The following is a 107,753-nucleotide window of genomic DNA, read 5'->3' on the forward strand; positions in this document are numbered from 1 at the left end:
ACCCCCTTATTACAAGTAAAGGAAATAATATCGGTTGTAATAAAACAGAAATATTTATTTCAAGTTTACCACGCACTTCTAAAATTTATAGATCATATATAATAACCTTATACAAAACATGTAAGACATTGTTAAGAATGGCTAAGTATGACATACAGCACCAAGAATACATTCGTTTTTGAAAGTCTGTATGTTTCATGGATTATTTTATACTTCTAAGCAATGTCAAAGCATTTTTTAAAAAAACACAATTTTGTAAATGGAACGGATCTCAAGATATCAATTTTTTTCTTCCGCCATACATTTTGTAATAGGGTCACGCATACATAGTCACGGCCATGTGGCAACTTTGCTATAATAAAATTTAATACATAAAAAACCAGTGTATCATTTTAACAGTAGTGAAATCTATTGACCTTAACACGTTAATTAATGAGCCGCGTCATGACAAAATCAACATAGTGCGTTTGCGACCAGCATGGATCCAGACCAGCCAGCGCATCCGCGCAGTCTGATCAGGATCCATGCTGTTCGCTTACAAACCCTATTCACGGTGATAGGGCGATTACCACAACTTTTCCGCGCAACGTCAAAATATCATCCTTCTGACCGATACACCGTATATTTCTGGACAAAATATTAATGGCGGGATAAACAAATTCCAGGTAATAGCTTACAAAATATCTTACTGCTGGACATTGCAATATTATTCCAATTGTTTAAGTATTCCATCGAATTTTTGAGACAATTTATTGTTAATCTAGCACAATACAATTCACAAAAAAACACATAGTCCGAAGAAATAGTGTTTACAAAAGATCGTATGTACCTCAACATGACTCGTACTTGTCACAAAAACATGTGTTATAACGACGATGTCTTTGTTCTATGACCTAACGAGCTCGTATATTTATTATGGTTAACCCTAAGTTCAAGTTCCATACAAAATTGTGTGTTTCTATCGTAAATTTCAGGGAATATATGTTGAAAAAAGGCCTACTGACCCGAATATTGGAGCACCGTACAACACTGAATTCAAACACCGCATTCTTTTTCCGTTAGACTATAAATACTGGCACCATCTTCTTTTGAATTATACAATCTTCTTACAAATATGTTTTATTTGATGAAAGATTGTTTACTTGCTGTTATGTTATGTTGCTGTTATCATACGTTATGTTATGGTCTGATCTGTGTTAGATAAGTGCAATGGTATCTATATATAGATAAGGATGTCTTTTCCTTTTCGAACTTATTCAAACTGATAAACCCCACATGGAAAGATTGAAGTTCTTGGCAGACTATACCATCTAACAACATCGAGAAACAAAAAGGAATGAAATATTTGTTAATGGGAATTTCTTATTACATACTAATTTGATAAAGTTGCAAAAGTCATAACACAAATTTTCATGGTGTAGTTTTTGCAGGAACCCGGGCAATATTTCCATAATCTCTTCAGTCATGGTCTCCAAGGTGCTTTTTAAACAATCTTTTTTGCGAAAGTTTGACTTCATATTCTTTTTTCTTATGTGGTGCGTTAAGCATATCGTCCTGAAATACAGGGAGGCGCTGATCCATTGGCGTACTGCTGATATCAGAAGACTTAGTTGGGCGCTCTCCAGTTGCTGCAGTATCTGCAGCTTTGCCAAGTTCACACGTCAGACATAGGTTTGAACGCCTTCTTTTTCTGAAAGCAAACATTACGATCAAAAATAACCGGTGCTAAAAACAGAAAAATGCGGTGATTTTAAGGAGGAATAATGCGGTGCCCTCATCTTATGATTGACAAAGTTGTGCGGTGCCTTAAAATACACGTGGAAACATAAAAATCATACCAAATATACAAAAATCGGGTTATTTATGTATTCTAACTTCTTCATACGACAATAATGTACATATTTATATTGTATTTTGACCAGTTATATGAACTGAACGGACTAGAAATACGTTATATTTCGTAATCAAAGCAAGATTTTTTTCAGTATGCCCTAAATGTTTTCACTATCCTGGCTTAATTAATGAAGCATTTTGCATGTAGTAAAGATAAATAAGTTTCAAATTAAATGGCACATTCGATGAAAAAGAAAAAAATGATGATTTTACCTTGTTTTGAGCAAATTATCTGCTGTTTTCGTCTCGGTTACAGGCTTGCTGTCCATTTTGTACCACAGAAATATACGGTGTCTTGGACAGAAGTAAGATATTTTGACGTTGCGCGGAAAAGTTGTGGTAATCGCCCTATCACCGTGCTATTACAAGTAGAGAAACTGATAGCGAACAGCATGGATCCTGATCAGACTGCGCGGAGGCGCAGGCTGGTCTGGATCCATGCTGGTCGCAAACCCATTATGTTGGTTTTGTCATGGCGCGGCTCATTTCATTTTTAAATATTTTGTTCGATCATCAGATGATACTACCATGCACGTATGTCGTTAAATTCAAGTTATACCTTCCAATTTACCACAAATACAATATATGCGATTTTTCTATGTATACGAGTAATTTCCCGCTCATGACTTTCTTTCAATATTTAGCTGGAGTAGGACGAATAGCGCAGGAAGTTGACAATATTTCAAAATCACACCACCACAAAAATGCTTACTGCAGTCAGTTCTCATAGATTGTCTCGGTGTGATGACATGAAAGCTATTTAGAGGTGTATACATGTACGCTCGACGCATCTTTTCCAGAACGCAAAAAAAAATGTCAATAAATCAAGTTCTCTGTCTTCGTTAAATAATCTCATTTTCTTCATCTTTGATGAAGTTTATTACGGTTTAATATCTTCATTGATCTTGGTCACATCACAGGACAATATGGTATTCAAGTATCAAACATACCTTTTGTATAAAAAACTGATATAAATTGTTTTATGTGCGATTGATTTAGCGCTTGAGAGTTATATTTCATACAGCACCTTTTTCCAGAATCATGAATTTGTAGAATGTGAAAATGACCCTTATTAAAGGCCCATTTAGCCACTGAAATGTTATCATTTTCATTTCTCAAAAACTTTTTCATTGTTTGTGTCTTGTTGCTCCGCTGGGTTCAGTGTTGTTATTACTGCTTCCGAGGAATCACCCCTTACTGCCAATCATAAAGAATCCCACCTGGTCAATCAGATGTGATCAAAAGACGAAAACGTAGTGTCCAACAAGTAAAGGGATAGCATGCTAAGCTTGCAGCATCATGTTTCAATTGAGTCATATCTCTTTTAATAGCATGTTTGATATTTTACCCCCCCCCCCCCCCCCAAAAAAAAAAATATATCATGACCCAAAATCTACGAAAAATTATTTAATCCAATGAAAAAGTTTATTGATATCTTGTCGCAAGAAGTTTTTTTGATTGCTGCATTTTTTTCAGTATTTGTTTTGGATTTGATTTGCCAAACCAAATGAGAGTAAATAAAATTGGAACTAATAAAAGATTTATAAAAGTTTCCTCTTTCTTAAAAGCACAATTATTTTACTGACAGTCTTTATTATATTTTTTTACAAATCTGTTTTGCTTTTTTTAGCAATATAATATGATATCAATTTGAAATTAATATAAATTTTGATTATGTTGTTCGGGTTATAATGTACATTATATTGGCAAAATTGTAAAGAACAACATGTGTGATGTGTGATATATATGTGATAAAATATATGATATGAAACATAACATAATGCTATGTACTATGTGAAGTACTCGTATTTGTTTAGAACATACTTTATAACAAGACTATTACATGTCAAACTAGAGTCGTCCGTCAGTTGTTAACCAACTACATTTCATGAAAATATGTGTAAATATGTCTGCCTGATTTTGTTATTAATCATAAGGGGGTTAATTATATAGAGGAAGACAATAACAACATCAGAAGCAACAGCAACAACATTTACAACAACATGATAAGTTGTGATATCATATAATACGATACGATATAGCACATAACATAGCATACATGTCATAATTCTGTCAAGAAATTTATATATAATATTATGGCCGGTAAACGACAAGAACAAAACGAGGGCCAATCGTATCAATTGATCAAACTGATGCAGTTACAATATATCTTAATATAATCATTGAATCAACATTGTTGTCAACAATACGATATTATGTTAAAGCATATATCTTATGATCTTTTCTGATGATGATAATAATAATAGTATAAGTTATTAAATAATAATGATGATGATGATGATGGTGATGATGATGATGATGATGATGATGATGATGATGATGATGATGATGATGATGATGATGATGATGAAATACATTAACATAAACTTATGGCTAATTGTGTATTAACAAGAACTTTGATTTTAATATTTAGGCACAGATCAATACGTGATTTCCGCTTTTCAGGTTTGTTAATAAATAGCTCTAAACATGTTTAAATCAATATCCTGGTCATAAAAATGATATGATAAAAATTCTAACGTTTTATTGCCTCTAATAATAATCAACACGTGGTCTCAACCCGGTACGGAATTAGACCCAGCCCATTGTAGTCTAGAAAGTAGTTCTTTAAAATTATGAAATGGCCCAATTTAAGTCATCTCTAGTTAGATTGTTCATAATTAAAGTGTATTTATTGCATGTGTGTAGTTTTTGTGTGTTATATGATGACTTTAAAAGTTGTTTTTTGTGTATTCTCCAGGAACTCATTTGTTGGTGGAAGGATTAAAGATGTACTACCCACCAGCTGTCAGGAGTTTTTAAAGTGGTGAATTTAAACAGTGTTACAACAGAATGAAGATTTCTGAAAAAAAGTAGATGGCTAACCTATTATATTTTGGGCATCATTTGACTTAGATAGTGTTAATGTTTAAAGTTGAAGACAGTATATAATTCATCAAGAACATTGGAATCCAGAATTAAACCTCAAATTTGACTGATTTACTATAGAACTAATAGTACGAAAATTCACCGGGCCGAGTCCACGTAGTTTATTAGCGTTCCGGATCTCGAATCCCGGGATTTTCCCAACCATCCATTAGTGTCCGGGATCTTACGGACTTTGTTCTGTATAAGCAAAACAAAGATGGCGCCTGAGGCATGCGTAAAAAATTAGAATTTTGTTTTGCATAGGTTAGTAATGGTTTAAATGTGTAATGAGCCACGAATATTGTTTAAAGTATTTGTTAATTAGTATATAAATTATACAGTATCTATTTGGGAGACGAAAATTGCATGCATAATCTGATAAATTGCAAATTATGAAATAAGGTGATCACTGATCACGTTTCACTCACAGACGCTTAAGGGTCAGACCATATCCGCCGGCTTGAACCGTCCCTGTTATCTGTTATGAAGATTAGTGTTTACAGAATTTGTGGAATCTGCAACCCCCCCCCCCCTGCATAATTTGTGAAGTATGCATCGAGGTATAATTTGTGCTATTTTGTGTATTGACAATATCTCCACTCTTCCAAGGTCTTTCATTATTTGAGACTGCGCATCAAAAATTGCAAGAAAGTTAAGAGTTGTTTAAAAGAGGATGAAAGAATATTTAAAAATGTTAAAAACAGGGGCTGGAAAACTAGGGTGAGACATGTTCAATGCAAGGGGCAGCACGAAATACCCAAATATACCCAAATATTGCCTAAATATACCCAAATATTGCCCAATAAAACTAAAAATAAATGTTTTATCCTAAAAAGGTGCTTTTTTATCATGAATACAATATACATTTTCACTAAGATATAATCAACCATACCCAAATATACATTTCCCTATCATTGCGTTTTGAACCAAAATACAGTCTATATGTACACATTTTCATAACATGGACACTTGTATATGATATGAAATTTCAATAAAATTACACCTTAAAAATGTAAGTGTAGACAACAAATATCATATCTTGATTTAAAATTGCAAGTACATAATAAAACTACATTCATAAAGAACCTATATAGTACTAAGATAAGCAAATGTCACAACTTTATTTTCTTACAACATCGTAACTGTCCATTTCAACGGAATGAATGAAAATTATAGCAGGCTAAGTCATATTATATTTAATAAATATTTATTTATTTCTCATTATAATCTATATTTTATACAAACAAAAATAAATATTGCTATATTTGGGTATATTTGGGTATTTCGTGCCGCCGAATGCAAGCTATGGCTGCACTGAACTACTTTTGGGTAGAGAGTAGGGCAACTGCAGGGGGTAGGTGGTTCCAGTGGTACACTGTTCTAGGAAACAATGAGAATTTATAATAGTCTAAGCATGCTGTGAATAGCCTATATAGATAACATTTTAAGGGATGGCCATGGCATGATGTTTGGGAGAGAGGTGTCAAATATTCTTCTATGGGGATAGCAACCAGACCATGGTTAATCTTATAGAGAAGGGATAACCTAGTATCTACACTTCCATATTCAAGCAGGGTTCTGATAACTCTCTGATTATGATTGCCTGCATCACCTGACACTCATTTTTTTAGGACATGGCAAAGTAAGGATAACATTTTAGATTGGCTCATTCACTGCTTTGATTTTCGTTTTATTGATTCAAGTTCATTTGTTCGTCAGTTTTCTTTTGAGAAATATTTATGTTTTACTTAAATGCAGGTTAAAGAAACAAAATGTCTAAAGACACCAGCACAACAGCAACGTCTATGGACACAACAGATATGACTGGTTTGTACATATGTATATTATTTGAAATATATATTTTAAAGCAAAACATCTTACAATGTAAATTGGTGAAGTTTGCCTTTTTCATCTTGAGCTTTTTATGAAGTTAAAAATAAGTATTAAAATGGCAAGGAGTGACAAAAGACTTTATCAAAGGACTACTTTTAATAATAAATATGGAAACATATAATTATATTAATTACCATTTCATATAACTAGATGTGGACAGTGATAAAGGTTGTCAGAAATATTCTAGTTATCGATAAACAGAATTATACAATATACTTGTGTGTATTGTAATGATTGAATTTTAGAAAAAACAGAAAACTTTGGTTCTTCAACACTGCACGAGAACTAGGACTTATAAAATCTATTTGAGTGACATACCAGTTCCAGATCAAAATACTCCAACTAACACTTTAATATTTGTTAGAAATTTGCAGGAATGGCAAAATCACTTGTCCCTATTGCCCAGGTTGTCACACAGCCTGTATGGACAAGTGGGAATGTTCAATAATTCACTATATAAATATATGGACAAATAAAGAAAAATCATTCAAAATCAAAAATTTGACAGCCCTGCAAAAGCAAGTGGTATACTTTTTCTTTTTAATTTTCCAAGCTTACAATTGATAGCAGATTCCTGCAGTTAATAACTTAATGCTTTTAAAAGTGAGGGGAAATTGTAAAAGAAAGACAGACTGTGTGAGTGGCAAACTGATATTTTCACATGAAGCCATCTAGTCTTCAAGACACCAGAATGATTGTTTGTTTCTTTTAGATGACAGCTCAGAAATGTTAGCCAGCAGTCATTTTGCTACTAAGCCTGATGGTAGCCTTATTGATCCCATAAATTCAGAGGGAGATTGTTTAGTTGGTGAATTATCAATGCCTGATGGAACATCTCATCTGGACCCTCCAGATTCTGTAACTCAGCCTGAAGCATCTCAGGATCCTGTTGATCCAGCAGTGACTGGAGATGACACTACTGTTCCGAGGTTTACTTTAGGTGGAGAAAGCGCAGGAATTGAAGCGGAGGTTATAGATGAACAAATGGTTGGTCCTAAAGCTGAGGAATCATTGACACCAGTGAAAGATCATTTTGATGTACCTAAAAGTTTGCCAGAATCAGGTAAGTTAATACCTTATCTTACACAGGGCTCTTGTTTGGTAAAATTTGGGGTAGAATATGGGCCCCATTTCACTATTAAAATAGTATGTTTTTTCCACTAAAACAAAAAAAAACCTCAAAATTAATATTTAAAGCCATAGATCAGGGATCACGTTTTTATACAAAGTATCAAAGGTGTATTCAATTTCATTGGAAATAACCAAAATATTATATGACAGCAGCGTATCTTTGATAAATTTGTAAACTGAATCTTGTTTTTGCTTGTTTTTGATAAATTAATTTTCTTCTGTTGAAATTCCCCCTTGAATGAAAAATATTGTCAAATTCCCCTCCTGCAAGGACCCTTGCCCCAGTCAAATTCTAACGAGAGCCCTGTTACATATGATTTAAATCATTGACGCTTTATAATAGAAATTTGTTTCTTGTTTTGTTGCTTCAGTGTCTATGGTGCTATATTTATTCTTTTGAGTACATTTCTAAGATGCCTGAGTTTGCTAATCTTATGAATATGACTATAGTTTAAATTAGCAAAATGTAGAAAATAGTTTCCAAGACCTTATTTTCACAATGAATTAACTTTCAGGCATTTTTATAGTTATTAAGTGTTAGCCAGTTCACAAATTAGTGGTTTTTGTGTTGCCTTGAAAAGGTGACATATAGGGGTTACTTTTGGCGTCGTTGTCGGCGTCCCCTAAAGCTTGTCCGGAGCATAACTCAGTCACTATAAGTCTGATTGACTTCAAACTTGGTATGCATGCTTCTTTCAATAACCCGAAGTGCAGTGCACAAGGAACGGTACTCTGCAGTTCTTATTTTTTGAGTTATTGCCCTTTGTTAATTTTCATACTTTAATTTTGTCCGGGCCATTTCTCTTCAACTAAAAAAGCTATGGACTTGCAACTTCATAGGATGATAGATCTCATTAAGAAGAAGTGCAGTGCACAAGAACCAGTACTCTGCACTTCCTAATTTTTGAGTTATTGCCCTTTGTTAATTTTCATACTTTATTTTTGTCCGGGCCATTTTTCCTAATGTATAAAAGCCATGGACTTGAAACTTGGTAGGTCTAGAAGTGCAGTGCACAAGAACTGGTACTCTGCATTTCTTATTTTTTGAGTTATTGCCCTTTGTTTATTTTCATACTTAATTTTTGTCCAGGCCATTTCTCCGAAAGTATAAAAGTTATGGACTTGAAACTTCATAGGATGATAGATCTCATTAAGAAGAAGTGCAGTGCATAAGAACTGATACTCTGCATTTCTTATTTTTGAGTTATGGCCCTTTGTTAATTTTCATATTTAATTTTTGTCCAGGCCATTTCTCCGAAAGTATAAAAGTTATGGACTTGAAACTTCATAGGATGATATATCTCATTAAGAAGAAGTGCAGTGCATAAGAACTGATACTCTGCATTTCTTATTTTTGAGTTATTGCCCTTGGTGATTTTCTTACTTTATTTTTGTCCTGGTCATTTCTCCTCAAGTATGAAAGCTATGGACTTGAAACATGATAGAATGATAGATCTTATTGATAAGAAGTGCAGTGTACAGAAACTGCTTTGTTATTTTTCATATTTCATTTTTGTTCTGGCCATTTCTCCTAAACTACATTGTTCACAAGGCGACACATCCGACTCGCGGAGTTCTAGTTCTCACTTCCCCTTGATTATGGGGGAAAATATTGCTAAAATTGCTTATTTGTGAAGTATAAAGCATGTGTTCATTTTTTAGGAAAATTTGCATGATTGTAAAAAAAATTTCCTTTGGGAAACCGGTAAAAGGACCTTTTATAGGCCTCTGTGATATTTTGTGAAAAAACCTGGCATCCAGACTTAAATGTGTGAAGTATATTATACAAAATCATATTTCATGTTAATTATTGATATACATGTATATGTTACAGGTATGGTAACACCTGCCAGTCAAAGTGACCAATCATTAACATGCTCCAGCTCAGAGAAGGGTACACCTAACACAAGATTTAAGCTTGGTGATCTCCGGCATTTAGACTACGACAGTATGTCATCATCATCGGGCTCTGTTAAAAACCTTCAGCTGCCACAACGGTTAGGCATCAGCTGGAGGAAAGGTGAAAGGTTAGAGGCCATGGATTACCTCAATTCTTGGTATGTGTGATTTATTTGTGAAAATAAATCCAGGTGGGGCTCAGTGGTGCAAACACAGACTTTCATCATTTATGAAATGAAGTACCTCATTTTATATTGTCTCACCTCAGTTAACAGTATAATTACTGACAGTTTGTTGCCTTAACATCCGTTTATTCTCCATGTTTTTTTCTTTGAGCCAATTTTTCGCGGCGAAAATTGCCTGCCTGTATTTTATTTTTAAATCAGGCACTGGTACAACAAGAGATATTTAGAAAAACTTAAACTATATCCAATTAGGTCAGATTTTTTTTGACAATAACCCCCCCCCCCCCCCCAAAAAAAAAAAAAAAAAAAAAAAAAATCCAACTCATAATAATTCCTTTGATCTGTTTATCAACAACAATAAAATTAATTGGTCAAGTTGCCAACTGCAGAACATAAAATTTTGTCGTTATTTCATACCCACACGGCTGATTTGATTAGCTATAATCTTGAGATGCCACTAGTTATTGTTTCATATTGAATATCAAGACCAATTATCCATTGCATATTCATCAATCTGCCAGGTATTTTCACACCAATTAGTGTCATATTTATCAGTTGATAAACATGTAAACATACTGTGAGGTCAGTGTATTAGACTGTGTTACTGTTCATATCAATATTTCATTCAGAAAGGAAGTTACAAATATAATCAAGTCAATGACCCACAAAAAAGTAGACTGTGTCGCTGAGTTTTGTGATAAAAAGTGATAAAACGGAAGTTGTAGATGGAAAACCAAATGTGTACTTTTTAGCTCACCTGTCACAAAGTGACAGGGTGAGCTTTTGTGATCGCTTTTCGTCCGTCGTCCGTCCGTCCGTCGTCCGTCCGTCCGTAAACTTTTACTTTAAATGACATCTTCTCATAAACCACTAAGCCAATTTCATCCAAACTTCACAGGAATGTTCCTTTGGTGGTCACCTTTAAAAATTGTTCAAAGAATTTAATTCCATGGCAACGGAAAGAAAAAACTTTAAATATCTTCTTTAAAAAAACCATAAGAGCTAGAGCTAAGATATTTGGCATGAAACATCTTCTAGTGAGTGGCTACCAAGTTTGTTCAAATAAAAGCCCTGGGGTCAAAATTGGCCCCGCCCCGGGGGGTCATTGATTTTCCCTATATGCATATAGTAAAAACCTAAAAAAATCTTCTTCTAAAAAACCCAAAGAGCTAGAGCTTAGATATTTGGCATGAAACATGTTCTAACGGATTTCTATCAAGTTTGTTCAAATAAAAGCCCTGGGGTCAAAATTGGCCCCGCCCCAGGGGGTCATTGATTTTCCCTATATGCATATAGTAAAAACTTAAAAAAAATTCTTTAAAAGAACCCAAAGAGCTAGAGCTAAGATATTTAGCATGAAACATCTTCTAATGGGTGTCTACCAAGATTGTTCAAATAAAAGCCCTGGGGTCAAAATTGGCCCCGCCCCAGGGGGTCATTGATTTTCCTATATGCATATAGTAAAAACTTAAAAAATCTTCTTTTAAAGAACCAAAAGAGTTAGAGCTAAGATATTTAGCATGAAACATGTTCTAATAAGTATCTACCAAGTTTGTTCAAATAAAAGCCCTGGGGTCAAAATTGGCCCCGCCCCGGGGGGGTCATTGATTTTCCCTATATGCATATAATAAAAACTTAAAAAACCTTCTTTTAAAGAACCCAAAGAGCTATGGCTAAGATATTTAGCATCAAACATGTTCTAATAGGTGTCTACCAAGTTTGTTCAAATAAAAGCCCTGGGGTCAAAATTGGCACCGCCCCGGGGGTCATTGATTTTCCTTATATGTGTATAGCAAAAACTTAAAAAATCTTCTTTGAAAAAACCCAATTAGCTAGAGTTAAGATATTAAGCATGAAACATCATTATGCCCCCATTTCGAAGAAAAGGGGGTATATTGCTTTGCACTTGTTGGTCCGTCGGTCCGTAGACCAAATGGTTTCCGAGTGATAACTAAAGAACCCTTAGGCCTAGGAACTTCTAACTTGGTATGGTGATTGGTCATGACCAGTAGATGACCCCTATTGATTTAGGGGTCAAAGGTCAAGGTCACATTGACCTTGTAAGCAAAAACGGTTTCCGATCAATAACTAAAGAACCTTAAGGCCTAGGAACTTCAAACTTGGTATGGTGATTGGTCATGATCAGTAGATGACCCCTATTGATTTTGGGGTCAAGGGGTCAAAGGTCAAGGTCATATTGACCTTGTAAGCAAAAACGGTTTCCGATCAATAACTAAAGAACCTTAAGGCCTAGGAACTTCAAACTTGGTATGGTGATTGGTCATGATCAGTAGATGACCCCTATTGATTTTGGGGTCAAGGGTCAAAGGTCAAGGTCACATTGACCTTGTAAGCAAAAAACGGTTTCCGATCAATAACTAAAGAACCTTAAGGCTAGGAACTTCAAACTTGGTATGGTGATTGGTCATGATCAGTAGATGACCCCTATTGATTTTGGGGTCAAGGGGTCAAAGGTCAAGGTCACATTGACCTTGTAAGCAAAAACGGTTTCCGATCAATAACTAAAGAACCTTAACGCCTAGGAACTTCACACTTGGTATGGTGATTGGTCATGATCAGCAGATGACCCCTATTGATTTTGGGGTCAAGGGGTCAAAGGTCAAGGTCACATTGACCTTGTAAGCAAAAACGGTTTCCGATCAATAACTAAAGAACCTTAAGGCCTAGGAACTTCAAACTTGGTATGGTGATTGGTCATGATCAGTAGATGACCCCTATTGATTTTGGGGTCAAGGGGTCAAAGGTCAAGGTCACATTGACCTTGTAAGCAAAAACGGTTTCCGATCAATAACTAAAGAACCTTAACGCCTAGGAACTTCACACTTGGTATGGTGATTGGTCATGATCAGCAGATGACCCCTATTGATTTTGGGGTCAAGGGGTCAAAGGTCAAGGTCACATTGACCTTGTAAGCAAAAACGGTTTCCGATCAATAACTAAAGAACCTTAACGAGCCTAGGACCTTCACACTTGGTATGGTGATTGGTCATGATCAGCAGATGACCCCTATTGATTTTGGGGTCAAGGGGTCAAAGGTCAAGGTCACATTGACCTTGTAAGCAAAAACGGTTTCCGATCAATAACTAAAGAACCTTAACGCCTAGGAACTTCACACTTGGTATGGTGATTGGTCATGATCAGCAGATGACACCTATTGATTTTGGGGTCAAGGGGTCAAAGGTCAAGGTCACATTGACCTCTTGGGTAAAAACGGTTTCTGATCAATAACAAAAGAACCCTTAGGCCTAGGAACTTCAAACTTAGTATGGTGATTGGTTATGACCAGCAGATGACCCCTATTGATTTTGGGGTTAAGGGGTCAAAGGTCAAGGTCACATTGACCTTGTAGGTAAAAACGGTTTCCGATCAATAACTAAAGAACCCTTAGACCTAGGAACTTCAAACTTGGTATGGTGATTGGTCATGACCAGCAGATGACCTATTGATTTTGGGGTCAAGGGGTCAAAGGTCAAGGTCACATTGACCTTGTAGGTAAAAACGGTTTCTGATCAATAACAAAAGAACCCTTAGGCCTAGGAACTTCAAACTTGGTATGGTGATTGGTTATATCCAGCAGATGACCTCTATTGATTTTGGGGTTAAGGGGTCAAAGGTCAAGGTCACATTGACCTTGTAGGTAAAAACGGTTTCCGATTAATAACGAAAGAACCCTTAGGCCTAGGGACTTCAAACTTGATATGGTGATTGGTCATGATCAGTAGATGACCCCTATTGATTTTGGAGTCAAGGGGTCAAAGGTCAAGGTCACATTGACTTCTTAGGTAAAAACGGTTTCCGATCAATAACTAAAGAACCCTTAGGCCTAGGAACTTCAAACTTGGTATGGTGATTGGTCATGACCAGCAGATGACCCCTATAGATATGATATTGGGGTTAAGGGGTCAAAGGGCAAGGTCACATTGACCTTGTAGGTAAAAATGCTTTCCAATCAATAACTTAAGAACCCTTAGGCCTAGGAACTTCAAACTTGGTATGGTGATTGGTCATGACCAGCAGATGACCTATTGATTTTGGGGTCAAGGGGTCAAAGGTCAAGGTCACATTGACCTTGTAGGTAAAAACGGTTTCCGATCAATTAACTAAAAACGCTTAGCCTAGGAACTTCAAACTTTGTATGATGATTGGTTGTGACCAGCAGATGACCCCTATTGTGTTTTGGGTCAAGGGGACAAAGGTTAAGGTCATGACCTGTAGATACTTGATAACCCTTATTAATTGTTTGATCACTGGGTCAGAAGTCATGCATAATAAACTTATCACATGACTAATTGGCTGCTGATAGGGGGCATACATGTTTTACAAACATATCTTGTTTAGTTAGTGTCTACCAAGTTTGTTCAAATAAAAGACCTGGGATCAAAATTGGCCCGCCCCGGGGGTCATTGATTTTCTTTATATGTGTATAGCAAAAACTTAAAATCTTCTTTGAAAAAACCCAAATAGCTAGAGTTTAGATATTAAGCATGAAACATCTTCTAGTAAGTGTCTACAAAGTTTGTTCAAATAAAAGCCCTGGGGTCAAAACTGGCCCGGCCCCAGGGGTGTCATTGTTTTTAACTATATGTGTATAGTAAAAACTTTAAAAAAATCTTCTTTTAAAAAGCCCAATGAGCTAGAGCTTAGATGTTTAGCATGAAACATCTTCTTATGGGAATCTACCAAGTTTGTGAAAATAAAAGCCCTTGGGTTAAATTGGCCCTGCAACGTTGGGGGGGGGGGGGGTTGGGGGGGCCTATATACCGGTGAGCGACCTCAGGGCCATCATGGCCCTCTTGTTCATTCTTATCATAGAAAATGCTAAATTAAGACTGGAGATTCCAAAAGCCATACTTTTTCGTAACTTTGAGCCAGTCATGATTTTCTTGAGCCAATTTAATCATTTTGGAGCCAATTTGCTCATTGGCTCCTGCCATTAGAGATCAGGGAACCCCATGGCTAAACCTCATGAAATGCATGTATAAAGCCACTACTCTCTTATTCTCTTACTTACACACAACTTTATCGAATTATACATGTATATTAGTAATTTTCATGGGTTTTAGTTTAAGTTTTACATTCTTTGTTCTTAAACAGCTACTGAACTTTTTTTGTAAAAATTATGTGATTTATAAGTTGTTGTTTGGGTCTGAAATAATGCATATAAATGCACTATGCTTAATAACACTTAAAGCCTAATAGGAAATAAAGATTCTTTAAGGGTGAGACAAAAGTACAACTGTCTGATTTTCCTTGTCTAGGTTTCCTGCAAAGATTCGTTCAATTAATGAAGATGATATGAAGGTGTTAATACATTTTGATGGCTGGAATCAGAGATATGATGAATGGATTGACATGTCCTCAGATCGTATCAGACCCCTGGTGAGACACTCGGAACGCAAAGAGAGAAGTAAACGAGCTAGATCAACATCTGGTTCAGGCCGCGGCTCTGCCAAAAATGTTAGCAAAAAACCTCTCAAGGTAAATAGAATCGTATTTGTAAATGTATATTTGCACATAATGTTTTAAGAGTGAAGATATAGTGATATTAAATTAGAAATCAGTACATTAATTGACATCTGCTGTCATATTAAAGTTATTTGATTAGTTCTGATTAAATAGGTCTCTACCTTTAAATTTTATTCTACTTGTATGTGATTTTGATAACTTAGAAATACTCTTATGCATAGATCCCTGAGTGACCTGTCCAATTCTAATAATCAGATTAGTGGATACAATAAGAATTTCACCACAACATATTTGTTAACAAAATTATAGAGCAAATGTTAGTGTTTGTGGTTAAATCTATTGTTATTCAAATAAAAAGACAGAGTAAGGGATCTGTCAATTGAAGATGTGAACAGAAAATTAACTATTTTGTGAACAGGTAAAATTAACTGTCTTGGTCTTTGTACATAATATTATTAACAATTAAAGTTTGAATTAAGAATGTCTCAATGTATAAGATAATATCTAACTGATATATGAATTATGAACTAGGAGCACAAGATAGGGGATGCAGTATATGCCAAGTGGACAGATTGTAAGATGTACCCTGCCAAGATAACTAATATAATGCCAAATGGTAAGTTTATAAAGTAATTTAGTCTATGTATATACCATATGTATATATCCATCAACCTAACTTAAGGGAGTTTAATTGCAATCCAAATAATCTTAGTATGGTACAATTATCTGTTTTGAAAACAAAGTTTGAGGTAGAAAAATATTTGCATCATTGACAACATGCAAAACATGTTAACTTTTTTGAAAAAAAAAAACCCCAACCCAAAACAGCAACAACATAACAACTATTTAAACAGTATGGTGTCTTAATTGTAAGATTTTAATACCAAGTCTGTTACATCTTTATTGTAAAATGTTTCATATTTAATTAGGAACTGTAAAGGGCTTTTTTTGTTCTTTATGGAAAAAATGCTATATTGGAATAAATTGAAAACATAAAACAATGCATTTCACTTTATGGTGATCATCTTATTTAATCATTAAGTAATAACTTATAGTGTCTAAAAAAATTAATGTAACATGACATTGTCTTTAACGTTTGTTATAATTCATTGAAAAGTAGTATTGAAAATGTATTGTTTATGTATTTTGATCAATGTATTATCACATTATGTATGATAATCTACTACGTACAAATCAAAAATAAAATTATGTTCTGTTCATTATTTAAATGTTTATTTCAGGAGCATATGAGGTTATATTTTATGATGGTTTCAAAAAACTTGTACAGCCTATCAATGTGAGATCTATGCCAAAAGAATATAGACAAAAGGTAAATGTCTTTTTTTAAAGAATATTTCTTACTGTCAAGATATATTTCTGGCATGGTATTTTTTATTGATTTGCATGAACAAGTCTGCTATTCTGATTGTAATTGGTATATCAACATCTTTATCTTCACAATTATCATACTTTTATGTAATATCTGAAAAAAATTGATTGCTATACAAGGGAAATAGATTGTGTTCTGTAAATGTACTATTGAAATACTCCAAGTACACACTGGGTTAAGTACAATAAATGAAGAGCAACAACTTTATAGGATTATGCCTCGAGATAAATTAAACCTTTTCCTGAGTTCTGTCTCAAATATCAGAATTTTCATTGGTCAATTTTCATTCTGTACTGGGGTCTGACCAATCAAAGATCTGAGTTTGAACTCTAGAAAAAAAACCTTATAACCCTGGATTCATGTTAAACTTAAACAGATTATACAGGTTATATAAATCTACTAGTTTTCAGAGTAAATATCAACAATCAATATAAGTGAATAAGAATTGTATATGAAATCCCTACTAAAGAAACAGTTTCATTTAACAGATTTATAGTTGCCACCTGTCAAAGAACAGATTGAGTATAGCTTGCCGTTGTGTACCATTTTCATATTTATCAAGTAAAATGTTGTCTTATTTTCAGTCGTTTGAGATCGATCCTGTTCCAGAGGCTGTATGTAAAAAGGCTAAACTGAAGCTGGACTGTACAGACCATTCATGTAAATATAAAATTATTGATATAAAATTCATTTACATGTACTGCATAATGATTATAATTTGTGGGGCACTAGTAGCGGCTCGGGTTATATTTACAAAGAACCGTTTATATAGGGACATATAATCAATATGACAACTATTTAAACTTTATAGAATGTTATGTGTTTATATTGTTGTAGTAAGCCAACCAGATATTCAAGATGTCAGGTCAGGTGAGAAGGTAAAGTTAGAAGCAGGTGGGGGGAGAGAATCCTCTACAGACAGTGAGAAGAAACAGCCTAGAACAAAGAAGAGACGGCTGATTGTACCAGGACTGTTCAGTGATGCAGCAGTGACAGGCCTGGGAGAATCTGTCACACCTGATGTACAGATCAAGTCAGAACCTGTATCTACACAGACTGACTATGGTGAAGGTAGTAAGGTAAGTTCAGATCCATTTTACATGAGGGTCTTATCTATTGTGATAGTCTGATCCATTGTTAGAGTTTGATCTGTTGTGAGAGTGTTGAGAGAAACATATTTTTGTCTTTAAATGAAACTACTACATCTCTAAACAACATGTCTTATTCGTTGTTAGTGTGGGGGTCTGAACCATTGTGATGATCTGAACTATTGTGAGGGTCTGAACTATTGTAAGGGTCTTAACCATTGTGAGGGTCTGAACTATTGTGAGGGTCTGAACAATTGTAAGGGTCTTAACCATTGTGAGGGTCTGAACAGTAATGAGGGTCTGATCTGTTGTGAGAGTATTAAGAGAAACATATTTTTGACTTTCAATGTAATGTTATTACAAATAAAAATACAAATGAACATTTGTTATCGAATATTAAAACATGTGATATAAGGAATGTCCATTGGAATTTATTGTGTTCATTACATTTTCAAATAAAATTGCTTCACATGTTTATGCAATGTTTCCATACTTATACTAAATGTTTGTAAGTCTTACTGTTAAGTATAACTGCTTTCTTTAAATAAAAAAGATAACATTCCATTCATTTTGAAGTGTTTAAACATTTGTCCTTAGTTTTTAATATACTATTGTGGAATGATAATGAATGGTTTGGATTGTTAATTTGTTGTAGATTGACAATATAGGAGTGCCAGGAACAAGTGCTGGTCAATTGATGGCCCAACCCCAGGTGCCAACTCCAGGTAAAGGCCTTAATTATTTTTTTAGATCTCAAAGAAAGTAGTAAGAATAATTTTTAGTCACATACCACGCGAGATGAGTTATCTTATTAAATAATAATAATCATATTTTATATATTGTGATATGTCAGTGCTAAGTGTCAGTATTAGAGACCAACTGTATAGCATGTGTATGAAAAATAGTTATTACTTTAAAATGGTTTGCAGAATTATTTGTTGATATGAATGCAGTAATGTATTTTGAGTTTTGATTAAAATTTATTAGTTTGAGTTAAGGGTTGAGGTGGCCTAGTGCAGGGCATTCCAAAATTGGGAAGTCACAATGATTTAATAAAGATGGAAAAGCATTACATTTTGGAGGTCACAAGCAAAAATCAAGGAGTTAATGACTTTCTAACTGCCACTAACAGAAGCCCTGCTAGTGGTTACGTGCCTGCCTCTAAGTGACGGGGCGTATATATATTTTAATCTTTTTGGGGTAACTTCAGTGATACTTCATATAATGTCACCAGTAACTGTTATGTACCAGGTGTAACTTCTCTGTGAAATTGATCAGGGACATTGGGTATAATGGTTATTTGTCTCTCACTGCTAATTCAGAAATCATGTTGAATAAGCAGTCAATCATTTGCGGAAAAATTGGTTATTATTGATAAGTCATCAAGGGAAGCCCTTTAGGTGGATGGTTCGCAAAGATATGACCAAAAACATGTATGAAAACTGGTGTAGAAATAGAAAAACAAGCAAACAGGCAGACTTGATAGTGGTTGAAATATTTTACTAACTTAATATATTTATACATCATCTCTAACCAGGCCCCAAGGTTATAACATCTCTTCCTGAGATCAAGCTCAGATCTCATGATTTTCATTGGTCAATTCTCACTCTGTGCCTATTTCTGACCAATCAAATACATGAGATCTGAGTTGAGATTAGAATATTTCTTTATAATATTGGCCCCTGTAATAGTAATGAGCATTGTAACATTGCATTTGGGGCTATATGCACTTTGGGGGTCCTCACAGGCTAGCTTAAATAAATGTTTCAACTGCTACTATTTAATTGCAGTTGCACCTATTGGAGTGCTCCCACCGAAAGCATTTGTGGTGGAATCGGATCACAATCAGTACAAGTGTCAGTACCAAGGCTGTAATAAAAGCTTCAGGAAGGAACATCTACTAGATTATCATATAAAATACTATCATATAAACGGTGATGCCCCTCAACCAACACCTGCCAAAAGGAGAAGAAAAACAACTAGCACATGTAAGTTGTGGAATTTTTTTGCTGTTGTTTACATTACCATACATTATTCCTTTTAATTAATACAGTCTAACTTGCTCATGCGACCATGTGTATTAAGCGACTTTTATCTTATGCGACCGTTTTGTGTGTTTCTCTTGCGCGGTTGCTTAATACAAGTTTGACTGTAAAAGCACACATCCATGTTTAACTTAGTGGACAGGTAAACTGCTTGTTTAAATCAGCAAATTTATCCTGAATTCATCTGCACTGCAGAGAATTTTGCAAATATTTTCCAAAAATAAAATCACAGGTAATTTAACTAATTTTGAAAATGATGTAAAGTTTGCATCAATACAAGCAACTTATGGATATTGCTGTTCATAGAACTGTTGATTTTAATAACAACACAATCAATAGATGTTATCAGGAACTCAGAAAACGTGGGATTATAAGACTCTTACACCGGCTGCCGGTACAGACCGGAATATCTAGCTCGAGGGTAAGTGTTAACGGTGGTAAAGAGGCTCTGCGAGTTTCCGCTACAAAGTTACCCAAGAGCTAGATATTCCCGTCTGCACCGACAGCCAGTGTTAGATTCTTTTTCTTGCATTTTACATATCAATTATATTCAGAACAGAAATTACGAAAACTAATATTTTCATTGCATACTTTTTTCTTATAGTAGCGTATGAACAACTTCATTCATAATCGTTAAGTGACGTTATTCTAAGAACGCAATTCATTCATAAAAGGCGCACGACAATGCGTCATTTAAAGCTCGCGACTTGTCTTACATGGGGGGTGTAAGACAGAGTTTTCTAGCACCAGTGTAAACGGTAGATAATCCTGTCTGATATGCAAGAATATCCAATCTTATCTCCCGGTACAAAGAAACTTACTGTTAAAGCTTCATGGTACCCTACCGGTCACAAAAGATTAGTAACCTTGTTTGTGCTTATTTTCGAATCTGTTAATGTAAAAGTTTGTTTGTACCCCCTGGTTAGCTGGGAAAAACTCAAAATATTATTAATTCTGGAGTAAGTCTATTGTTATAAGAATATGTAAATTGTTCCTTATTTTGCTTATTTCACTTAAAGAGTAGTCTGTTCTTTGACTGGTTCAGGTTCGACAGAGTCTGAGAGTATTGTTGGAGGTAAGAAATTGGCTGCAAAGAAGAACCGTAACTTTTCAGCCGAGGGTGCCATGTTCATGCCAGATTTGAAGCAAGAATTTCCTGAGGTACCATGAAAAATTGAAGGTTATGAAAATTTCTAATACTTAATCAGTACTTATTTTTGCTTAGTAAAATTAACTTTGTTTTATTTGAAAGTTTGTTTGTATTTTTCCATTTGCCTTACACATAAAATTGAAAAGATTTTTTGGGGGGGGTTCATTGGGCTGAGTGGTTATGGTCATGTAACTTAACACCCCATTTCCCTTTTACCAATGTGGGGTTCGATTTCTCTACAGGGACTTTGATTTGTTCATGTGAGGAAAGCTATCAAGCTAGGATTATCCTACCTTGGGTTCCCATTCCTTGCCTGGCCCCTTCTTGAGGTCTTCCCACCGTAAAGCTGGAAATTTACCGTAATAACGACCTATCTTGTTTGTTGGTGCAACGTTAAACCTAACTAAAGAAAAAGAAAAGGTTTTTTTTGTTGCATTCTCATTTTCTTTACAACAAATTGTAGGAATTGGGGTCATTTGCTTATGTCCCCTGTTTAATTTTAAAACATTTATGCTTTCTATCCAGCTTCTTCTGCCAGTTTAGCTGGAAAGTCGCCATATGACCTTTACAGTGTCTGTGAGACATAAAAACAAACAAATCATGCTTACATAGCCAACGTCTATACTTTGGTGTTCATCATGTCTTTTATAATACATGAAATATCTTTTTATGTTTGAAACAATTGAAAAATTAGAAAATACCTTTTGGTGACATTAACCTAACAAGTTATGTAGATTTATTAACTACATTAATGAAATGTAAAATTGTAAAATAATGTAAAATTCCTATGTAAATGTATTTAATGATATAAAATTCTTTTTATCGTTTCTGGATTTTCGAGAAATTATTCAATATATGTGGTTGTATATTTATATTATAGAAACAGGTGAGATATCTACTCAAACATCACATAGTAAACACACAGAGTCCTACGCCAGCGATGATTTTGTACAGGTATATGGCATGAAACAAGACAGCCTGGAGGAGTCTAGCGTGACCGATGCAGAAGAATTCCTGAAACCAGATGAGCTTGTAAATTGTATATGTGACTTCCAGGAGGAGAATGGTCTCATGATACAGGTATATACTTGTACCGTCCTCAGGGTTTACATACACCTTAAATTATCATGGGAAATTATGAAATTGCAATTTCAAAAAATTTGAAATTGACAATAGCTTTTTAAAATTTATAATAGAATTTTAAAGATTTGTCTTAAAAGTTTCCAAAAGTGCTAATTTACTTTGAGAATTTTTTGTGAATGTCAGAGGCAATTAATTCATTTTTGATGGCTAAAAGTGTATTTTCTGTCACTACAAATAATTTTTAGGAAGATATAAAATGTTTGATTTTGATTTTTTTTTTCTTTCTCTGTAAATAAATTGATATTTTTTCACTATATAATTATAGAAAAATACAATTTCCATTCAACTTCTTTAAAGCTTCATGCCTTTAGATGAGCCAAAATATTTTTAAGAAAATTAAACTTGAGGAAAATGTACTAAAATTTAAGAAAATGGAAAAGATTTAAAATTCAAGTAATAACTTACATGTTATGTGCGATTAAGGACTGGTTTTGCAGTATTTTTTATCACTATATATCTAGTTCATTACTTATGCAATAAGTGCTATTTTTGCTTATTTTGATTTCTTTTTGGTAATATTCACTGATTGTTGGTGTTGTTTGCAATGTGAAAATTATTTTCCTTGTTCCTTTCACAATATTTTACTTTTAAATACAGTTTTAAAGTTTTTATTAAAATTCACATGAATCTGGAGGTGTGCTGCTTTAATGTTACATTTGTATTATATATGACTTTATGAGGATATAATTCAGAATAGCATCATTGCCTGAACATACTTTTACAGACATTATACATATATAATTGAGTTTATATTAGGTTATGACCTGGCAATTAGTTCTAGGAAAAATATGTTTATCTGCTTTACTTTGATTATTTCAGTGTGAAGTGTGTATGTGCTGGCAGCATGCTGCATGTTTTGGTATAACAGAGAGGACTCTACCAAAAACATACATCTGTTTTGTCTGTGAAAACCCACCTGGTTAGTAAAACTTACGTATTACTTTATAAATGTTCTTTAAAAGTAATCATATTAATGTTGTCAGATCATTTTAAGATTTTTATGCACCCCCAAAAAGGGAACAAATATTTGCTGCCTTGTCTGTCTGTCTGTCCATCTGTCACACTCCAAAAACTGTGAATAAAAATTGAAGAAATGACTGGTGAAAGTGCAGTGTGCAAGACCCTTAACTTTAACTTATTCTTTGATATCTAAAATTAATGATGCCTGTCCAAAATGATTCCTAAACTATCAATGATACCTCAGTGAAGAGACAAGTGAGAGGGAGTGCAGTGTCAAAGAACCATAACTCTATGTTTCTTAAGTTTATAATTGATCTTAATCAATAATGCTTGTCTGGAGAATAACTAGAAAAGTACGAAAAGAATTTTATTAACTCATAATACAGTGATAGAGACCATGAAGTGTCCAAGAATCATAATGCTTCTTTGCTTCATTTGTAGCTTGTCTATCCGAGAATAAGGAGAACTATTGTACTCATCCTTGACCTAGGTGTCAGCATCACACTCTTCTAACTTTTGGTATTGTAAGTGGTCACTTTTGTCAACGTCACAGATGCTAAAAATAGATTTCTACACTTCCCGTCAAACATGTTGTTGTTTGTAAAGAAATACTCTTGTATTGGTTAGTGTGTGTTTGCTTTTGTTTACCCTCGTCACCGGAAAGAGACCATATTGGTTTAAGATAGAAAGCTACTTAAATTAGTGGCAGTGTGGTCGAGTGGTTAATGCCTCGGACTAGTAATCTAATGACCGCTAGCCATATGGGTTCAAACCCCATTAGGGGCAAGTCGTTGTTTCCTTGAGCAAGACACTTTACACTCTTTGCTTAGTACTGTTTGGTTCCAGGAACGGATTTGAAAGTGTGTCTTTAAGCTTATAGTTTCCTACACAATCAAACTTAAATAAATTTGATATAAACCAATCAAAAGCTATATCTGTACATCACTAGGTGTTCGAGAAAGTAGCAAGTATATACATGAGCAAGACTGGTTTAAGACAGGGGAGATTCCATCATTTAGTTTTCTACCATTACCACCAATGTCCGAGGAGAGATGCAGCACGGTGAAGTCTACACATACACTAGTGGTGGAGTTACAGCAGCTTAATGCTGTATTACACAGCCTTAAACTCCAGCTCAAAGTCCTCAGGTATAAAATTACTAGTATAAAATAATGTTATCTTTTTATTCAGGAACAGTTCCTTTGTCTTAGAAATAGATATGTCGGAAACTTGGATATAAATGTTATATCTTAAGTATTGATTTTATCAAATTTATGTCTGAAACTTGCAATATGAATTTTTTGTCAAAAACTTAAATATTCAAATATAAATCTTATGTCTGAAACATAGATATTTGAATATAAATCTTAAATATTAAATTTCTTTTGTGAAACTTACAAGATAAATCTTATGTCTGAAGCTTTAAATTTGAAACTTAAAATGTAATTCATTTATTTGAATCATACAATTTAAAGCTTATGTCTGAAGTCTTAGATATAAATGTTATGTTTTAAACTTTAAATGTAAATCTTATGTCTTGGAGTTTAAATTTAAAACTTTGAATATACTAGAAAATTTAATGTCTGAATTAAAGTTATATAAATCATGCCCCTGGTATCAAAATTGGTTCTTGCCCTGAGGGTCACTTAGTTAATATAAACGTACATAGTAAAATACATTTTATTAAGTTTCTTGTCCAAGAGCATAGATATTTGACGTAAAGCATTTTGTAGCAGACATCTACAAATATTTCAAAAATTACTTGTATGCAGGTTGGGTTAAAAAATGGCAAACCCAATGTAACCTCATTAGCAGCTTAAACATTAAAAAATTGTGACCTTTTCTAGCAATGTATCTCGGGTGAGTGATGTGTTTTGACATATTTTTTTCAGAACAAAAGATGAATCAAAGTTGAAGATGTGGAGAGCTGACTGGGATGTATTGGAGTCTGAGACTTTTGAAAGTTTTGCTTTTACAACAGATGATAAGAATGGTTTCATTAAAGATTGTATAAAGGCAGGGGAAACAGCTGTTCCACTGGCTGGTTCCAGTAAAGATTATTCCAAGGAGCCACAGCCTGGTTCCAGTAAAGATTATTCCAAGGAACCACAGCCTGGTTCCATTAAAGATAATTCCAAGGAACCACAGCCTGGTTCCAGTAAAGATTATTCCAAGGAGCCACAGCCTGGTTCCAGTAAAGATTATTCCAAGGAACCACAGCCTGGTTCCAGTAAAGATTATTCCAAGGAGCCACAGCCTGGTTCCAGTAAAGATTTTATAAATATGCCACAGGCTGGTTCCAGTAAAGATTGTATAAAGGAGCAACAGCCTGGTTCCAGTCAAGATGGTATAGAGGTTCCACAGGCTTGTTCCAGTAAAGATGGTATAAATGCAGGGGATACAGCTGTGCCAATTGCTGGTTGCAGTAAAGATTATTCCAAGGAGCCACAGCCTGGTACCAGTAGAGATGGTATTAATGCAGGGGAGACAGCCGTGCCACAGGCTGGTTCCAGTAAAGATTTTATAAATTCAGGGGAGACAGCTGTGCCACAGGCTGGTTCCAGTAAAGATGGTATAAAGGCAGAGGTAGGGGAAACAAGTGTGTCACAGGTTGATTCAAGTAATGGCGATGTGAAGGCAGAAGAGACAGCTGTGTCACAGGCTGGTTCAAGTAAAGAGTGTTTTGAAACAGGGGAGACAACTGTGCCACAGATTGTTTCCAGTAAAAACAGTATGGCTGTAGGGGAGATAACTATGCCACAAAAACAAATTATTAAAATTGAAAATGAAGAAGAAGAAAAAACAGAAATTAAAGCAGAAACTTCTTGTGATACAAATGAAGTTATTGAGACTGTGAAAACTGAAGAGGGTGTTAGTGAAGTTAAAGCTGAAGATAAGGAAGATGAATCTCAAAGTTCTACAACAACTGGAGAGGTATTGAACAATCCTGCAAATCCGGGTACTGAGGAGAAAGAAGTTCTGACTACTGATAATGGGCATAAAGAAATAAAGGATGAAGCACAGTCTATGATGATAGAAAACAATACAGGTTTGGAGCAGGTAGTCATCGTTTTTGTTACCTTAAAAAATATTTATAATTGATAAAACAATTGTCCTGTCTTATTAACACTACAAATTTTATATGTGAAAAATTCTTTAAAAAAAATGTTTATATAAGTATATGATTATAAGTATTATCCATTTTTACCAACTTTGCTATTCTTTCGTCATAGAAGTGTGAGATACTTACCTATGTTGAATTATTATAGGATAATGAACAGTTTCTTTCCCTCCACTCACAAACTGTATTTGTATTATACATGTATAGATTGTGTTGTTATATATCTATAGGAAGTAATAATAAAGGTAGAGGAGACAGGTGAGGAGAATCATTCCGACAGTACAGAGAGTGTAATAGAAGATCCTATAGAAGTGTGTGAGAGGAACCTGCTGAGTCATATACTTAGAGTACAAGCAGAGATCAGTGATAGGTTTGACAAAATACAGGAACAGATTGAAAGTAATTATCATTCTAAAGTTAAATTTGCTTCAACATTATTTATTTAAAGATTGATTGTGAAGTAATCTTGCAGCTTATTTTGAAGTAATTTTAAGTCTGCTTTCTAGAACTGAACAGAACTTGTGTTGTCTGAGAAAATACACTCATGCCCCCTGGTGAACTCAAACCTACAAGCCTGAACCACTAGCCCACTGCTCTCCTCATAATTTGATGTTCTCTAAAAAGAGGAAGGTACATGTATATTGCACAAATTTTGTAAGATAGTAAAAAAGTTTCTTTCTTTCAATTAGATGAATTGATATTGTACAATATCAGTTATCACGGCTATCAATCTAATAAACTGATATTGTATTATTTCAGTACTTAATGTCATGGCTTTAAGTTAGATACTCAGATGTTGTATTAATTCAATGATGTCATGATTATCAGTTAGATAATCTGATGTTGTATTATTTTAGTGTAGTCATGGTTATACTCTGATATTGTATTATTTCAGGTTAGTCATAGCTTTAAGTTAGATAATCAGATGTTGTATTATTTCAGTGTTGGAAGCTATGGAGGCAATGCAGAGTAGGAGAGAGCTACCTACCCCACAGAACATGCTCAATGATATGCCTCAACTTAAACGATCATTGAGAAACACGGAGAATGATCTTTGTAAAGTTAAGAAGATGTCTGTGTTTCATTAATTATATCCTGAATTTAATAAGCCCGTTAATTACTGTATTGTCTCCATTTAATGCCCCCTTGAGCATGCATTTTTAGCTCACCTGTCACAAAGTGACAGGGTGAGCTTTTGTGATCGCTTTTCGTCCGGCGTCCGGCCGTCCGTAAACTTTTACTTTAAATGACATCTCCTCATAAACCACTAAGCCAATTTCATTCAAACTTCACAGGAATGTTCCTTTGGTGGTCACCTTTAAAAATTGTTCAAAGAATTTAATTCCATGCAGAACTCTGGTTGCCATGGCAACCGAAAGAAAAAACTTTAAATGTTTTTTTTTTAAAAAACCCAAAGAGCTAGAGCTTAGATATTTGGCATGAAACATCTTCTAGTGAGTGTCTACAAAGTTTATTCAAATAAAAGCCCTGGGGTCAAAATTGGCCCCGCCCCAGGGGGTCATTGATTTTCCCTATATGCATATAGTAAAAACTTAAAAAATCTTCTTTGAAAAAACCCAAATAGCTAGAGTTTAAATATTAAGCATGAAACATTTTCTAATGAATGTCTACAAAGTTTGTTCAAATAAAAGCCCTGGGGTCAAAATTGGCCCCGCCCCAGGGGGTCATTGATTTTCCCTATATGCATATAGTAAAAACTTAAAAAATCTTCTTTGAAAAAACCCAAATAGCTAGAGTTTAGATATTTGGCATGAAACATCTTCTAGTGAGTGTCTACAAAGTTTGTTCAAATAAAAGCCCTGGGATCAAAACTGGCCCCGCCCCAGGGGGTCATTGATTTTTTTTTCTTATATGCATATAGTAAAAACTTAAAAAATCTTCTTTTAAAGAACTCAAAGAGCTAGAGCTAAGATATTTAGCATGAAACATGTTCTAATGAGTGTATACCAAGTTTGTTCAAATAAAAGCCCTGGGGTCAAAATTGGCCCTGCCCCGGGGGTCATTGATTTTCCTTATATGTGTATAGCAAAAACTTAAAAAATCTTCTTTGAAAAAAACCCAAATAAATGGAGTTTAGATATTAAGCATGAAACATCTTCTAGTAAGTATCTACAAAGTTTGTTCAAATAAAAGTCCTGGGGTCAAAATTGGCCCCGCCCGGGGGTCATTGATTTTCATTATATGTGTATAGCAAAAACTTAAAAATCTTCTTTGAAAAAAACCAAATAGCTAGAGTTTAGATATTAAGCATGAAACATCTTCTAGTAAGTGTCTACAAAGTTTGTTCAAATATATATAGGTGAGCGACCTCAGGGCCATCATGGCCCTCTTGTTTCAAAAGGGGGCGCTAATTAGAACTATAAAAATGTGCTGTAAAATATGTTTACTATAGATACAAGTCAATTATAGAAATCATTATTCATTATTATGATCTGAAAAACAAATTTACAATGCAGGATTTTTTTAATGATTTTACAATACTGGAGTGTCATAAATTGTTGATTTTTTTCTTTAAATAAAAGTATTTGGATTTTTTGGATTGCTCATTCATTATTGATTATAAATCTATCAGGTAAGATTGTTTTTAGTACAAAATATGGTGAGGGTGCACTAATTAGAGGGAGAGGGGTGTTAATTGGAAACAATGTGGTATATGTTAATGTTATACTGGTTAAAGATGTGATTATGAAATGAAACTATTCCAGAAATATATTTTTTTTCCTTTTATCCACTTACTTTGCAGAAGAAGAACATTGATGTACATGCATTGTGTGACAGAGGGCATTGTTTTGTTTTGTGTATATATTAAAAGTTTTGTTTAGGGACCAAATGAAGATAAACAAAAGCATTTTAAAAGTGTTAATTTGTATTTGAATCTCTTTGTTAATCTATTTTTATTGTGCCCCCACGTTAGTGGCGGGCATTTAGATTTACCCTTGTCCGTCCGTCTGTCCGTCCTTCCGTCCTTCCGTTCACTTTTGTGTCAGAGTAATTGCCCTTGACTTAGTAAAATTTTGCAATTTTCAACTTGTGTCGCATGTAACTCAAAAAGTATTTGACCTAGTCATGAAACTTTACAGGAATGTTGATCAGCATGTGTAGTTGTGCACCTGGGTATTTTCGTCTGGATATTTTTAGTATTTTCAGAGTTATTGCCCTTGACTTAGTAAAATTTTGCAATTTTCAACTTGTGTCGCATGTAACTCAAAAAGTATTTGACCTAGACTCATGAAACTTTACAGGAATGTTGATCAGCATGTGTAGTTGTGCACCTGGGTATTTTCGTGTGGATATTTTTAGTATTTTCAGAGTTATTGCCCTTGACTTAGTAAAATTTTGCCATTTTCAACATGTGTTGCACGTAACTCAAAAAATATTTGACCTAGAGTCATGTAACTTTACAGGAATATTGATCAGCATGTGCAGTTGTGCACCAGGTATTTTCGTCTGGATTTATTTAGAATTTTTAGAGTTATTGCCCTTCAATTAGAAACTTTTTGCAATTTTCAACTTGTGTCGCAAGTTACTCAAAAAGGATTTGACATAGTCATTAAACCTTATGGGCAGGTTGCTCAGCATATTTAGATTTGCACCTGGGGTTTCGCTTGTGGATTTATCCAGTATTTGTAGAGTTATTTCCCTTGACTTAGTAAAACGATTGACAGAACAGTGGCGCGGTGGGGGCACCCGTGTCCTATGGACACATTTCTAGTTTACTTTTTTTTGCATTGATTTTTTTTCTGCATTGCTTTGTTTTTGTTGGGGTTTTTTTTAATGTGAAAATATACTTTATAGCATTGTTTTGTGTTTTGGGGGATGTTAATGAAAACTTTATAGCATCTTTTTGTGTTTTTGATGTTAAAGCATACTTTATAAAGCTTTTTTCAGCTTCAGTGCACATTTTGTTAATTGACAAAGCATCAAGTCAAATTGAGAGTTTGTCAGCATAAACTGTGTCAAAGATTGTGTTCTGTACAAGATACAATAATTATTATAATGTATGATGAAATAGTTCCCTATTGATAGGTATTGATTTTAAGAAGTTACTGTACCTTGATAACAACATGAAAAATATTGTTTGTTGATATAATAATATACATGTACAATATAATTAAGTGGTTGTAGAAAAAAAATGTATTGGCCTTAAAAAGAGAAAAAAAATAGATACATAGTATATTATGTACAAATAAGTATAATAAATTTTGTTATAACAGTGTTTTTGTCTTCTTTTATTGATACCACTAATATTTAAAACCAAACAGCTTTGCACCTTGTTGTTCTAATGTATTGGTTTTGAACAGAAGCTTGAAGTTAGACGTCCATTATATTGTAAGTTTTGTAAAAGACTTATTGCCCAATATTTCCTGTGATCGATTAATTGAGAGTTCAGATGCTATAACTTGAAAAAAATATGGACAAAAAATTGCTTCAAAACTTGTGTATGTGCTGAGATGAAACAGGTCCATTTATCTGAAAGACCTCCAGGTTGGAAATGCATGTACTGGTGGCAAGTGGGGAAAAAATCTTAATTTTACTGGTTAAAATTTTAGAACTTCATTTACACTTTGCCTTTTCTTCTGATGTGTATCATTATTAATGTGGGTAAAAGTTTTATTGTAATTACCTGAAACTCGGGATTTTACTCTCCAGTGACCTACCCTTTTCTGGATTATGCTAGATCTATCTTGTTTCTACAGATTATGCATAATCCAGGTACATTTACATAGTATGTAAGTGAGAAATAAGATTTATATCTGCTGTCTTCTTAATTTATAACACATTCTAAGAAACAAAGCATTATTTTATTATAATAGATAAGCAGATTATCAAAGGTAATGCAGATTATCACAAATGTTGCGCATTATCCAAGATAAATCTAGGATTCCCGCCAAAAATAATTTAGTTGTGGTCGCCAAAAATAGTGTTGTGCAACCCATACCAACTTCGGAATACCTTTCATTTGTCGGATGGTGCACCTGTCCGAATTTGTTTTGAAAACATGGCGCTGACACTCACCGAGGACTTGATACGGAATCGTGTCGGCTTGCAGCATGATAATTTAGGTAAAGTATTTATTTTTTATGGCAGTCATTTCACAAATTATTTTGAATATTCATCACCAGATTTTTATTATACGATTATTTGCATTTCATCATGAAAATAATTTTGACAGACGATTTTAGACAGGTTTTTCATGAAAAAAAATCACAAAAAAATGTACCTATTTTTTGGTTGTGCGTGTTGTTGTGTATTATTTTTCAATTAATTTGAGCTTTCGTGTATTCTATTGAATGCATGCATTAGTTAATTTCTTAAATGAATAATCTTTTAGCAAACCTAAAGGACCACCTAAAATTACGTTAGAGATGCAAGTCCAGACTTGTTGACCAATTGTTGGTAAGGAAAGGCTATAATCCTGTGTATTGAGCTTAAATCTGAGATATTCAGTGGCGATAAATAACCATAAATTACTGATGTGCAAATTTATTAAAGCCAAACCTATGAAGTTGAAGCACATATTTATTTGTTATAATAGATTAGCTGGGTTGTCTTCAAACAACTTGATGATCCTTTTACCAAAATAGGTGATAATGAAACTCAATAAATCAATTATTAAATGAAAACATACTGATTTTGGAATTTCAGTACCATAGCACTTGTTTAGAAATTAAATATATTTTCATAAAACTGATTTGAAATTTAAATAGGTAAAGAACCCAAAAGGTTAATTATTAAAGACTTTATTGTAACAAAAAACAGGTTATAAAATGAGAAGTTAAAATTTTCACACAAATAATGCAGTATTAATGAGTATTAGCCAGACCATTAGGTTATATTTGAAAGCTGTGGTTTAACAGTAATGCTGGGTAATCTGCGGACAGAAGTTTGGATCACATTATTTTCAATGTGAGGTATTCCATGCATATGACAGCATGGGAAGTCAATAAGACGTACATGCGGGTGAAAGGGCATTTTTTTATTGCAATTAGATTTCAGTTCATCAAGGAGTTCATAAAAAATGATGGTTGATTTTGACCCCAAAATAAGGCCAAAACAGGTGACAGGTCACGTGCGGTGTTTTTTTGGGTCTGGACTTAGTTTTGGTGGCAACTGACCCTAATATAGTCCTGGCACTATTACAACCTCCTTTGTTTGGCATAATTTAGACAAAAATAAATCTAAAAAGATTAACATTATTTGGCCAGGAAATATTTTTATTTAAAATGGAATTCGAAAGCCTAATTTTTTCAGACATTCATAAAATAATGAAATTCACATTTCTTTGGTTCTAAACTGATGTTTGAATAACTATTGTAAATAATTAACAAATTTGGTACTGTCAGGGCCAGTGTACAAGTTCATTCTAGTATATTTTGAAAACCTTGAGCTGGATTTAAGTGCTCATCATGCACATTCAGTGTTCACCGGGGAAAATTTGATTAAATGTTTGTTTATGGTCATTAAACATGTAACTTCAATTATAACATCAAAGATATTACATTGAAAATAAATTCATCGATGAGTTCCACCTTCTATTGAAAAGGTCATGGGTCATTGGATTCGTGGCAGTTCAACCTATGACAAAGTACAAAACTAGTCATAAAATAAAATAATTAAAAAGCATTGACAAAGAAGCTTCAAACTGTGTATGTAGATGCACCTTGATGAGTTCTACCTCCTGAATCATTTTCAGATTAATTGCACAATTATGGTCCCACAACTGTCATTGTTTTTATTTCAGAGGATGTTAAATCTTTGGCCTTGCCAGGTACATATCATGAAAAAGTTGTTAGCCTTGGTTCATCTCTACGAAAGTTTTCCAGACTGAAACATCTCGATCTTTCTAGAAATAATATATCTAGCCTTCAGGTAGGTAACATGTTTTGATGACCAAGTTTAATTTCATTTCGACTAATATTTAAGGGACCATCAGAGATAAATGAAAAACCATTTGAGTTTGAAACATTTAATCCGGTGAATTAATGGATAGTAATACAGAAAAAATTAAATATAGCATTCTTTAAGTGAAAAAAAGATTGACTGTGATATACTAGTATTTGTCACCATATTGAGTACATTTGTAATTCATTTTAGAACTTCTGTTTTAATCGCTACTTTACTTAAAATTTTGTCTTGATTTTTCAGGGCTTGGAACACTTAAAACTTCTGGAGAAGTTAAATCTGTATCCTTTGAGATTTAAATTAGTCAGTATGTCGCTATATAACCACCTTAAATTATTTTAACCCATGACCAGCTGCATTCTTAAATAAACTTGTCCGGCTTCCATTTTATTTTTGGAATTACCAATTTTTGGTTTGGGGATATCAAGATGAAAGATGGACACCCAACAGTACAGTGAGCCTTGTCAAAGTGCAGACTGTGGATGTGCAAACTGGCTTGGTCCTTACTGCTGGCAAAGACTTAACACATCAGTTTTATCAGTCGGTCTCATCAGGATAAAAGTTAAGGTATACATGTCAAGTAAGAAGTGCTGTATTTCTGGATGTCTTAGCATGGACTCTTATTTCTTTAATGAAGCATTCAGAATGAAATCAATTCTTCCTGATACTGTCCTTTGAGAATCATTTGTAATACTGCTGACTGCAGTATGGATTTATTTGTAGATTAAATATTGAAGAAGGAATTTGTAACTTTTATAATTGGGTACAAATTTAGTCATAGAATTTGGTTTTGGGTTATTGTCATCTTCACATAAAAATGTTGCAATTCCATTTACTTTCATACTTGAATACTTCAATTAGGAAAACAAAAACAAAACAATATTTAAACAATTGCATGTACTTTACTCATAGTCTCACATTTATTTATTCTTATAAAGTGAAACTTATTGTGCAGATTTAGAGTTTTGTCCTTGACTCATAATTCAGGTACTATAATAACATAGAAACATTAGATGAGTTAAAGAAACTAAAATTCAACCCCAATTTGAAGGAGTTAGATCTGCGTTTGAACCCAGTGACTCGCACAGAAACAGATTATAGACTGTATCTAATACACATGCTGCCTAACTTGCAGAAACTTGGTATAGTATTTTAATACAATTAAACTTTTCCATTTCCTAAATACACTTCTTTGGGATATTTTTCTACAGATATGTCTTTTGTACCCCAAGGTTTTACATGCAAAGAGACAAGTTTTCAAGCATTTATCTAATTTTAGGCTTTTTCTATATAAAACCAATAATGCAAAATTAAGGGTTTGCAGTTTTCTGACATCTTGAACTTTTACCTGTGTTACTGTTGTGTTCTACTTGTCACCCTTACTGATAGAGTTCTGAAATTCCACATTACCATAATAAACCAGAGTCTACACTGACCAAATGTCAAAATCTGAATTTGACTTACTTGTCTGTTTTCATCTAAAGCATTTCTTAACTTGTCTGTATGATATTTATATAGTAAATTCTTGAAATTTTTCAATTATCTGTACAGGCTGTGAGACAACTGATTTTGTCATCCTTGAAATGTTAGCATCCTAAGTGAGATTTAAAAAAATAGTTTAGTTAGCCTAGACAATGTTCAAGTTATTACTTTTATTACTGAACACATTTTTACCAGTAAATCATGTTAAGTAAATGTTATTATTTTACTTGTAGATGACCGTAGTGTGCGGGACAGGGAGAGACAAGGTGCTCTTATACATTACAGTTCTAGTCAAGCTACTGAAATGACAAACCACCCAACCAGAGAGGAACCTCCTTCCAGAATCCCTAATCCTAGAGCAGAACATGTTAAAACAATGGGTAGTGGAAGAGGTATTCCAAACTTAAGACATCTTTTAAAATTAAGCCTCCATATTTGCAATTTTCAGCCTTTTTTTTGTTACATGTATGATAAAATAAACCATTTATTACTCAACTAAGTTATAACTAATATATGATATAGGAAAGAGTATCAGAGTAACGGTTTATACAGTCTTATTACATTTATATAGATAGCATAACATCAGATATATACTAAGATAAGTCTCACTGCAAAACAGTGTTGTCAGTTTTTAGTTTCATTCTAATTGTTCAGTATAATAATTTACTAATATATATAAAAAGAGGTCATTTCAATATTATACATCATAGTTTTTCAGTAACTAAGGATATATCAAATATAAATATTATCAATAATCAAATGTTTTTTTGCTTGCTTTATTTTGTAATGTTTAATTTTGTCAAAGTGTTTCCTTGATGCAGTCTATATAAACTGTAGAAGTGTAATTTCAGTATTTAAATTTGTTATTTTGTGAGTTATTTGATTGTATGTATACAGTTTTAGATGATGACGATGTTGAGATACTAGATCTGATAGCTAGAACCGGAGGTGATTTAAGTAAACCACGTCCATTGACCGGGTCTAATGTGAAGGAACCTTCTGTAGAAGATTATTCCATTGTTGGTAAGTGTCTGTATTATCTTAGTCCAGCTAAGTAATTGTACTATGCATTGACATATTGTGCTGTTTTGAGTTTGGGCAATATCTCCCTCTCTAGAAGTGAGATTCTGACCCAGAATAAAATTATCTCAGAAATCTTGCTTTTGGACATCAAAATATTTTGACTATGTATTATTTAAAATTTAATGTATGATAGCCATTCATGAAATATTTTTTAGCTGGATTTGAAAAATATTAAAGTTATAAAGTAAGTTTCATACTAGATGACACCATTCTTTCCCCATAATGTAGAAATTGCCACAATGTAAATGTTTTACAATTTCTAATTTGTATTGTAGTATTTTCTATCTATATTGTATATATCATATATGATTTACACCGACTTTGAATGTGATAAATATTTTCAGGTCTGAAGAAGCTTTCCCGTCAGCCGGATGATTTACCGGAACAACGGGTAAATTTATCCCTTCCGGTTCCTCTGTAGAAATTTATTGTTGCATGGTTTGATAATACTTGTATCGTAATAGTCAGTCATATGTGCTTCTAGAAATCATTAATGTTAATTTGTTTTGCGCTTTGGATGCAGATTACTTTGGATACATACTAATAGTTAAGTAATTGATTTTAAAAGTACACAATAAAATGAATGTCACTTATCATTTGATTGTGTATGTAGAGTGTAATTGTTTGTTTTAATATTTGTATAAAAATAAATGAAAACAATGTTTAATTTTCTTGATAATGATGTGGTAAAGTTTGTGCATGGTTTCCCTTAGGACTGTCAGTTTAGGAGTCCTTTCATTCCTTATTTAAAGTCCTAATGACATCAATGAATATCATTTAGATATAATTATGTCACTGAAAGTTAATGGCTCTGAACTTACAGTTTAAGACCAATTTATAAGATAAAACTACCAACAGTTTCAGCCAAAGAAGAATAAAGTACCAACAGAGATGGATGATGTTATTGCAGCTTACAAGAAAAAGTACCCAAATATACCTGATGTTGAATTGTTCCCACCGTCAGATAATGATGGTCCAGCCAGGAACAGAGATCCTAACCTAGAGTTTGATGATGAGGCAGATGCTTATAATAAATTCAAAAGTCATGGATTCTTTACTCCAAACCCAGAAACAAGTGAGTCACTTTCCACATTTATAACCTATGCTTGTAGTAGTATTGTCAGAGGGATTAATTTCAGTAAGATTCCGGTTAATTAGTATTGAGATTTAAATCTATAGTGGTAAAGAACAAATGTTTAGATGTAAATATTATTAACCACTTGGTTGGGGGTGGCCACATTGTTCAATTGTCTGAGACTCAACAGAGTGATCATTTACTTCTAGCCATACTGAGGTCATGATCATGGTTTGCACTTTTGACTGTTCACTAGTCAGTATATGCTTATTTTGAAATTTCGAACCTTAAAAGGATGAATCCCCTTGTAGCTGAGGGGTTGCCTTTAAGGGTTGAAGCATCGGAACTGCAGCCATTGTTTATTCCTGTGTGATCGTAAGAGGCGACTAAGTGAGTACGAATTATTGGGGTCTGTACATCAGTTAGCTCTAGCAGATGATGTGGTTTTCACCCCTGGTGTTGCTTTAAGTTTGTTACACCCAAGGTCGTCCAAAATCATCTTTCCTCTTTTGGCGACATATGACCTACATTGCGTTGGTGCGGCGTAAAACCAAACAAAATGATGAATGGTTTTGTTGAAAGATGAACAAGTCTTTTTAGAATATTTAATGTGGTAATAGTTGAATAAGCTGTAATCTTATATTGCATTCAAGCTTAAAAAAGTATGTTTAAAATAGCCATTTAATTATGAAATTTAAAAATATAAACCATTTGTTAAATCATTTTGTTTTTTTTGTTTTGGTTATAAACAGCTGAAGATGTTGAAGATAATGGTGCCAGTTTTATTACTGCTGAGAGAGACTCATACCCAGCACCTCCCTCCAGGATACAGCTAGAGAGAACCAGAGGTGCTGACCCTGATGAGGATTTAGATGTGGAGCCAGGACAAAGGCAGTCATATAATAGGAGTAGGGTAAGTTTATTAACTTTATTTACTATGTTACTATTTATAACATAACGTAACATAAATTTTATATAGCATTAAACATATTGTACAATGCTTGTAGCCAACATGAAGAGAAAAATGTTAAAAATGGTATACACAGTTAACATGTAGCATGTTAACATAGTAGCTGTACTAGTAGTAGTACTGTAAGCATGTTTTCCAGAAGAACAAAGATATCTTATTCATACATGAGAGTATAAAGCAAAAGCATTTATAGTATTACTAGAAAGACAGAATATATTAGCAGTGGATTATAGCATTTCTCCTAGAACTTCAAAAATTAATACAGTCCATTATGTTAGATTGACTTTGTGCTAGAATGTAGAAAAATGTTGCTCAGTCATTAAACACATGTAATTTATAGAAACATCTCAGAATTGTGCATACCTGTACATACATGCAAAATAAAATATAATATATTTTAGTTGATTAGATACCAGAATGATGATATGCCAAAAATTTTATCAAAAAGTATTCAATTTAGCTTTTATATTTTCTTACAGAAAGACAGTTATGATCAACCAAGAGCAGAGAAATATGAAGAAAATGAGCTGCCAGTACAAAGAAAGGCTCCTGAAGAACTCTCGGCGAGTACTAAAAATGTGCCTTTAAAATCTGAGAACCCAGAATCAAGATTGTTCCTATTCCAGATACTAGACCTGGTTGATCGATACTGGAACGGATCTAAATCTTTACACAAAAATAATAAATTCAAAGGTATGATAGCTTTTGTACAATGTTTTATTTACAGAAGTTTGAAATTTTATCTATTTACTATGAAAAGCTGTATTCTCAAGTTCAAACAATTTATTCTTATACAGATATATGGTTCCAGGCTGGAGTTTATTGAAAAGTTAAAGCTCTATACTGTTGATAGCTCTATTTTTATGCCACCGCAGCATCTGCGATGCGGTGGCATATAGCGATTCACCTGTGTGTGTGTGTGTGTGTGTGTGTGTGTGTGTGTGTGTTTGTTTGTTTGTTTGTGTGTGTGTGTGTTATATAGATTATATAGTGAACTTAAAAAATCTTCTTGTGAAAAACCACTAGTCCAATTTCAACCAAACTTGGCAGGATTGATCCTTGGGTGAAGGGGTTCCAAAGTTGTTCAAAGAATTTCATTCCATGCAGAAATCTGGTTGCCATGGCAACCAAAAGGAATTAAAAGAATAAATTTAAAAAATCTTCTTGTAAAGACCCAAAAGGCCTAGAGCTTAGATATTTTGCATAAGGCATTGTCTGGTAGACCTCTACCAAGATTGTTCAAATTATAGCCCTGGGGTCAAAATCGGCCCCGCCCCGGGGGTCATTGATTTTCACTATATGTACATATAGTAAAAACTTAAAATACCTTCTTGTAAAGACTGAAAAGGTCTAGAGCTTAGATATTTTGCATAAGGCATTGTCTGGTAGACCTCTACCAAGATTGTTCAAATTATAGCCCTAGGGTCAAAATTGCCCCTGCCCCGGGGGTCATTGATTTTCACTATATGTACATATAGTAAAAACTTAAAATACCTTCTTGTAAAGACTGAAAAGGTCTAGAGCTTAGATATTTTGCATAAGGCATTGTCTGGTAGACCCTTACCAAGATTGTTCAAATTATAGCCCTGGGGTCAAAATCGGCCCCGCCCCGAGTGTCATTGATTTTCACTATATGTACATATAGTAAAAACTTAAAATACCTTCTTGTAAAGACCCAAAAGGCCTAGAGCTTAGATATTTTGCATAAGGCATTGTCTGGTAGACCCTTACCAAGATTGTTCAAATTATAGCCCTGGGGTCAAAATCGGCCCCGCCCGGGGGGTCATTGGTTTTCCTTATATGTATATAGTAAAAACTTATAGTAAAAACTTTTAAAAAATTTCTTCTAGCAATTGACAAATGCTAGAGGTTAGATATTTTGCATGAAACATTGTGAAGTGAACTTCTAGCAAGATTGTTGTTGAATTATAGCCCTGGTGTCAAAATTGCCCCCGCCCCAGGGGTCATTGATTTTAAATATATATATAGTAAAAAATCTTATTGTCTGAAGGTACAAGGCTTAGAGCTTTAATATTTGTTAAATGATATCATCTATAGGAACTCTACCAAAGTTGTTCAAATTTTGCCTCTAGTGTCAAAATTAGCCCCGCCCCGGGGGCCATAGGTTTTCCTTATATGTATAAAGTAAAAACTTAAAAAATCATCTTCTTTAAATTTACAAAGACTAGAGTTAAGATATTTTGCATGAAACATTATGTAGTGAACCTCTAGCAAGATTGTACAAATTATAGCCCTGGGGTCAAAATTGGCCCCACCCCCAGGGGTCATTGATTTTCACTATGTACACATAGTAAAAAAATAAAAAATATTTTTGTCTGAAGGAACAAGGGATAGAGCTTTGATGTTTGCTATATAATATCATCTATAGGTCCTCTACTAAAGTTGTTCAAATTTTTCCCCTGGTGTCAAAATTGGCCCTGCCCGGGGGCAGTGATTCTCATTATGTACACATAGTAAAAACAGAAAATAAAACAAATGTTTTCTGAATGGGAGAAAGCTACAGCTTAGATATTTGACTTGAAATGTTGTTTGGTGGACCTGTATCAAGATTGTTTTGAATTAAACCCTTGGGTCCAAAATTTTGCCTTGCCCAAGGGGACAGTGACCTACTTTCTTGTCCTTTGATGTACAGCAATGAAATTTTGACCATGTGCACAGTTTTAGTTGTAAAATTGAACTTTGATATCAGGTGACCTAGATTTTGATGATGTGACCTACTTTCTTGTCCTTTGATGTACAGCTATGAAATTTGAACCATGTGCACAGATTAAGATGTAAAGTGAACTTTGATTTCAGCTGACCTAGATTTTGACAAAGTGTCTTACTGTGTTGTCCTTTTGATGTAGTCATGAAATTTAGGCTGTGTGAAATATGACCTAGCTTCACCACTAAATTCACTAGACACGAGTGCATTGATATATTCCTACTCTGATCTTTTATTGAGTTAACATTAGATTTAACCACTTATCTGATAATAAGAATAAGATAGGTCAGGGATCTATGCTTTATGACAATCTTCAAAATTGTAAAGAAACAAAAAAAATCTGTTCCTACACTACTATTTAGTGTTGTATTAATGCGGTGGCATAGCATTTTTCTCAAATGCAATCTTGTTTGTGTTATGATATTGAAATAAAAAAAAATTGAATGGAATGTTCCAAATTCAAAGCAGGACAGATCCATGTAGGAAACTCAACCAGTTAAAGTAACATTATGCTTATTTCACAAGTTGAACTGAATGGGTAGATATTAAAAAGATTGACTAATGGTTATTGACTTATAATTGATAATAAAAGGTATTTAGGATAAAATATAACAACTGCCTAAAGTTTTTAAAGAATGCTCCACTCTTTTTATCAATTGAACATAAAACGATACATAAATGATATTTGTAGAATTTTCTTTATGTCATGTAGGTTATTGATATTGTACATAAAGTAGACTATAAAATTTTTGGAAAAAAATATGACAAATCTAAAGTTATTTTGACTTTGACCTGTGCACCCACTATTTACACTTGGATTGACATAATGTGACTTTTAAGCTGCACGCTTCCAGAAGAGCCAAAATATTTCAAGAAAATCAAACTTGAGAAAAATATACTAAGTCTTAAAAAAAGGTAAAAAGATTCTATATTGAAGTAATGATTTACATGTTATGTGTGATTAATGACTGACTGCAGTATTTATCACCATATTTCTTCTGTGTGACTAATGCAATAATTTTTTCATGTGTTTACCTATTTCTGATAATTTACAGGAATAGTAAGTGCCATAAAATGTGCAATGTGTAAAATACTTTCTTTGTTCACTTCACAACATTATACATTGACATTTTCATGAAAGTTAGCATTAATCTGGAGGCATGCTGCTTTAAGGATTAACATTGAAACATTGATATTTCAGCATTAGCATATGGTGCAGTAGATGACTATTTAAGATCACAGGCTGAAGACACAAGCAAACTTGAAGTAAAACAGTTAAAAGATGAACTGGCTGAAATACGTAAAGAAAATAAGCGATTACGACGCAATGAAGACTTGACAAAATCCAGTCTCGAAGATAACATGGCAACTGAAGCACATTTGAAAGCATCGTTACAGAAAGCTTTCACTGATGTTGTAAGTCTGGAATTTAATACTTAGAGATTTTGTTAAATAGATATTTGGTTTAATAAAGTATGAATATGTTAACTTAAAGTATATTGTTTGAGGCAAACAAATACTTTATACTTAACTTAAGGTGAATACTTAACTCATTTATGTTATAATCTTGTATGACCTTTTATGTTCAATTGCCTTGAAACCAAACTCTATCATGCGCTCATTACTTTAACAGATACATGTTCTATTGAAACGCAATATCCATAAAACAGTACTGATGTGTGCATTTTATTAAGAAAGGAGTATAGATCATATTATCCTGAAGCCATGGTCGTGAGTGTAATAAACAATATAACACTAGTGTAACAACACTTTATTAATGTGACATCATTTGTGTTATATACAAACATAGCGTAAAAGCGCGGTAATGTTAGCGTTACACTATAGGTGCGTCAATGAAAAATTACTCTTAACTGAAAACCTTTATTATTTTCCAAAAGCTCGCATAATATGATTTTATTCAATAAATTGAGTATTAAAATTAATACTCATTCAGTTAAACACCTATTTAAAGAATGGTTCAGTAATATCATATGTAATACGTATGCTTATCTGTAGATTGAATTGTAATTTAACTTGTTTATACTTTAACTATTACAGGAGATGTTGAAAGATAAAATTCAGTCATATGCTGCTGAAAATAAAAGATTACAGCAGAAAGTACAGAATCAAGACTCCTATGGTAACACCACAAACTTAAATCAAACACAGCTAGGTAAGACCATGTTTAATTCAACAGTAAATGATATAGGATTATGGAATAGAAAAACTTAAACTTTAGGCAACTGACAGATATAGAATCTACCCCTGCAAGCAGTGCATATCAAGATCAACTAGCACTTCTGTGCTATCTGATCATGGTCTGATATTGACTGATGTTAAGTTAAGGCATATATTGAAACTTACCCTAAAAATGATAAATTGTTTTGTCCAAAATTGAAAAATTTACATATCCATTTTAATATTTAGCATGTCGAGGGTTAATAAATTGTTCTTATCATGATGATAGGTTGTTGACAGTACACTGGCATCAATACATGCATACCTCTTTAGTACAAATGTAGACACACAAAACATTAACAGGTAGAAATTTTGCACACAAGTTATTAGTCATCAAAATTAATGGAACATTAATCTCAAAAAATTATTTCCAGTCCTGTCATGTCTAAAAATCTCACTGGTGTCCCTTTCATAATTGGCTATTAAAATTCAAACAGGAATATACTATAGCATGAATAAGACTATACCAACACTGCAATTTCGCAATACTATTGATTGCAATAAAATAATGGTTATAGTATAATAAATAATAAAGTATTAAAAGATTTTATCATGATTTGTATTTTAGATGAATTACGTAATCAAAATGAAAAGTTAAAAAGGGAGATAGAGAAACAACAATTCCAGGTAAAGCAGTTTAAACAGCTCCAGGAATTGTCCAGTATGCTACAAGAAAGTCACAAGTATGTCAAAGCTTCTTTTCATTTTCTTTTGCATGATATTTTTATATGATAAATATAGTAAGTTCAAGAAAATGGTTTTATTTTAGTTTAATTGTGTAGGAAGGTATATGCTAATAAACACATTGTTGAGTTTGTTGCCGGAACCAACCAGTACTGAGCAAAGATTGTTAAGTTTCTTGCTTTTTGTTATATTGGCCTCTGTGGCTGAGTAGTTAGGGTTGCAGGCTTTGAAACTCTTACTTCTTAACTGTAAGTCCCACCAGTTTGGCTTACAGAAGATTAGTTGGTTTTTACTTGTGAGCCCATTTCTGCATGGAGGGGACATTTACATCCTTGTTGGGATACTGCCATATTTCCTTTACATTGTTGGTGTTACTTAAAGCTCATGTTCTTCTTGTGAGTCCATTTTTGCATGAAGGTGGACCTTCATGCAAGGTGTAACTTAAACTAATAAAGCTTGGAAACCAATATATTTCCTTTACAATTTTGGTGTTACTTAAAGCTTAATCAATTATTTGTATGAGGGTGGATAAAAAAACGTGGACTTTCATTATAATTTAAAAACTACTCAACGAAAATCAATGAGATTTTTGTATAAAGTAAAAACAATTAAATTTTAAAAAAGTAATATGGTTTGAATTGATGTATTTTATTGTGTTTAAAAATTAAGTTTTATTAGTCCTGGGAAAGGTTGTATTAAAAAGTAAAGATTATTTTGGGGGTTTTGGGATAAGGGGGGCATTTTGTGTTTTCCCAGCGCGTTCTTGTGTTTTTAAATGATTTAAGGACGTTTTCAGGGTTTCATAAATTGATCATATAAACAAATTAAAAAAGTTCAATAGAATTTCTTTAAATCAAAAGTTAAGAATGCTGACAACCAAATTATTTTTTTTGCTCAAAATAAAATTCTGCCTATTTATTCTATATTTTAAAAACTCCTGAAAACTATTCCATAAACAATTTTTTTTAACTCTCTTTGAAATGAATTTGCTGATACAAAAAAAAATTTTTTAACTTTTTTTTAAGATCACTTGTAACAGACCAATGAGCACACTGTTTAAAAGGAGATGGATATTCCAAAACGCGCACCGCAATGAGGTTGAAAACAGTTAAATTTTGGAGCTACAACCAGTTTAAAAAAAAATCAAAGATGGGAACCGCTTTACATTCGTTGGGAACCCGTTTAAAATAAAATACAAGGGGACAAAACGCTTCAGAATTTATTGAAAACCAAAATTTGATTTGAAATATTAACAAGATAACTGTTGTTATTGTGGTGTTAAAACACTAACAAACTTCTTGTAAAATAACAATATGGGGCAGCCAGATAAAATTTGTAAAGTGTTCATGCAACTCTGTGCCTTTTTCCTTATTCATGAATTTTCGATTTTTTCGGGGAAAATTTAAGGGTTGCATGAAGAATTGATAAATATTTTACTAATAAACCAGCATGGGAACCCCTGGCTATATTTATAGCATTTCACAGACATTGTAAGAAATTAACATTGTTTTTCACTGTATAAATGGTGCGACTAGTATAAATAGTTCAAAGTGGGGGAAAGGGGGATGGGCATTCCCCACCTGCAGGGTCATAGCTTTTTCCCATAAGTTGTGGCCATGAAACTATGGACTTTTGTCTTTTTGTAAATGTGCTGCCTTATAAATGGGGTGTTATAAAGACTACAGCTGACTGATTTTTATGTCTCAACATCTTAAATGTGTCTGTGATATGTAAATAGACATTTTTAACAGTATAACATGAAAGGTTATTCCTGTTATTGAAATACCATTATTGTCTGTGATAGATAATTTTCATACTAAGTATGTTTGTCACTTGTGGGGACGAAATTTACAGCATTTTTTCCCAAAATTTTTGTGCAAAAATTTAAAAGTATTTAAATTAAAGATAATTGTAAATTGGGCCTTAATTTCACCAAAAGGTTTGTGATAATTTCATTTTTTTTGGGGAATTTTTCTTGTTAAAACCCCTTTTTCCTTAAAAAAAAAGTTTTTTTGAAAATTTTTTCAACCCGGCATCTGTTAAATGGTTAAAAATTTGGCCGTGGGAAAATTTGGGAAATTTTTTGCGAAAAAAAATTGGAAAGGAAAAATCATTAAAAAATTTCCTCTGTTTTTTTTAAAAAATTCCCAACAATTATTGCTGCCCAAAAATTTCGTTTAAAAAAAATTTAAAAGGAAAAAAGGAAAAGTTGGGAAAAATTTTTGGAAATTTTTAATATTTTTGTTTTTTAAAACTTTTCGCCAAAAATTTCCACTTTTTTTTCAGGAAAATTTTTTTTTAAAAAAAATTTTTCTGGTTAAAAGTTTTAAAAATTTTTCCGCACTTTTAATAAGGCAAAAGACCAAAAAAAAACGGGTTTTTTTAGAATTTTTTTTCCCCCGGGCCTTTTTGAAATTTGGAAACCAACATTTTTTAGAAAGATCAAAAATTGTGTAAATTTCTGAGCAAAGAAAGCAGCTATGTTAATGTATAGACTAAGTTATATTATTCAGAAAAAGTGTGCAATTATTATTCACATATATATATTGTTTGTATACTGTTACATGTTAACTGAATATTTTTATTTGGGAGCACATATAGCATTACTTCACATGTCATTTACTATGTATATTGTATTTAAAAGTGTATTTCATACAATTCAAAAATACTAAGAAAAAAAATAAAGTTCTGTATAACAGTAATGAAAGTAAAATTTATTCATACACTTTGCTATTACTTTCCCCCAAAAGTCATTGAAAGTGTTATACAATGTACTAAACTTAGACAGGATAGCAAAAACTATTTATTTCATGCTTTCCAGTGTTTTATTAACCAGGTTTTCAATTTTGAAAATCCTGGTTATTAGATTGGGGTATGGCTGGCTGATGGGCGGGCGGGCGTCAAACGAAATTGTGTCCGCTCTGTAACTCTTCAACCCTTTGAAGAATTTTGATGAAACTTCAGACAAATGTTTACCACATCAAGATGACGTGCAGAACGCATGTTCCGCATGGCTGGCTCCAAGGTCAAGGTCACAGTGACATTAACATTGAAAATCCTGTCCGCTCTGTAACTCTTCAACCCTTTGAAGAATTTTGATGAAACTTCAGACAAATGTTTACCACATCAAGATGACGTGCAGAACGCATGTTCCGCATGGCTGGCTCCAAGGTCAAGGTCACAGTGACATTAACATTGAAAATCCTGTTTACATGATTTTAACTTGATTTGGCAGTCAAAGGTCATATCATCTTTGGAGGTAATTTAAAAAAGATATGATATATTATTTCATGTCTACTTTTGTAACTTGTTTTTCATTATACAGAATTATCAATATAATTATAGTGAACAAATTCTTCTGTGCTGAACTCGTCCTACATTTCTCAAACGGAATTTTGTTCAAACTTTCACAGAAGCTTGTCATCAAGCACCCTGGCACATATTGTCGGGGTTTTGTGATTGGATAGTTTTTGACCTAATTATGGCCCTTTGTTTTTTCCTTATACATAATATTATAGTGAACACTTCTTCAGTGGCAATTCCTCCTACATTATTCATGTTTTTACATTGCACATAGTTACATTGTTTGTTGCTTGTATTTGTATTTCAAATACAACATATTTATCTACAATGGTGATAATTGAAAACCTGGTTTCATGGCATTGCCATGTTTCTTGTTGTAATATATCAGATGATTATATTCTGATAAACCACTAGTGAAATTTATAAAATATAATTTTCACTGTAGCCGGACTATATCTGAATGCGAATGAAAAGAATATCATAACTAAATGGAATAACAGGCAGAAAAAAATGCCGTCATACGTAAATTTTGCTTCTTTAGGAAGAGAAAGTCGATGTCACTATAAATCATGTTAATAAATGTAACAAAGTTAGAGAACTTTAACAGAACTATATTTCAAAATCGATCATGTGACGTCATGATGTGATGACGTCACAAAGGAGAATGCACGACGTTACGCGGCAAAATCAATAAAAAATACTTCAAATCACTTAAAAAACATGAAATAAAAAGAAAATTTATTTGTTTTACATATAAGATTGAAATATATTTCATTCGTGAACACCAGCTATTATATTTTCACTCGTGGCTACGCCACTCATGAAAATATTGCATCTGGTGTTCACTCAGTGAAATTATATTTCAATCTTACATGCAAAACAAACAAATATCCTCTATGTTACTCGAGTTAGACCAGCATAAAACATATGATATTACAAATATGTATGACAAGCTGATGTGTCCTGGTACTGGTACCTTTTTATATGGAGCAATGAATTGTAGTTATAAAGACCACTCTTTGATAATTTTGCATGTCTGTACCCAAAAGCCATTATCTCACATGTATTTCTTTAAAAGCATTAAAAGATTTTTTTTTTCAGAATGTAAATTAAGTTGATACACTAGTGCATTGTTAAATTAATGTGTTCTCAACTGTAACACTGTTATCACTTATTTAAGTCCTATATATGTGATATTTTTGCAGAATCAGAAATGAGCATTTAATTAACTTGTAACTGAAAAATATCCGATTTTGAAATTGGCAATGTTCGGAATTCTGTAAGAAAATCGTTAAGACATGTTATAATTATGTTGTCTATATTTGTATAATAGTTTGTTGAATTTGGGTTTATGTTGTAGAAAATAATGTTTGAAGTTAATAGTATTAACATGATAAGGTTTGGCTATTCTATTGAGATGATAACACAAAACAAAATAATAATGTTTACTTTAATCAGGAAAATGCGGTCAGTGTTATTTTAGTGAATAATAATAAGTTAACAAAATAACAACAACAACTGCTATAGAACCTTGCCATCTGTTGTTAGTTTTGTAATTTATTTTATTGTTTTATATAATGTGTGAATGCATTTACATTAATTCATGAATAATCATAGTTCATGTCCAGCATAAAAAATAAATAAAAAATGAGAAAATATAGATTATTTGTTTTATTTCGAACTTTATTAATGAGTGTTATTTCCTAGAGTAGTACTACATGTACATGTGTTGTAAGAAACATCCAATCTATTTCTATGGCACTTTTCATCCATGGAGCACAGCAAGGGCTAGAGTAACTATGACTGCAAATTGAAGGTTTAATACTTCTAGATTATAATATAAAAGTGAAGTCATGCCCAAGAATGCCGCCAGTCTAGCTTGATGGTACTCTCCCTTGATTATAAAGCCAATGGTATGTTACCTCCCTTAACACAAATCGTCTCAACAGAAGTCGAACGTTAACCCATGTCTTTAAACACTTGTAAGCCCGTCTCACCTACCTTTTAAAAGTCGTGCGCACACACGTATATAAAATCTTTGATTATTTATAAATGATGATAGGCATTGTCTTTCGGGTAGAAGAAAAATTTCAATAAAAACGAAGGACATGGTTTGTATGTGTTGCCAAAGAACAAAAAAGTCGCACTTTGATACTGATAGTACGAATGCCATATATTGAACTCAAAGTTTTTATAATGAAATGTACATATTTAGAATTCGCCATTGATTTTAAAAGTCTTCTTCTTGGACCAGGATACATTTTTATTCCAAAATGTTGGGCCTATTTTGCTAAAGCTTATATCTGAAAAAAGCCCTTTTCTACTAAATGGCACTACGTAATATCCAACAGCTGATTGTGATGATATCTGCAAAGGGCACTGCATACCTTTAGAAGAGCCGAATAAAATGAATGTCTGTTTAGATCTGCGCTGTTGTTGAAATTAAAGGGAAGCGTTATGGCAGGAAAATTCCATTACGTGCGTACTATCACAGAAACTCTGATTGTATAAGATATCTTGCTGAATTCTTAGACTACTCTTTAACTAATTTAAAGAGCATATCAAACGAAAAAGTGGAACTGCTTTGCTTAACTATTTTAAGATCAAGAGCATTCGACAGTATTTGTCTTCTGGTGCCACTATTAAAAAGTATTGTATATCATCTCATTTAAAGACTATCGTAACGTCAAAATGTACGATACTTCGCCAATTGAAATTAAGTTCAACGTATCCAAAGCATGTATTAAACCGATCAAAATTTGATAGATAAAAAATATTAAAGATCGTTTAATTTTCAAGTTCCAAGGAAATTCACCAACTTACTTAATTCAGACTCTTTGACTAAGACCATAATTATTATGACATAATAATGATTTATTTTGCGAGTCGTCATGACAATAAAAGTACATAATTATAAAACATTCACATACATCAGATTTACACTTCGTGGCCTATTTTAAATGTCTTGCTTTGTTGCAAAACATTTTTATTTCCGTTTTTTTTTTTTCAAATGGAAAAGACAATATGGGGTTTTTATCTCCGTATACAAATAATGGACGTGCAACTGTCTATAATTCCATGAAAAGAGACTTATATATGGTGGCTGATTTGTGCCATTCGTGTTTTCGCCCCGCGACCCCCCCCCCCCAAGCGAAAAGTCGAAAATTAACAAGTTAAAACGGCGGGGTCGCGGGACGAAAACACGCTAATTAGCGAGGCCGCGGGGCGAAGTTAAATACTAGTAAATAAAACTTCGCCCCGCGATGGTGCGGGACGAGATTTAAGAGTTAAAATGGCGGGGGCGCGGAGCGAAAACACGCTAATTAACGCCCCCGCTAATTAGCGTGTTTACGCTCCGCGCCCCTACCATTTTAACTTGTTAATTTCGACTTTTCGCTTGGCGGGGTCGCGGGACGAAACCCGCTATATTTGGGGCGCGCGGCGAAGTTTTATTTATTAAACTTCGCCCCGCGCGCCCGCTAATTAGCGTGTTTTCGTCCCGCGACCCCGCCGTTTTATTCTTAAATCTCGCTCCGCGCCCTCGCGGTACGAAGTTTTATTTATTATATACTTATAAATGAAATATTGAGAAATATTGATGAAATAAAATGCATATTTTCGTTTTCCGTATTTTCACTGTAAAAATTTATTTTCCACTGCAGTGAAACATATTTTCCGTATTTTCACTGGTGTCTCGCCGGACTACTTTCTTTTAAATTCTGCCAGTACACAAAATTTAAGGGAAAGTGTTTCAAATTTTATCGCAAAAAAAGAGAAAAATGTATTTAATAAACAGAAAATTCAAGTTTTTTCTATAAATAAATGATTTATTTTCATCTTGTGGCATGAAAATTACCATATTTCACTCGTGGCTACCGCCACTCATGAAATATTTATTTTCATACCACTTGATGAAAATAAATCATGTATTTATAGAAAAAACTTGAATATCCTCTATTTATTAAACTTCGCCCCGCGCGCCCGCTAATTAGCGTGTTTTCGTCCCGCGACCCCGCCGTTTTATTCTTAAATCTCGCTCCGCGCCCTCGCGGTACGAAGTTTTATTTATTAAACTTCGCCCCGCACCCTCGCTAATTAGCGTGTTTTCGTCCCGCGACCCCAAACTTCGCCGCGCGCCCTCCGCTTATTAGTGTTTTTTCGTCCCGCGACCCTGCCGTTTTATTTCTTAAATCTCGCTCCGCGCCCTCACGGGACGAAGTTTTATTTATCAAACTTCGCCCCGCGCCCTCGCTAATTAGCGTGTTTTCGCTCCGCGCCCCCGCCATTTTAACTTGTTAATTTTCGACTTTTCGCTTGGCGGGTCGCGGGGCGAAAACACGAATGGCACAAGGCAGCCACCATACTTATGCATTAATATCATGGAATTATAGGAAACAAGAGCGTTTTGAACAAATTTAAATGTACGAGTATATATATTTTAAAATTTTGTATTTTTCTTTGAGATGACATTGAGCTAGTTCTGTGTGGACATAAAGTTCTGGCTAACTTTATTAGCCGCCTTTTGTAAAAATCTTATTTATTTTGGTTAGATTTGGTATCGTGCATGTCTAGCTAGATCTGATGCCTTTAAATAAAGTAATATATACTGTTTTTATGCTAAAATTTGATGTTTTATTTTGGTCATTTGCCTATTAAAAGTTTATATGTCGTTTAATCGGGATATATTTAATGTCCAAGGCATTAGGATAAACCATTACAAGTGTGCCAGCACTGTCTATAGATATATAAATAAGACACATATGGTGTCGGATTACTGGTACAATACGTCATTGACTTAATTAGTGTATACTCGTCCTATCACAGTATAAAATAATAGATTAAGATACTAATTTTAAATATAGCTCTGTGATACAATCTTGTGATTCGATCTTATATCACCACAAATACCAGTTTCTTTTTGTGTGGTTATATAATAGTCCATAATTATGTTTTAAGTACATTAAAAAGAAGAATACAAAAATTAACTTTTATTTTAGTATTATAATGAAATAAAATACAATTGAATAAAGCATTTAGCTAAACTTATTTACATTAATTAATTAATTAATTAATTAATTAATTAATTAATTAATTAATTAATTAATTTATTTATTTATTTATTTTATTTTATTTTTTATTAATTATTTATTTATTGCTGGCCTTTTCACAACTTATTTACTTCCCTCAAATACTTTGCATTAAAATATTTTATACTGGTTAATTAATGTTCAAAACGCAAGAAAACATAAATTATTTGAAATATTTTTGCATATGGGCTGTCAGATAGGCATCAGTTGCACCCCTCATGCATGTGGACCCATATGGTTTGCCCAAAACAGGTTCTTATAGGCATCTATTTGAGGCCCATGTAGGTTCCCATATATATATTGTTTCCTAGGCTGGTTGGCTTGCTACCTGGTTTCGCATAACTATACCACTACAATTATACAACTAGATTCGACACACCATCGCTGTTTGTTTCCATGCTTTATTAATAACGTTAAAAGAATTTAACGGAAAAAATCTTTCAATTTGTAATGTCAAAATAAAAAAATGTATACCATAAACAGAAAATTCAAGTTTTTTTTCCAGAAATACAGGATATATTTTCATCTTGTGGTATGAAAATTATCAAATTTCACTCGTGGCTACCGCCACTCATGATATATTTATTTTCATACCACTCGATGAAAATAAATCATGTATTTAGAGAAAAAAGTTGAATATATCCTTTATATACATGATATATTCTACAAACCTACACGCTGGACGTACTAAGTTAAGAGTTTCGTTACATTTCTAAGCTATCCATGCACAAGACATATTTCACTGAGTGCAATGAGATATTTTTTGGTTTTGGTTATTGAAAAGGTTCTTATTGCGTTTTTAAATCTTTTTATTTCTACATTATCAATCAACCGAACGAGCGTAAGTGCGTAAAGTAAGTACTAGTTAGCTTATAGACTTAGGCATGTCTACCGCTCTTCTATTCGCATGAGTGGCAACGGGTAGGTCTACGCGGGATGGTTTGCTTTAATATATACATGTAGCTTTAATTTAAATTACATTTATACATATACCCACACGACAAACATCTAGATACGTGCAACAGAAAGCCAGAGTCTCATTGACCGCTGTACAACGACTTACTTTCGGCTCAAATTCAATTCGGGGGTAAATTTTAACCACTTAAATTTGCACGTGTGCACACGTGTGTCAAAATTAATTATGGTACGTAATCGACAGCTGGTACGTAATCGACAGCGGAAGCTGCATTTTGCGTCTTAATTAACGGTCGACTGGACCCTCATTAAGCATAGGCTACACAATACGTTTTGAACAACATTATACAATGCATTTTTTTTTTTTAATTATCATTTTTGAAAGACACGATTTACATATGAACGTACAGCAATTTTGTGGATGTAGGATATAGATAAAAAAAAAAAGGCTCTATGTATTCTTTCCACGTATAATAAGGAATCTTACACATTTCATATGCGATGAGAAGATTACATGGAAGTCGCTATCTAGAGATTTCGATCTTGATTAGCTAGAGACCTTGTATAAAAAATTAAATGGTTTCATTAATATTCCGAGCTAGACTATTACCATTTTAACTGAGTCTCTAATTGAGAAAGACATGTAAAATTTCAATAAATGACATATAATAATGTACGTATAATGAGTCCAGGCTGAGTTAGTAGTAGTATTTATAAGTTTTTGAGAAATTCAAACATTTCCATCATTTGTATTTAAATAATTACAATTGTCAAAAAAATCTCCATAAATTGGCTCAGGTTAAAATTCTGTTTTCAAAGGTGAAATCATTGTATGATCTAGCTTTCATTTGAATAATGCACATAATTCTCTAAATCGTGTTTATTAATGCGTTAATATAGTTGATCTGATAGAAAACCGAAAGTAAACAATGTTTACGTATTAAAAATAAAGAAAAGAACGACAACTCTGTTTTAGCGTGGTTAATTCACCCACACCGGAAATACTTCCGAGAAAGTAGTTCTTAGTTTTTTTATTATATACGGAAAACAAGACTTTTAAAGGTTTAAAAAATAATTCATATGATATCTTAAAATAATTCTTTAATCTTTTCAGGTTATTTCATAAAAATATTTAATCTTATTCAATTGTAGTTCTGAAATCTCTCGTGGCAACTTGTATCCACGCGCGAGCCGATTAACTTCCCCTTGACAACCTGAAGTGAGACATTGCATTCACTTGACAACTTAAATCATTCAGAGTAGGACGTGTGGAAGGAGGTCTTACAAATATAATTTTTTTATGTGTGTTATAGGACTCTGTTAATTAAAAATGTTCAAAAATACTTTCCAGAGTGGGTTCTTATCAATACTTTACAGTATTGGAAGCAAACCATTGCAAATATGGGACAAAAAGGTGAGTTAAACCACTTTATAATTTTAATGCAGTTATCTATAATCGCCATAGTGACATGGCTGGCAACCGGAAAGATACCTATTGATGTTGCATCTTTTGAACTTCTGAAATAATTATATGTATTTCAGTCAATTCATTTAGCCATTTTGTTCATGAAAGATTTGTTTTGTATATTTTCTACCGATATGTTAAAAATATTAGAGAATATTGTTTTAAATCGGTAATTCATTAGTGTGTATGTAAAGCGGAAGTTGACTCCTTTGTGTATTCGGTTTGTTTGGTTTGAACTATGCTTTTTACTTTCCAGTGTATCTCTGTCTCAAAGTGTCTTTCCGTAGTTTGTAATGTGCAAAACTTTGTAAATAATGCATTTTGATTGATATAAATCTTCTTCAAATAAAAATAAAGCCAATAACCATTGTATAGATAGATGAGAGAAGTCATAGAGGCATGTCATACATGCATATTTCATTCAATCTTCTATCCAGACCATTTTATTAAATAAAATGATTGGTTGCTATGGTAATTTGATTGAGATTTAATTGCATTCAGTGTGAACTCATGTTATTCAACATGACTTTAATTTTAAAATACGGTAACCAAGGAAACTTGTTGTTGATGTCTTGAGTTCTGCTTATACAGATCTGGTAAAAGTGAATTATTTTTGCTTACTTTCATTACTTTATTGTTTACAGGTACGGAATGGACACATAAAACGTATCACAGACAATGATATTCAGTCACTAGTATTAGAAATTGTTGGAACAAATGTTAGGTATGCATATATATTCATTTTATTTCATTATTTGTTGAATAGCAGATTTATTTAAATAAAATTGTTCATTAGCATGTATCTATGTAGTTTAATACATTTAATTTGTATTACTATATTGTAAATAAGATATACTTTTCTGGAAATTTGAAAGTTTGAATTGTTATTGTACATGTAAATAAATGCATGCTCTCAATGAGTAGCACTAAGTCTATGAAGTTAATTTGTTTTCATTCCTTATTTCAGTACAACATATATCACATGTCCAGCAGACCCAAAGAAAACCCTTGGTATCAAATTGCCATTTTTAGTGATGATAATAAAGAATTTAAAGAAATACTTCACATTTGAAGTTCAGGTATGTATTATATATGAAATGAACTACATCTTATAAATTATATTTGGTATCTCAGTTCTGTAATTAATATTCATAAGGAGTGTTGATCAATGATGAGTAAAGTATTTGAATTATAATGTTCAAGCAAAGTATATAACTATTGTATATCTAATACTATTTGAACTTTTCTACATTTTGTCTTCCATAATTTCAATTACATGTAATTATTTTCTGCCAACATTTATTTAAGTTTTAGTTACAAGCATTTTAGTGTGATAACCTTGCATGGAGTTTAAATGAAATCTTTGGTATATGTGGTCATTTTATAATTGCACAAATATATAACTGTATGCTGGCTACTTTTTTAGGTACTCGACGATAAGAATGTACGAAGGAGATTCCGAGCTAGTAACTACCAGAGCACGACGAGAGTAAAGCCATTTATTTGTACTATGCCTATGAGATTGGATGATGGTTGGAATCAGATTCAGTTCAATTTGTCAGACTTTACGAGAAGAGCATATGGAACAAACTACATTGAAACACTCCGTGTACAGGTACAGCCTGTGATTTCTACCTTTATCAGGGAAATAAACCCAATGGATTTAAAACAAGTGTTATGTCATACGGATGTAGTCCGACTTCATATAGTTGTTTGACAACTTTTATACATTGTATTTTGAAGAGTCTCCTTTACTGTATTATAAAACATTATTTCTTAAATTTATGATCTATCAGCAGTTGTCAAACTAGGGCAATTTAATGATACATTCAGATTTGTGTCTTTAAAATAAGATAAATAATTCATCATCAGTACCGTAACAGAAGGTAGCTACTTTATTTAGTACGTTCTGTAATGAATTATGAAAATAAAGTTCAATCTTGTATTATTTCAGATCCATGCAAACTGCCGAATCCGCCGTGTTTACTTCTCAGATAGATTATATTCAGAAGACGAATTACCTGCAGAGTTCAAGCTTTATTTACCTGTGCAAAACAAAGGAAACCCACAAGGGATAGGACAAATGAAACAATAACATCACCACACACTTTAACCATTTTTATCATTGTACATACCTTGGAAAATTTCTACTCAAGGACTTGTTTTAAGAGGAAAATCCTTAAAATTGCCTTAAAGAACAAAAACATTTTAACATCCAGGTAGACATTTTAATGAAAAATTACAAAGTGATATACATGAAATTATTTGTTAATTATTTTTTAAAACCGTTATTAATTAAACATTGCATTGTGAAGAAAAATGTGTTTAAGTGTTCAATTAGAAATATTTAGAAAAGTTTTTAACGTATGTTTGTTAGAGGGAATACGGTAGTTGTTTTTATACAACTGTTGTGCTATAAACGGGACAAAATGTACCCTGAGCTTGTGATAGCCACATGATCTGATTTTGATTATGTTTTGTCTACAGAATTCTTAGCCATGTGCTGATTGTTTGAAAGGGAAAGCTAGATGTATGTGATATTGAATGAGTAGACATATAATTTTGTTTTATGTTGAAATTAACATAAGACATAGTTAGAAAGAATGTTGATTTAATTGTGGTAAAAATGAAAAATGGAAAGTCAGATATCAAAATGATTTTGTCTTATTTTTAGTCATCTCGAAAGAGATTTTCGTTGAAACTGACAAAAACAAGACATATTGCAATTCCAAATGTTTAAAACAATCCAGTTGTTACCAATATTAAACAGTTAATCGGGGCCATTGTGAAATTTGACGGTTCAATTTCACTAAAACAAGTATCATTATTTTTCATTTCCTCAATTTTTTTAATTCAAGGTACTTTTCATGAAAAGCATTTACCTGACTTTGATTTTCTGTTAAGATATTATGACATTCAGTTGCAATATCATTAAATTATTAAATGTTTAATGATTTGTTTTTAAAAGTGTTTGTATTCCAAAGTGGTTTAAGAGTTCGCATATTATTTTAAAGTAAATGTTATGTCATTCCAGTTACACTTTCGCATTTTATTATTCTTTGTACATAAATATACATCATAGAAAAAATAAAAAAATGTATAACTATTTAAGATACTTGAATTCTTTGTTATAAAATATGAATTTGTATGTACAATACAGATCGAGAATAATCAAATGGATGCTCTGTTTTATTTATGGAAACGTATTTGTGTGGGAAAAATGTTGTGATAAGATCTTTTGAAGAATTATTATGGTCAACAAACTGTCAAACACCAATTGATGAAAAAAATATAATTATTAATGTCAATGTTAAGTCCCTGATATCGAATTGTGAAAAGTTACTTAGGAAGTTTATTATCCAATTTCAGCTATATAAAGCTGAGGACCCCAGAATTTCAGTGAATCGAACTTATTAATGTTATGTAAATAGTTTGTAAAATGCATTTAAATATCCATGATAGCCCATGTAAAAGTTTGCTCACCCATGAATGATGACTGATTTATGCTAAATACATCAGAAATTACCATTTTTATTATCAAAAATTGTACCAGGATACAAATGAAGTTCCAAGGATTATAGCTTTTACATATTTTGATGCATGGGCTACATCAGTTTCCAAAGAAGTGTCCTAGGCTGGCAACATTTTTAGAAAATATATATAATTAAATTTCATAAAAATTACAGTCATGAATCTTAATTGAGGCTTGCTGCTGTAATACTACATGGTGTATTTAATCTACAACCTGCAAAATTTTTTAAATGAACTTGTCCAGCTTGCATTTTGAAACAGGCCAGTGTCCATTATCAATATTGGTGAAATCTAGATGAAAATTTATTGAAAGGTAAGCTAGCCAACAGTAAAGAGCCTGGTCTGAACAACACAGAAGTGGTAGTTGGTGTGGCTGTTGTGGTTTTAGCATGATAAGTGCTTATCATAGCAAGCTTATAGGGCCTGTTTATTCTTTGAATAATCTACATGTATATGGTATTTTATTGCAAGTAGTTGACATTTGCTAAGTGTAAATGTAATGAAAAAGTAATGGGAGAAGTTAATGACATGCAAATTGTTGTCTATTTTGTGTACTCTTATCATTATGAAAATTAATCTTACAGTCAAAAGAATGTAAATCAGGAATTCCAACTGAACATACTTTGATTTGTCCTTTCATCTGCACTTAAAGCTTGTTTGGTGAACATGACTGTATAAGTATTATAAACTTCTGAATCAACACATAGATTAAGAGTGTATGTTGCCAAATGGTTGAAGTCAATGACTTCAAACCACCTAGCTGCCTCTCACCTGTCAGGGACTTTGATTCTTTTATTTGAGGAATCTTATAGATCCTTGAAATCTTATGGAGTGTCAATGGTATAATGCATGGAGGGGCACCTGATGTCTTACTCCACATTTAAGAGGAGTAAGTTTGGGGCCTAATAATTGAACATAGCTACAGAGATAATAGTTTATAATAAACACACCCACAAAACAGAAACTCACATCAATTATTTCAAGACAAGGAGAACTGGACAATTACCGATGATCATCATTGAAGTAAACTCAGTTAACAATAACATAATTATGTACTATAGCAGTACCACAACAAGTTAGTCTGACATGATGAACTGCGACAGCAAATTCATCAACTAATAATCAATTTTTAAATTATTGATCATGAATCTCTATGGCAACCTGAGTTTGTATGGATTATATAATTATATCTCGGAATTGCTATCAAGAGCATTTTGCTCATCAATAATGAAGTAATATTTAAAAGACAACAGTATATTGCTGCACTATTTGAAGTTTATATGAGGTTGCCATAGCAACAATTGCTGACATCCATCATCTGTAATGTGTTCACTGGCAGTGTTCAATTTCAGATATCAAGTTGAAGAGTAAACTGTTATCAAAATTTACATAGATTTATGAGCTAGATCTATATCTTAATTTGATATACTGTATACAGTACTGTAGTACTGTCTACAATAATCTTGAAAAAAGAAGCACTTATTATTTTAAAGCAATTTCTTATTTATGAGCTCAGATAAGACTAAGCTGACTGATTGGCATATACTTTGGAAATGTAACATTAAACAATATGCACGTCTGTAAGTTTATATTATATGACATGATCATGATACAAACAATGTGTCACCATAGTTCTATAAACTTGAATAGACACAAGTCAACAGTCCTATCAAGTTTCACAATAAACAGCAATCATAAAAAACATGGCGTCCATGAAAGAAACAGAGTTGCAATGCGATGTATTTCAGGATATTTTATCAAAACTAGAATCTAATGAGTTCTACGAACAGATTAAATCTCACCTTTATAACATATCTGCGAATTCATCGGATATTAAGGGCACAGATTCAGCCGAGAGGTGAGGCAAAATAAGATTGTAATATGTTTTCGCGATGAAAAAAAAAATTTGGTTGTTGTTTTCAGGTGATAGTTGACATTGTGCCAGATCACGATCAATATAAAAGTCTATTGTAAATATTATAATGTTTGTTTTTTATAGTCCTCTTAATATGAATAAAGTGAAGATACAAAAACGAAAGTAGTCTACATGTAGGATTGAGCTGATATTATCCCCCACCACTACCCCCTTCCAAGTTCCCCTTGTTAAAACCCTAAAAAATGATTCAAAGTCAATTTGCACATTTTAGTATTCATGACTACAATACTATGACAATATTACACAATTTTCATTATAGAGATACTGGTTGGAGAGATAACTCCGACACTAAATCACATACTTTTTGTAATATCTTAATTATCTTCCTGTATATTTTAAATATTGAACCACCTAAATAAAGTTCAGTTCAAAGACTTTACATTACACTACAAAAATTATGTATGAAAATGAGAATTGGTACTTCTTTAAGGTCCTGAATGGGGTATACAAAACATGGTCTTTTTACCCCTCAACAGTAGATAAAGTCGACACTTAAATTTTTAAGTAAAAAATGACAGGAAAATCAGCATCATTAATTTATTTTTACATCTTATATGTTTTATCTATTTTTTGTTGATGTAAAAACAAGTTTTCAAAAATATTTCCCAAGTCAGTGGCCTGTGGTCAATACATTTCTAACTACCTCATTGTAATTTAGTAAAAAGAACGTTTTGAAGCAGTTTTTGCCAACGAAAAGTTTCGGTTAATTGAAAAATATTAAAAAGTTTACCAACTTACAAAAAATCATCACATTCTGCCCTGCTCCTATACTACTAGGTGACCATATGCTTTTTTGTTAAAAAACAAAGTTAAAAAAATTATATTTCTCAAGTGTCAGGGTTATCTATGCGTCGGAGTTATCTCTCCGACCAGTATATGAAAATTGTGTAATATTGTCATAGTATTGTAGTTATGAATACTAAAATGTGCAAATTAACTTTGAATCATATATTTGGGGGTTAACTGTAACGGGGACTGGAGGGAAGGGTGAGAGGGGGTAGTGGTAGGTGATAAAATCGTATCAAAATTTTTCTTATCCCTGCTGTCAGACCGTGCATGACCCCTAGTCTTTCTCAGCCTTTGAAAATTCTCAGTTACTTTATATATAACATTTTAACTTGAGTTTTAACAGTTACACATTAGTGGGGGGCATCCCGTTGCAGTTATGAACTTGGTTTGATTCAATTTCACTTAAATTAAAAAAAAAAAATTCCATCAAGTGCCAATAATTATTGAGACAAGTGATAGTAACTTGGATTTTTTAATTGTCAGCAAATTTTATGATTTATTTAGATGGATGCCCAATTGGTGCTAAAATGTTTAAATTTTTTTTTATTGATAGTTGTTAAAGAGGGATCAAGCCTGTCATGGGGTCTGAACCCCCTCCACCATTAAGAGGGATCAAGCCTGGGGTTGGGTCTGAACCCCCTTTTCCCCACCCCAGGCTCCATCCCTTAGTCTCTGTGCTTCAGTTCACTTCTTGGACTTAGCTAATGTTATATTATATAATTATGACGTCTATATTAATTGCACAATTTCCACTATTCTTCACTCAGACTTCAGAATACAGTCATGGGAAGTTTGGAACACATGAAGTATTCACTTATTCTCACGCAAATTGTGAAATTGATGTCGCTGCACACTCTGAACATATTCGATTCAGAAAAACTTGCTATTTGATAGCTAACGTTCAAAAAGTATATAAGGGAATTTTTTTATCCATAGACTTCATTGATAACACATTCGATACCAAAATTTTATGAGGGAAGCTATTGGAAATGTAATGTTCGAGACTGTCGCAATTTTGGATTATTCGTGTTTGAGCTAGTGTAACCTCAAAAACCTATACAATTTCGGCAAAATAATAATTTGTGCAGGAGTATGTATGTCTCCTTATCTGTTTTCAAAGCTTGACCCACTTGAGAAGACTGATCTTTGTCATATGTAGAATGTTTTAGAAATGTCGCCAAAATTTACTGGCATCGGTAATGTACGCGACTTGTAAATTAAGTGCCGCACATAACTGAAAATAACTTAGTAATCTAAGTCGTTTATATGTTTATTTACAATTAAATACTTATGCTACTATAGCCAGACTTATCTTTCTTATGATAAATTCTAAGAATTAACCGATATTCTATTACTTTGACAGCCTGTGCCAGATGATGACTTAAGCATGTAATGTTCGCTACTAAAAAATTAGTACGTTCTATGCACTATTTCCCAATTAAGGAATTTTTAATAAATGATTTACATTTGGAGGGATATATAATAACCAAATCTGAAAGAATTGTGCCCACGAATCTTTTAATATATCTATATACACATATGTCTGTAATGTACACGACTGTAATGTTCAATACAATAAAAATGTAACATGGCTTTAGTATACTTAATTTTCAATTAACCAGGACTTAAACTAGTCATTTTTGTGTTATATTTAATCATAGTTGCAGCATAAATGTATACATCCTTTGTATTTTTACAGTTATAATCAAATTTTCTTAATTTTGTATAGGTAAGGCTTTAGAATCTAGTAACTGAATATCAGATTCTAGTAACTACAAAAACAAAGATGTAATACGTTTAATAATTATTTTCTTCTAAAGCCAGAATCTGTATGCTAGGTTTTCTTACTGAAATTGTTTAGATATAGATTATAAGTGATATGCCTTTCATAATAGGTATTGTAATGTTCACTACATTTCGTATCGAACATTACTGAATTATTCTGATGGCAATCTATACATTTGTTAATGTTTTCAGCGATTTTGCTTTTGTTTTGAGAAAATATTCCATAATTCTATATTGTTTAAATAAAGTAAATAGCTGTTTGTAATTCAAATGCGTAAATATATATGAGGCAATATTGTTGATTATCATCTAAATCAGTTTCAAACCCCAATAACGTTTCACCGCGTTAGTAAAAAAAACTACTATTATAAACATACATATAATAACTGAACATATTATCAGATACTATTAACATAGTTGCTGACATGTTTAAAATATATCATCTACAATATTATACACATGATAGTGTCTACAACATATAACAACGATGTATCAAACATTACAATATTAGTATCGAACATTACACGCAGATCTTGAAAATTTCCTTCATCTCTACAGTCATATATGGTGAAATCTGTATTAGAAATAAGTAGCAATTGCACTTATAAGTGTAGAAGAGGAAAAGACAATGTTGGCTCTTTGTAATTGAAATATTTTAAACTAAGTAGGAAGCACATAATAATTAACAATTAAAATACATTTTTTCTCAATATTGGCTAGTAAGATGCCCTTTTTGAAATGTTCTGTTCAAATCTTAAAATTTGATGTAGCCTTAATAATATCAAAGGCATGAATTGTAATATATGTATTGTTATTCTGTACGCTGCATATATGCCCACGATATCAGTAAATATGTTTTATGACATTGATATTAATATAAGGACAGGTATATAACTTCTTTTGTAAGCCGGAATAATAATCCGGATACATAGTTATACTCGTAATTTAATTCGTTTGTACAATATTATTTACCCATGCTATTAACTCAAGCTTAAATGAACACACTTAATAAAATTAAGTTTAAACTTAAAAAATGATTGTATAATAAAATGATAATAATAATAACTATTACTATTACCCACAACGAATATTTTTACTGGATTACGTAATGTCCGAGACAATTGATGTTCTGTCAAAAAGACTCTACCACAAAATTTTAGTCATGTATTTTGTTTGCAAAGTTTTGTTTCGTCACGTTATCATTATTGAAGTAAGGTTTAAACAAAACATAAGAACAAATAAATGGAATCATACAATTGAAATCAATCATCAAAAATTCCGCATTTTAAATAAACGTACTTTTGTAGAATTGCTTTTTATTGCGATAACTTTGCAAGCTCAAGAAAAAATATTTCAAGCGTTTCATAGTGAAATATTTTGTTATTTTATACATGCAATGAATACATGGCAAATATAAAGTTCTCTGAAGTGGATATGTTTAATATTTCTTATGAAATTCGGAATGTTTTAATTAATAAACTGGTAGTAGCGTACATTACAATAGGATAAATTTTACAACTAGGGTTGCTTTTTTCAGAGAGTAGTACTCGCAAAGTATTTGGTTGATGTTCAAAAAATTTCACAATTGTCTCATTTAAGGGTTCTACTTTTCGAAATTTTCGAAATTAGGCCCTATTAAGAAGATCGATTTTTTCGACTTTTGATCTGTCAATTTCACAATTCTTATGAGAATCAGTGATTAACAGGCCAATGCTATTAATACTGGGAGCTGCTTTCCATACTATTAGCTATAGGTCTTCAGCATACCTATTTTTTAAACTGTCTGACTGATCATATGAAAAAAATATGACAAGTTTCATATAATTATTTATCATAAAGCATTATTATGATGGATAGAACATAAATCTTATGTTGATTTATTTATTTCAGATTTTTATCATGGGCCAAATTAGACAGTAATCTGAAAGTAGTGTCAGTAGATGTGCCTTCGCTCATTTTACCAAATGATTATGAAGGGAGGTTGCATGACGTGAGAGTTTTTGTTAAATTTGGACCAGATGACCCGGTATATGATAACAACAAGGAAATTAGAGAGAGGGTTTGTAAAATTTTAAGGAATATTATATAGAGGATATTTGTTTAGTTCAGTGTAAGATCAGAACATATTTCACTGAGTGAGCACCAAAAGGTATATTTCACGAGTGGTGCAGCCACGAGTGAAATATGAACTTTTGGTGTTCACAAGGTGAAATATATTTCGATCTTGCACTAAACTAAACAAATTTTCTTTTTATTATATGCAAAGAAACGTTTTAAAAAGACATTAAACCTAATACTGAATGAAAAGCGCGCCAAATAATAATACAACGTGACGTCATTTACGACGTCACGTCATTAAGTTGGTACCCAGTTCTGTACACGCTGGTATTTCACTGAAACAACTTAAGGGGCTTAAATTCAAAACAGTGAAATTATCAAAGTGGTAATTTCACTGTTTCAAACAGTGAAATTACCAGTTTTTATATCACTGATATATTTCTATAAACCACCGAAAAGCATGTAATAAAAAAATATATTCTTTTACTGTTATTATTATTATCACATTAACTATGGTGCGCTTAAATGAAAACAATAACTTTGATGTAATGTTATTTGCGTTATATAGAAAAATAGCAGTAATAATATAAACTTTCTGTCATACACTTATTCATGATGACTGTAACTATATAATACATGTACTTTTATTTTTGTCAATATAAGGTGACTTATAAGGTCCATTGGGCAGGTCATTATAATAAATAAATCTTACATGTTACATTCATTGTACATGTATCTTATCTTATTGTATTTCATATAAGTATATTTATTTTTTGTACAGTATCAAAACTAAGAAAATTTTCTTTTGAACAATATGGAGGCTGCATAGTGTATTTTGGATGGGACATAATTTTTTGAAACTTGGACTTATTGAGCCTTCTTGAAAATAGGATCATCATGATCACTTTATGTTAAATGATTTCTTTTTCCTTACCTAATTGACACAGATTCATTAATTTACAGATAGCTAGAGGAAACAGTTTTTTAGAGTTAACAAACAAGGCACCTCGTACATTCTGTGCTCTCCAAGCTATGAAGAAGTTTACTGGTGGGCTTGGTGATGATGATGACAGGGAGTCTGGGGATGATCTTGTCTGGCAGAAATATTTTACTAAGGTAATATATGTATAAATATCTATATAGAGACTGAATGGTGTAAAAAATGGTGTAAAAAAAGTGGACTTTACCTAAAATGCTGAATTTGTGTAATGGTTTTATCCAGCTTTGCATTTGGAACAGTCCATTCAAAGTTAAGTTATTTCAATATCAAAATATAAAAAAGAGGTACCAAAAAAAAAGGTATAGAGCCTGGTCAGACAGTATTGTCAGCAATTTAAGGGTTAAAGTTTTAGATTTATCAAAAGAAAAATTATTTTGCAATTTAAATGATTAAAAAGAAAGCTTAGATATTGGCCATTTTTATTAGGATTTCTGTAAGAAATATCAATTACCAATGGGAGTAGAGCCTGTGGAAAATGAAAGTCAGCATAGCCAAGTGGTTAATACATCAGACTAGGAATCTAAGGACATCTGACTGTGTGGGTTCAAATCCCATTAGGGTTTATAACTTATAGCTTCCAACACAATTGAACTAAAATAAATTAGTATAAACTAAATATCAACAAGGCAAACATGGCATACCTAGGTTTTCACAGTATTCTGTACATACATACATAAATTGTATTGTAACCACACATATGAAATTGATACTTACTACCTGTCATAGAAAATATATTTTTTTAAGGCAAACTTTGTCATAATTATATATCTAGAAATATGTCAAGGTCTTGCAACTTTCCTGGCGCGAATAATTACTAGAGAGATGCTTGTAGATTGCTAATGATGTAATTTATTGTGCTTTTCAGCCAATAGAAGAAGCAGAAATTGTTATAGCCACTAACAAAGCTAATGGTGAAGCTGCACATCTAAGTTGTATAGAAATTGATAATGAAATCATTCTATGTGGAGGCTCAAAAAATGTCCATTTACTGTTTAGAAATAAAAGTAAGTATTTCTTTAATTAATCAAGACCATAATTACCTTACGAGGGACTAAGGCCATGGCCCCTCAGGTAGAAGAATCTCGCGTCATTTTGAACCAAAACAAAGGAATTTTGCTGGTAAACAAAAATTCATTGTTAAGTAATACATATTCTGTTTAGCAAAAAAGCAAACTTTTATATAATTTTGGTCAGGGTCTTCTGCTTTAAGTAAGAAAATATTATTTAATATATATTTTTCTCTAAAAAATCCCAAATTCTAAAAAAAATTAGAAAGAATTGATAGGCTATTCATTTCTTTTAAATGTTAATACATGTATTATTGTCAAATTTTGGTTTAAAGGTGATATAGACAAGTATGTAGAACCAAGATATAGAATAGCAACTGAAGTGTGTCATACAGTGATGGAGGCATTAGATGATATGACTGAGAAAGATCGGCTCAGGTGATTTTAAAATGTCATTATTTTACAAAGCAGGATATTGATGCAGAATTTGCTTAAAATTGATATTAAATGTATCTGGATTATGTTCCACTATTGGTATTTAATATTATACCTTACATGAATATGTTCATTTTCTATATATTAGTTTTTGCGGTCCTTGAAATAATATAATTTTCACAATGATGTTAGTGGTGCGACAAAGTGTTATAGTGACCGTTTTGTCTGACTGCTTAAATTGCTCTGAAGGAAATACATAAACATACTTCTTTCATACAGGTTTTTTGGAAGTATTCATTTTTTAAAATTCTAACAATAATTTCATAAACTACAAACAGGTGAAATATAGCTTTAAACACTTTAAAATGCATTGATTTTGTATGTTGTCTAACTTGTCACAAAAGTATAAATAATATGAAAAATTTGACTTAGTCAAAGCATTTTGATGAAGCTCCAAATCATATAGGTGTATATAAGAACCTAGCTCTAACAGATTCTGATTGTCCAGTTGTTATGCCAAAGTATAATCTTTACCAGGTATATATTATTTATATTTTTTTGTATTTTCTTCTTGCAGATTAATGAAATTTTTAGTTCAAAGTCAATATACGGCAGTGTTTGAAATATTATCTCCCCTTCATCAACATGTTGTCAACCTATCATATTTAAAAAGGTATGTTAGTTAATTTTGCCATTTAGGAATTAACTTGTTTTAAAAATGAATTATTGCCTTAAAAAACCCATAATCCATTCTATTGATAATTGTTATATTTGAAATATATAAACAAATTGATGATTTATTGTTCCTTTGTTCAAAGCATGTGTTAATTTTCAGAAACTTTATCAACTATATATTACATACATCTTTAACAATATTACAAAAGTATTTGAAGGAGACCAAAAACTGCATAGGAATATTCATACATCATATTATATAATTAGATTTAAAAGCACATTATGCCTCAGAAATCCATATTTATGAAATTCTTAACAAATAAGGCATTAGATTTGCAGTCACCGTTCATCCCTTAAGAGGCGACTTTATGTGTTTAGATTTCTGGAGTGTAAAACCTAGATTTAGTCCAGTCATTCTAGCTCAAAATAGAGCCAAACCTCAAACAAATTGCAACAGAAAATATTTTGAGTGTTTTGAAACCCCAGACCTATATTGTATAACATATCAAAAGTCTAGAAAAATCTAAATTGGAGAATGTTTTCAAAAATTGAGATCAAATATATGGGTATCATTGTATTTATTTTTTAAATTTGAACTCAATGTAATACACACATACAATTTTCCAATCAGTTTTATATATAATATGCATAAAAATATAGCTTAATCTATCCCTATAGTAACATAAAGTAATCAAAAAGTTGTTTTTGTTTAAAGAAACTACTTTTACCTCTCTAAAATTTATTAATTAACTTAAGTGGGGTAATATTATATTTTTACATTGCTGTAGATCAACAATTTATTGAAAGCTCTATGTTATATAATATTAAACAGAAAATACATAATGGTTTACGTACACGTGAAAACTGTCAAGTTTCAACGTTTTATGAATTTAATTTACATTCCATCAATATTTAATGCATATATTGAAATATTTATATTAACATTGTACAGCTAGTGGGTGGGGTAATTTTAAACAAAATAGAGAAACATTAAGAAAATCTATATTATCTATGATAATAATATTGAGTTTTATATTAACTTGAATACTTTCAAGCACATCTGTTGTATTTTTTCTGAGTCATTACATAACATCATGACATTGGATCAAAAGAGCTTGTGACATTGACCTTTTGGAAGATCAATTTCAAATATTTAATACATTTGAGCATAAAATGTAAAAAAAAATATTTGCAAATTTTAATTTTTAAAAAAGCTTCGCTAAGCATAAGCACAAGAATGTCATGACTTTTACAAAGCGTCACTCGCTTCTGTAATTTCTGGTCGACCAATCTTTCAGTTTTTATCACTAGATGGTAGCACCTGAAATTCTTCTTGTACATCTTTTCCAGTTCTGAAATTAGAGGAGCATAAACATGTTTGATGTTAAAGAGCATCGGCTGCAAGCAAGTTGTGAACCTGTTCTATCCTTGCTCTCACTGTATCAGACAAACAGTCATTCCTCTGTATACATATATTCAAAACAGTAGGTTCTAGTGTCTACTGGCGAAACATCACACTTCCTTGTTTTACCCTTTCTTATTAAAGATTGACCACAATATAAACAATCTTTTTTTGTATGAAAACTTATCAGTCATTGATCTCAATGGTGGCATCAGTGTTTTCTTTTTCTGTCTTAGTGTCTCTTTTAGTGTAATGTTGGTTACAGTACATCTTTCTACACTCAATGTGAATATATTATTCCGATTCAACTTTTAAACTGTCATTTTATTTCTCACTGGCAGCATTTATTCCCTTGCATTCCTTTTCGTTGCCTTTAACTGTCTTTGTATGATCATCAAACAGCCGTTAACAAATCCGATAGGAGTTCATCTTGAAAAAAAAACAATAATTGATATTGTAAGATTTATAAAATCTGTTTTTTACATTATATGGAGGTTGATCCAGAATTACCCAAAATTTTTTTATAATTCTGATAACTTTTTATGTTTTCTTCATTAAATTTATAAATGCGCAAAGATCGATGTTTCTTCTATTTAATTGCCAAATATAATTGATTATAAACATCCAGTACCGTCTCAGGCAGCCTTAAAAACCCTGGATACGCCACAGCAGCGCAACTCAAAGAACACGACGTTAGTTGAAATTTTTAATACACCAAAGTGCCCGACACAAAAAGGGATCATGTCCAATATTTGCCGAAGGTTAATGTAAAGCCTGCTAAAACTTCACGTCGTTTGAACATTGTATTATAATAATTGTGTAATCATTTGTAATTGCAACGTTTATTTATGCAAAAACGTCTTCATTAAGGCGTCGGAAAACGGCACTTTCATTAACATTTGTCAACTGTTTAGACAGCCTACCATAGAAACATCTAATATGATATAAGAAATTCGACACAAGTATTTTGTTGGTCATGCATACAAAACTTTTTGAGGGGTAAAGAAGTTTTTTTACCAGAATGTTGGAGTAATTTTAAAGAGAAATACATATCGTTTGCGGCATAGAAGAATACGCGTGAAGTTAACGTTCTACGTCGCTGTGGCGATTGAAAAGTACAAATATGCTGTCATATGCGGCCTTGCACAATTTCAATGCGATTTAAAAAAAAATGAATTCTAATTGACGATTATGTGCTGTTTTTCATACTTTATTTGTTTTCTTTTACATGCACTTTTTATCTAGTTAAATAAAATCAATCATATATTTTATGCCTTCAACTTTAAGATGATCATGTGTATGAGATTCACAGCAATCAAAGCACTTAGCAGTTCAATAGTCATGGGTTTAGGTTGTTAGTACACTTACAGCGAATGGTATCGGGAGGATTCCCTATGTATAAGAACAATAGAACATCAACCTTTTCTGCATAATGTGACAAATCATATGTTTGCTTATATGGTAGGCATACTGTGTTTAATTATCATATTCTTGTTGCCTTGTAAAGAGGGTATATTACGCAGTAATAAAATGTTTGTTATATGAACTTTGAATAAATATTATTGAATTTATTGTTTAAATTACGGGTATTTCTGGATCATCCCTTGCATTCTTGTATTCTGGTTATTGGTAGCTGATTACGTATTGTTTCAGTTATCCCAGAACAGTACGTGTTATTATAAGATGTATTTTTCCTTAAAATGTTTTAGGTGTATTTATTTGATCAAAGTTGCTGATATGACACACTTTTCTTGCATATCAGACTGGCGTTTCCGTTAGTATTACCCATGCCGGAAATTTCATCTGGCATAGGGGGTGCCAGATGAGTCGCGTGCTGTACAATGTCACGCTTAAGCCCCAGTCACATTAGAGCTTACGACCAGTGAAGACCAGTTCACGATCACCAGTGACCTCTGGTCGCGGACAATCTTTAAAACGTCTTACGACGGTCATCGGTGATCTTTGACAGTCACAGGCTATCTTATTTAGGTCCCACGAACAATTTCAGTCGTAGAGAGGTTTTTGAGCTTGCCAGAAAACCTCCTTGCGATCAAACAGGTCGCTAGTGATCTTATAAGGTCTTAGGCTGTCGCACGATGGTCGTTCAGAAGTGCGACAATCTTACAACAGTCTTTACAAATTGCCACTAGTCACTGATAATCTTGAGTAGTCTCGTTACCGCCCAATGGGCGGGTCACCTCGGGACGGTTATTCCGATCCGAAACGCAACATATGACAGATATTATTATTATTTTCTAAGGTTTTAATCTAAAATTATGAATATAAAATACCTACTGGTTAAAGTGTTTGGAAGTAACGTAAAGATAAAGTCACATATTGAGTTTAAAAATGTGACATTTCAATTTTAAGCATTTCTCATGCCCATCCGTGCATGCATTCAAAAATATTTGTACTGATATGTTACTATATGGAACTTATGACACACTTTAAAAGTTTGCTTATATGAAAAATATCATTAAAGTGATTTTGTGAAACAAATGTCTCAACTATGCATCTTTACCTTTAACTCGTATACATCACAGTGTCCTCAGAACACTTTCAAGATCGGGCATACCCATTGGCTCTGGTGTGTTGATAAAACCTGTAACATAGTTATTACTTCAAGTTAGAATGGATTAGAATCTTATTTTCATATTTACGTGAAACAAGGTTCTATAGAATGCACAGATGTTTTTATTGTTACATGTATTTGCTTAAATTTTGATTTTAAAAGTGATAAAATTATACTATAGTCAACTTAGGTGTGCATTCCGAAAGAAATACTAATATATCGCTGTGAATTAATCTTATACACGTAATGCACTTTTTCAAATTCGCGCAGGTGCTATTGTATGCATTAAAGATTTTCTTTTAAATTATGGATCAACTGTGCATGTTCACTTTCACTCATACACATCGCTAATCATGAACCATAACTAGAAATTACGTTTGTTTATTGATAAATTTTTCATGTCACCTTTTCATGTATAAATTTCTTCTATGTCTATTAAAAACTGAAAATAATTTCAGATATATTGAATTATGCATACGACGCTCTATTTCCTCCATGTTTAATATTCACTTAAACTAGTAAAAGATAATGTTTGATATTTGTGTTGCATATGTAAAAATATTACAAATGTAAGCACAGGAAAGCAAACTTACTCATTAAGTGTACATATAGTATACTGGATTTTTTTTATTTTCAAAATCAAGCATACATCAATGAAGACTACCTCAAAGCGGTACCCCTGAAATAATAATAACATTACATACATTATATATGTAAAGCAATTTTAAAAAACTATTAAAAAATACAAAAAAAAAACAACCTTAAATACACATTTAACAATAAAACATGATAAAAGTATTCAGAATTTATTTAAGGTAATTCGTCATAATTAAAGTGATAATGGCGTTCCATAGTTTAAAAATACTGTCGAAATTAACTTGTTTAAAATACACATTTTTAGGCCGTTTTTTGAATGTTTACTAAGACAGGAGTTAATCAGAGTTGTAATTTATATAAATTAAACTGTTTTCCATGAAAAGTATAATACAGATCGCTTGAAACACTTGTTGACCTTCAACGGATAAAGAACTGGTAAAACAAGTAATAATTTTCAACAAATACTCATAATAAACTTACGACCCCACATTAATAATTCCTATTATGATCTGTAATATTTTAAGGAAAATATACCAACCCACTTTACAGTGTACTTTACTGACATTTATTTTGTTTACACTAATTTTGTTGTTGTTGTCGCCATTATGCAGTCGCTATTCTGAGTATCGGAGACGCTTTGTTCGCCTATGGAAGACCGTTGTCGTCAGAAAAAAATCACAAAAAATAACGCGATCAAACCCGTTTTTTTCTGTGTTGCGCAACTTAGATTTTGCTAGACTTTTGATATGATTCATGTTATTCCATATACTTTCTATACCAGGTAAAATATTTTCTGTTGCAATTTGTTTGAGGTCGATTTACAGACTGACTGGACTAATTGTGTTTGTGTCCGTTAAACCAGCAGGATTTTACAAGGCATTTGTGTATTTAATTTTGGCTATATTTTTCTCTGTAAGACCAGCTTTGAAGTTTATATCATGGACAAAATGTGAATTGGAAGCATCAGAAAAATTACACCATTTAAACATAGTTCCTCCACATGTTGGAATAGAGGTAAGTTATTCTACATAATTATCTATTTTTATGTTTTGGGTTTTCAATTATTCAGCTTTGAGTGCTGTATTTAAGTTATTTAATTATGTTTTGATATTTTTTAAGTCACATCAATCATCAATAGATGAAGTTTTGAAGTTTCATTTATCTTTTGTTGATGATTTCTATTTTCCCAAAGTAATGCATTCTTTAGACTAAAATTAGAGGTATTTTTTTAGAAACAACCTGATAAGCATAAGTTAATGCACTAGCAAAATTTGTAGGCTTTTAAAAAAATGAAATCAAATTTTCAGCTTATTTTATGTTAATTAATTTTAATCTTACAGATAGCTAAGTGTCTAGGTTTAGATCCAGTTACGTATGAGAAAGTGAAGGTGTCAGATCTAGATATATTCATGAAACAGGTATTTCAATGTCACCAGTGTTATTTGAGCAATGAGCTTTATTTTTAACATGCTTTCTGATCTGATAAAAATCTCCTTTTTTGTAAGACCATGATATAGATTATAACAAAATCAAACAAGTAAGAAAAGCTTAAGAACAGTTTTTTAGTCACTTGCCTTCAAATTATAAAATAAACTAAAAAATTCAAGTAAACGGAAAATACTGGTCTAGTTAGGGTTATTGTGTAAGCCCTTCATTTCTGACCTCTTAATTGAAGAAAGAAAGATGATAATTTAAATGAAACACGTTTCTTCTTTGCATAATCTACTTTGTGACTAATGCAAAATGTGCATGTTTTAAGTGACATTTCAATCTCTTTCAATTAGTTTATCTTTTTTGAAAAGAGAGATTTTGAAATACAGAAATTATGATAGATTTTCTGTTATATATCTGGAGGCAAGTAACTTCAATACAAAGTTTGTCACTGTGCATACAACTGTGAAATTTAGATATATCTGAACAGAGAACATTTATAAATTTGACATATTTTATTAGATCAGGAAAGGATTTGACTCGGAAGGAAAGGTGTTATATTTTCTAGACAGTGAAAATCAAGTGATAGGCCTCCTTAAAAAGAAAACAACATGGTGAGTATCTTTATTTACATTAAACTTTTATTTCTTTTTTGCTGTGTTGAACAACACTTCATGTGTATTAGAAGTAATAGCTCATTCTGTAACATGTCTAAAAGGTAACTGAACTAATAAGTTTATTTGTAATAGATGTTATCTAGAACTGAGAAAATGTTGTTTTTTCCCAGCTAATCCATAGAAACAAATAAACTTTCACTGTTATAGCTTCACAGTGCACTACCTGTCACAATAGATAATATTAGTCAACCTGTTGCGTTCATTTTCAAAGCCAAAACTGTAAAAGTTTATTTGTACCTACAGATTAGCTGGGAAAAACCCAAATATTTTTTATTTTGGAGTTAGTCTATTTACATTTTGACTAAGATTTTTCTTCTTCTTTATATGGTTGAAGTTACAATTTCATGGAATGGCATGCATAAAACTCATTGCATTTTGTTCTCCTGTTGTTTTAAATTCATTTTGACTGTGTAAAATGAAACTCTTTGGAAATCTTTTATAACAACACAATACAAAATTTAGATTGTTTATTTCATTTATCATAGCACAATTATATCTCATATGTTTTGCATTATGTTATATGTGTATAACTATAATTTTGCTTAATGTAGCATTAAAATCGCAGCTTGATGATCACTTTTCTATGTTGCCAGTATAAAGTCAGATTGAATCAGTTCTCTCTGACCTTACCAGATTATTGGCTACACAGTTTAAGTGTATGTACATGCATTAATGATATCCAAATCTCTTTCGGCACTAACTGACTGCTCAATATTTAAAGCAAGGGAAGTCCAATGTACAAATTAAGGATGGCAAGAGTTTATTAATTGTTGGAGACAATTCTGGCACATAACTTTCCTATTCTATTAGCACGTTATTATATAACTGTCATAAAAGACCTAAAATGACAAGATTTGAAGACTGTTCTAGCACATAACTTTCTCATTAGCACATCATTATAAAAACTGTCATAAAAATAGAACAGTTCAATCTCTACGAGTGAACAGACGTTCTGAATCCGCCCAAATCTGTGTCACGACGTCAGCATCTGGTGTAATCTGGGTGGGGATATTGTGACGCTCTATGAGACTGAAGTAGTCCGTGTACCCTATACTGACAGCAGTCTGTGTAATGTTGTCAGAAAGACGCTGAATTTCGTCCCACTTCTCCTCGCGTAACTTGTTGTATAGTAAACATGTGGCTGTTGTTGTGTATATTCTCGCCAGTAGTAGATCGTTTCTGTTGGCTTCGTTGAATTGTTTATACAAGCTGTCCAACTCATTATCTGTATAGGAAAATAAAATTGTATACTTTATTTAAACACTTTTTGAACATGTTAAATGTAAATAAATTGATTTTACAGAATCAAAGATTGCTTAGAAACTGTTCCAAGTTCTAAAACTAAAGAGGTATTCAAACATTACGTGAATACGTATGTTAACATTACCTAAATATGTATGTTAACATTTATTACATGTTTATTTCAAAGTTACTTCAAATGATGTTTATTTTTGCTGTTACCGAATTGCTTTCTTTCGCTTTAGTTTTTGTTTCATTAAGAAAAAAGTTTTTTTTATTTCATTACATTTTGTTATTGACAAATTTTATATTAATTGTTTTGTTGTTTGGTCTTATATGAGAGGAACTGAAATACATGTGTAAATTTAATCTAGGTGGATAAAAACCAGAAGATTTGTTTGTTATTAAAAATAAACTTTTATTTCCATCAGGCCTCATCAGAACCTCTTACTGAATATATATTGAAAAATAACGAACATTGAAAAACAATTTCATTATATATCAGAATGAATTTGAATAAATTGTGAATCAACTGCACCTATTTCTTCCGTCTAATTTCCTTTTATTATATTCCTGTATTTTTGAAGGTTATTTTGCATAATTCGACATCATTTTGACAATATTCAACATTATATTCTTTTCTATCAAATTTCCATTCTATATTTTGTCATATTCGACCATTTGTCCCTTTGTTGTATTCTATCAAATGTCTTTTGATGCAATTTTGTGCACCGCATTTCCATACAATGAAATGACTAATTGAATTTAAGAAAAAAAAATCAAATTCAAATGAACAAGTGCAGAATTTAACATAAATGTTCTTACCCATTCTAGATCTTTGATCCAGTATTCTTTCATAGGTCATTAGTTTAAGCAAGAGATTGTCACTCATTTGTAGTAAAGTATCCATTTCTATATGTTTTTAGCATTCAAACAGTATGATAAAAATTAATTGAATTTCTATAGTTGTAACTTCGTCCAGTTCTAATTGCACTTTAAAGTTTTTGTGCACGTTAGTTGTTATAAATACAATATAAATGTATTGTATTGTATTTTTCATAATTAGACATAATTAGTTACTTGTTTGGGTGAATTACTATTGCTATAATTAGCAGTTTGAAAGAATCCAATTAATGATATAACCTAATGAAAGAAGTATGTCAAAGGTCATAATACAATAGCAAATTATTGTTTGCATGGTTAATTGAATAATTAAAATGTTTTTTGAAAAGATTAAAGGTATTTTGTTTGTTTGTTTTCTTCTTTGTAATTTTCTAAGTCAGTCTCACCTTATAGGACAAACAAAAGGGAATCTATTCCAGTCATTTACATGAAAGGATATTATTTGTCACTCCTGTATATATAATTAATGCAGAAAATACAAAATAATTGAATACTGTTTTAAAGAAAAAAAAAAAATTAATTATTACAATGGAATAAAAACCTTTGAAATAAAAAAATGTATACATTTATTATGCCCCCATTTCGAAGAAAAGGGGGTATATTGCTTTGCACTTGTCGGTCCGTCGGTCTGTAGACCAAATGGTTTCCGAGTGATAACTAAAGAACCCTTAGGCCTAGGAACTTCAAACTTGGTATGGTGATTGGTCATGACCAGTAGATGACCCCTATTGGTTTTGGGGTCAAGGGGTCAAAGGTCAAGGTCACATTGACCTTGTAAGCAAAAACGGTTTCCGATCAATAACTAAAGAACCTTAAGGCCTAGGAACTTCAAATTTGGTATGGTGATTGGTCATGACCAGTAGATGACCCCTATTGATTTTGGGGTCAAAGGGTCAAAGGTCAAGGTCACATTGACCTTGTAAACAAAAACGGTTTCCGATCAATAACTAAAGAACTTTAAGGCCTAGGAACTTCAAACTTGGTATGGTGATTGGTCATTATCAGTAGATGATCCCTATTGATTTTGGGGTCAAGGGGTCAAAGGTCAAGGTCACATTGACCTTGTAAGCAAAAACGGTTTCCAATCAATAACTAAAGAACTTTTAGGCCTAGGAACTTCAAACTTGGTATGGTGATTGGTCATGATCAGTAGATGACCCCTATTGATTTTGGGGTCAAGGGGTCAAAGGTCAAGGTCACATTGACCTTGTAAGCAATAACGGTTTCTGATCAATAACTAAAGAACTTTAAGGCCTAGGAACTTCAAACTTGGTATGGTGATTGGTCATGATCAGTAGATGACCCCTATTGATTTTGGGGTCAAAGGTCAAGGTCACATTGACCTCTTGGGTAAAAATGGTTTCTGATCATTAACAAAAGAACCCTTTGGCCTAGGAACTTCAAACTTGGTATGGTGATTGGTCATGATCAGCAGATGACCCCTATTGATTTTGGGGTTAAGGGATCAAAGGTCAAGGTCACATTGACCTTGTAGGTAAAAACGATTTCCGATCAATAACGAAAGAAACCTTAGGCCTAGGAACTTCAAACTTGGTATGGTGATTGGTCATGACCAGCAGATGACCCCTATTGATTTTGGGGTTAAGGGGTCAAAGGTCAAGGTCACATTGACTTTGAAGGTAAAAACGGTTTCCGATCAATAACGAAAGAACCCTTAGGCCTAGGGACTTCAAACTTGATATGGTGATTGGTCATGATCAGTAGATGACCCCTATTGATTTTGGGGTCAAGGGGTCAAAGGTCAAGGTCACATTTACCTCTTAGGTAAAAACGGTTTCCGATCAATAACTGAAGAACCCTTAGGCCTAGGAACTACAAACTTGGTATGGTGATTGGTCATGACCAGTAGATGACCCCTATTGATATTGGGGTTAAGGGGTCAAAGGGCAAGGTCACATTGACCTTGTAGGTAAAATGCTTTCAAATCAATAACTTAAGAACCCTTTGGCCTAGGAACTTCAAACATGGTATGGTGATTGGTCATGACCAGCAGATGACCTATTGATTTTGGGGTCAAGGGGTCATAGGTCAAGGTCACATTGACCTTGTATGTTAAAACGGTTTCCGATCAATTAACTAAAAACACTTAGGCCTAGGAACTTCAAACTTTGTATGATGATTGGTCGTGACCAGCAGATGACCCCTATTGAGTTTTGGGTCAAAGGTTAAGGTCATGACCAGTAGATACTTGATAACCCTTATTAATTGTTTGATCACTGGGTCAGAAGTCATGCATAATAACCTTTTCACATGACTAATTGGCTGCTGATAGGGGGCATTCTTGTTTTACAAACATATCTTGTTACTGATAAATGTTATATGATATTATTCTCACAACCTGTAATAATAATGCATTGGGAAATGTTAAATTACATGTATATTATTTTTACACCCTGTATAATAATGCCTCTCCAAAATTTGGGTGTTCCCAGGTATGTCTGTAATACTAAATACAGCTATACTTGGTCAGGAGCTGGTATAAATCATGCCAGAGTACCTAAATTCAGAAAAAAACAGAAAATTTACTTTATTTAGATGTAACAATAAGAATAAGAAAAGTACATATTTTGGCAGTTATTGTGTCGCCTTGAAAAAGGCGACATATAGGGGTTACTTTTGTCGGCAGTTGTCGGCGTCCCCTAAAGCTTGTCCGAAGCATAAGTCAGTCATTATAAGTCGGATTGACTTCAAACTTGGTATGCATGCTTCTCATAATGACCCGAAGTGCAGTGCACAAGAATCGGTACTCTGTACTTCTTATTTTTTGAGTTATTGCCCTTTGTTAATTTTCATACTTTATTTTTGTCCAGGCCATTTCTCCTAAAGTATAAAAGCTATGGACTTGAAACTTCATAGGATGATAGATCTCATTAAGAAGAAGTGCAGTGCACAAGAACTGGTACCCTGCATTTCTTATTTTTTGAGTTATTGCCCTTTGTTAATTTTCATACTTTATTTTTGTCCAGGCCTTTTCTCCTAAAGTATAAAAGCTATGGACATGAAACTTCCTAGGATGATAGATCTCATTAAGAAGAAGTGCAGTGCACAAGAACTGGTACTCTGCATTTCTTATTTTTTGAGTTATTGCCCTTTGTTAATTTTCATACTTTATTTTTGTCCAGGCCATTTCTCATAAATTATAAAAGCTTTAGACTTGAAACTTAATAGGATGATAGATCTTATTGATAAGAAGTGCAGTGCACAGAAACTGCTGATCTGCATTTCTTATTTTTTAGAGTTATTGCCCTTTGTTGATTTTCAAATTTCATTTTTGTCTTTGCCATTTCTCTTAAACTATATTGTTCACAAGGCGACACATCCGACTCGCGGAGTTCTAGTATTTGACATGTATACACCTATGAATCTTACTAATTTATATTTTATACTATATATTAGGTATATAATGTGTAGAGCTGTGAGGGAGAAAGTTAAGACAGCAGTTAACCAGTCTATCAAAAATCCTATGAAATATTCCAAAACTAGATCTTCAAATCAGGTAACAATTACAATATTTTCTAGAAGTCTTATTTAAAATGTAGCTCGATTATCAGTTGTCACTTAGAAAAAAAATGTTGTGTTAAGCATACAATCATTTAGCAGCAATGATATATATTTTTTCACAATTCTTTCAATTACAATTCCCCTGCAGTTACCCATATTGTCTTTTATTGAGCACATTTCTATAATTATGTTAAGCATAAAATGTGTCCGCTATATATTTTTGAAGGAGTATGAAAGATTCAGCGACTTTGAATGATTTTCCAGAATGTAATTACTAATTCCTTTCTTCCTACATGAAAAGTTGAACAGTTTCTTTAGAAAAAGACTATTAATACTTAATTTGAGAAGCAGGGTATCAAATAGAGGATAGAACTCGCAAGACAAGGATATGTCAGGCAGTGTTACCATTGAAACAGACATATTCTCAATTAAACCCTTAACATGCTGAATTTCTGTAACGGATTTAATGCCCTGCTTTTGATAATAAACAGTCTAAGTTTTTTGGGATTTCACTATCAAAATTTACAAAAAAAATGAGCTAGCATCTGTATTAAGCCTGGTCAGACTGCATGGATGTACAGACTGGCCTAGCTCTATACCTTGCAGAGGCTAATCTCCCATTTCCAGCATGTTAAGGAATAATTATTGTTTATTTAGGCTTGACTGAGAAGAAAGCTTATAGCACTTTCGAAACCACTTTCAGTTCCACTTCCTAGAACTAACCAATACTGGTGTCCTATGAGGAAACATGGTTGTGCCTGCAGTCAGACTCAAACCTATAATCTTTTGGTTGTAAAGCCACCTTAACCAATAGACCTCTGCTTCATTTACAACTTTTCTTTATAAGGAGAGATCCCAGTCACATTTTATCTTACATATGTAATAGTAAGTTGATAGGTTTTGAATCTGTGCTTTAATTTCTAGTAAATCTGTGCTTTAATTTCTAGTAAATCTGTGCTTTAATTTCTAGTAAATCTGTGCTTTAATTTCTAGTAAATCTGTGCTTTAATTTCTAGTAAATCTGTGCTTTAATTTCTTGTAAATCTGTGCTTTTTAAATCTAGTGTTTTAATTTCTTGTTTAGATAGAGAAGAGAGTCAGAGAGATTCAAAAATGGCTTCACCTGGACAATGCTACCACAACAGCATGGAAGGTATGTCATCTTTCCTAAACTGATGTTGCCTGCTGTTTTGTTCCAGTATTTAAAGACGTTTTCCCAAGTTTTCATATAGATATATAGGCAAAATTAAAACTGTTCAATAGAATTTCAAAAATGAGAACGTTGACCCCAATTTTTTTTTTCGCTTAAAATGTTTCTGTTATCATATTTTAACAACATGTAAAGTTTAAAGAAATTCTATTGAAGAGTTTTCATTTTGCCTTTATGTCTATATGAAAACTCCCGAAAACGTTCTTAAGAATTCAATTTAGCTTCAGTTTGTGAAATAGTAACTTCACATCTACTTTAATTCGTGAGTTTGCATATATGTTTCTGTCTCGATAGTAATGAATGAATATACAGTGGTTTCTGTCTCGATAGTAATGAATGAATATACAGTGGTTTCTGTCTCGATAGTAATGAATGAATATACAGTGGTTTCTGTCTCGATAGTAATGAATGAATATACAGTGGTTTCTGTCTCGATAGTAATGAATGAATATACAGTGGAATGAGTGTATAAAGTATATATTTGAATTTACTTAAAGTCCAATATGCTTTATTGTGTAAGCGTCTTTAAGCAAAAATTATTTGATTGCTAATGATATTTTGTGTCATTTTTTACTTTGTCAATAGTATATTATGGCTAAAAGCATTCTTATGCTAAGTTACTAAATAAATGATGTTATTGTTGAATACAGTTCACTCTGAATATTAGGAAAAACTGATTTGATGTGATTGAATGTAATTTTTGCAATGTAATGTAATATTTTAATTGTCCTCTTTTTTGGTATGAAATGTTCATTGTCGATTTGCCATTAAACTTGAAACTTGGTATTTAAGGTCATCTTTTACCAGTAAAACTGTGGAAAGTTGCTGTATGACTGTATGTTGCTGTATTTTATTAAAGAAAAATATCACTGCTGGTTTTGTATGATGGTATGTGAACAAAGATACATTTTCCTGATTGGGCAAGCAAAGTTCTTAACTGAAAATTTTATCCTAGTGGTTAAGCAAGGTCATTGCTCTATAATTCAATTATAAATATCAAACATATTTTTGTGCAACAGGAACTGGGAACAAGTTGTTTGAAGTGGGTTCTTCGTGAAGTAGATGACAATAAATTATCACCAGAAGAAGTGAGGGATATGTTTCCTGTATACTGGTACATATAAACTTCATTTTACTTACATATATACAAACTTTTACTTACCTATATTTAAATAAGAAGCATTTGATCAGATTATTTTGTCATTTCTTTTTAAATACTCATGCTGTGTAAAAATGTGTTTTGAAATAAGGGAACATCCAGAATAAGTAACATAGTGTGGTATTTAATTTGTTTTGAATTTTGCAATTAGAAATTCATAGTTTTGTTAAAGTGGTAAAAGTAAGATTATTTAGCATACTGTGTATTATGCATTTATTTAAAAAACAGAAATGAATTTACAAGTAGTTAAATATATATTAATAACAAAAGAACTGTTTAATAATTTGAAAAAATGAGTAACTTTTTTGTTCAGGATCATAAATTTCTGAAGTTATTTGAGCCACGCCACAACGAAACCAACATAATGGGTTTGCGACCAGCATGGATCCAGACCAGCCTGCGCATTCGCGCAGTCAGATCAGGATCCATGCTGTTCGCTTACCAACTCTATTACAAGTAGAGAAACTGATAGCGAACAGCATGGATCCTGATCAGACTGCGTGGATGCGCAGGCTGGTCTGGATCCATGCTGGTCGCAAACCCATTATGTTTGTTTTGTCATGGCGCGGCTCATTTATCAAAAGTTGATGTATTTTCAGGGAGAGATTTTTACGAGAGACAGGGAGTACAGATAGAATTGATGTGGAGGAAGATGACATAACCGAGTCGGGGGCATGTGGAGTAGATTCTTGATAATTAAGGGGCCGTTATATTTTAGTGATAGTGCTGGCACTAACAAATATTGTGAGATGTTGATCCTGTGAAATTTCAATATGGACTTTCTTGATTTCAATTTCAAGATTGTTTATACACACTATATGAAGAGCTGCACTGCTTAACTCAGCATCCCCATCTGCTACAGATTTCTGATAAAGTTTTTGCGCAGTAAAAAATTTTTACTCTTACCCGAAACTGATTAGTTAGTGAAATATTTTTCCAGCTCGAACTGCTTTATCTCTTAAAGGATTTAATTTAAACTTACAATACATGTTCTGTATCATCCAAATATGTGGCAAGGTTCATAACTCTAGCGCCAATATATTCAATATGTGATAATGTCAGATAATGTTTTGGATTAAGAACTTTTTATATACATGTATTTCTTTATACTTTTATCTTCATAATGGTATCTATTTGAGACTTAAGGTAGTTGTTCCTGGTCATCTCTAACATGATGAGAAGGTTCATTACTCTCTACTTTCATAGATCTGTCTTTTTTTTCTGTGTCCAGTACATGTATTTTATTAGTTGAGCATACTGTCTCCTCTGCTGTCAGCTCTTTTTGGAGCTATTGGTCATCTATTTTTAGCTCACCTGTCATAAAGTGACAGGGTGAGCTTTTGTGATCGCTTTTCGTCCGGCATCCGTCCGTCCGTCGTCCGTCCGTAAACTTTTACTTTAAATGACATCTCCTCATAAACCACTGAGCCAATTTCATCCAAACTTCACAGGAATGTTCCTTTGGTGGTCACCTTTAAAAATTGTTCAAAGAATTTAATTCCATGCAGAACTCTGGTTGCCATGGCAACCGAAAGAAAAAACTTTAAATATCTTCTTTTAAAAAACCATAAGAGCTAGAGCTTAGATATTTGGCATGAAACATCTTCTAGTGAGTGTCTACCAAGTTTGTTCAAATAAAAGCCCTGGGGTCCAAATTGGCCCTGCCCCGGGGGGTCATTGATTTTCCCTATATGCATGTAGTAAAAACTTAAAAAATTTTCTTTTAAAGAACCCAAAGAGCTAGAGCTAAGATATTTAGCATGAAACATGTTCTAATGGGTGTCTACTAAGTTTGTTCAAATAAAAGCCCTGGGGTCAAAATTGGCCCCGCCCCGGGGGGTCATTGATTTTCCCTATATGCATATAGTAAAAACTTAAAAAATCTTCTTTTAAAGAACCCTAAGAGCTATGGCTAAGATATTTAGCATCAAACATGTTCTAATTGGTGTCTACCAAGTTTGTTCAAATAAAAGCCCTGTGGTCAAAATTGGCTCCGCCCCGGGGGGTCATTGATTTTCCCTATATGCATATAGTAAAAACTTAAAAAATCTTCTTTTAAAGAACCCAAAGAGCTAGAGCTCAGATATTTAGCATGAAACATGTTCTAATAGGTGTCTACCAAGTTTGTTCAAATAAAAGCCCTGGGGTCAAATTTGGCCCAGCCCCGGGGGGGGGGGGTCATTGATTTTCCCTATATGCATATTGTAAAAACTTAAAAAATTTTCTTTTAAAGAACCTAAAGAGCTAGAGCTAAGATATTTAGCATGAAACATGTTCTAATGGGTGTCTACCAAGTTTGTTCAAATAAAAGCCCTGGGGTCAAAATTGGCCCCGCCCCGGGGGGTCATTGATTTTCCCCATATGCATATAGTTAAAACTTAAAAAAATCTTCTTTTAAAGAACTCAAAGAGCTATGGCTAAGATATTGAGCATCAAACATTCTCTAATAGGTGTCTACCAAGTTTGTTCAAATAAAAGCCCTGGGGTCAAAATTGGCCCCGCCCCAGGGGGTCATTGATTTCCCCTTTATGCATATAGTAAAAAAAAAAAAATCTTCTTTTAAAGAACTCAAAGAGCTATGGCTAAGATATTGAGCATCAAACATGTTCTAATAGGTGTCTACCAAGTTTGTTCAAATAAAAGCCCTGGGGTCAAAATTGGCCCCGCCCCAGGGGGTCATTGATTTTCCCTATATGCATATAGTAAAAACTTAAAAAATCTTCTTTTAAAGAACCCAAAGAGCTAGAGCTAAGATATTTAGCATGAAACATGTTCTAATAAGTGTCTACCAAGTTTGTTCAAATAAAAGCTGTGGGGTCAAAATTGGCCCCGCCCGGGGGTCATTGATTTTCCCTTTATGCATATAGTAAAAACTTAAAAATCTTCTTTTAAAGAACTCATAGAGCTATGGCTAAGACATTTAGCATCAAACATGTTCTAATAGGTGTCTACCAAGTTTGTTCAAATAAAAGCCCTCGGGTCAATATTGGCACCGCCCCGGGGGTCATTGATTTTCCTTATATGTGTATAGCAAAAACTTAAAAAATCTTCTTTGAAAAAACCCAAATAGCTAGAGTTAAGATATTAAGCATGAAACATCTTTTGGTGAGTGTCTACAAAGTTCGTTCAAATAAAAGACCTGGGGTCAAAACTGGCCCCGCCCCAGGGGTGTCATTGTTTTTAACTATATGTGTATAGTAAAAACTTTAAAAAAATCTTCTTTTAAAAAGCCCAATGAGCTAGAGCTTAGATGTTTAGCATGAAACATTTTCTTATGGGTGTCTACCAAGTTTGTGCAATAAAATCCCCTGGGTTAAATTGGCCCTGCAACGTTGGGGGGGGGGTGGGGGGTGGGGGGCCTATATACAGGTGAGCGACCTCAGGGCCATCATGGCCCTCTTGTTTGGTTTGTGAAGGTACAAAATATCAGGCAGGTCATACCTCAACATAGAGCGTAACCAAAAATATCAGAGGTGTTATTTTTGATTGCAGCAAAGGCACATTATACCTCAGAAATGAATAAATTTTTACTTCTTTAGAAAGTGCAAGCATGCGTTTTATAATGTTTAAATAATGGTTTAGGAGCAAGTGAGGTGCTTGTAACCTGAAGAAAGAAGCACTAAATCTAGAATTAGTTGTGATTAAAGTAGTAAAATGTAAATAAAGTAGTATTTTGACTTCCATACAATATGCTTAATCACTATAACTCTACTCATTGTCAAAAAGGAACAGAAGGAAAATGGTTAAGAAAATTGGCCAATTGTAACATTTTGGGAACTGTTTAAAGCACACCAGATATATAAAAAAACTTTGAGAAATACCATATTGTCTCTATTTAATGCGGGGGGGGGGGGGGGTGCATTTTTTTTTCAAAAGGGGAATGCTAATTAGAACTATAAAATTTTCTTTAAAATATGTCTATCAAAGATATAATTCAATTATAGAAATCATTATTCATTATTATGATCTAAAATATATATTACAGGATTATACTCTTTTAATGATTTTACATTACTAGAGTGTAATTTATTGTTCTTTTTAAATAAAAAGATTTGGATTTTTTGGTTTGTTCTTTCATTATGGATTATAAATCTATACGGTAAGAGTTTTTTCCCTACAAAATGTGGTGAGGGGGTGCTAATTAGAGAGGGGGCTTTAATTGGAAACAATATGGTAAACCTGAAGCATTTCTGGGGCATATTGGGCCTTTAGTGATCAAATATATGTTGCTTTAATAGAATCTGTATAATATGAACACCCGTGCAACAGATTAGTCAAATTGTCTTATTTTGTACCCTGCAAATGAAATACATTTATACAAAGATGTAATCCTAATTATACCAACTTAAAGTCTGAAAATTTGCTGTAACTAACTTATTTATTATCAATGCCTTCTTAAGCTATCAAGAGATAGGCAATATAAAAAGTGAATAAACTATAAAGAAATTATTTCAGTTTTTACATTTTTAAAAGTGAATGAATTATAAATAAATTATTTCGATTTTACATTTTTGTGCTATTTATAAGAATATTATTAAATCATTTTCAGAAACAATCTTGACTTTTATTATCTGTGTATACATGTACCTTTATAGAGTGACTTGATCTGATATTATAGATTTATGGGAAGGAATTTAGGGAATTATAAATATAATATACAATTTTTTGCTACATTGATTTAGTGCACCCACTTAAGTGTGGGTAGAAGAGGCATTTAGATTTCATCATGTCTGTCAATCCTGCTATCAAAGCATTTGTCTTTGATTGACAAAACAGTGGAATGTGCAGGCATCTGTGTTCTGGGATACGCCTCTTATACATTCAGATTTACCTTAAGACACATTTAGAAATTCATAAAGCATTTTCAACCAAACTCGTTCTAATGTGACTATATTGCTGCCCATTGTTAACAAAGGGATTTCAAGATCAAAATATTACTTGAATACAAGTATATAATCTTTCAAGATGTTCCAACATAGCTTGGGTTTTATTCTATGTGTAAAAGCCTGTCTAAGTACGACTTTAATTTAGTTTAACTACATGTAGATCTTCCAGGATGTAGTGAGATTACCATTATAAATTTGTTTTTTTTAAAGAATACTTGATTTTACATTTCATTACTTTACATTGCAAACACCTCCAATCCACCTCCCACCATTATCCAGTTACAAAATGGTGTCCAGTAGCATGAATACATACCCAGTCTAAATTTTTATGATCGTGTAAAATTAATGTTGATCAGTTTTGAACAAGTGGTGTTGCTCAGTCATAGCTTCTAAAGTTTTATTTCTTGTATGGCTATATAACTTTGTAAAATGCGATTGACCTTTTAAAATACTTTAAAAGCTAGCTTACTCTCCCGAAATTGGTGGTATTAATTATTTTAAAACAGTGCCAAGAAAAAAGATTGTGCCACATGTGAAATTTCTTATATGGGATACTTTATTTTGTGGTTATGTTGCGTGTATTTTTACACTGATTTACATCAAATATAAAATTAATGAAATTCAACAATTTGCCATGTATATACAATTGCAGGGCTTTTTTTCACAGGTTGGGAAAGCAGCCCAGCCCTTAATTTTGGGGAAAAAATACACGGTATATTTGCAAAAGGGGAAGAAAAAACTTGATGTAAATTCAATTTTTGGGGAAAACTGCATGATTTTAAAGAATTTTTCTTTGGGGAAGCAGCCCTATACCGGCCCCTGCTATAGAAGGAAAAAAAGCCCTGAATTGTTGACTGAAATGTGCCTTTTGTACAAACAAATGAAAACTGTTTCTTTTTCAAGAAACCAAAGTTTTGAGACTCGCACAAACTTAGTAAGACATGAAACACAACTAGTTTTTCTTTAAATATAAAATTCCACCAAATAACCTCCCTTGCATATTTATGTATACATAAAGAATGGATCTTTTTTCGTTGATATTCAAAAAACACGGTTTTCTCAAAAAGTTTATTGAATTTCCCTGGTTACAAAGGTAATCATGTAAGTTTTCTGAGTGAATAAGTGGAATTTTGAAACCTAATGGAAAGGCTTCATTTATAAAAGCAGAATTCATAGAATTAAAAACAAAGATCAACATGGAAGGGCGGCATTCAATAAATGCATTTATCAACACCGAGTTCTGCCCACTATTGGGAAGGTTCATTGGTTTACACCATTTCCTTTTAGGCATCAATGACCTTTTCCAGGATAAAAGTCTCCTTATGTTTTAAGTAAATTGTTCTTGAAATTTTGACCTAAATTTAAGCTGCGAAATTTGATTGCAAGCATTTGTATGAACTGGTAAAGACTGCCATTTAGAAGCTGCTTTATATCATCCACCATGTATCATACACGATGAAAACCTCAACAGCGACTGTCTGAGACATGATGAAGAGCATGGCTGGCTCCAACTTACACTGTATTGAAACATAAAATGACACATTTATAGCCTGCATAAAAAGGACTTTCAATATCTATGTTATAAACTCAAATGCCTGTCTGAGAAATTTCAAGCATTGATCAACTTTTACAATATTAGAAACCTTGGGTTCTAGCTTTTAGTGTCAATAATAATGATATTATACTATTATGTAACTTACTGGTTTGGAATTATAAATTTAATGAAAGTTTGACAGTTTTAAAAACAATGTATTCATTTTTTTTTGCAGATAATTTCAAAATCTTTCATAGAAGATTGAATATAAGTTTTTTTTGTGGGTTTAACATCACACTAACATGGTATAGGTCATAATAATTAATATGGCGACTTTCCAGCTTTACTGGTGGAGGAAGACCTCAGGTGCTCATCTTTACATTATTGTAGGCATAAACAAGCACAGAAGTAGAACCTCTGACGTTCCATAAGCTGGTTCGATATCTTTCTCACATAAAAAATCTGAAGACACTTGGCTCAAGGCAAGAGGTTTAAAGTAAACAACCTTAACCACTCGGCCACTGATACCCCTAAAACAAGAAGGTGCTTATTGTTTGATAGTGCGGTTTTATGTCAGTACATTTTTAACAAGGGAACAAGTAATTTAAATGTATGAATCAATTTTATTTTGTTATAAATGAAAGCTATAACAATGTTTAGCACTATTTTACATATTACAATTCATTTTTCATCTTCAACATTACATCAGGTTTGACAGTTATAAATGCTTTCAAAATCTGATAACTTGTGAAGTTTTAAAAACAAACAGAAAGAAAGTGTAGTTTTACTACAACCTTTTGAAAAATGTTGTTTTTTTATCAAGAAAGTTTAAGTATAGTGCAGATATGCCTCTGAAACTGTTACAATATTAAATAAGTCAGTCCTATAGGTCAGTTCATTTTTTCTTTGCATCCTTCACCTTTTCCTTATCTTTCTTTTCACCATCTTTTCCTGATTCTTTCTCTTTCTCGTCTTTCTTTTCTTTCTTCTCCTTAGTAATATCTTTTCCTTCATTCTTTTCAGCATCTCTATTTTGAATCTTATTGTTTATAAGGTTATGTAAAGCTATGACAGATCTTATTAATGACGCCAGATATACCACTAACATTTGATCGTTCGTTTTAACGTACATAGCTTTCACAAACTGTTGGAGGTTAACATCGGGGAGTAGATTGAACACGTCCTGCAGCTGGTAAATTATCTGATGATTTATAGGTAATTGTCCCGACGAGACTTTCTGTAGGTAGCTATTTATATCCTGGGCATGAGCGTGTAGACCTTTCAGTCCCATCAGTTGACTTGTGATACGTTGAGATAGTGTGCCAACTGTAGTATCCTTGATATCCCTGGTAAAAAAAAAAAACGTGAAAAAATATTAGATAACATTTAAGGACAAGAATTTATAAACTTAATCCACACAAGGTTGATTGCAGGGTTTAACTTTATTGAGACACTTACTATTCACATTCCATTTAAGAGATATATGAACAGTCAAGGATTTGATCATCACTCTCTGTGATTTTATATTTCCAGCAATATTCAGAACTTATCTATTAAGTGACTGACTAAAAAAACAGAAGCTGGGGCTCATCAGTATATGTAGATCAAAATTATAGTCACCACCGTGATGTAAATTAATCGATGTCTATTGTAACTGAACAGCAGTAAAAAAAATCTAATTTAGTTTACATACAAAATATATGTCTGTCATGTATATGCTAAATAAAGTAGCATTTCTGATGACAATTTAACATAGCACATAATATAATGGGACAAGAAACTACAACGAAGGTAAGTACTCTTTATGTTGTTGTCCACTTGACAGCCTATAGAGCAATTTGAGCAAAGTTTTTAAATCTTACATGAATGCTATCACTAAAAAAATTACATTGGTAAACTTTCACAAACTTGTGTTAAAACTATTAAAAACAAAGGGACTGCTACAACCTTATCACAGTTGTCTTTTGTTTCATTTATTTACATTGTTTTCAATATCAAACAAGGGTGCCATAGTCACAAAATACGCCCGTTTACGAAAGCTTTAGATGGAGATGGGGGCATTATGGATAAGTGTTATCTAGCAAGCAAGTTTTTATTCTTGGCACTGTGTTGTTAAATGAACCTTAAAACAAATCAGTAGGGAAAATATGCACAGGATGTGTGACCTTGACCTTGGTCGCAGGGACCTGAATTTTATGCACGGCACTCAGCCTCACAATGATGAACATTTGTGCCAAATTATATTGAAATCCCTCTATGCATGTAGAAGTTTTGCTCCAGACAAGCGTTTTTCTATGAGCTCTAACTGTGACCTTCACCTTTGACCTAGAGACTTGGTTCATGTGCAGGGCACTACGTCTCATGGTGTGAACAATTCTATAAAGTAAACATTAAAAATTCCTCCATGCATGTAGAAAATATGCTCCGGACAACATCTGGATATTTAATCATCCCCAGTGACCTTGACCTTGCAAATATTAACCTAAATTAAATGTGTCACACCTGTAGTCATGATAGTTACCATTTGTGCTACAAATCCATCAATAAATGATGACTAAATGGTCCCTATACACATCTTCAAATTCTATCTGAACTTTGACCTCTATGTGTAACCTTGACTTTGGTCGCAGGGATCTGAATTTTGCGTGCAACACTCAGCCTCACAATGGTGAACATTTGTGCCAAGTTATATTGAAATCCCCCTATGAATGTAGAAGTTTTGCTCCGGACAAGCGTTTTTCAATGAGCTCTAAGTGTGACTTGACCTTTGACCTGGAGACCTGGATCATGCATGGAGCAATACATATCATGGTGGTGAACATTTCCATAAAGTATTATAAAAATTTTTCATACATGTAGGAGATATGCTCCAGACAAAATCTGGATATTTCACCATCTTTAGTGACCTTGACTTTGCATATATTGACCTAAAGTACATGTGTCACAGCTGTAGTCATGATAATGACCATTTGTGTTACAATCCCTCAATAAATGATGATTAAATCGTCCCTTATACACATCTTCATATTTTTATCTAAACTTTGACCTCTATGTGTGACCTTGACCTTAGCTGCAGGGACCTGAATTTTGTGCGCGACACTCCGCCTCACAATGGTGAACATTTGTGCCAAGTTATATTTTGAAATCCTCTATGCATGTGAAGTTTTGCTCCGGACAAGCGTTTTTCAATGAGCTCTAAGTGTGACCTTGACCTTTGACCTAGAGACCTAGTTCATGTGCGTGACATGGCTTTCATATATGGTGAACATTTCTATGAAATTTTCATTAAAATCCCTCCATGCGTGTATGGAGATATGCTCCGGACAAAATCTGGACTATTTCATCATCTTTAGTTGACCTTGACCTTGTATATGATTGACCTAAATTATATGTATCACAGCCATAGTCTCTGATAATATGACCATTTGGTTACACATCCCTCAATAAATGATGACTAAATGGGTCCATAAACACATCTTCATAATTTTTATCTGAACTTTGACCTCTATGTGTGACCTTGACCTTTGGCCGCAAGGACCTGAATCTTGCGCGCGACACTCCGCCTCACAATGGTGAACATTTTGTGCCAAGTAATATTTGAAATCCCTCTATAACATGTGGAAGTTTTGCTCCGGACAAGCATTTTTCAATGAGCTCTAAGTGTGACCTTGACCTTTGACCTAGAGACCTGGTTCTTTTGTGCGCGACACTGCTCCTCATAGTGGTGAACATTTCTATGAAGTTTCATTAAAATCCCTCCATACATGTAGGAGATATGCTCCGGACAAAATTGGACGCCGCCCGCCAGGGGCGTTCCAATTGGACGCCGCCCGCCAGGGGCGTTCCCATAATACAAACGGGCGCATAAAATTTTCACATTGATCAACAAGACAAAATAGCAGAATTATTGAATTCTTTCTGTGAGAAGCCTATCACTGCTAGTTTAAGATTCATCCGTACAGGTCTTATACTTCAGGTGCCCAATTGTGCTGAAGTAATCAAGGAAGACGCACCTGAGGTCTTACTCCACCAGCTTGAAATTCACCATATGACTCTAATGCTTTTGTTTTCAACAGACTATATATAACTGACAGTTCTGCCGGTTAAATACTCAGTACCTGCAGCAGATGTTTCAACACCAACTTCTTCTGCCTCTTCTGCCCTAAGCTCACTAGGTACATGGCTCAATGTCTTTTGTGTGTTGGCATGTTTCACCCCATCCTATAAGTAAATTATACACTAGACTGTAGTTAAATATACACTAAATTTAACACTACATTTACATCCACTGTGCTCTATGTTACTGGATTGCCAGAAATCACACAACTTTATTGTGAATAATTTCAAAGAATATTCATTCTACAATAAAATATAACTATAGAAGCCTATTTAGCTATTATGCAGTTCAATTAGAACAAGTATGGTAGAGCCTCCAAAAGGGCTTGCTTCACCTGGATTATGTTAACTGTTTGGATAAAGGAAATGGTGAAGAATGGCTTTTAAATTGTGACTTCATTTTCTGTAAGATGAAATTAGGGGTTTATTAACTTAAAACTTACATCAGGAACCCTCTTCTCTACCATTTAATGTATGCTGGCAGCTATAGGCAACACTAAGAATCCTTTAGGCTTAGAGCATCCTATAACTAACAAGAACTGAAATATATGCAGAACTATAATAACTTAAGAAATATGCCTTAAAAAATTCTGTTCGTGGTACTAATGGATTATTAAACTTCAGTCACATTCAAATATGTTACATTTTACAGAAAGGGGAAAAAAAATATTAAAAAATTTATTTTGAGTAGAATAACAACTTGAACGTGTTAGAATACGGTATTAATTACCGTTCTTTGATCATTTAAAGCATAAAAGCCTTAGATCCAGGCATTATTATGGCAATGAATGCTCCCAGTAGATTCATCAGAATGAACAACAACTTTGAATGAGGTACCTTCAGCACTTTGTGCTTTTTCTTGTCTCATATGATTACGAATTTTACATCTTAGTGTTACACAGACCTTTCCATTCAAGACTAATTACTTCATAGACAGTGTCACAACAAACGGCTAAAAATACAAATAATTATTGTTTTTTCGTGGGTTTTTTGGGTCATTCTAACGGAAATCTTTTCTTTACTTAATGCGTTCTCAAATTTATGTGCTTATTACATTTGAGAAAGCGCTTGGGCTACATTTATTAAAAGTTTTTGCACAAACATGATGAATGAAAGTAATAAAATCTTGACTTGTTGTCGTTGTAAACAGACCAAGCTACAATCTCACTGGTACTGAATTTGGACAATATCTCTCATCAGTTCATTATAGTGAAATCCTCTGACAAGTTTTTGGCCCAGTATCGGTACCAGCCTACTATCTTCTCTTTAGCTGTTAGACTATATAATATAAGTAGTGTATTACTATACAAAGACGAGCGGACATTTCTTAAGAGAAGTCACGCAAGATAATGAATTCAATTTAATGCTAAAAACTTATCCAATTCAATAATACAACTGAATAGATCTCTATATCTCCTAAATTCAAGATGTAGGAACATAGGAAGTCTCGTAACATATAGAAAAGCCTACCATTTCTAGTTGAAACTTGGACATTTCCGTAATTGTCTCAAAAGCTGTTTTTGGCAAAGAGTGTTTTTGTAAAAAGTTGGTGAAACAAAAATACTTTTATTGTCTAATTCTAATGTATAATTTGTAAGAGTCTTGGCATAATGTTGCATATGGTCCGTCTAAAGATTCGTACTCTACTTGAAAAAATAAAATCCTCTTAATTATATTTATTAAACTATGAATTATATAGAGCTGTTCAACACTTAACTCTTCCCTTAGAAATACTCTATCATACTCATTAACTCTTGTCATCTTTCTAAAAGGGAAAGACAGATCATCGATCCCTTAAATAACATCATTATATAGATACTGACCTTACTCAAGATAACAAAAGACTATTTTTTTTCGTATAGACGTTTTCTTATCAGGTCACATCTGATTTCTTTTTCATGGATAGATCTTTTTCATATTAAGCCACCTTCAAGTTGTGAATCGAATACATGTATTTCAATAAAATCTAATTCAATTTAAATTAATTCTATTAAAGTCTCTGATTATTCAGATAGATCTACATCAATATATATTTTAATGACGTCTTCGCAATTAGCACTCGCCCAATCGCCAGGCTAGTAAAATATTAAAATTCGGGGCGACTAAAAAATCAAGTTTTGCTCGCACCGGTCCCGACGGTAAATTTTCGAGCGCCAAATTCAGATATCAATGGTGTTCCAAACACGCACTTTTTTTGTCATGTCCATACTGTTGTCTTGGCTTACATTCCGTGTAGCCATGGCTAAAGCAGCAGTAACTTTATTGGGAAACCAACTTGAGTTTTTAAGTTTCCGTCTTCCATGTCAAACGACGTGATCAAAGTATAATGCTAGTCGTAGTAAACCCGTGAAAAATACATTTCATGATACAGCCAGGTTAATACACAATAAAATAAATTATGTCACAAGATTATTGTCTTGGATTTCCTTGTGTTTCTGTATTTACATTCAGCTATTAAAGATAAAAAGAAAAACATAAAATTTTGAAAAAATTTATTCGGGCTATAAAGTTTGGTTTCGGGCGAGTAAACTTTCAAATGTTACTGGCTCGATTTGGCAGTAACTTCAAAATGTTAATTCGAGGACTGTAATTGATGAAAGGCTATAATACTGATGGCATTTCGAAAAGTGAACTTTTGAATTGAAATAGATTCCATTTTACTATTATTTATGAAAACATTTCACAATCTTTCTGAAACAACCAAGCATTAATTTCCATTTATTACTTTTTTCTGACTCAATTAGTTTACCCTCACCTAACTTTTTCTTTCTTTCTTTATTTTTTTTACATTATCATCGACAATCACAATGCTATTCACTTATCTTAGAAAAAACAATAGCTTTTAGTTCACATACCACTTGAACTGTTTTAAACCATTCCATACATGCACTCAAAGTAAATCATGGTCCAAAACCCAGACAGATTCTGTCATAGAGTGCATTCTTCATCAAATGGACTGAAAATAAAATGAAATAGTTAAAATCATACATCCAGGTTAAAGTGTACCCAATTCCAGGCAGTGGAAAATGCAGCCCAATAGATATCAGGGCTCGAGCTGGCAGGGAGCCAATGAGCAAATGGCTCCAAGATATTCAAATTGCTCAGGAAATCACCATTGGCCTCAAACTTTACGAAAGTATGATTTTGGAAGTCTCAGTCATAAATTTCGATTTCTATTTTTTAAGAATTGGAAAGTTAACAACGATCGTGGTTGTACCATCTACAACTTTCCGGTTTTATCCTTTCAGAGGCTTTTTTTCACCAGTATGGCGGAAACGCAGCCCAAAGCCCTCTAATTTTGGGGAAAATCACACGGTCTATATTTGCCAAACAAGGGGGGAAGAAAAAAAACGATTGTAAATTTCAATTTTTTGGGGCAGAAAAACTGCATGTTTTTAAGATTTTCCTTGGGACAGCAGCACTACTACGGCCCCTGTATATAGAAGTAAAGGCCCTGACTTCTGTATCTCAAACACAAGCGACACAGTTACTTTTTGTGGGTACTTGACTGGTTAGATGGGTTACTATGTAAAGAACTTTCCGTTCGGAACAAATATTTGATATAGTAACAGTTAACACAGTCTGACCTCAGGGTATGTTTAATTGCTTATAAGCTCATAAACCCAGCGGTCAGGTTCTCTGTCGAGTTGGCGCTTTGCGGTGACTTTGAGCATTACATATCTTCCTAAATCTTGAAAAATGATAGTGATGACACTAAATTCTTTTAAGAGTAAGCGCATTCCCTACCATTGGTACCAAGATATCGGAAATCTTGGTGTGCAAAAAGTATATGGCGTTCTCATATTAGATGGTGCTGAAAAACTGGCGGCGAGTTGCATACCTTTACTAATATCATTTTTTTAAATTATTTTGTTGGTGGGAGATGAGGTATTGATTGAAAGCATATAACCAAATATTAAACATGTTTTTCAAATGAAAAAATACTGCAGCTTATACATGGTTTTTGAGAGGTAGGAGGTTTTAGAGGGGTGATCGGGGGGGGGAATTGGCCCGGGGAGTGACACATCAATACCGCCGACAACCCTATGATAATACGTGGCATAACTTGTTCGATACGTCAACACGCCCTTGTCTGTTTGCCTCCCAACAAAATCCGCACGGCTCCTTTTACCACTTTCACTGAATTTTTCCCATGACGATTAAAATTGGATTTCAACCGACCACTGTAAGAAGCAACTAATGACGTGAACTGACAACTTATTGGAAATCTTGGGATGTATCTGTGGAGGATTCTTTGCTTAGATTTACTTAGAATTTGAACTTGAATTTTAAACCCAATGACTTTCCAATTGGCCGAAATGCGTCATAAACATCTCCGCGGTAGATTTTTTGTGAGACGGTTATACCGTGACACTTGATAAGGATGATAACCGCTCCTAAATGTTGTCATTGGTGTAGGGAGTTTGTTTTCGTTCACATGCGTGTATATTGGTCCATTTTTTGCCGACGGACGCGCCCTCAGGCGCGTTCAGAGCTATGTTCATCTAACACATGGGATTCGTTTTGGCTACATCGAGCATGTGGTCCTCACCGCAATTAACAGCCCCACGATAACTATCACATTGACACTCTCTCTCTCTCGTCGGAGATATCTTAAAAAAACTTCCGTGATTTACCCTTTTTCAATTTCAAGATTAAGTTAATTCCAAGTTAAGATAACGATTCTGATTGCTAAAAAACGCTGTAGCCCCGTAGTTTATTGCGCATTATGCAAAAATGCTGAACACGATTTACCCGCTGTTCGAAAGACAGTAGGACAGCAATTATGCTCAAAATTAAGGGATAAGCTCAAATAATTCATAGAGAAAATTATAAGCAGGGAAATAAAATATTTCCAATTAAAACAAACATTTTAACAGATTCAAGTTTTTCGTCGGCCTATAAGAATAAACTCGCGCGTTTTAATCAAAAGAAAGAACCCTTTTGTGACTCATTAACGCGGGTTTTAGCTGACATATCTCATGCAAGCTTAATTAATAAAAATCTAGACATACCCAGTACTATGGTTAGTATTATATAAAGTTCTATTTTGAAATGCATGTAACAAAGGTGAGTTTTTCAACACCTACGTACACCGTTATGTCTTTCATTGGTAATCTTTATTGAGGAGTGATATATCAGTTTCTACGTCCGAGTTCTTGTTGTTTTAATTGTTTACATTAGTTTTTCTTTAGGTCTGTTATGAGCTGCTATGAGATTATAATAGCGATAAGAAACACTTTTCTAAAAAGATTTCTGCGTCGTGTGCTGACTTTCGAACGAGGTACACGTTATACATGTATAAACTAGCGGAATACTTACTTTGGTTGACATGGCAATACTTTATCGAAAATATAAATAAATACAATTTCGTCAAGAAGCAAAACAAAGTTGAAAATGGACTTTAGACCTGTGAAAAATGATCAAGGGACCAGCCGCTTTTTAAAAAGTGACGTAAATGAAAAAAAAAACATCTAAAAAACAAAATAACACCACTTAATTCGCGGGATATTTTCACCAAAAAAATTTTTTTAATGAGACATATCCAGAGAAATAAAAATAAAAAGAATAAATGATTTATTTTTATTGTCTATCAATGCCCACTATGATATAATACGCAGCAATTCTAATTAACATTACTCACGGATTAGGTGATTGAAGGTTTAGTTTGCACTGCTTTATTTTAGACAGTTTTCTCTTTCTACTTACATATCTTGTGATAATCCGATAAGGACACTGATTTACAGAGTTTTACCCAGAGTTTTTAGGCATAAATTGATTCGTTGTATTAAACTTGGACTTGTTCTGTTGAAGTAAAATCTGAAATCATATATCAGAAATTGGACAGACACACTTAAAAAATATAACTTGCTCTCACAAATCGTGAACTATGTATGTGGAACAACATTTCTCTGTTATATCTTTCTGTAAGATGCTTTTTTGTTTTTTCTCTAAACAAAAAAGTACACTAATGTCTTACTTCCGGTTGCATGTCCCGTTCGCATTCAGTAGCTGCAGCACTTTGATTAATCTAAATTATTAGTTTCTAAGACACGTGCCAATGACTAGCGAGTCTGTTGATTAGTTTTATTTTAGGTATTTACGTTTCCCGTGTATAATGAAAATTGTTGTTCGTTTTTGGTATGTTGCATCGGCAGGTCTTATGCATGCAGTCTTACTGTAACTTATTTAATAGACTTGTCAAGAAAAGACATCGAGATACAATTTTGGACGGGCAATGTCTTTTTCCAACGGTTTGACAGTATTTAAAAAAAGCTTGTAAAATGTGTCAAACCGTCCACGCCGAATGAATAAGGCTAGGTTTTATACCTTAATTGCATCTAAAAAAATATTTTTATTTTGTTAATCTGTCTCTTGGGTAATCATCTTAGTTAAGACATCAGCTTAGACCTAAACTGGAAAACATATACATGTATACAGAGTTACAGCAAATGCAACCAGAACACCGGACTTCATTATTCATTACTTATTATGACATTACCAAACATGAAACGCAAAACACAAGAGAATTCTTCAAGCCCTTGTTCGACCTCAACCTGAACACTATCCCACTAGTTGTTCATCATACACACAAACAAATATACACAACCTAGAGATGATCTAAAAGATATTAGTCAGATGGGTAAAAACTACTTTAATTAAATACAAGTGTCACGTACAGAATTCCAAAATAAACTAGCCATAGCACACTAGAGGGTGTGTATGTGTGTGAGGGGAGAGGCACCTGGATGCCCAGTTATATCTTAATCTTGTAGCATTTACTCTCCCCTACCTTGAAATACCAGACATATTCTTCCACCCACATAGGCTCTGACAATTACATGCAAAAACCTGACGTCTTTTCTACACATCACATACCTGTGGAACAAACTTCCAAATACCAAATTCGTTACCCGCTGAATTACTACTGAATCCTTCTATCAAGCAATTGCTCGGCTCTGCCAATCTCCAATCAGGTGCTAGTTCATATTGATTTTACCTAAATATGTTTAATCTTGTTATTCATGTATTAATAATATCCATATATTAAAAAAAAAAAAATCAATTTTTTTTTTATATTGTCTGTCTATAACTATATATTATTAGCAAAAAATAATTTTGATTTTTAGGTCAAATCAATGCACCTTTGGCTCCAATTATATATAAAATCAGTTTTTTAACCTTTGATCTTCTTTTTTATCCCGAGCACATGCTGTTTTAAAACTCTCGATCATGTTTTTACACACCCTCCCTATCTCCCAGTTTTTGACTTCTTAAACTTTTCATTTGTGGCATACGCACCCTGATTCAGTTGTAAGTACATCGATTACTCTTTTGAGGATTAGTAGATTACTTCGGTGGGAGACTTACTATGGGCCTTAAAAATAAAATAAAAATTGTTTTTTTTCTAGCTACCCACTAAATCACTAGCTACCACATGGGAAGAATCTAGAATTCATCATCTGCAAATCTTAAATTTCTCATGTTTTTGTACTGTGAATATACAAATTTAGCTTAATATCTTGAATAAAAACTGTAGTTTTTTAAACTTTAAATATAGTGCTAAAGGCATCCTCAAAGTCCTTTATTTCAAATATAGCATAAATAATTATGTCAAAAATATTTTTACATTTTTCATAAAATGATTAGCAAGATAATTTTAAGGGCTGGTCACATATAGTACCTGTTCGTTAAAAACGTATATACTGTATAGAACTTGCTTTGAATTTTGAAAGGATTGTGTTTGAACAGTGGGATTTTAGGGAAAGTAAACTGTTAACAGTTTACTGACTACGATAATGAAAACTTGATGAGAGTCATAAATTAGCATGGCCATTACATACCGCCGACTAACATTCACGTTATTGGGTTTTGCCTCCCTTTAATCACCATTCGTGAATGTTATCGCCACTCGCGAGGATTATTCTTCCTTTCGATACTAGATTTGTTCTAAATTCTCATATTTTATATATGATTAATGTTTCTAGCTAGAAACAGTCTCCCGAAAGATCAACAAAACTCTATAAGAGAAGTACATAGCGCAATTACATTCAAAAGCAAAGCAAACTAATGCCGAGCGTGAAGAAATACAATTTTTACGATTTTGGAAAAGTGATACATAGGTTTATAGTTAATAAATTAAACCAGCTGACAGAGTACTATTACAACAAATTATGTAGTGCACCTGCCGATAGGAATAGATCTCGAACCACATATTTTGTGTTGGGTATTCCAGCACGGAGACAAGTGGAAAGTCAACTCGCAAATGACCAGCAGCAACAAGAAACCATACGCCTAGCTGACGTCGCGTATCAACAGATCTCCGAGAGATTGACATTGGTGATGCAAGGCCAAGAATCAGAGCAGCAAATTCGAACCCGGCAAAACCACGGTATTATTTGACGCAAAACGCCTGATAGGGTCGCAAGTTCGATGACCAGTAGTGGTTCAAGAAAGCATGCCAAACATTGGCCCGTTTTAAAATAGGCCAATGACTGACGGGCTAAGCCGAAAACTCAGATGTCCGGAATTACAAGGAGGAATTAAAACTTTGCACCGGAGAGAATTAGTCCAATGTTCTGACAAAAAATGAAAGGAAAAACGTGCAGAAGCATATCTTGGTCAGAAAAATTAAGAACGCTGTCGTTACAGTACCAGCTTACTTTAATGATGCTCAAAGACTTGCCACGAAAGATGCCGGGGCAATTTTTGCTGGACTTAATGTCATGAGAATAATTCAAACACGAGCCGACAGCAGCTGCCTTAGCGTATGGACTTGATAAAAACTTAAACGATTGAAAAGAATGTGTTAATATTTGACCTTGGAGGAGGAACATTTGATGTGTCCATTCTTACAATTGATGAAGGATCTATTTTCGAAGTAAGAAATCTACAGCGGGAGATACAACATCTTTGGAGGTGAGGATTTTGATAACAGAATGGTCAAATCACTTTGTTGAGGAGTTCAAAACGTAAACATAAAAAAGACATGAGTAAAAAATGCACGAAGTTTACGTCGATTGAGGACGGCGTGTGAGCGAGCAAAGAGAACATTGTCTAGCAGTGCCGAAGCAAATATCGAAAATTGACTCTTTGTGTTGAAGGCATTGACTTCTATACCAAAATTACAAGAGCAAGGTTCGAGGAATTGTGTTCTGACCTGTTTTCGAGCAACAATGGAACCAGTCGAAAAAGCCCTCCGTGACGCAAAGCTTGATAAATCTAAGATCCATGAAGTTGTTCTTGTTGGTGGATCAACAAGAATTCAAAGATTCAAAACTGTTACAGGACTTTATGAATGGTAAGGAACTGAAACAAATCTATTAACCCTGATGAGGCTGTAGCATACGGTGCTGCTGTCCAGGCAGCCATATTGTCTGGTGATACATCAGAAGCAATCAAAGATGTTCTTCTAGTCGATGTTGCTCCTCTTTCACTTTGTATAGAAACAGCAGGGTGGTGTGATGACGAAAAATCATTGAACGAAATACCAAAATCCCGACGAAAGCGTCTCAGATTTTTACAACATATTCCGACAATCAACCAGCAGGTCAGTATTCAGGTATTTGAAGGTGAAAGAGCGATGACCAAGGACAACAATTTACTAGGACGCTTTGACCTTCACCGGAATTCCACCAGCACCACGTGGAGTACCACAAATTGAGGTGACTTTCGATATTGACGCTAATGGAACTTTGAATGTTTCTGCTCAAGATAAGAGTAACAATAAAATGAACAAATTACGATAAAGAATGAGCGAGGTCGGCTTTCAAAAGATGATATCGACAGAATGGTGAATGAAGCAGAGAAATATCGCGAAGAGGACGAGAAACAAAGAACAAAGAGTGGATGCACGAAATAAAACTGGAAGCATATGTGTTTAGTGTGAAACAGTCTGTATTAGAAGTGACAGACGATAAATTGTCGTCTGAAGACAAGGAAATTGTGAAAAACACGTGTAAAGAATGTGTGTAAAATGGCTCGACAATAAATATAAACAGCCGAAAAAGAGGAGTTGAAATACAAACTTGAGGGAAATTCAGAAGAAAATATCACCTATCATGGTTAAAACTACACGGAGGAAAGAAATCAAGGTCAGCAACAGAACACGGGAGCTGGACAAGGTGGACCTACTGTCGAAGAAGTAGATTAAATGAGAAAGTGATAATGTATAATATTATTGACTGTTTATTTCTTTGCAAAAAAAGTTGTTGGAGCAGTTTATAATTTTTGAACAACTTAAATACCAGTACAAAAGGCATTTTCTCATGATATTAATACTTGTACATTTTAAAAAATATATGTAGAAATTAACTTCAAAATGATTTTGAAAGTATATGTTCAAACGATATTATGTATGATTTTCAAACATTAAGGATATAAACTCCATAATTATGATTCATATTTGTTTTCGAATGTTTTGTATATACTATTTCTGTTTCTGTTTATATGTTATATTAGAATGAAAATCGTTATTATATTGTAAATTATTGTTATATTTATTCATTCTGTGATATTTATTTATTAAAATGACAAAAAAACAACATTATTATTATATTTTTATTTGATATAGGACAGCCATCAAAACAATTTTTTAATTCTCGAAGCGATTTACTGTTTCATCACTTGTATTAAACTGAAAGTCCCTGGCGAGATCCAAACCTACAACAACAAAGGTAAAATTATTCAAAGTAAGAGTAACCACAAAGGTCAAGTATTCACATTCTTCGAGGCTTTATAATTCTTTTATAATTTTGGAAGATATTGAAAGTGAAGAATCTTGCCATATTCACAAATTAACATATACGTAATACTCTTTCCGAATTATTACCTTTTTTAAGCACATACTTACACGATATTTTCTTACTTGCATTTAATTTTGATAGACTTCGATCGCATGATCTGCAATGCCTCAAGTATATTTTAAAACAGTAGTCACAATTCATTTTACAATACAATTCATTTTACAATACATTGACAGGCAATTTGTTTTTAATATTTTGCCGACGGTATATAATTAAGATAAAGATTTCTAATATGTTGTATGGCCATATATAAACGGTTGTTTGTATATATGACCAAAGTCATTACTCTGAAACTTTGTCGACAGAATATAATTACAATAGATGTTATTTGACAAGTTCTATGTATATATATAAACCGAGACATTACTGCCTTACTTTGTCAACGATTAGCAGTCGTCCATGTTCATGTATATGCGTATGCCTTTTGAAGAACAATTAAAACGATGTTTCTAAAATCGTATATCGCTTATATGTTTAATCCTTCAAAAACAATAGTGACCGACTCACTGTAAATGATTTAATAACCGACACTACGCTAACAAATCAGAATAGAACTCTTATTAATGAATACAAAGTTACATCGGCTTCTTCACATACAATGTACATGTATAGAAATATATGTACAACATATTCATTTAAAGCAATAATCTAGATTGGCAGTAGATCTACTGTTCATTTCTTTTTTAATTTGGCCATGAATGGGTTGTATCTAAAGTTAGTAGGCCTAATTAATTGTACTTCAGAAACGGTGTATGCATTGAACATTGTTGGAGATGACTTTTACCACTTTGTATCATTGCCAGTGGCGGAAAGTTTCCCCTTAAAATCCACATTACTGTCACCAAAGCTTTAAAGATTGTTACGTACATGTATATATTTTTAAATTAAGATTTTTGTCAGTTCTAACAAGAGTACTATACACTGATGATAAAACTTGTCTATGCAATTGCTTCCCCTTACGACACTTAAGTAGTGTGTTAATTAACAGTTGTCTCCCCTTGCAGAAAAAACGCCATGATGAAGCGAGCAGAAGATAGGGAAGCAGAAGCAGAGGTAACTTTTTCTTTTTAACACAAATAAAGGTACTCGTCTATATCCCGAACAACCAATATTGAAACAGTTAAGCTGTTGAGCCAATAATAAATGGTAGTGAAAATGCTTTTTAGAATATACTGGTATCGAAGCAGTATCCGTCGGCTAGTATAGGAACCCCACTGTATCGTGCTATTCATTGTATCGATCTATTTTCAAATCTTTAGATTTTTTGCAAAATACGTCACCTACTGATTGTTAACATTTACAACAGTGTCACGAAAATCTTTCGCATTTATTTTTGTGCAGTAAAATGATCAAAAACATGTTTCCAGTACCGTAAGACGTTGTAGATAATAAATAGATTTATTAATAATGTGTTCTTATTAAAAGTACATTTGCTGTCTGTTAAAAGTTCCTAAATTTATGCTGACATCTTAAAACAGACATCTTTGATTCTAATTGACTGAAATATCTAACATAAAGGTGGTTAAGGCTTCCCAAACTTTGGCTAACTGAGTGATTTTCACAATGCATCGATATAATGGCGTGACCTTATTAATGAACCAGTTTGACATGTCTGTAAATATCCGTATATCCCAAAGCTAAAAAATATATATCAGTGATGTTTACCATGTAAATATTATGGCAAAAGGATCAAAATAAATGATACAAAATAAATATTCAGGGAGATTTGAATTTTTTAAATGCAGTTGTGATTTATGGGTTAATAGATCGATACAACGGGGTTCCAGGCTATATCCGACAATACAGTACGGTTATTTTCGTTTACTTAAACGCTTCAAAATTGAAGGTGAGTTTTTTTTTCATCAAGGAAACGTTCGAGTATAAAAGAAACTTTAGACATAATCGTTCTCACCTTTGGCAGCACACCACACTAAATGAAGCCACAGCTTCGAATGGCCAGGGAGGATTTCATGGATATAGTGACTATATTGTGGATGTAAATGACTGGTTGTCTTTAAAATGCATTTTCAGCATGGAATTTGTTTTTGTTACATGTAATATGATCATTTGCAAATTCGAAAACATGGTTAGAAATAACATGCTGTTTATTATAGATGTCAAGGCCGCCATTGTTTGTAAACATTGCTGTAAAGCAGTGACAGAGTTTCTGTAGTCCGTATATTTGCAGGTATTTTTTGCCGGAGGGACGAAAAATGTTGTTTTGGGTCTCGGACCACTATAGATTTTTGGCTTTTACGGAATGAATTGGAATTTTTTTAACTGCCTGACTGTTGCACATGGGATGATTTCATTACAGATTTGCAATATTATGACATATATGTTCTTAACAAAATGTGTTTTCTTTTTCCAGGTTGTGTAGTTTGGGATCAGATTTATTAGACATATTGCTTGTAGGACATTGACGGCAGAAACTTGAAATTTAGTGTGGAGTGCTACCTTTATATTCTACAAGCAGGTGTGTTTATATTTTTCGCATGAGGGATTTCACGTGCTACTGTTGCGCATGCGCAAAGGATAACTCCATTAGGCACAAATTAAGACAAGTTTGCCCCCTTTGCCAGCGAATACAGACGACATTTCAAAAGTCGCTAATAATCATTCAAATTTCATAATAGTCAATAAATATAAGATAGAGCTATGTGTTGATGACATTTTTAATCAACAAATCTTGAAATAAAAGCAAAAATGTCAGAAATGGGAAACCTGCGGCAATTATTTTCTTCTAACCAAGGGAGGCAACACTGTTTTTATAGTCTACTGCAGAATATTCTGCATAATTGCAGTAGGTTGCTTCCCGTATAGAGCTATTTTTATTATGGGGCACCTTATGGGGTGTTTAGAATAATTTTACAGAATTTCTTTTATATATTTTCGTACTTGAAATTAATGTGTTATGGATTCATGAATGCAGTTATGGTCGAGGGGAGCTCAAAACTACCAGAAAACGACAGATAGGTTTTGAAAAAAATAACATGAACGAACAAAATACAAGTACATTGCTGTAAATAAATTAGTTTGAACAAAAAACAAACAATTGCTAAACGAAAGTGATTGACTTGTAATGTACTGTTTGAACCACATATGATCGACCATTGATTAGCTTTAACCATCGTGTGAACACAATCTTCGTACTTCTGTTCTTGCACGTAATATATGACAACTGTCCTTACGATATGCCGTCTTTAAAAGTCAACCTTTTACCCTTAAAAGTTTATGATACACCGATCGTTGTAAAAACTTATTTACATATGCCAAAATAATATTCACTAGTTGCAGATTTTAAACGGTGCGAAATACACCGGAAAACGCACGCTTCTTGGAGCATCGCTGAACGAAAATTTGTTCCCCCCTTAAGCCCTAGGACCTGCCCAGTTGGCCATACGTATCACAAAATCGTGACATGGTCAAGATAAAAACAAGTAAAATGGTTTCCTGCGGTCAACATTTTAATGATGTAAAGATATTTCATTTAACTATTTTCAACATTATTTGGGGGGGGGGGGTAAATAAACGTTTGTATCAAGAATATAGTTGACAATAATCGATCAATATAGAAGAAGGTCTTTGGAAACTGGTGACCGTTGAAGACCGGAGAAGGTCGAACATAAAACGATTATTTCTTTTTAAGAAAATGATTAAATATGCCTACCATTTTATGAATAATTCCGAGCAAAAAATAAATAAAGTAAACACACAAGTTTACGCAGAAAATGTCTCTATTTATTATGGCAGATGCCAATACGAATATTTTAATTTTGTAGATTTTCAGTTTAAACAATTTATTGTTTGTAAAATTTGAGATAGATATTAAAGAAATATTGATAAATTTCAAACACATCATTCAAGTTTTTCCACCTTAAACGGTAAAATAATTATAGAAAATTAGAAGTATCACGTAATAGTTTTTTTGCTGTCAATTAGGTATGATTACAGGTAAATCCATAACGTACTGGCAAACGGTATTTAGCTGGGTTTTCGAAAAGGTCAATTAACCAATCATATACGGTTTACAGATCACATGCTCCTCCATGTACCGAAAACAGGTCACGTGCTCCTCCATGCCTCAAAAGTTAAACTGCGCGGTCTCAAGACCGCAGGAATAAGTAATGTGCTTGAACAATATTTATTCCAGTCCCATTTAGTGATAAATACTTTCTATAGATAATCGTATTATTTACTGTTTATTTTATCTGGGACAAA

General features: G+C 33.0%; 6 protein-coding genes and 1 pseudogene across 6 annotated transcripts; 5 read left to right on the plus strand and 2 right to left on the minus strand.

Moving 5' to 3' along the window:
• The first annotated feature begins 4,998 nt into the window (after nucleotides 1-4,998).
• On the plus strand, nucleotides 4,999-30,548 carry LOC132729168 (uncharacterized). Its single transcript, XM_060714915.1, has 19 exons — nucleotides 4,999-5,085; nucleotides 6,580-6,648; nucleotides 7,427-7,777; nucleotides 9,680-9,902; nucleotides 15,209-15,428; nucleotides 15,948-16,032; nucleotides 16,658-16,746; nucleotides 17,391-17,466; nucleotides 17,644-17,885; nucleotides 18,550-18,619; nucleotides 19,685-19,882; nucleotides 20,964-21,100; nucleotides 21,372-21,429; nucleotides 21,931-22,169; nucleotides 23,052-23,151; nucleotides 24,142-24,340; nucleotides 25,085-26,252; nucleotides 26,544-26,712; nucleotides 27,256-30,548. The coding sequence occupies exons 2-19, from the start codon at nucleotides 6,594-6,596 to the stop codon at nucleotides 27,399-27,401; spliced, it is 3,825 nt and encodes a 1,274-aa protein (XP_060570898.1). The 5' UTR covers nucleotides 4,999-5,085; nucleotides 6,580-6,593; the 3' UTR covers nucleotides 27,402-30,548.
• Nucleotides 30,549-31,265: 717 nt separating this feature from the next.
• On the plus strand, nucleotides 31,266-43,580 carry LOC132729165 (centrosomal protein of 72 kDa-like). Its single transcript, XM_060714912.1, has 13 exons — nucleotides 31,266-31,397; nucleotides 33,077-33,204; nucleotides 33,481-33,518; nucleotides 34,225-34,379; nucleotides 34,953-35,111; nucleotides 35,617-35,742; nucleotides 36,147-36,193; nucleotides 36,661-36,877; nucleotides 37,630-37,790; nucleotides 38,327-38,540; nucleotides 41,774-41,988; nucleotides 42,631-42,745; nucleotides 43,379-43,580. The coding sequence occupies exons 1-13, from the start codon at nucleotides 31,334-31,336 to the stop codon at nucleotides 43,540-43,542; spliced, it is 1,803 nt and encodes a 600-aa protein (XP_060570895.1). The 5' UTR covers nucleotides 31,266-31,333; the 3' UTR covers nucleotides 43,543-43,580.
• A 10,429-nt stretch (nucleotides 43,581-54,009) lies between these two features.
• Nucleotides 54,010-57,375, plus strand: LOC132729166 (cilia- and flagella-associated protein 20). Its single transcript, XM_060714913.1, has 5 exons — nucleotides 54,010-54,213; nucleotides 54,909-54,988; nucleotides 55,232-55,343; nucleotides 55,691-55,879; nucleotides 56,219-57,375. Exons 1-5 carry the CDS (start codon nucleotides 54,130-54,132, stop codon nucleotides 56,357-56,359), a joined length of 606 nt encoding a protein of 201 aa, XP_060570896.1. The 5' UTR covers nucleotides 54,010-54,129; the 3' UTR covers nucleotides 56,360-57,375.
• Nucleotides 57,376-59,472: 2,097 nt separating this feature from the next.
• Nucleotides 59,473-84,163, plus strand: LOC132729163 (uncharacterized). The gene is made up of 13 exons (XM_060714910.1): nucleotides 59,473-59,653; nucleotides 64,196-64,364; nucleotides 65,327-65,479; nucleotides 66,229-66,367; nucleotides 66,706-66,808; nucleotides 67,383-67,478; nucleotides 72,969-73,065; nucleotides 73,392-73,469; nucleotides 74,005-74,096; nucleotides 79,719-79,818; nucleotides 80,907-80,975; nucleotides 82,052-82,146; nucleotides 82,791-84,163. The coding sequence occupies exons 1-13, from the start codon at nucleotides 59,499-59,501 to the stop codon at nucleotides 82,882-82,884; spliced, it is 1,440 nt and encodes a 479-aa protein (XP_060570893.1). The 5' UTR covers nucleotides 59,473-59,498; the 3' UTR covers nucleotides 82,885-84,163.
• Nucleotides 74,106-76,867, minus strand: LOC132729164 (uncharacterized). The gene is made up of 2 exons (XM_060714911.1): nucleotides 76,224-76,867; nucleotides 74,106-75,384 (listed from the first exon to the last, which is right to left on the minus strand). Exons 1-2 carry the CDS (start codon nucleotides 76,306-76,308, stop codon nucleotides 75,086-75,088), a joined length of 384 nt encoding a protein of 127 aa, XP_060570894.1. The 5' UTR covers nucleotides 76,309-76,867; the 3' UTR covers nucleotides 74,106-75,085.
• A 5,051-nt stretch (nucleotides 84,164-89,214) lies between the features above and the next one.
• LOC132729167 (26S proteasome non-ATPase regulatory subunit 7-like) lies at nucleotides 89,215-89,977 on the minus strand. Its single transcript, XM_060714914.1, has one exon. It carries the CDS (start codon nucleotides 89,900-89,902, stop codon nucleotides 89,507-89,509), a length of 396 nt encoding a protein of 131 aa, XP_060570897.1. The 5' UTR covers nucleotides 89,903-89,977; the 3' UTR covers nucleotides 89,215-89,506.
• An 11,300-nt stretch (nucleotides 89,978-101,277) lies between these two features.
• On the plus strand, nucleotides 101,278-103,659 carry LOC132729170 (heat shock 70 kDa protein-like; annotated as a pseudogene).
• The last annotated feature ends 4,094 nt before the right edge of the window (nucleotides 103,660-107,753 follow it).

Source organism: Ruditapes philippinarum, unplaced genomic scaffold, assembly GCF_026571515.1.
Source record: "Ruditapes philippinarum isolate M1 unplaced genomic scaffold, ASM2657151v2 ctg8068_1_1_1_1, whole genome shotgun sequence".
NCBI classification, from domain to species: Eukaryota; Metazoa; Mollusca; class Bivalvia; order Venerida; family Veneridae; genus Ruditapes; species Ruditapes philippinarum.

Bases quoted from the DNA above. Each gene is read 5' to 3' on its own strand.
- LOC132729168 (XM_060714915.1), top strand. From the start codon at position 6,594: ATGTCTAAAGACACCAGCACAACAGCAACGTCTATGGACACAACAGAT. The intron at 6,649-7,426 runs GTTTGTACATAT...TGTTTCTTTTAG, and splicing joins GGACACAACAGATATGACTG to ATGACAGCTCAGAAATGTTA. The intron at 17,886-18,549 runs GTAAGTTCAGAT...AATTTGTTGTAG, and splicing joins ACTATGGTGAAGGTAGTAAG to ATTGACAATATAGGAGTGCC.
- LOC132729164 (XM_060714911.1), bottom strand. From the start codon at position 76,308: ATGGATACTTTACTACAAATGAGTGACAATCTCTTGCTTAAACTAATG. The intron at 75,385-76,223 runs GTAAGAACATTT...TTTCCTATACAG, and splicing joins GGATCAAAGATCTAGAATGG to ATAATGAGTTGGACAGCTTG.
- LOC132729167 (XM_060714914.1), bottom strand. From the start codon at position 89,902: ATGGGACTGAAAGGTCTACACGCTCATGCCCAGGATATAAATAGCTAC.
- LOC132729166 (XM_060714913.1), top strand. From the start codon at position 54,130: ATGTTCAAAAATACTTTCCAGAGTGGGTTCTTATCAATACTTTACAGT. The intron at 54,214-54,908 runs GTGAGTTAAACC...TATTGTTTACAG, and splicing joins TGCAAATATGGGACAAAAAG to GTACGGAATGGACACATAAA. The intron at 54,989-55,231 runs GTATGCATATAT...TCCTTATTTCAG, and splicing joins ATTGTTGGAACAAATGTTAG to TACAACATATATCACATGTC.
- LOC132729163 (XM_060714910.1), top strand. From the start codon at position 59,499: ATGGCGTCCATGAAAGAAACAGAGTTGCAATGCGATGTATTTCAGGAT. The intron at 73,066-73,391 runs GTAAGTTATTCT...TTAATCTTACAG, and splicing joins CTCCACATGTTGGAATAGAG to ATAGCTAAGTGTCTAGGTTT. The intron at 73,470-74,004 runs GTATTTCAATGT...ATATTTTATTAG, and splicing joins TAGATATATTCATGAAACAG to ATCAGGAAAGGATTTGACTC.
- LOC132729165 (XM_060714912.1), top strand. From the start codon at position 31,334: ATGGCGCTGACACTCACCGAGGACTTGATACGGAATCGTGTCGGCTTG. The intron at 33,205-33,480 runs GTAGGTAACATG...TTGATTTTTCAG, and splicing joins ATAATATATCTAGCCTTCAG to GGCTTGGAACACTTAAAACT. The intron at 33,519-34,224 runs GTATCCTTTGAG...CTCATAATTCAG, and splicing joins CTTCTGGAGAAGTTAAATCT to GTACTATAATAACATAGAAA.